General features: G+C 38.9%; 1 protein-coding gene across 3 annotated transcripts; it reads left to right on the top strand.

Moving 5' to 3' along the window:
• The first annotated feature begins 60030 nt into the window (after positions 1-60030).
• SHISAL1 (shisa like 1) lies at positions 60031-140590 on the top strand. 3 transcript variants are annotated; one of them, XM_062634896.1, is made up of 5 exons: positions 60031-60122; positions 94544-94642; positions 102197-102410; positions 111424-111747; positions 115005-117184. In XM_062634896.1, the coding sequence occupies exons 2-5, from the start codon at positions 94576-94578 to the stop codon at positions 115018-115020; spliced, it is 621 nt and encodes a 206-aa protein (XP_062490880.1). In that variant the 5' UTR covers positions 60031-60122; positions 94544-94575; the 3' UTR covers positions 115021-117184. The 3 variants fall into 3 exon arrangements, with proteins under 3 accessions (XP_062490880.1, XP_062490878.1, XP_062490881.1); XM_062634894.1 differs by having other exon boundaries at positions 60044-60227; XM_062634897.1 differs by lacking the exon at positions 115005-117184 and adding an exon at positions 136620-140590 and having other exon boundaries at positions 60045-60227.
• The last annotated feature ends 3589 nt before the right edge of the window (positions 140591-144179 follow it).

Raw genomic sequence — 144179 nt, 5'->3', positions numbered from 1 at the left:
ATAGGTAAATCATCAGCCTCTGCATATGACATCACTGTAAGGCATCTGTGTTTTAATAGATGATGGCAAGTACTGGGTAACTGTGTAATGGAAGCTGACAGATCACCGGGGTTTCCACCCTGCATGGCTACTCTTAGCACATCCATAATGTGTTATCTAGAAGAACACAAAGCAAATTTGTTTCTAAAATACTTCAAACAAACAACTCAAAATAGACAGTTTTAAGTACTAGGAAAACAACCAGCTTTAATGTTTAATGCAACGTATTTTATACAGTCTTGTTGTAACTGTTTACTTGACCTTTTTTTCTGTCTGGTTCATCATGTATTATTAAAAGCTTTTAATGATGCATACAGTACTAGATGTATTTGCCCACTGCATAAATAGCATGCCTGGGAATAATAAACTACAGACTTTCTTTAAGAGCCTTGGATATATAGCAGAAGCGAGAGTTATTACCAAGCAGCTCTTAAGACTCTAACAGAAGCCATGCATTGCATGCAAGTTTAGTCTCAGTGCTGAAGGGAACTTTTTATAAAACTTACACAATATCATGTCTACACACTCTTTCAAGTTGTTATTTCTCAGATGTGCTCAGATATTTATCTTTCTTGAGGTCAAGAAGGCTTTAAACTAAAGTTGTTGGGGAGGGGAACCTCAATCTATCCCACTCTTACCAGTCTAATGCTGGTGACAGTAAGAGATGCCCAGAGTCCAGAGAGGGATCATAGCCCAACAAGGGTGAAGCAAATATGGCTTCACTAAGAGCAAATTGTGCCTGGCAGTGTTTAAAACCAGGTTGGATGGGGATTTGAGCAGCCTGGTCTAGTGGAAGGTGTCTCTGCCTGTGGCAAGGGGAATCAAAACTAGATGATCTTTAAGGTCCCTTCTGACCCAGACTATTCTGTAATTCTATTAATACTTCCAAATGACTAAGGGTCATTTGGGACATCACAGTGTCTTAAGTAGGTTGCTTAGTGCCACTCTCCAGCAACATATAATTATGGCTGATCTTCCCTCTGCAATTCAGCATCTGCAAGAGGTATGAAATGCGTGCAGGCTGTGCCTGGCCTGAGTGCCAGGAATTCCCTCTTTTCCATCCTAAAAGAAGTGCTAAACATGTAGCTGACAGGAAACGAATGTTTGTAACTGAGGATACAGAGTGTTTTTAAATAGCTGTAAAATATCCTGCCAAATGCTTGCAAAAATGACCCTAATTCTGGAAGGACCTTTAAGCATGGAGCTAATTGTGCAGCGTATATGTTGGATTCAGTGCTCCAGTCCTTTTTATGGAGTCCTCTATTTTTAAAAGCACTCTTTGTGTTTTGATATATTGTATCTGCTTTTCATTTATGGTATGTCCTTAAAGCTGCTGTGCAAGGAGAGAAGGTATTAAAGCACATTGGCCCAGCAAAGGAATGCTCATTTAAGTTAGAGCTGGGAACATTGTACTTTGTAGAAACAGGGTTATAATGCTCGAGAAGCTTTGACCCAAATAGAGAGCAGTGCACAGTTAAAGAGTCTAATAAATTGAAAAAGGATTGTGGACTTGTTGAGACCATCTATAAAAGAGGAAATCTGATAATGGAGGTGGGAGGGGGACAGGGAGCTGAGTGCCATTGTATCTGCTTCAGAGGAGCAGGGCAAAGAGCATCTGTGTCTTCTGTTTGCAAAAAAAAAATAACTCTTTTGGCGGCCACAACCAGCCAGGAAACAGTGTATGTACGAAATAAATGCAGTCTGGCTTGTGCAGTGCCTTCCCCCTCACCACTTCAGTATTTTAAAAGCTCAATTTGTAGTAATCAAGTCAGTCAAGAGTATCAGCAGATTGTGTCTGGCTACTTTTAAACTGACATAATGTACATTTATGTAGTTGTTTAAAGAAGGATGGACAAGAGAGCATGCTTAACATCTTCTGATTATTATTAGATAACATCAGGTGAGTGAAGTTTGACAGTGGTTTTCTATTTACCTCCCACATATTTGAAACCGCATCTTCAAAAAACAAGGTTGGTACATCAGCCCCCACTAGGCAATACTAGCTCTAGCTTGCACCCTTGCTGGGTTTCTGCCTGCCTTGCCAGGGAAACTGGGCATCTCTGGGAAGTGGTGAGTACCCGTACTAGGCTCCCAGCAGCTGCATCTCTCTCTGAGGGGGGAAGAGCCACCAACTTGCAAACCAACCACAAAGCATTTTCATTTCAGCTTATTGTAACAGAAGCTGACAACAGCCTCAACTCAGGAGTAGAACAAGTCAGCCCAGCTTGAGGATGGACAGCACCTTCCAGCAGGGTGGGATGGCTGGTGAGGCAGTGGCAGGTACTGATCTGCTGTGTAGGATCTCACTGCTCCTGGGAGCCTTTCAGAACCCAAAATCCTTTCTGCAGGGATTTTAGGATGTTAGATAAACATGCCTGGCTGCTCCCTCACTCATCCGTTCATTCATTCATCCAGAGCAGGGCAATTGAAGGACCCTTTAAAAAAGGTTTATTGATTTAATGGGTGAGTGCTGCGGACGAGTGCTGTGCTTTCCCACCTGGGACTAGTTGATAGCTGGTGGGAACGGAGACTAAGTCATGGTATAGAAAGGTGCCCCTGGGTGTAGAATAAAAGAAGTGATGGTTCCCACAGTGATATCTACTGGAGAAAAATGAATTGTGTATTTAGAAACTAGCAGTAAAGAGGAAAATTGTAAGAAGCTAAACTAAATTGCCAGAATAATGGCAAGGTACCAAAAAGAGAAACATTCACCATCTTTTTATGCATATATCCAGGATAACCATATCTCTGAGAGGGAGTGTACATTAAAACTTTATAGTGGAAAGGTCTGGTTTAAATTTATTTGAGATCTTAAAATGTGATCTATGATATGAATCTGCCAGATTTACATTTATTTACTGTAAATGGGAAAACAGTCTGAAGGGGATATAATATACAAGTATCTGAGAAGGAAAAATACAGAGAGAACATAATTCCCCTCTGGGGAGCAAAGACAAAGCACACAAGAATGGCTAAATGATTGCAACATTACATTTAGTGGGCTAGGCTAGGACCCAACATGTTTCACTTGGTCCTCCCTCAGCTGCACAGTTCTGCATGACTTGTGGTCACCTGCTTTGGCCCAGACCTTTGAAGGTAACACAGATTTGGGCATTTGGGTGCCCTGAAATAAACCCTTACATGAACAGAAATTCAGTACCTTTTGTGCCTCACTTCTCAGGATCTGAAGATGCTTGGGCAGACCTTCCATCTACTTAAGTTCAAACACTTTGGGTCAGGAGGCCTGCCCTGAGGCACCTTCCTGGCAGGACTGAGCTCAGGGGGCTCTGCAGCCAGCCAGGGCCTCTTCAGAGAATAAAAGCATTTTCTTATGGTGCTGTGATCATACCATTGACTAACATGCAACCTTATCCAATACTAAAGATGTTATCAAGCCTTCTCCTTCCATAGTTTTAATGTATGTTTTCTTCATACCGCCCTCACATGGCACCAGAATTGCCCCACTGTGCAAATGGTCCTACCATGCATCTTACTGACATAACGAAAGTCAAATACAGGTCTTGTAAATGTTGCATTGCTGTTGGCACCTTTAACATTTTAAGTGTTTGTATCAATCTCAATTGCAAGGAAAACTCCTAGCTGCATTTCAACAGTTAATTGCTGTGACTACTGCTATAAATTCCTTAATTGAATTTACTACATGTGCTGGGTTGATTCCTATTATCTTTACACTTAAGTAGCAAATAAACAGGGTTATAATCTTTTTAGTAACTTACTGTTAAGGCACACATCTGTCACTACACATCAGACAAAGCATAGCTGCTTTACAGTAGAAGTAGTTCTTTCACAGACTGACTGGAAAGTTTGAATCGTGAATGAAGGGGCATGCTTTCCCCAGGCACAAGTTGAGCTGGCCAAGGGTAGCATGGTTACAACTTATACCAGGTTAGTGGCTGTCTTAAGTGTCATGAATTTGAGAAGCTAGATTAGATGAAGCAAAATCATTCTTATGGTAATATTGCATGAGAGAAAAACGGAAATGCCCAGCTCAGCTGACCCCCCACCCCTTGACCACATTGTCTTGAAAATCCCAAACCACACAGAAGCAGCAGTTTTAAAAATAAACTCATGCTGATGCCAGTCTGAATCCTTTAAAAATGTATTGCTCAGGGCAATTGTGAGGGAAGGAAGTTTTCAATAAAAAGGGAGGGGGAACACAGGCTGTTGAATAAGTAATGAGGTACACCACTGTTAAGGAAAATCTATAGCCAGTAGTAGCTAGTACCGAAATGTTAGCACTGATGTGTGTTTTGAAACCAGACACAAAGATTCAGAATAGCTTCTGTAACTTTATGAGCTTCCTGAGAACAAATGAGATTTGTCATCAGAAAACATTTTTGAAAATGTCGTACAATCAGTTTATCTAATTTCATATACTAATGTTTGAGTCTGCATGCACTGAACACCCCAAAACTCCACTACAGATGAACAATCAGACTGAAAATATGGGACAAAGCCAGAGTCTAATGAAGAGCTGAGATCTGTGGGGAAATCAATGTCTAACCGATGCAAAATGCCATTATTTTCTATAGCCAGCTCAATTATATCTGGCTTTCATTGTCAAGGTCTTGTAGAACAGAATCCTATTCCTATTGCTATGGGAATATCTTTGGGATAGCAGCAATTTTGGAGAAAAGCAATTAAAATGTAACATCCCACCATCTATCTCTACCTGACTTCCTAGTTTAACAATTACACAAAAATGTGTATGTTGAAAACATTAGCAGCAACCAATTTTTGTGGTAATAATTTGTATATTGCTGCCTTAATATGATGAGAAATACAAAAGAACTAATCATAGGCTGTAGATACAGTGTATTCATGGTAGTAATGCAGAAGAGCAAAGATACACGTAATAATCTTATAATGAAATCATGAAATATAATAATAGGTTTTCAGTATATGATCATAAAATAGAACTAATAATATCATGTAAAAGAAATTAATATATTTGAACAGTTACATGGGCTTGTGAGTGGATAATATAAGTAAAGAATATTTTAAACATCCCTATGTCTTAGAAAGGCTGAAGCTGACTATAATCAGCTTCCTTTAGAAGCCTCTGTCAGTACAGTCTTCATTTGCTTTATTTTAATATGAAAAGTATTATAATAATAGCCCTGAATTAAAGAAAATCAGCTAATTATAAGAATTCTGTTGTACTAAAGGTGATCAAAAATTCTCCGGTTATATCTTGCAAAGAAATGCAAGCCTTTGAAAAACAAAGAGGTAATCAACTTCCAGGGCTGATGAAAGAAAAACTGAAACCAGATATTCTTCTTTAAGTAACAGAATTCCCAGAAATGTTGATTTCAGTTCATCGGCTGCTCACCATTCACCAGGACACTTTTTTTTTTATATGTATATACACTAAAGGGGTTTTGTTCCCTATTTCAAAATTAAATTTCTCTCACTAAGGCATTCAGACTTGCCCAGACAGCATTCGTAGGAGGACAGGAAAAGATGGATGATGCTAATTAGCTCTAATTTGATATATATATTTACAGCTGTGTTTTACTAATGACTATAGATACAGAACATCATAATGAGACATAAATTATTACAAGGTTATCCACACATGAAGGATCAGGGTTTCTGTGAGCAACTGTATAAGAATTTAACAGAAAGAAAACTGTAAAGAGTAGTTAAGGTAGTTCTTAATCTACTTCTTCTTTTTCCTGCACCTTTTTCTAAGAAAACCCAGAAAAATAAAATCTGTGGAATGCTGAAAAAAAACCCACTGCAATTGCTGTAAAGGCCATCTTACCTCTTGCTCACAAAATCCAAATCCAATCTAACATGAAAGTAAAATATTATTCTCACTTTTTCCTGCTAAGATGCATCATTCTTTGCAAATTTTGCAAAATATTCAGGCTGTAACTGTTACCTTTGTTCTTGCTTAGGACAACTGTTGGTTAGGATAAGAATAGTTGGTGCATTCTTAATTAATCACCTCCCTAACATACTGATTTTCTTTTGGGAGTCTGTAAATGCTAAGATTTAAGAAACTATCACCAAAAACAATACCAAGATGGGAAGAGATCTCTATGATTAGAAGCAACAGAAATAATGAATTATTAAAGACAGTATCTGAAAATGGAAGCGGTGTTGAGTGCACAGCAGGGACATAAAAGGCCTCTAATCTCCTCACCTGGAAGCATTTTGTCAGTATGTGACTTCTTATCCTCAGATAAGGAGATGTTCTGCACAGCATATGTATGTGTTTAGCTTGTTGGGAGCCACATGCGCAGGCTACCCTGGTTTGTTTGCTTGTGTTGAAAACATAGATGATCAGGAGCTCCACCAATCTAAGAAATTACTTAAAGTAGCACAATTTTTTAGTCTTGGAAAAATACGCTCTTTCAAGGTACATGGACACCAAACATTATTAGTTGCATTGGATAAATTATCTTCCAGGCTTATAAGCAATACAAAGAGTAACACACAGCCTTGGTTTTGGGGTTCTTTCTAATTGCAAAGTACCCATGGCAAAATGTTTACATCAGTATAAGTGAAGAGCAGAATATCACACATAGTAATTTGCAACCACTGGCAAAAGATGACATTGCTCTTCTTTTCCCAAAGTTTCTGTCTCCCCAAATGATCACCTGGCTTTGTTTTCCTCCATGCAGCAAAGGGTAATATTTCCTATAAAAGGACAAGTTAGGAATGTCACTGTGGAGGGATTTTTGTTAAAATAATAAAAACACACATTTATCCTAACCAAACACCTGTCATTTGAAAACTGGTGAGGAAATGGTAGATCCCACAGTCCTTTAACTGCCTGACAAAGCAGTGCATGAAGGCATGGCACAAACATAAACAGCTAACTACAAGAGTTTGCTCAGGAGCAGATGCTGCAGCTGCAAGATAATTTTCCTTAGCTTGGCATGAGGGTGTTAAGTTGTTATTGAAAGGCTGAAAAAGGTTGGTAAAGTACTGCAGCATGAGAGAAGATATGAAAAACAAGCATTTAATTAGTATTTAGGAATAGCATGCTAAATGCTGTCTAGTCTAGCCATAGCAAACCAAGCTAGTATTTAAAATTACTTAGTTGTCACCTGTCTGCAATGCAGCAAATGCCTCCCTTTCTTCTTTTGTTCATAAATACCTACAGCCTTTTACAGTGTCAGCATATTACTGCAGCTAGGATGGTTGCTTGACTTATCTTGAAGACATTAAGCAACAACCACTTACAGTACTTGTGACATACAAACACCTGTTAATGATTAAAAGGAAAAAAAATTCTAGTTTCTTAGAAACTGATTCATCAAACCTGAGTGATAAATGTTCCTCTATAAATCCGTACCTGATGGCTTGTGCCAGTTTAACCTGATCCAGTATCTCAGTTTTTCCTTTGCCCTTGACTTTTCCTGATGCAGTCAGGAGCTATGAATAGTAAACTGTTGAAGACATAGTTCACTCTGTGCTGAGGTAAGGAGCCTTTTGCATTGAATCATTTACCTTGCAGCCAAATAACCTAACACAACAGGACACAGCTTAGACAGTAGATTTTAACCAAACCAAAAATGAGATCTGGGCATTTTTAAATCCCTAAAGCAAAGTTCATCAGATCAGATATATGAACTTTGGGTCTGATTTATCATAAGCCACACGTGCTTTTTGCTACTTCTTCCCTTTTAAAAAGTCTTGGTATGTAGGCAAATGGTGAGTTTCAAAAGTGAAACGAGGTTCATATTTGTAAAAGAAACCTTCTAGGCATTTCTGCTCAGCCTGGTTCCTTAGGATGTTTTGCTTGATACAACCTTACTATGTTAGCAGTTCCTCTCAGCTATCTCTGCGCATCAGTCAGAAAAGAGATTTCACCCAACTCATCTCTCTAAGAACTGAATAAAAAGCTTATGAAAATCAAGGGTTGCCTTTTTCCACTCATTTCAATGGGCTGTGACTCTCCATCTCTGTCTGTGTTTAATGAATGCCATTAGCATTTATATGTAAGAAGAGAAAGCTATGCTTCACAAGCTTTCTGCAGTTCCAGTGAATTAAGTGACAGAATAAGCAATGTTCCTCTCAATAGCATATTTCCTAAATTTATTCTTGTGACCTAATACAGATTTTTCTGTACAATAGATGTTTTATGGAGGAATATACTTAAATGGAGAATAAAATACCTTGTGGATAGAAAGTCATATTTGCCTTAAGATGTTTTATGGAGGAATATACTGAAATGGAGTATAAAATACTTTGTAGATAGAAAGTCACGTTTGCTGTAAGAAGCTTGAGATCCAGTTCCTAGTGCTGGGGTTGTCTGCTGAACAGCTTGATAAAGCATTTTATCTCACCAGGTGCCTATTCCCCTGTCTGTAAAATGGAGATACTTTTATGTTCCTCCTCTGCAAAATGTTCAAAGTTAATGCTATAAGAACAGTAGGTTTTGCTTACATGCACCACACCTTGTTATCTACTTAATGTGGTATACCATCAGTATGGTTAAATAACTGTGTTTACATTAGTCATATTCATTACTCCCAGATCTTCCCATCTTTTTGTATATTCTCTCTAGTACTTTGTATTTGCAATCACTGTGATTTTGTTGGGAAGGTGGGAGGTGATTCCCCGAAAGCAGCTCTTCACGTATACCTTGAAAATTTTGTATTATCTTTGACTAATATCCTTCAGAAAGCCTCTTCTCTGTCCATACCATGCTGTTGATCCAGACAGACAAGTTTTTAGCTTATGTTCTGCATAACTGATCAAAGTTGGAGAGCTCTAAAACCGTGAAATGGCCATCAGCAAGGCAGTAAACCTCTTAGGAGCTTTTACTTGATGGATTTCTATCTCATTCATGCTCCCTGTACCAGTGAGCTGCAAAGGCTGCATTGCACGTAACTTCCTGAACTGATGGCTGAACCTGTTATTTCTTTATTTTGTCATGAGCCCAGCTAAAACAAAAGACGAGAACACAGAACTGAGTGTCTGCTCCAATCAGTACCTGGAAAAATACCTCTGGCTTAGTGTACGCCAAGAGCTTCAAACTGCTTCACCTTGTTATCCTGATGATTAATGCTTTCTCTCTCTGGACTCAGTCCCTGACATGGTTCGTGTCAGCAGAATAAGCCTTGTAATTTAACCCAATAAATCACTGTAATCTTTACAGAGGAACAGTGGTCTGTACCAGTCACCTCTCTGGCCAGTTCAATGCAGATAGCAATTTTCCACACATTGTGTTAGACCAGTCCAGTGTGATAACTGGTAGCAATAACAGCAGTGTCACCAGACCCAGTGGATCATGTTTACTTCTAGCTCAGCAGCTCAATCTCTTATCACTAGAGAATCAGTAAAAGCAAGACACTAAGGGTCATGGCCCAGGATCTAAAGTGAGCTACCTAAGTTGTAATTGTGTAAATAACACTCAAGAAACTGATGGTCTGAAGTGTAAGAAGTTTTTGCTCACTTCTCTGTTTTCAGAGCTTAGAAATTTGCATGCTATTTCAATGAATAACTTTGCACTTCATAAATCAAAAAGACACTCCCAAACTGGGGCTCATGACAAATGATATCTGCATTTCAACTGAAGTTTTCAGTGTCACTTGATGGAAACTTTTTAAGCATTTTTCATTTTCCTACACAAGTAATGAAAATAATTTTCTCTGTCTAGGTTTCAATTTCCTTTCAATCTCCCTCTCTATTTTCTACACTTAATAAATATAGAAGGCTAAGGGCAGTGAGGAGGAAATGAACCAATATAAAATCTTACATTTCTTGGTTATTCTTGGCAAAAACTTGTAATCAATTACTAGTTTTTTGCATACAACTAAACAAAAAATCATACAAGATATTATGGAATCCCAAACTAGCTAAAGCCCTGAGACCATGAACAAAAGAACTCCAAAAAAAAAAAAGAAAAGTGAAAACTCAAAGTGAAATGCACAAAAAAAGGACTTTGTAACTGAGTATTCTCCTTCACTTACTGTATCCTGCAAGCCAGGTCTTTTCTTCCAGTCCTGCTAACTGTCCACCAGTTTTCTGTGCCTTGTTTGGCTGCAGCAAACTCCAAGGCGCCACTCCAAAGATCCCTGTAGAAACCATCTCCCATCTGACTTTGCCTCTGTAACCTGCTCATTGCACTTCTCTCCTGGTCACTGCTCTTCCTAAGGGCACAGCTGTGCAGGACTTACTGCTCTCAGAGGAAAGGTGATCTCCCTTCCATTTCTACCAAGTCAGGACACATGGATCACATGGTTTCTGAAATGCCATGGAAATGAAAAACTGCTTTGGGAAACCAAAAGAGAAGGTAAAGTCTAGGGGTTAAACTATGACACCTCATACCTTTGAAATTCCTTGACAAGTTCAGTAAGGTTTCTCAAAGATTTTCAACTCGTTTGTAGCCTGACCTTAAATCATTAGAGTTTGTTGTGCTCTGAGTAAGGATCCTGGCCCCTGAGACTCTACCTCTGTTTTACCAACATTGTGCAGTGGTTAATTAAATAAAGACACTCAAATATGCAATGAGTCACCTGCAAGATCCCAAGACAGCAATAACAGTTTTATTATCTCAAAGAAATAATGGTTTCAGTATCAGCTCTCTCAAATGAACTCTCTAACAATTATCCTAGATATGGTAGGTATTTTGTTCCTCAAAGTGTTAGGTAGTGTTTCAGTCTAATGCTCACACACATTATATACATGTAATTCTCAAGGTTTTTTTTTATTTTTATCAAGCAGTTGTGTGTTTCAAAAAGGGTTTGGGGAAGTAGAGGAAATGCTTCATTTAGTCTCTGTTATCTGATATGTGTTATACCAGTTTCACTTGCTGTATGAAGTCCTCAAGTCTGTGTCAGGAACCAGAGAGCCTTGCCATTCAGTGGGAGTCCTGTACACACAGCACACAAGCATGATCACCTATCTTAACAAGGCATTTATTATTACCATCTCACAAAGTTAGATCTGCAGGTTACAGTAATAGAGTCTTGAAAAACTTCAGTACTGCGGATTGTCATTACAAAAACTTCAACCTGGCGCATCTGAAGCACAACACTTTCTGCTAGTTTTTCTTCCCTACCTCCACACTCATTATTTTTATGCGCTAACGAATTCCATTTTTTCTACCAGAAAATGTGCTTGGGTACCATAAATCACGGTCATTGCTTATATAAGAATGCTTTCCTATTTACATATTAATAAGGATGCTGAGAAGAGCCATTAAAGCAAATGCTAAATATAAACATTTCAAATTTATAAGCAACACTTTTTTCATTTCACTAATAGTATGCAGTACTTCTTAGCAACCAGTGTTGATAAATAAGAAAATTGTATTAACAGCCTTGCTGCTAACTTACTCTGATTCCCTCCCCTCTCCACTTCCCCATGAACTATAAGTCAATACAGCAAGTTAATTACCTCTTGACTGCAGATAGTAGTTTTGAAAAGGAACTTTGGAGTAGTCCACATTTTCCTGATTCTTTTTTCCAGTAATTGTCAGTGATAGAACCTCAGAAGCAAGTACATTTCACTGCTGAGCTTCCCATAGTTAAAAAAGAAGTAGCTGGTCCTTTTGATTTAAGCTCAGTCTGTCAAGGAGAAATGTAAGCTGGAAGCTACAGAATGTTATGAGACAAGAAAAATTAAAAAAAAGAGGCCATTTACAACTGTGAACCATAATTGAATAGTACTTAAGGTACAATTATATTTCGACAAGTGACCTTCAGAAAAGTCATGATCTGACTGAAGAGCTCTGCTATTCAGACTCATTCAGAGTCCTGTCCTGATTTAGGCCAAAGCTGTGTGTAATTTTTGTATCAGTTTAAATATCTTCTTTTTCCCTAACGTAAAATTCAAGAAACATACTCATTGTTTTAGTATGAATGCATTTACACTGGTAAAAATTTATGAGTACACCTAATTAAGTAATGTCAGTTGAAGCTCTAATATTTTCCTGCTGTTATGTCTACCTTTGAATATATAAGTATTTGCAGATATATATTCTATACAGTTTATAGATTGTGGTACCTGAAGTGACACAAAAGCCCAGGTCAAATATAATGTCAATAATATGGCTCTGTGAGGGAGTTATAGCTTTTGTCAAAGTATCATCAGAAATACTGAGTCTCATACGAACTCTTCCCAGTTACAGACAGGTCTTTATGCATAGCTGAAAACCACTGAGCTAAGGTACTGAAAGCAGTATGGTCAAGAACCTGCATTTTATTTTTCACACTTGTCTTCAAGCAGAGGAGTAAAGTCGTACACACATCAAAACTGAGTACATGGTACTTCCACTGAAGCGAGTAGTTACACTAGTTTCTGCTAGAACTGGAATCTGATTTTCAGCTAAGTGAGCTCATAGTATAGGTGAGTGAAGGGGTATATATGTGTGTGAGTAGGGGAGAGGCAGTTTGACAGTCATTCTGATCATGCTTGCTTTGGAAGGTATTTAAATGCAATTAACTTTGGACATTCTAGTGTATTTGATACTCATAAAGTGCTCAAACTCTTGATGCTCAACGCAATCAACTGTTTATTTATTTACTTACTTACTTTTATTATTATTATGTATTTAGTCACTTAAAAAAAATCAAAATCAATGTAATTTGTAGGCTGTTTAGCTCTCTTAATGAACAAGAACTGCCCTGGAATGTTTTCAGGATACTCTTTTACTTCTCCACGTAAACTGTGCTCCAGATGTTCGTCTTATGCAGGTCAGCAATTCTTTCTGCTTGGCTTGGTTAATGCACACAAGCTATTTGATTTATTTATCGAATAATATGCTAGCTGCCCCTTGGGGCACCAAATAAAAACATCAGATGTGTCATCCTAAGCCCCTAGTGCATTTGTGATGTCACAGGGGGTCTGGTACATCAGCAGATGTGACATGGGACCTGCAGAAGACCTGTGCTTTCTGGTGTGACAGCTGGTGGTGAGGCAGGATGCCTGAAGATATTTCAAGGGCACTGAAGACATATATGTATTCAGTTGGATTGAATCTTCAGTATCTGGATAATTTCAATATTAGATTGAATGAAAAAGACCAATCTCCTGTTCTCTTAAGATCATCTTTAAAAGAGGCTCCCCATACTAAGCCTCAAACTGCTTTGGGCAGAACGAATGGGCATTGCTGAGTCTGTCCAAGCAGATGTATTTCTATGTTTTGAATTTAAGCATCAGCTTCTACTAGAGCATTAAAAAAAAAAAAAAAAAAAAAGAAGTTACACCTCAGTGCAAACAAAGCTAATTCTTCATAATGTTGAACGTATTAAACACAACTACAAATCTCCCACTAACATGGGCAGAGTAAGTGAGTATCAGAATTTTTCTATACTGCTTACAGCCTGTATATGCAGGACTCTCTATCTCATTTTCAGCCAACAACCCAACACAGATGTGTTGGCTCAAGCTTAATTTGGATGTAACAGATTAATCTGAGGAGTAGCTAAGGCAACCAACTAATTGTACATGACAAGAGGCTGAATTAAACTTTACTTCCCAGAGATTCTCAAGAGATTTCAGAATCCTGAACTGTTAGATAACTACAGAAATGTTTTGTAAATACTAGATATCTCTCCTCTTAGCCACTCAGTGCATTTGCAAGTTGGCATTGTTATTTTTAACAATGACATAAAAATTGAGGATTGTTTAATTGTAATTTCTATCTAAAATGCTCCAAAGACTCTTTAAAGTCAGGAATGGAAAGTGTCTAAACATGATTTCTTAAAATTCAAATAAATGAAGAGACATTCAGCTGAGATTATTGAACCCTACTGTACAGAAGCATTTTATTCTTTTGAGAAGGCAATTTAAATAAGGTCTGTATATTGTGTGAAATATTCTCCAGCTCATCTTAAGATATCTGAAGGAGTCATGTCCTGTTCAAAGAATGGAAAGAGCAGATAGTGTGAGAAAATTATCCCTATCAAGATTCTAGCTGCCTTGAGGTCTTGCGTTCTGTTTACCCTGTTCCCTTTGTTTCAAAGAAAAAAGCATCAGTCAGTTCAAATATTAAACCTTCTTCCTGTATCAACTTAGAATCATAGAACAGTTAGGGTTGGAAAGGACCTTGAGATCATCTAGATCCAACCCCCGTGCCACGGGCAGGGACACCTCACACTAAACCATGTCACCCAACTTCCTAATTAGTTTGTTACACTGCCTTTGTTACAGTATGAAACTGGGCATGGAAGATCAGGAATAGCATCTAGCTTAGCTGAAGCTGCCTTTACCACCCTCCAGAGCTGTACTGAAGTGAGATATGAGAGTGCAGTAGGCTACCCACACTAACTGCTGAGGCATCTTGGGGTGCAGAACAAGGCGCTCAGCTTTGCAGAATGGGGATGCTCTAGGCTCCAACTCCTAGGGCACCTGGCACTCTATTCAGAGATACCCTTGTCACAGCAGCCTTGCAAGCTGCAAATGCTCCCAGCATTGCTCATCCCTCCCTCCCATCTGTTCCCATGGCTGTGAAACCTTGGATGCAACACAGCACAAAGCACTTTTACTGCCTTTTGCTGCACCATTAACGCAGCAGGTTATACTTAGAGGGTATGAGTCATCACACAGGGCATTTTGGCAGCAGTTCTTGAAGTCTCAGTCCTGAAGGAGATGTACTTCTAAACCAAGTGCAGGTGATGTTACTTCTGAGACCTGGAGAGTGTCTTTTTCCATTGATAGTTGTTGTAGCAAAGGTGTCCATGCCACGCATTACAACCCTCCTGGGAAGACTCCTTCAAGGGGACAATGTTAGGAGTTTTCCCAGACCATGTAGATGTAAGGAAGTTAAGGTTACCTAAAGGAAATCAGCAGAGTGCCTTTGGCTATGTCCAGTCTATTATGTGTACGTACCACATCATTACATATCATGACAGTAGTATATTTATAGTGCCACAACAGAAAACATTGGCTGTGTAGACAAAACTGTAATAGCAGCCTGAGTGCTGAGTTAACCCACACATTCTCCTCCACCACCAGATCTGGGCCCTTTCTTGGGAGAAAAATTTGTGTCTCACAAGTCACCCTTTCCCAAAGGCAAACCATTAGCATCTCCTATTATCTAAATCAGACATTTAGCTTGATTCAGGAATTTACCAGCATAAATAAAATTAATTTCAGCACTGTTCGAACAGTGATGAAACAACTTGATTCATCTCCATTAAGAGATATGAGTTGTGATCTGGCTTTATTCCAGTTAAACCCTGCGTGCGTTCAAAAAACACATCTAAGTTACGTTGACGGATGTTACACCATATACTTCCATACTACTCTAGTCCCACTCTTAATGGTCTACATATATATAACTGTCACTAAAGGGTTTAACATCAATAGTAATTATTCTGTTATTCATCAATAGCAGAAGTCCCACCCCTCTGTCTCTCTTAGGGAGTTAACAGCTCTTGTTAACAGCTGACAGACTATCCTGCAGCACTATATTATCTTATCTAACAGAGGATTTTTAGTTTAATTTAGGTATGTCCTAGAAAAGGACTAATGACAAGTTTAATTACTGATATACTAGTTCATATATGAACAAAATTTTAAAAAAGAGGGATGCAGAAATTACTTCTGGCAGTTAAAATCCTCTATCATTTTGTTGATGTGTGGCTTGTGTCTGGTTACTGGCTGATATATTCCATGATTAGATCTTTTTCTCCTAGTCATTTTGAAACTAATGGTCAAAAACATGCTTGCTTTCACTGGATAAGCATTTATTTACTTCAGTAATCCCACTGAATTTGCATTAATTCCCCATGGATGCAACTGGCTTACAGTGTATGACAAAATCTGACTTCTAGATAAAAGGGCTTTAATTTGCCTTGCACCTTTGAGAAGTATTCTCTTCAAAAGAAAAATAATCTTAGAAATCAGGCACATGCTTTTTACTGGTAGGAAGTAACTTTGTGTTTTCATTACCAGATTTCAAAATGGGTTGTTTCACAGTAACATAGGATAATTCAAGTTGCAAAGGACTTCAGGAGCTCTCTGGCCAGCCTCCTACCCTAGGTCAGCTCTGAGATCTTAGGATGTGTCTTCACAACATAAAGTATCAGGCAGAGACAAATCTAACCTGTGGGCTGGAAGCTGAATTAATGTGGTACCTAATCTAGGCTCATTAGCCTGCCTAAAAAGGAGTATTATGCTAATGTGGCTCTATCGCTTCTGAGTGAGAGCTAGTTTAGGCACCTCAGCCCAGCACAGCCATACTCTATCTCATTTTGTAGGGCCAGCATCTGTGAAGTTAAATCCCAGGAGGTGCTGGTTGAGCCACTGCAGAGTCAGACGTGCTGAGCAATGTCTCCTCCCAGTAATAAATACCATACTTAACACTATGGGTAAAAAATACGTTACTGAATCTATGCAGCAATGTGTGTTTCACTGGGAAAAGCTGGTACTGGCTGATCTTCATAGGTTTGGACATTTTTTATAGTTTCTATGAATGGACATCTGCAAACCTCTTAGGCCTTCTTGATACTCTGGAGTTGCTGGTTTCATCTTTTGTGTTTGTTTTCCCTAATATGAGGCTGATTTCCCTGCGTTTCATAGGCATTCTGAACGACAAACTGCTTCTTTCTGTAATAGCCAGGGTTTAGTTCATGAACCCCATATATCTCAGGGAAGCTGCATTAGCTGCAGCAGAGTTTATGCTGCAGGACCAGTTACAATGTCCTCCTGTTGTCAACTCATTTACGTATCTCATGAATACGGTTTCCAACAGTGTTGTGCTATTCTCATTTCATATATTGAGGCAGTTTTTTCCCTTGCTGATCTTACTTAGTGAGGAATGGGTGAAAGCACAATGAAAACTGTTTGGACACTTGGTGATTTAAGAGCCTGCTGGCTTGAGGCTCATGCTGTGAAAATGTCATGTACCCTAATCCTTGAATCTCTGACATCCATAGCATTGCAACACAGAAAATGAAGCAGCACTGCTTGAAGCCTGGCTCAGGTGAGCAATGAATTGACGTTGGCAGTCTCATTGCTGGTGCACCTGTGATGATTCCCTGTCCCAACAGCCTTACCCAACTTAATGCTTCAGTCCTTCTTAATGTCACTTCACAGGTACCAACTACCTTTCTTTCAGATCATCTAAACAATTATCACACCCAGTCTAGCACACACAGAAGTCTGCTAACTTGCATATGTACTCAGTTGTGTGGCTGTGTTTAGCTTTAAAGGCTGTTACTTCCACCTTTGAATTTGGGAAGATATTCTGGGCCCAAAACCTTGTCTAGTTTTTGTACCTCTGTTAACATTAGTGTTTTCATAGAGTTTATTTACCATCACCCAAAACAAACTTTTCTCTGGCTCTGTGGAATTGTGTATTGCTTTGCCCCCTTATCCTAAGGAAAAAAAAAACAAACTAAACTGCTCTTCAAGTAGTGTTAGAGCTATTTTTACTACCAAAAATCTAGAAAACAGTTCTTTTAAGAATATCTGTCATCATTTACTGAAACAACTTTTCTGACTTCTCTGAAAAGGGCAATCTGAAACCAAAAAATTGTTTCTATTTTCAGTGTACTGGTGTTGGGTCATGTTTTCACCTCCCCATTTAGGGTAGACGTCATACAGTCAATGCATCTGCCAACAAGTACGCATACAGCATTCACCAAAACCTAAACATAAGCCTGAATGTATTCTCACACCATTATACAAAGTCTTCTCTTTGAAATCTTGAAATATATTGGACAGTGACAGTTGTGCCTCTACAGCTAGCCCATGATGCACCATTGTGTGGGGCAGGCAGCCATTCGCCAAGGGTGAGCTGGTCACATCCCCGCTTCACCTTTAAAGGGGTCACCAGAATGACCCACTTTGCAGAACAGGGACACATGTGGTGTGGTGCCTGTAAACATGTGCAGCAACGCATCCCAAGTGGGACATGAATTGGCTTTGCTGTTGGGCTATGATCCCAGGGGTCAGCATTGTTTCTGCTGCCAGCTGCTTCTTCTGAGGGTGACATGGGTTCTGTGTGTGTACTTTAAGCTAGAGTGATGGTCGATGCCTTACACTGACCCTGTCTGCAGGGGGTCTGGGTTAAAATGCAGTTTTGACTGCAAGAGCTGCGCTGTTGTGTCATGGTTCTAGCAAGGATCCATGAAGAATCAACCTGTTCCCATGGTGTTGGGTGATAGTAAGCCAACTGAAAAAGATTTTACTGTGCTGCACTGGTATACAGTCCAAGGCTCTCTTTGTCTTCCATAATGTCACTGAAGATATTGCTTCAGATAATTGCCAGGTATGGCCTTAATAGAAATATTTGGTATGGCCATGAGGCCATTTGGTTGTCAAGGTATTCTCAGCTTTGCACTGCTTTTTAATGTACTTTGAAAGTTAACACTGCTTGGAAAAAAGCCTAGAACTTGTGTGAAAATAGTAACTTGTGTGAATCTAAGGCTTTTCACTGTCAGTAAAACATGTTGCTTCATCATCAAATAAAACTTCTAAGATTTAGCTTACACAAAGCTATACTTCATTTCTCATCTGCTTACTGAAGGCTTCCTGGACAATAGAAGACAAAAGAGATGGGGTTAAGTGGCATCTCTGTAGAAGTTTTTGACAACAGCTACCTTTAAAAATCTTGATGTGATAGTCTGATATGTCAGAATGTTCATCCAGTTATATAAGTATGAATGTGAGCCCTAGATGCAGTTGTAAATAACTCTCCGAGGAATTTTCTTCTGTGCATTGTCAGCTAGACAATTACTCTATCCATGTATTTGTTTTGTGATACTAAAGCAAAGCAAGACAGGGATGGTGAATATCAACATGTGGACATTAATGGTCCAGATTCACTCTTCTTGAAGGATAATGGACTTTAGCTGAAAATTCACCACAAATTAAATTATTACAGCAGATACAAGAAATTTCTCTCTTTGTGGTAGCCAAGTCCTATCTGTGTATCACAGGAGTTGGCTGTGAAGTTGTTATCCCTCAGAAAGTACCCACAGGATAAAAATTCTGGCACTTTACAGCCCAATTCTCTGTTTTACCATGCTAGTGCTCTCAAAGCAGGGAGTGTTGTGTGTGAGTGAATGGTAGGAAATATGAAGGATGAGCTGTCAGGGAGTTCTGTATGACTGAGCTGCCTTCGTGCCCCTGAATTTTGCCAGTCCACATGGCAGATTTATGGAAGCTGCAGTATTGGGCCAAACTTTGGCAGTGACCCTTAAGGGAACTCAGCTCAAGTAGTAAGATGAGCAGAATCAGGGCAAGCATAGCAGTGTATATTCTCTATTTCCAGCCCACCACAAACAGTGGAAGGTTGTACTATCCTGTATATGGGTCCTCTGGGGAATTCTATGGGTCTTCTGGGGAATCTGCTGTTGCAGCCATTCTCTATCCCTTTTAGGGATAGAATGGAATAGGTGGCGAACATAGTCTACCTGCAATTGTCCACATGAAATCCTAAGGGAGAGGATGTTGGTATGCACACAAATGATGAGTCTTTTTCACATAGTTATCAGCAGCACAATCTACTCTGCTTACGTGAGATTAAACCATTAGATTAAACCATTAAATTAAAAAATGCTAAGCAAAGACAAAGGTGGATAATTTTAAAGTTATATGAATTGCTCTATAAATGTCTGTTATCCTCAGAGAGGCTTTTATGCCAACACAAAATGCCATACAGTGTAGCAGTGTTTGTTTGTTTCATTCTGCAAAGGCCAACTCTCAAGGCAAGACAAATGACAAATGAGTAGATCCTTGTAGCCAAATATTTGCCAAAAGGAAAATCAATCTTTCTTTCTTTTCTTTTCTTTTTTTTCCCTTTGTCTGCAATAGTTCACTCCAAAGCTAAACAGAAGCCTGAAATAATGTCCCTTATTTCCTTCTCCCTGTTCAGACAGTGCAATACCTGCTGCAGTAGGTCTGGCCTTTAACTGTTCTAAGGAGTCTTGTTGATTTATGTGGCCAATAACATGGTAGCTAATAATGACTCCCCAAATGCTACTTTTGTACTATTATCAAAAGGTGAGTCATGGAACTCATCCTGTCCCCAACCTCCCCTCAGAATGCGAGTTTCTCCCTTGGAAGAAGCACTTCTTATGTCTTCAACATCTCCATCTGCTCTCTCATGTAAGCAGGATCCAACTGCAGATGCCTCAATGCCAAGCGGAAGGCTGGGGATTGCATTTAGCTGGTTGTGTTGCAAAGGGAAAGATGACTCAGGAGGTCTTGTGGGGTTCTTTTTTTCCCTTCTTTGAGTGCTGCCCAATTCCCCAACCCCTTTACAAAACATTATTTGATTCAGGCTGAGCTCTTCTTCCATTTCCAAGTGCAGTGGAACTTGGAAGGTGGCTGGCTCTGGGAAAGATGCTGGTGACTGACTGCTAGCACACTCAGCAGTGTTGCCAGGGTCAGTGGAGTCCCAGCCTGAGCAGTGACCAAGACAAGGTGAACCAGGAGACTAAGGCCTTCTCAAAACCAAACTCACTAGATTTGACAAGATCAAAGGGAAATGCATGAGTATTTGGACTTTTACCGTCCATACAGCACCTGACTAAAAATAAAAAAAAAGACCTGAGCCCTCAGGATTAAATCAACCATTACTGTTACTAGAAAGTGTGTGCAAACAAGAAAACTAAAGCCAATGTAGCTTTGTCTAACTTCAGTAATTCTTGGAAATGTATGTTTAGTTTCCCTTCTTATACAAGGTATCTAATACTATCTTGCAGGTTAACTTCTCAGACATTTTATTTATGGCATTTAATGAATCTGTCATTCTAAATTTCTTTTGGAAAGAAGGACAAGGGCAGAGACGCGCTTGCCAAATGCAGATTAGTTCAAGATATTAACTCTAAATGCCCCCCTTTTCTAATGAAATGGCTTAGAATTAAACCCATTGTTAGAAGTGTAATTCGTTAAAACAGAGTGTGAGAGAAGACAGCTAAGAAAAGCTAACTTCCAGGGTTTTAAAGTAAATCTTATAAGCAGCAATAACATTTTAAAGCTATTGACATTTAATTAGAAAGCCACTGATAATGTAAAATAGAACCTGTATCTCTCTCTATGAGCTGAACGTGGGTAGCAAATCTGCCTGAGAGAAAATCACTTCTGTTGCCACCTCTTTGGAAATGTCTGGACACCTTGGGTGCTCCTTTGCATATAAATTTAGCCATGTTTGAGTATTAATTAACCCTCATCAAGATGCCTCTTCCAGAAATAGATGTGAATAGAAGAAAAGAAACAGCATCATCTCTGGTCCCTGTGTCTGTATGTCTGAGAAGCCATGAATGTTATGAAGACTCAATTAGAATGAATATTTTACATGCAGGTCTGGGTATTATCTCTTGTTATCCCACTCAAATATGCAATATTCTGAATGAAAAAGAACAAAAGCATTGCACAATATATACTGAAAAATGTTCACAAATGTTTTCCATGATGCAGCTCATATGAGAGGAAACATATTTCATATAGTAAATTCAGCTCAATACCAGATGCTTCTAATCTGAGTTAAGACCTTGCTAGCACAAAACCAAGCTCTATTTTTATTACTCTGTTGCATTCAGATTATGTAATGCCTTTTTTTTGAATCCTGACACCAGGGTAAGCATTGAGAATTGGGTTCTGGGTTTGCCACTTTGAAATTATTTTTGTATTTCTCGTATCGTGATTTGCAGGGAAGCTTCCCTCCCTCCCAGACCTCCCAGTGTCACACACTTCCCCTCTTCGCCTCCATTCCTCTTTGAAAAGAAACGTTTCTGAATTTGAGGCAGACTTCCCCTGTGTGTGTGAGGCAGGGTGTGAAGGGACTTTTGTAACAGCAAACAACAGGGCGGCATAAACTATCACTATGGTAGGCAGGCATTGCTTCCTCCCACTGCTAAAGCACATATACTTCTAAGGGAGTAGCAAAGCATGGCAGAAAAAGCAGCACCATGAACAGATTAGGGCCATGGTATAAGCTGTGCCTGACTGAAAACACAGCAGCAGTGTTGATAGATTTGCCTACCTGCAGATGTTAAAACCCTGCTGAGTTTTGGGGGCTTTTTTACAAGCAATTTAATTGCTTTTAACAGTACTCTGTTCTGTATTAAAATAATCTTTCTCAAGATCATTGGTATTGCCCTTATCTGTTTTTGTTCAGTAATTATTTATTACTGTACTAAGGGAGGAGGTTTGATTTTGTTCAACTTTGTATTCTCCGCTGAAAGACCCTGTCCCTACCCTAGGAAGTCTGCAAAAGCAATCTTCTTTCTTTATCACTTCACCCCAGCTGTGACAGGAGAGGAAAAGTAGGATATTGCTTTATGACTTGCAATTATTAAATTACCACAGTTTTGCACATTTCTGCTTGCATCTGTGTTCATGATCCTTTTAAACCATCTGAAGAGAAGTAAAATCAATTTTAAGAAACCAAAAACTCGTATTAGTTAATATATGTAAAAGGCTATGAATTATCATGCTACCCATGATGTGGTATCATAAATTCCAGTACTTCATTTGCTTTGGATTATACAACCATGGGCTTACAACTTCTCTTCGCAGGTTTTGTGCTGGTGTAACTATTATAGCCCTGGGAACAGAAGTAATGCTTTTTAAAGCAGAATCTCTTAAAACAGCACTAGTCACTTGGTGAGAAGACCTGCAGGTCTTTGCATAGCAAAGGAACATGACACTGATCATGCCGCAGAAATTAGGGTAGGGATGAGTGAGGACAGTGCTGAAGGCCTTGACAAGCTAGTGACAAGGCTGGCAAGATCAGGTCTCCCGAGTGGCACTCTGGCGCGCCACGCAGTTCCTCAGTACAGAGATTTATGAAACCTGGTTTGGCTCTTTTTCTTTTTTTTTTTTTTTCCTGCTTTTGTAGGCTTGAGGTCTCTAAAAATGGGGACAGGTTAGTATTCAGTTTGATATTTAATCTCACATATACTGCATATCACACATACATGTTTAAGCCCATGCATATCTGTAACACTGACATAGCAACTTGTGGAGACTTTTTTATCTTCTAGTAGTCTTTCTGACAGCTGAGGCTTGATTTTCTGGTTTCCATGTCTTTGCTGGGGAGCAAAGTGCTCTGTGTGGCAACTAGTTTTTGTGAGATCTATTATCTTTAGATTGATGAATCACACAGAACTTTTCACATCAACTGTACCATATAAGCCATGTCTGATAACAAATAAGTCCTGAACAACAAAACCAACTTTATCCCCAGTTTTATTGTCTTACAAGCTTTCTCTCACTCAACTGGGATGACATTTGACATCCCAGTAATAAATGGTTTGCAGCTGATAGTGTCCAGAAACATTTTTGAGCGGTTATAGAAAGGATCCCAAATACTTTTCTCTGTGGGTAGCACCACCATCTCAACTTCTGTAACAGAACTTCTAAAAACTCTTTTTTTCACCTTCTTGAAAGGCTCTAGCCTTTCTGTAAGTTACTTTATTAATAATGCATAATTTAATTTTTCTATTACTGACAAATAAAATTTTAAACTCTGCATTAATGTGTGATGTATGAGGTGAAAGCTGCTCAAAGGTAATTCATTAAGACTTGCCAGTAATATTCTATTTTTCTGTGCTGCCTCCCTGTTGTATTAGTGGTCTTAAGTAGTACTGACCAAAGTTTCTTTGACCAGATTTTGTCATTCCCAACAGTGACAGGTACCCTTGTCAGCAATGACAGCAGCTGTACAGATGAGGAGAGGAAGGGGAAGTTCCATCCTAAGGTCTGTGCTTGAGCATAGCATAGAATTGGGACCTATCACAGCCCTGACTCAGAGTACATCTTACTCTTTCTAGGACATCTCTTGCAAGAATGCTCAGTCTCACCAAGCTGCCTGAGCCCTACTGCTTTTCACTTTGTGCTGTTAAACTAGTTGAGATTCAATTCCAGCTACTATAACTGCAGCATAGTACAGGCACAGCACTTTGAAATGGTTCGTATACCATAGCATGAGAACCCCTGACACAGAGCAAGATGAAGTCAGAGGTGAAAACTACTTCAGAGACTGTATTGATTCCGAGGTTTATTTAGCAAGAATTTGGCCTGGTAGCTATTGAATAGAAACAATCCTCTTCTGCAGACAGTACAGCAGGGCTTGCTGTGTGAGGAGTCTGCCAAACTGACAGCTGTGCAGACCAAACCCTCTCATTCATGGGAGAGTAATGTACACTAGTACAGACAGTACAAGCTTCCCCTTGTCCTGCCAATATGCTGTGGTTCTCACCCAAAGGGCATAATTTGCTGGGAGAGTAAGCATTTTGTGTGCATCCTAGACGTAGTCCTGAGTACTTGTGCTGCTTGACACCTAGAAAAAGAGTTTACTATTTACCTTCTCGTGATCCTATGTTTGATTTTAATGGCATGGGCCTCAGTTTCTTTCCTATAATTACGTGTGATATTGTATAATCCCTCAACCTCATCCTTTCACTCCCACTAAATGCATTTAAAAAAAAAGTTTTCCAGCTCCTTATCCTGTTAATGCTTGAGAAAGGGTCTTCAATCTTCTGTCTTAATGAGAGCTGATACTTAATTACACACCTCCTAATCTGATTAACAGTGGTGTAGAGGACTCTTAAAAATGCTTGGACTATTTTTATTGAAATCAACAGCCTGAGACTGAAAGCAGTGTTGCTATAAAATTCTGTACAAGGTGCAGATGACCACTATGGTGCACTTGCAGCACTGAGCGCTGACGTGCAGATGTGTTCCCATATTCCGCTTGGAAAGTTACCTGGACATAAACTCAGTAACAGATACACATCTTGTCCTCCTCCAGAAATGCTTCTAGAAAAGTTACTTCTCATAAGCACTGACCATTCCTTTAAAAAAAAGAGGGAGTCAGGGTAGATGCCCTGCAGTTGACTTGTACTATGTTTGTAACAAATGTGTTGACGTTACATTTGGTATAGTTTAGTGATGGCAGCAATATGCTTCAAACAAACCACAGTATAGCTGTTCACAAAACGGCTGAGGTTAGAAGCTGCCCCTGGAGATCATCTGGTCCAGGCCCTCTCCTCATGTAGGGACAGAGCAAATGTCTCAGGTCCATGTCCTGCTGTATTTTCTCTATAGAGGACAAGATTTTTTTAAAACTGCAGTGGTTGCTAATACAGTGTTCTCTGTTATTTATAAACATAGTTGGATCTCAAATGTAAAGCAGTGCTCATGAGGAGCTCAGTACTAGCTCATGGATACATTGCTCTCCTACTGAATTGAGGCAAGTTCCTACCCTAGATTTAATTTAGAAGTTGAGAAAACTCATAAATTCAAAGCAAGACACAGCTGAACCTACAAGATTTTGCATGATTTCCAGTGAAACCATGCAATTCCAGGGAGTTTACTCAGATTGCTTTCCCAAGATATAATATGGCTTCATGCTCATAAAACACAGCCCAGTTTTGCTGAAGGTTTTATGAACTTCATTCAACCTGGGAGCTAACTCAATTTTCAGACAGATAACACCATATAGATAGACAGTGTGTGGGTAGGAAAATGGATATGTGGCAGTGACACAGGTTTTCATATCTGTTTGAATTAATATTTTAGAAAACAAGAACATTAATAATAGCTGAAAAAAGTAATTTCAGAGTCAGTTTTGTTCAACATAACTTAGGTTGAATATCTGCAGGCCCAGGCTGATGGGAGTTTCTGTCTTTGATGCCACTGCCTGGAGACCAAAACTGAATATTCAGGGTACATCCACAGAGGAACCTGCTCCCTGGCACTCCCCCTACACACTCACTCTTCCTTAATAGCTGAAGCTCCCACAAGACAAACTACACATTTTTGGTCAATGTATTTGAGAACAGTGGTGCTGCTGTTCCTGCCAAGCCCCAAATAATTATTGTCCCTGGTGAGTTAAAATCATAGGGTTTGTGCCCTAAGAGCTGGGTAGCATTGCTCTGTGCTGTCGCAGAGCAGTGGTGGTTGACTGAGAGCCATGTAACCCCTAGAAAGCTGCCATGTATATGGCATGTCTGTAGTGGTCACTACAACTGCTAGTTGACATACCTGGGCAGAGCTCAGCCTCTGAAAAAGACTGTGGTTATGCATCTTCAACCACTGATTAAATGTAAACTCACTATGTAAACACACGCTCTTCATAAGGCATTTTCGTTTGCTGGATATTTTCTTTGGCTGATAGATCATAAATCACTGGCATGTTAAAAATCAGCTAATGTAAATTACGTTAAGTCCTTTGTGCAATGAAATAAGTTTCAAAAATTCGTTGTCGTTGCAGCAGGTTTTACACCATGAAATCATTTTTCAAATTACTTGACTCAATAGACAGAAGTAGCAGTTGCAATAACAAGGCATCACTCAGGCTGCAGGAACTGACTGGATAATCTAAAGACAAGAGCTCTGCAATGATTTAAATTATTGAATTTTGAGTTGCAGGAAAAACTGCCTATTCTTGACCACTACAAAACAAGCTGATTGTTTATTTGAGGTGTACTATCAAATTCTTTCCACAGTTCATATGTAAAGTATATTAAAACCATTGCAACCTGATCGAAAGAGAACTGAGCTTCTCTTAATTACTGAAGGAAGGAACATTGCTCTTCAGAGATATTTTTTAAAAATTTAAAATTATTTCCAGGTTTTCCTTCACTGAAATGTCACATAAAATTTTGGCTTTCAGTGTTCCTACAGAATCACGTTGCAAGTGTACAGGAAAAGCTTTTTTCTTCCTTATAAAACATCTGCCACTATTTTGGGGGCTTTTTTAGCAAGTTGCTTTGTTATAGTAGGGGAAAAGGTAGCGATTCATAAATAATTCAGGTGTATGTGTTTCCAGAAAAGCTTCCACCTCCATGTTCTGGGGAAAAATAAACGTGTGGGTTAAGAGCCCAGGTCTCATCCTGTCTTCATAGGAAAGGCCTGATCACCTCCTCTAGACACACTCCTCTGAAGAATCTTGGGACACCTTGACTCAGACTGAGACACAACTTAAGTTTGGTTCCAAACAAAGAAAAAAAAATAATATGTAGTCTGCAAAACAAAATGGTTTTGTGGGTAGGTCTACAGTTCAGGTTAGAGGAGGGCTTTTTGCACTTAAAAGTGTTTTTCGGATTCAAATGTGAATATAAAATGAAAAGGTCATTTTTGAAGCAATTCCCTGTGCAGATGCTCTTGTTCTGTAACAGGTGTGTACTATTTGATATTGATCAATCCTTTTCAGAAGTGTATTATAATTACATGGATAGAATTAGGTTATACAAAAAAGGATATTGTTAAGAAATAGCTACTGCAAAAGGGCTTCTTTCACAGTGGCTCTTTGGCTGAAGTCCTGCCGCAGATAAGTACATGCAGCTTTACCGTTCATTCTCTCTTCTAGAGGGCTATTTGCTCAGTCTTTTCCCATTCTGAGCACAGTGGTGGTGCTGCACACCAGAGTTAATGGCCAGAGTCAGCCCTGGGAAGTTGCTAAGCAACATTGCTGGGCCCTGGTGTCAGCTCAGCCACTTCTGCTGCCAATTGATGCCTGTGATTCAGCACCCTCCCTGCTTAGTGAAGCAGGGAAGTGCTCTGACAACTTCTTCAAATCCCGTAGTCTAGTTAACATCACCTAAGGAAAATAACTATTTTTTAATTTAGCTTCAGTTGCTAAAAAGTTATTCTGAGTATGAAGATTGGGCAATAAAAAAAAATTGATTCAGTTAATATCCACACATTTTAGATATTTGAATCTGCCATTCCTACTTGAGATGAGCTGATTGGCTTTTATAATTTTAAAGTATTATTGTAGTAAGTGAACATAAATATTGACGTCACATAAGTCTGAAATGGGATAAACATCTATCCAGTCACTGTAGCAAGTATGCTTTACAGAACTGAGCCTGAGATTTTCCAATACATTACCACCTATTTTTCAGCCGGGCATCCTAATCAAAATCAGGGAATGGTCAACCTTTGGGTAAATCAACAAGTGCTGAAATACTTACAGATGCAGGACCGTGCACTCTGTCACCCCAGCCTAATTACAGATCAAGAATTCTGGGCTACATCATCTCTTAATGAAAGCACAACACTGGCCCCTGTGCTCTGTGGCTTTTGCTCTCTTTGTGGAAGGTTAAAGTCCTGAATACCCTTGAACAGTAGCAAAACTCCTAATCAGTAACACATCTATTGTTATAGTCTCAGAACAAATTACTGTGGGACTGCCAAGAGGTAATAGAAACTGCATTTTTATGGGTTAGTGTCTTAAGGTCTGACTGAAGGCACTGGCAGTTAATGGGTTTGCTTTCTGTGTGGATTTTTTAGTATCGAGTAAAGTAATACTCATGCAGTAGCTTTTTTCCCCCTCTCCCTTTGCCAAAGTGTTGATACTGTCGTGCTCTTTTTACTGAGTACATTTAGAAAACTTGTGGAAATTTAATTATTGGTCAAGTTTGGCTGAACTTGAACAGCTCATAAGCTATTGCTAGAAAGACAAGATAAGCAAGCACACAAAAACTAGAAGTAAAGAAATTTCCTTAGGGAGTCAGCCTAAAATCTTAATAACCACAAAAAAAATATTCTTGTATATGTTCTCTGTCTATTCAACGTGCATGTATTTCAGCTTGAGGAAAGTATCTTGAATGTACACGTTGGCATCAAATTGCAACCCCTTTTTACAGTGGTTTGTTAATCACTTTTTTGATAATCATTTTGTGATAATTTTTTTTGTTAATCATTTTGTGATAAATATTTTGTATAGATACTGATAACCCTAATTTTCTAAGTTCATTTATGACACCTTGTTAGCAAGTTTAGCAATCTTAACTGTTTAGCTGTCTTAACATGTTAAATTTACAACTTCTTTGAATTTTTGGATTCTCAAAAACTTCCATGGGCAGTGCAGGCATCCGCAAAGTAAAATTATGTTTACTGGCAGTATAAATGTTGTTCCTCTTTACCTTTTCTAAGTTTTTAGGGATAGTTAATGGCACCATAGCAGTTTGCAGGCCACATGTAGAAATGGCTACTCCTTATTTATCCATTTTTTTCCCATTTGATTATATTGTGTTTATAATCAGCCAAATCTTGAAATTATTCTCAGCTAAAGCCTGAGCAACATTTTATAATATTTAGGAAGATTGTGTGTGTGTGTGTGTGTGTGTGTGTCTTTTGCTTTTCAAGAAAACCTGTACTCCCTTGATCTGAATCAGGCCAAGTATATGTGCTGCTGTGGGAAGCGGAACCAGTCTCTGGAAATCAGATTGAAAACAAGGAGGGTAACAGCAAAATATTTCCAGGATCAGTCACATTTTAATAATGATTATATCACAGTATAATGCTGACTAACATTGTACAGTGACAAGTACACAGGCCTGTTGTGGAAGTAGTTCTGGTCTTGCTCATGTTAATGGGAGTTTTACAACTGACTTCAGTGGAATCAGGATTTATGTTTGGGGGTTTTTGTTTTGTTTGGGTGGGGTTTTTTTTGGTTGTTGTTGTTGCTTAAATTACTGGTTTTTCATATTTACACCACTAGACACCATAGAAGACTGGCAGAATTCCAACATACTCTGCTTTTGCTAGTATTGCTGTTCTTCCTCTCTTTTTCTCTGAGTGGTTTTTAAGTTCAGTATAATGCTTCACAGCTATCCTTTATTTAATTTCTTATCTTTATAGACAGACTGCATGCATCCTGTTACTGTTCACATGGTAATTACAGACTTCTTTTCTTCTGGGCAGACAGTAAATATATTGTTCTTTTCATGTTTGGATGTGGAGTCTGGAGTAGCCCTGAGGTCACCCAAGATCCACGAAGGAGCAGCAATAGCAGCTATGCCTTGGCTGGCAGCTAAAAACTGTTCTGTATCAGCCTCTTTAGTGCAGAAGTGGTTAGGTTGGGGTTCTGGTAACGACATCAAGAGCCTTTTCCAGAAACATGCTGGAAGGGGGCTCACAAGAATGTCTTGTTAAAATTCCACTTTTATAAGTGGAAATTTCTTTGCCTCAGAGATTCAGTCCCTTTACATGTATCATTTAATCATGACTATGAAAGTTGCCTTATCTCTGAGTCAATAAAGATATTTTGCCTTCTGACATTATATTGTATTTAAAAAAAAAAGAAAAAGAAAAAAGAAAAAGAAAAGAAAAAGAAAAAAGAAAAAGGAAAAAAAAGAAAGAAAAAGAAAAAGAAAAAGAAAAAAAGAAAAAGAAAAAGAAAAAAAAGAAAAAGAAAAAGAAAAAGAAAAAGAAAAAGAAAAAGAAAAAGAAAAAGAAAAAGGAAAAGGAAAAGAAGAAAAAGAAAGACAAGAAAAAGAAGAAAAAGAAAAAGAAAAAGAAGAAAAAGAAAAGGAAAAGAAAAATGAAAAGGAAAATGAAAAAGAAAAGAAAAAGAAACAGAAAAAGAAAAAAAGAAAAAGAAAAAGAAGAAAAAGGAGGTGATATAACACATCAAAATTCCCAGCAAAAGGAATCCAATTGAGCATTTCCCAAGAACATTAACATTCTTGATTCCCCAAGTAAAGTCCCTCATCTCTCATGTCTAAAGTCACAAATTAGTCTGCGAAGAACACCATCAAAACAAAGGGTATTTTGGACCATAAAGTGATTGCACATTGGTGGTCTTTTCTTCATTGTTTGTGTCAGGGAGATGACAAACAAAATCTATTATTAAAGCTAATAAGTAGGGAAATCACTATCACCACAGTCCTGCTTTCACCGAATAAAGGAATCCCATTTGTACTAATTAATCACTGATAGCACGCTGAACATTAAACAATCAAAGAGAAAATCCAGGGTGAAATTCTGGTCCCATTGGAACCACCAGAAGTGTTACAAGTTCTGCTGACTTCAGAAAGGTGAAACATGGAGATTTCATTTGGGCCTCTGCTCAGGGATTGCACATCTTAGAGGCTAGCAGGCATAGCACTGAGAAATGCCTACTTAAAGTTAGGTTCCCAAGTGCCCATGTAGGCTCTGAAATAAATGGCCTAATTTTCAAAAACCGTGAATACTTACTGGCTGGTGCTGATGAGACCATTTCAATGAACAGTCACTGTAGCTCATCCTAATGTACACAGACCAGTGAATATTTATCCCAAGTAAGCATTGTTCACCTTTTTCATATTTCAAAGACATTGCAAAAAGCTTATAAAAAGCGATATTGTTGAACTCACCTTTTCTCTTTGTTGTTTTCTTTCATTATGTTCAGGTATAAAATAAAATGAGGATTCAGAACTTGACTGCAGAATTACAAACAGATAAGAATCAGCAATCGGTTCCCTGCTGTATGGCCTAGATCTTCCACTGGGAATGCAACAAAAAAACTGAGTCTGGAGCATGACTTGAACATACAGATGAGAAAAGGTATTCAGTATTGTATCAAACTCTCTTTTTTTTCTCTACACTGTAGGAAAACATTCTCATGATCAAAAATGGTGTCCTTCACAGGCTGATGATCAGTGCTGCTGAAATAGCAAGTAGGAATCTTCCCTAAGTATGAACAAAAACTCATAGTGGTGATGGGAGGAGGTTGAACTTATATGTAAAATATAAGTAAATAAAGACAAAAAAGGATTCCTGGAAGGCATTAAGTCCCTTTAAAAGCAGGTCAGTATTATAACACAATGATCATAGGTCAATAAAGAAAATTTTCAAGTTAGTGCCTTAGTTGATCCTTGGTAGCTTTATACAAATAAACAACCCCAGGTCTGTTGTGTAAAAGTTAACACAGATTGATTTCAATCCCTGTTTTTTTAAAAGTAACAGTCATCTACCTCCATGTGTGTTTACTTAATAAGATCTAACCTGCTATTTAAACTGTTGTGAAAGTGGCTTAACTGAAAGTCTGTTTAAATTGAACCATTGAAGTCTTGTGTAGATGCAGTTAAATCGATGCATAGCTGCTATGTAAAATTCCACCTTTGAATTAAGCTAAATCAACATAAGCCTGTTGTCAATCAGTTTAACTGTGTCCACATGTGTATTTGTTTCCTGTTTAATGAAATTGATTTAAAGAAACAATCCTAGTGAAACCACTGCCACTTTCTTTTTGCAGTCAAAGCCTGTATTATGTTGATTTATTTGGAACTACAACTCCTCTGGCATACATATTGAATAGCCAGCATAGCTCTGCAGTTGCAGTGTTAAATGTCAGCAGAAGCAAAGTATCTCCCAGCGACAGCAGTGTAAAAGCATACACTAATATTTTAAAACTACGAACAAAACTTATCATCACATTTTCTTTGGAGAACTTGTATTCTAGCTTGTTTGGGGAAGCCTTTTAAATTATTTTTTTCTCCAAAATCAGAAAAACAAATGAAAAGTACCATTGTTTTGGGGTTTTTTTTATGTCCCCAAATGCTGTATGCTTCCCAGGATCTCAGATAGAATGTTCAATTAGGCAATTTTAAAGCCTGTCAAAGTTGTAGACAATACAAGTCCAGGCAATATAATATAGACATAACACATTCAAGTGAGTGTTACAGTTATAAAATGAGACAAGATGTGCATAATAGGGAAAGGAGTGAATCGAGGGCAGGGGGGAAATGGAGGGCTGAAATTCCTTCAGTCTCAGTGGTTCTTAAACAATTGTATCTAGTGGTATGCTCCAAGTGGTTTTGAATTTGTGTCATTGCTCTCCAGGGTGAAAAGCTGCTCTTCCTATGCTCTTCATTCAGAACAGCCTAACACCCTTTTTTCTGCTCTGGACTCAAGCTTATTTCTCTGTTTTCTGTAAATTCATACACTTAACGCAGACGTGATCTCTGCAGCTCTTAAAATGCAAAGTCATTATGGCCTGAAATAATAGCAAATAAACATAGTGAAAGTGATTTTTCATTAAATGTTTGTCTACTAAAGACCACTTTAATTCTTGGGTCTCTTTGTTCCTTCAGCAGCCTGATAGCTGGACAATACTTAACCAGTGCCCTATTTCCTTTATTATGGCACTCTCGGGCATTAGAGAAAAGGCCTTTGCCAGCTCAAATTCTGTAATGTGTCTGGTGAAGTTGATATTTATATCTTTGTATGAAGCTGTCTGCAGGCCATAAAAAAGTCTCTTACTACAACACATGCTCTGCTACTGGGACCTTCTCAAATGCTGATCTGTTTCCATAAAGAGCTTCAGGCTGCTGCAGTTGATCATTAGCAATTGTAGAGCATTCTGCAACCTGTGACAGTCCAGGAGTATCTAATCTTGTTTTCTAATTTCAATTATTGCTACAGTAGTAAAGGCAGCAATTCAGAACACTGTAGCATTGGGAAAATGAGAACAATCAGCCACTCTGCCTATAATAGTGTGGACATCTTCAAATGTTAGGGTGCTAAAATCACACAGAATCACACAGGAGACTTCTACAAATGCTATTAATTTATTTTTAATAGGTTAGGAGGGTATATGCAGGCAAGAAACAGAAAATACAGAGATGTTTATGTAGAATATTCATTTTTGTACTTACAAATCTTTCTGCAGCAGCTCAGGGACAGATGACGCTCCCCAGTCACCTGACTGGGGGAAGTCAGGGTTTAAATAAGGCTTCTCTAGCTATTTAATGTTTCTTGGCAGTTTGTTACCTTGGTCCTTAATTGCATTTGTTTCCCTGTGGAGATTCCTTTGAGAGACACTCTCCATCACATGGCTGCTGGAAGATTTCCAGCAATTCACAGCTTTCCCAATTAATTTCAGACTCAAATATTGACTCATTTTGGGAATGAAGTGATAATATAACTGAATTTCTGGTTTGGGAGTTGGATATATGTACCATGAGATATTAATCAGTATATACTATTAATTCATGTCCCATTGGATGACTCTGTAATGTCTGCTGTCTCGATGAATTCTCAAAGCTTTTGCTTCAGAAGCAAATAAAATGGAATCATGTGATGATGGCTTAATACTTCTGAAGATAATGAAAGTGTCAGAGGCTCTTTAGCTCCTGATGTAAGAAGCTGGTGAGAATATAAGATACGAATGCTGGATTTAAACACAGGCTGAAACCCAAAAATTTGTGTCTGATGGAAGATAAACCCTAAACTATCATGTTACAATCATTGGGCTGCATGCAGTGGTACAAATAAGTTGTCAATCGCTGTCAATTTTTTCAACAAATCCAACTTAATTTGGATGCAAAACTCAAAAGCATTTTCAGGATCATTGTTAGGACTCATTTTGTCCATATCAGTTGCTAACCAGTTGTCGTGGTTTAAACCCAGTCAGGTAATTCGTTCGCTCACTTCCCCCCCTTTTCTTGCCCTCCCCCTGCTCGCGGAGGGACGGAGAGGAAAATCGAAAAGAATGCAACTCCCACAGGTTGAGATAAGAACAGTTTAGTAACTAAGGTATAACACAAATCACTACTGCTACCACCAATGATAATAATGATACAGGAAATAACAAGGGAAGAGAATACAACACCTCACCACCAGCCGACCGATAACTCGCCCCCCAGCCCGACCAAGCTCAGACCGATACCTCCTCCAACCCTGCAGTCTCCCAGCCCTTCCGGCTAACTCCCGGTTACATCCTGGGCATGACGTGCTGTGGTATGGAATACTTCTTTGGTCAGTTTGGGTCAGGTGTCCTGTCTCTGCTTCCTCCCGGCTTCCCCTCCTCCTTGGCAGAGCATGAGGCTCACAAAGTCCTTGGCCAAACCAAAACATCGCTTGTTATCAGCTCTGTTCCCGAGCTGAAAGTCAAAACACTGCACTACACCAGCTACCAAGAAGGGGAAAAATGACTGCTACTGCTGAACCCAGGACATTATCCACCCCTTATTCAATACCATTCACGTCATGCTCAGATCCCACATTTTCAATATACCATCACTCTTATCTCAGTGCACTCTTATCTTAGTGCATGGACCAGTCCCTATAAAGCTGCTGAGTCCATCTGGTCCATGTCAGGCTCCATCTCTTGTAACAGTCTTCCAGAGCAGGAGAGACTGTGTGCAGTGTTCACACTCGTGAATAACCTGGGCAATAGTGTCCATTGCTAAGTCCACCCCTCGATCATGAGGCCATCTCTGTGTTGCATCTCTGCTCTGATGGCCTGAAGTGCCATGGGCCCACCAGGCTTAAAATAACTCACTGTCCCCTTAAGCAGTTTCTGCAGCTTGTTGCTGGGGACTCCATACAGCTGCCTTCCATCTCCGATGCTTCCAAAGCACTGGAGGGGCCCAGTGGACTAGATACTTGCCCATACTGTCCCACACACCCTGCCACTCCTGGCTGTCCAGCCTTGGGGAAAATCTCTTGGTCCCCCCATATCGTCGTCTAACCCCAGACAAGACCCAAACCTGACTCTGCTTAACTTTGGAGATCAGACAAAATGGTTGTGGGTAGAACACAGTCTGTGTGTGTGCCAACATGCTGATCCCCATCACAATCAGCAGGCAGGTCCCAAGGATGCCCAAAGGCCATTCACAACCTCCAGAACTCTCAGTTGATGCTGCTGTACTTGTCACTGGGGCTGGTGTAGTTGCTGTACTTGCCGGCTCTCCCACCACCAGCTTCTCTTTTCCTGAGTCCAGCGCTTCCTCCTCTGCCTTGCTGGGAAATGCTGCGTGGTCTCCTGCATCCTCCTGGGGCTCGGCAGGCGGCTTCCGGGAAATGCTCTCGGCCGTCACGGGGCTCGGCTCTTCCGCGGGGCTCGGCTCGGCCGCGGGGCTCGGCTCTTCCGCGGGGCTCGGCTCCTCCGCCGCCTTCTCCCGCTGCTCGGCAGCCGCTTCCTTCTGCTCCTCGACCGCCCCGACCTCCTCCACCGGCAGCCGTCCCCCCGCGGCCTCCGGCCCCGCTCCCGCCGCCGCTTGGTCCCCGGGGCCGCTCTCCCGGGCCGCTTCAGCAGCCGCCGGCTCCCGGGGCCGCTCCCCCTCGGCTCCCCGCAGCCTCACGAAGATGGAGAGGAGGGTGAGGGCCAGGACGGTGAAGAGCAGCCGGACGGCCAGGTACAAGTCCACGGCCACGTCCGTCCCGCCCTGCTGCTGGAGCCCGTCCGTATTACAAGCCATTGCCATAAAGCACAGTGAGACAAGAACCTTAGCCCAGGCCCCATACTTGATAAACACTATCACAGCAAATACCGGCTCTACATAAGTTACAACATTCTGAAGCTGTGAGATCAACAAGAACAACTCTGAGAGCCAATAAATCAGCATTGTGACGAGTGACTATTAATCCAGTCAGATCTGTCGTTATCTCAACCCTTCGTGCCCCACGTTGGGCGCCAAAAAGAACTGTCGTGGTTTAAACCCAGTCAGGTAATTCGTTCGCTCACTTCCCCCCCCGTTTCTTGCCCTCCCCCTGCTCGCGGAGGGACGGAGAGGAAAATCGAAAAGAATGCAACTCCCACAGGTTGAGATAAGAACAGTTTAGTAACTAAGGTATAACACAGATCACTACTGCTACCACCAATGATAATAATGATACAGGAAATAACAAGGGAAGAGAATACAACACCTCACCACCAGCCGACCGATAACTCGCCCCCCAGCCCGACCAAGCTCAGACCGATACCTCCTCCAACCCTGCAGTCTCCCAGCCCTTCCGGCTAACTCCCGGTTACATCCTGGGCATGACGTGCTGTGGTATGGAATACTTCTTTGGTCAGTTTGGGTCAGGTGTCCTGTCTCTGCTTCCTCCCGGCTTCCCCTCCTCCTTGGCAGAGCATGAGGCTCACAAAGTCCTTGGCCAAACCAAAACATCGCTTGTTATCAGCTCTGTTCCCGAGCTGAAAGTCAAAACACTGCACTACACCAGCTACCAAGAAGGGGAAAAATGACTGCTACTGCTGAACCCAGGACACCAGTCATCTGCTATAACTGTTGAAAAGAGATACCAATTTGAAGTTGCAATATAGCGTGGCATCCCTGCTTTAGTCAGGGAGCACAATATTAAGGCTTTCCTCAGTGTCACCCTCCGAAAATAACTCTTAAACTGTTCAAGCAGCTTTTAAGAAGAAAAAGCTTAAAGAGTGGTGTGTGGATCCCTGTGACAATGTCTTCCAGGCTTTCCCTACTTTCAGATTCTTAACATAATCATAGAATCATAGAATCCTCTCATACGATGATGAAAGTTCCTGTGCTGTGCTAAAATATCTCCTGGCAATTTTTTTAGTATCCCCAGTGCACCAGTGTGCTCATACCCAGTGGGTTCTCATGTTCTGAGAATTGAAAAGGTTCTTTCATTTCATCAGAAATCTTTGGATTATGTTAATAATTTACTATTATATTTCCTATCATAGAGGGATACTGTTCTACCAAGAAGGGCTGTTTAATCGGGCCTTTTAACTTTAATCAGCTGAGAAATGCCTACTTTTTCAACTAATTCCTAGAAATAATGTCTGTCCATAAAGGAAGAATTCAGCCTGACATTAATGTACTTTTTGGAAATCATATTGCTGTTAGAAGTTGTTACGTATCTGGAAACAGAGCCTGCAATAGAACACAGGGGGGTTGCTTCTTTCATTTATTTTCCTCTGTAAAATTTTTGAAATATGTATCTGACAGAAGTGCATAATCCCCAGAGAGCCTATTCCTCAGATGTGTTTCCATTCAGAACATTAGATACGCTCAGTCAGAGAAAACAGTTGTAGAAATACCGGAGACAGCTAGAAAATTAACAAGCCCTTGCGAAGCAGAAAGAAATCTGTGCAAGCGCACACCCTAGATAATATCAAAGGTCAGATTAATCTCCATGTATTGGATATATGAACTTCCAGGTATTATTCATCTTTACATGTTTTTTGCCTGCCCATAAAAGGAATCAAAGTGCCAAAGTAACCATAGCAGCCATGTGTGTAATTTAATATATATATGTAAACTTTTGTATATATATATATATACTTATATATATATGTATACTTTTTAAAAAGTATAAAGCTAGAAAGGCGAACACATAATATACATATAGATCATCAATGATCCATGAGATCCATTTGCACCTTGATTTGAGGGCCCTGAGGGCACCACCAAGCTCTGCAACCTCTTCTCCCGCCCACCCCAGGTTTTGGCTTATGTGACACAGGCAGGTGGTGTTGGGCCACTGGGAAAGCAGCTACTTAGGAGGAGGAGCTGAAAAGCCTTGCTGGAGACTTCCCCCTTAACTTGGGAGCCAAATTTAGCTCAAGCCTCAGCCTTGGTCCTTGTTTGAGCTATACTACAGCAATGACCTGTCTGGCCATGCTCCCTGCTGATTCTGACTGTGTCTTTGTGACTTGACTTCCTGGCTTGGTGCCATGGAGCTGCCCTGTCATTGTAGACATGTTTGGGAATCATGGGACTCTTGTCTGACATCAAATAACATCAGAAGACCTTCTCAGCCACCCTTGCACTGGTACCATGGCTCTGACCCCCTACACTGCCCCAGCCTGCCTTGCAATTGCCCTCAGCTCCCTGAAACCTGACCTTGTTGCTCCTTGACATTAAGTAGTATCTCTTCATTCATCTGCCAAATACCAAATTGCAATGAAAAAAAGCAGCACTCAGCATCTCAAACAAGCTAACTAATGTGTGTTTGAGATGGAGGCAGAGGTGAGATAATCTGAGAAAATGTGACATCCTGGTCAGGAGTTTTTCCAGGACTTAGCATCTTCTATGATCATTTGGTATTTCTCTCATGGTGGGATAGCAAATACCTCTAGAGACATGGAAAATGGAAACTTAGAAAAATTGGTGGGTTTTAGCTGATGTCAAAATATTCCTGCCTATTTTTGCATCCTTTTAATATGTTTGCTAGATGCAGCATAGAAATATTTGTAAAAGAGACTTAAGCTTGAGCTAAAACATTTGACTGTTGAAGCTGTGTATCTTCATGAAGAGACTTCACATGAAAAGTTTATTACCCTTCGCATATAAAAGTCAGGTAGAAATAACTGAAGAAAAACAAGCTTATTACCACAAATTGTAAACTTCTGTATTAAGGCTCCTGGTAATGCATTTCATGTGCCATATTGTTATATTCTAGGTCTGAGTGGTTTTGAGAAGCTCTGACTAGAAAATAGGGACAGGAAATCTCAGATCCCAGGTGACAGGGGGTGGGAAAAACCTGGGCCTGTGGAAAAGAAGGGGTGAGTATGAGCAAAACGGGACCATTTGAGGCTAAAAAAAAGATAATAAAAGAAACACAAAGAAAAGCTGTAGATAGGTAGAAATCACAGCACTCCATAGCTCAGCAACCTGCACTGTCTTTGTTTCCTTTCATCATCCCCATCAGTGCATGATTCAGATTATTCACACATCACATGATGCCATTTTGCAAGAGCAGCTCTCGTCTATGTTTCCAACACATGGAGTTGCAAGCCTCTGTGGATCTGAGAAACCAGACAGGATGGCACAGAGAAGGTTTCTGCAGGCATTCCATTTCAAAACCAAAGTTAGTGCTTTCCTGCAGGGAAACCATCTCTTTGGTGTATTTCAGCGCTGAGATAACACTGTACTATCAGCAAACAAATTATCTGTATTGATCTGTCCAGTTAGGTGTGCCTGCCAACATGTCATTAGCTCCCTGCTACAGCTAGTCACCAAAGACACCTGACTGTGTAACTGATAACACAATTTAAATGCATCCTTCATACCAATTCCCGTAAGAACCCTGTGGAATCCAATACTCCTTTTACTCTCTTCCCAGACCATTTCATATTCAACCAGGTAGTAAACTTGCTATACTTATTCCAGGACATAATGAAACATTCCCTTTGAGCAGAAAAGGTTACTAGATATGTTAGTCACAGACACTGGTTTTTATATACAAGTAGGGTAGACAACTGTAACACCCACAAGGAACTTGGTGTAAAACAAAGGAAAAAAAAAGTACAACTAAAACTTTTTTTCTGTTTTCTGCAAAGGATGTGCTTTGTAACCAGCTTTGAATTAAAGCTGGGCTGAGAAGTTCATAGAAAAACATGGTCTCGCCTGCTTAGCATATTTCCTTGAAAAGTCAGATCTCTCTTCTTGCTTGTCTTTTGCCTAAATCTTTAAAAACAGCTGTCTTAAAACTTTCTCAATACACTGGGTTCCCTAACATTTCTTTTTTTTAATCACAGTCTAACAGCATTCATTTCTTTTTTATCTTTTTTTTTAGGGGAATTTGGAAAATGTTCCAATCAGTTCCTGAGGTTTAGCATTCAGTGTTGGTTTTAAAGTCAGCAACCTACTATTTTATTTAAAAAAAAATTTAAAAAGTATTTTAAAAATTTTTACTTTTATCTAAAAGGGTAAAATCTTCAAGGAGTGGGGAGGGTCATAGTTTCAGAGGCTGCTTTTCTCTGTCCTCTCAGGAACTCTGGCAGTTGCAGAATGACCTCTTTTGCAGTTCTCCAATAGGCTGGATTTAACATATCTCTGAATGGCTGGCTACAAAACTCTTCACCCATAATTCAGCCATCATCACCATTCTCCCTTTGATGTCATTTTTCCATAGTATTGGTGTTTACAGGACTTTTTGTCCATCAGGATTCCTGGTGCTGAGTGTGAATGGATGTGGTACAGAAAACACCACAAAATCAGAAGAAACAAAGGGAAATCTTAAAACAGCATGCAGTTCAGCAGTGGAATTGCTTGCCCCAGGAAACTGTGGATGACAACAACTTACACAACTTTGACAGGCAAATACAAGAGAAATACAATTGAAGGTTGTTGACCACAGAGGATGCCTCTGAGCCACAGACTGTTAGAAATTGGAAGAGCTTGCAGAAAAGCATCACACCATGTTTGTTCCAATACTTGTGCTTCTCAGTACACAAGTATTTCCGGTTACTGCTGGCGACTTGGTACTTGCAGAGATGGACCTTTGGTCTGACCCAACAGGCAGTCTTACGTTCCTAAGCAAGTAACCATCTTAACCAGAGCGGGAGATTAATGCATTTATTTTCGGCTTGGGTTCTTTTCTGAAATGGAAGGTCAAAGTCCAAAATAGGACATAAAGAATGAGGGACAGAAGTTCTTCTGGAAGGTGTTGGGGTTTTCTTCATGTTGAAACCTCAAATACCAAATATGTTTGGGTTCTTTAAATGCAGCATGTCTTCCCATTTCATCTTACCTTTTTTTCTCTCCTTCATCTAGACTTACCTATGTATTTTGAGAGCCCTGGATTCCTTTAAACTAACTTCAGGTACCTAACTAAAGAATTTCTATTTGGATCAAGGTCACTGTAAGGCCCTTTGCAGTCAATGAAGAATGCTAGGCACCTCCAGCTGGTGATTCATGTCGAAGGTGGGCTGCATCTCCCTCAGGAATTATGAATTAACTATATAGCATGACCTTGTTTCTAATTTAAGCAGCTGAGTGTCTAATTTGTCAAGGCCTCAAGTTAGGTAGGAACAGAATTTACTATCCTTTTATCTTAAATCCTTTTAGAGATTTATTATGTGCCTGTGTCATGAAAAGTCATCAGCTCTTTCAAACTTCTAATCCACAGAAACCACATCACAGCTGTGACATGAATATAAAATTAAACTCTACAATGAACAAAAAATAAAGCAGATACTTGGGAACCTTCATTTCCAGATAGATAGTTTTAGTATACAAAAAACTTTATCAGGATAAAACAGAACAAGTTTAATAGACAGAATAGAGCATACATAATACCACTTACAATCAACATTTTTGCACTCTACAGACAACAATGTTGGTCCTGTTATGATATATAGCTAATCATCCTTCATTTTCTAAGTACGGGAAGAAGGAGCCATAAGGATTTTATTTGCCATACTATTGTTATATCTGTTTATATTGGAATTCTTTTCTGATTTAGTAATCAAGCTAATTTTGTACACAATAAAATGTTGTCATGATAACTTAATTTTGCATTTTCCTAGGAAAGAAAAGCAGATGCATGATATTTCCTGTAAGCAATCTAATGGAATGCAAATCATAAAAAAGAAGAACTTAACAATTCTTACTTGTAATGCACACAGATTAACATTAGTTAATGTAGTTTTCCTTTTAGAAGCATGCAAATCTTACACTATTGCTTCTACCACCAGCAGCAGAACTCAAGAAGCCATTATTATGAATTTTACTTCTCATGAATTTCATTAGATGAGCAAGAGCAGTTCTGAGTTCTCAGCTTTGGCAATATCCACACAAAAGAGTATCAGAGTTAAATGCTGTTTCCCAAGAACTTAACAATTCAGTTTTCATTTTATGAAGAGATGATTCATACGTACTTTGTACAGTGTTTTCATTAGAGGTTTTTCCAGAAGGGGTTTTTCTTAGTGATGCTTTCTTGTTTCTTCTATCTGGAATGTTTAGTATTCTTATTTTGCAGAAGAGAAGCCTCTGTTCAAGTATTCTCAGGTTTATACGCTGAGGTTTACCCCTGGTTCTTCATTGATATTGGCCATTTCTCTTGAGATTGTCAGAAAGCACCAACTGGCACAGGTCTTCATATAAATGAAGACTTCATACAGGTGGTCAAGCTATAAAAATTATTTGGGAAGATTATGTTAGGGTCCACTCCAGTCCCTCCAAAATAAACTTTCATGTACACTAATGACTTTTCATCCCAGAAGAAACCTGTCATGGAATGGGGCACAGCCTCAGCTTAACAGTGAACCCCAGCACTGGATCAATATATCTCAGCCTTGACTGTTCATAGCATAAATTGATATATATCATTGCAGTAGTATAAAGAGATACCTGGACTAGATACCTCTCTCTGCTACAAGCAATGTAGTTTTCTTAGCCTGGTACTTCACTTGGGCACTACACAGCTCAGCCAAATGTGCATTCAGGTCAGTGAGATGAAAATGGCAGTTTTATTGTTAAGTAACTTTTATGGCTTAGAATGATCAGAATGAGGAGTTTTAACAGAAGCTGAAAAGGATATTGAAAACGTTTTCAGACTTTGGCTATTCTGAAGGTCCTATCTCACCCCTTTCTTCTCTTCTTTAGAAACCTAAGTGCTCTGTTGCAATCACATAGAGAAACTTCCCATGGGAAAGCAAGTAACTGGTCTTTGCCAGAGTAACGGAAAGTGAAGGGTTTTTCAAGTCCATTTGTGTAAGAAGCTATTGACCTTTTCATACTCAATGAGCAAGAAACATTCCACAAAAAAAAAAAAAGGAACAAAAGTTGGTCTGTGATGTCAAATATTAATTAAACAAACCATTCTCCTCCTTCTTCCTGGAGAAAGGCTTTTGCTGCACTGAAATGTGGCTCCTGTTGCAGATCTTGTTTTGCTAGTGAGGAACAGTTGCTGCATAAGTAAGTTCTTGCATGAAGTGTGAGATGCTACCTAACAGAATGGTATCTGCTTTCTTAAACACCCTTTCAACATGGTTTCTCTGTGATATGGCTCAGCTCATTAGCTAATGATAAAAAGAATAAAAGTGAGTTTGCTTAAGAAAGAGCTAAACATGTTCTAATTTCAATTTATTTATACACAATCTGTGCTGCCAGCAGCAGATTTACTTTTTTTGTGGCGGGGGAGAAATGAGGGAGACAGTGTTTTGAATACAACTATATCCATTTAGTTTGCATGCCAGTTAGAAGAAAAATCATTTTCCTTCCTCTTAGATTTCCATGCAATTTCTCTTTTTAAACTTCTTTCTTTTTTTCCCATTTGTGTCTTCTTGGAAATTTTATTGCAAATCAGTATTTAAAGTCTCCCAAGGAAGATAACATTCTGAATACAAAAAAAAAAGAAGAAGCTGTTATGATAAATGTCTTCCAAACATATTTATTTTTATGAGAATATAATCACAGAAGTTTTCTTCAGTGTATTAAAACTCAGATCCTCATATTCCTCTGAGTTTGTCAGTATATATAGAAATTAAGGAGCTTTATACACGTCATGGCTATACACTCCTGCTTTCATCTGTAATTTCAAGCATTTCAGGTACTGGAGGCACCAGCAGTGCTTAAGCTCTGAGCTCTTTGAGAAAAGCTCTGTTTTATCTGTTCTGCAATTGTACAGTGCCTGCCTTAGCTTGATCTGGATCTCTAGCAGAGACTCAAAGACAATATACAATAGGAAATTACAATGAGGAAACCACTCAGTTTTCTTGAGACTGAAGACTGTCACTCTGCACCAGCATCTAAGCAGTTAGCATCATGCTCATGCTCATGGAGACAGAGGTGACGTTTGGCTTAGCAGCTTCACCACATTTGGAGCTCAGGAAATGATGAAATAATAGAAGTGGTTTCTCTTTTCTTTACAGGAAGGATCATCTTGTATAAGGCGCTACAGAGGCCCTCAGAGTTGTTGGTTCAGTTTCTGATTTTTTCTACAGATTTTTTGCAAAACTTGCTAGAAATCTTTCACTCCACATTGTCTCAGCAGTAAACATCTAAAAAGCAGATTTCGGCATTTTCTTCCTCTATTGTGATCTTTTTTAAGCACCCACATTATGAGTGATTCTAAATGAAGAGATTAGCTTCATTTGCTCAAGGTCTAACCCAATGGGAGTCCAATATCAGTGGGGATGTAAGGCTGTACTGTAGTAGAAATTATGGAAACATTAGTGGTTATTTGTAATCAGTTACATAATTCAAGGTTAGATATACACTCGGTGCTTTACAAATAGATGAGACATATTTCTAACCACAGAATGATCATAGAAAATGATGATGTACAGTATCTAGACTGGGGTGACTCATACTCATAAACTTTACTAATGATTTATTTACCAAAAATGCATTTATTCAATAGTCACAATTCTTCACTGATTTGGCTGATAGTTTATAAACGGACAAAATACTGGAAACATAAATATTTTGCAATTCACTGTTTCCCAACAAGATTTTTCAATTTTTGCTTTAAATTATTCTAAAGCTGCCAATATTTAATTTAGAAATAAAAATAAAAAAAAAATAAGGGAATGGGATTAAAGTATGAAAGATAACACTTCTGGTCAGCCAAAATATTCAGTAATGCTGAATTATTCCTTTTACAATCTGTGTTACTGAAATAACAAAAAAATAAATTATTGAGTTTAGCCCAGTAAAAATGCAAGGTAGCAGATGCTCAGCTAGTCTGGCTTAAAACAGGCAATTAGCAGTGAAGTTGGCGTACGCTGTTGGTTGGACTATTGAGCTGGCTGGATGTTCTTAGATTTTTTTATAAGCCAAGCTATTAAGAAACCGCCTCCTCGGATTTCAAGAGCTTTATTGCCATGAATATAAGAGCAAATGTCAAGAACAGAGTCAGCTTTCTCAAATAAACCATGGAGTGTCTCAAAATTTATACGGAGCTGTGCTATTGTCCACGTTTATGATTCAATGGGGTTTTTTCAACATTATTTTAGTATCAAGGATGAATTGGATTCTCATTTAATATAGTGTCATGTTCCTTATAAAAGTCAACGTGGTAATAACATGATATTGTGTTTTATTTTCATATCCCTGTTATTATGTAGTATTTCTTTTTCTGAGATACTAATTATGTTTGACAATGCCTAGCGTATCAAGTAATAACTGCTATTCAATCGGAATTGAAAGGCTCAGTTCACTTTGACCAAATAACAAGCTTCTATTGCAAATATAGCCACATACATTTTAATGGGCTCATATTGATCATAAGGGGAGAAGACATTATTATTGTTGAATCATATTACATGCTAGTCATCAGAAGTTACAAATATGTTATGTAGGAGAAGACAGCATGCCCAGAGAGGCAGTTCTCCCAAATACAACTTTTTGGTGTTTTATTTCCTGGGTAAGCACAATGATTTAGTTGTTTGTGTCTGAAAGGGATGTTCTCCTCTGTGTTCTGACAATGTTACACCAAAGATACGCTTTCAACATAGGTCATCCAGTTTCTGACAGAGGCTGAGGTACTGTGCATGTACATGTTACATAAATGAACATAAAGTCAGTCATATTATTTTGTTTCCCTAAGTAAAAGTTTATTCAGACTAAAGCATTCCCCAACCCAGCCTTACTTCTTCCTTCTGTCTAAATAGTCTTACATGGAAGAAGAAAAATGGAAAGTTGTTTTAAATACTGCATGCTCACATCATGGTCTCAACAAAAAAACACATCTCTCTCTTCTCTCTTCATTGGCTGGCACTGAGATTTATGTTTGCTTGCCAATGCACAGAGCATTTGTTCCTCTAGACTGTAGTAAACTGAAAATTTGGCAAAGCATTTCTTTTTTCCTTATGAAGGAAGGAACTGGACACCTTAGCAGTGTTTTGTTACAGATAGTCAAGGTGAGCTACAGACTTCAATTCATCATGAGCAGCTTGTACACCCTTCAGAGGAAGAAAGGCCCAGCACCAGCCATGGCTGTTTCTTTAATTCATATCTCAGTTTTCTTTGTAACACCAATTTAAGGTACTGTAAGAGCAAAAAGAGTGAGATCAGCAACAAGATTTGCCTGTAGATGGAGTACTTGGTGCAAGCTCCTCCTAGAGACAAACTACCATCCTTTTGATGCTCTCATATATTTATACACATTGATCAGATCCCCCCTGAGCCTTCTCTAGGCTGAACAGGCCCTGCTCCCGCAGTCTTTCCTCATATAAGAGGTGTTCCAGACCCTTCATCGTTCTCATAGTCTTTCATTGGACTTACTGCAGGAGCTCCATGTGTCTCTTGTACTGGGGAACCCAGAACTGACACAGTACTCTGGATGAGGCCTCACCAGGGCTGAGTAGAGAGGGATCACCTTCCATGATCTGCTGGCAATGCTCTTCCTAATGCCCTCCAGGATAGCATTGGCCTTCTTGGTCACAACGGCACGTTGCTGCTGGCTCATGGACATCTGGTTGCCCACCAGGACTCCCAGATCCCTCTCTGCAGACCTGCTTTCCAGCAGTCCAAACCCCAGCCTGTATTGGTGCATGGTGTTATTCCTCCCCAGGTGCAGGACCCTGCACGTGACTCTGATGAATTTCAAATGGTCCTTCTCTGGCCAACTCTCCCCCTTTTCACGCAACAAGAATATAAGCCTGCTGCTCATGTTTTCTCTAGCCAGTGTGTGATAGCTGTGAATAGGTGGATGTGCCCTTCATGTCCCTGCAGTTGATCCAGAGCACAGAATTTCTAAACATCAGTCACTCAAGCCCTACATCCTGTATCTGTTCAAATCAGTAGACTCATGGACTTCAGTGGAAGGAGCAGAGTCCTTTGGATTTGAAGTTAGAAAGTCCTTTCTCAAGGTACTGGCTGAAAGCAACAGATCTGTGTTGTGTTTAAGACAAAAAAAAATCTGGATTCTTCCCCCTTTCCCTCTTAGGTGACTGTTTACACCTCATCAAGCATAAAGTACCTGAATTGACAACATTCTACCAACTTATTTAAGGAAAAATAATAAATAAAACGTGGAACCTCTTTGTCAAAAGAGTAAAAGGAAAGTATTGATATGGGGGTAAATCAAGGGGCCTTCTTCTAATCTTATTCGTGTTGGTGTATATCATGAGTAACTTTGCTGAAGCCAGAGAGACAAGGTGATAGTAACAAAGGGTGAAGGAGGATCACAGACCAGACTATCTAGCTAGTTGGGGATTTTTATGCACCCTCAGTTTCATGGTATACTTCCGTATGAAAATAGCCTGTGACTTACATGCTTTCAAATGGTTTCACTGCCAGGACATGTCAGAGGCAATGCCACCATAATCACTAATCTTATGAAAACAAGATAGGTCCAAAGTTTATGCTAGCGTTATGCATCTACAACTGACTTCCATGAAAGGTAAGCCAGACCCTGTGGACAGACATAAATCACTAGCCTATTGCCATTGCTAACTTAACAACTGTTTCTGTTACAGAAGTCTAATAAGTATATACAGGCTTCCAAAAAAAAAAAAAAAAATCTACTGAGCAGCAAATATAAGTTGTTTGAAAATGCTGATCATAAAGCTGAGTAGAAAGCTAAGACTGTTATTTCTTGATTTGTTACGATCAGGGGACTTTTTACTTCTGCAGCTTCAGCTCAAGGGAGTAAAAATCCAGTGTGGCCTTTGCTCCTTTTCAGATAAGGTTAACAGTGCCCACACTAAGGAGAAAACGTTCCGCATTCTTCCTGGAAGAAGGCTGGGAAAAGTGTTTGACCCATGGTGAACTTAACCCATTTTATCTTTACCAACAGCCTGAGAGAATTTGTTCCGGTACATGTTAGGAAGTTTGTTTTTATCTTAATTCTTTTTGTACTGTTTCCATGAGCAGCTAGCATACTGGAGAAAATGCACTGTATTCTGGGTTTCAGTGATTTGGATGGCACCATCATGTTGTCTGTAGACATGTGTTGATATATTTTATATTTTTGGTTCAGACACTGTTTCTCATTCCTTTTTTCAGTGTAATGGACTAGAGCAAGAAAGCTCCTCATTTTGAGTTAGGTAAGGTGGGAGAAGAGCAAGCAGCTGGAAAAATAGGAGAGGAGGCAATTTCACTATCACATCTTCTTGAATTCATTTAATCATTTAAATTGTATGGGTGTCAGACAAGGTGCTACTGAGTGTCTTGTCAAGGGGAGCTTTCCCTGTGCATTGAAATTCTTGCACAATACTCGGATGTTTCTTTCAGAAGCTGTGACTGAACAGTTTTCTGAGAAAGTACATTAAATGTACTGCTCCTCCCTTCCTCTTCACTTAGAAACAGGGAGCTAGTTAAAAGACACCTGCCAGAAGACAGACAGAGTAAATCCTTATAATAGTACCTGAAAACGTTAGGAAGATATAGATGCATATATACATAAAAACCAGAGGAAATTACTATTTTAAATAAATATTTCTTACAGTATTTGCAATTCAAATGTTATATTGATGTGCAAGTGTTAGAGAGAGACCTAAAATGAAAATGACTGGAAAGTATTTTTATTGCAAACAGAAAGAAATGTACACAGTAATCAAACTGCATACACAATGAAAAGCAAATTGGATTTCCGAAACTCTTCCTGATTTTAGTGACTCCCATGTGGCATTTGCAACACAAGCAAGCAAGCTTGCTCATTTTATAAGTAGCAGGCCAAATTCTTACATCTTCCCCATTCCCCTCTTGCCACTCTAACACCGTAGGTGATGATAAGTTGATTTACAGCTGCTTTCTCAGCCAGCCTGCAAAAGGATGTCATCTTCCTTCACCCACATCCAGTGTAAAGGGTGAGCTAGAGAAAGCAGGAGGGCTGGTCACAGGCAGAATACAATTTACTGGTTTGAGCTGGGCAAGGAGCAAAATCAGGCAGTCAGCTGCATGTGAAAAAGCATCATCTCTGGGCTGCTTTGAAGTGTTGAGGAGAAGCTGAAATACGGTGTAGGTGAAGTGAACAGAGGTAGAGCCCAAGTGGCATGTTAAGACGTAATCCTCTTCCCTTACAAAATACAAGATACTCTCACATTTTAATCATAATACCCAATTACATGTGAGATAGGTTAGAAATATTGCTAGAAAGCAGGACATTATACCTCAGGAATGATATATATGCAAATTGATCACCCCAGACAGATTGCCTGGGAACCACTTCAACTAAGGGCTAGCAGTTCTCACTGTTCTTCAGCATTCCTGTTTTCTAAGTATTTTTGACTTTCTAACATCAAGGAACTTGGCAGTGACTCAGTGACTCATCTCATCTGAGTTCTACCCCTGCCTCTCCCATCATTTCCCTGGGTGATCCTGAAGTACTTCATTAATTTTAATTGGATGCTGTCATGAGAAAAATCTTGTAGGGCTGGGCTGCCAGTCTGCAGTCATTCAGTCTTTGTTCAGACAAATTCCTATTAATTCTAGCGGGAATTTTCTCTGTGACAAAACTGCAAGATTTGCCACAACTGCATGTGCTTAAAAGGCTGCAACAGTTGGATATAGTTTCTGGTCATGTGAAGGTTTATTATTATCTGCTATTAATACTTACCATCTTGTTTGCCACTTGAACAAATTCAAAAAGGCCCTTCCTTAGTCTTTACTGATTCCAGTCACAGCAGGCACTGTCAAGTGAGTCTGTATTTCTGTTAGCAGCTCTGCCTAGTCCATTCAAACTTTGAGAAAGTCTTGGCCTTGAAGGAAAAAGCACAAAATAAGGTATGATTTTCTTCCCCCTACTATTGTGCAGCAAAAATGAGCAGGTAATTAAGCTTCCCAGAGAATCTTGTATTCTTGTTCCCATTTCTAACTGGCTTGTGAAGAGCCCAAGAGAAGGCAGCCAGGCTGGCTTCAGTTGCAGAAGAAATCCAGCCAAATGTAATTCTTCAGCAGAGGAGACAAAAGTAGAGTTTAAATAATTGTTAAAAGATTCTTAAGAATATTGCAATAAATGGAATGTGGAAATACTAGATCAGAATGTGAGTGTGCCTGATTTACATAGCTTTGTAGAGTGAATATTGCTATTTTAATTAAAGCAGTGACAGCTACTGATTAAAAAATATCCTTTTAAATGCAGGAATACTATAAAAATACAAGAAAAGTTGGGAAAAATATTGAATCTGTGTAAAATAAAAAATAAAACCTGGATTCTGTGCAATTCCTCTCACATTCATTTCTGGTCCCCTGGAGGCTGGACAAGCTCTTGACACGTGGGAGGGGTGAGGAGGGTCTAGTTGTGAATGTTACCTCCAAAACTGAGAAACAGTTCTGAAAATATTTATGACTTATTTTTATTTACTCCTTTGTACATTTTTCTTTGCAAGTGTTTTTGCCCCAGAAGAGTGTCCAGAGCTCCAATGGGCATGATAGTCATGTTGGTAGCATTCCCTAGGTGTCTTGAAAGGACTTTAGTACGAGAGTCAGCACAATAGGATTCATAAACCCTGATGTGTAAATGCCACTATGCATTTGGCTGAGAAACAACCACAGTCACTGTCACCATAGCTGTCATTAAAGACCTCCAGCCCTCTAATTCTGCACATGCTTTATACAGGAGCCCTAAGATCCTTACAGTGAACTGAATTCTGTTTCATCCCTTACAGTTTCCTCTGTGTTCCTCCTTGATGAGCTGCTTTTCTTCCCCCTTCTTTGATTCTCTCTGTATTTCTACATTTCTTCCCTTTTCTTCTACAACTCTTTCGAACCTGCTTCCCTTTTGACAGTCAAAACACTTTATTTTTCCAAATTCTGTTCTCCACTAAGCCCAAAACCTGATTATTTTTCTCTTTCCCTGATCCTATCTCCTACCACATACTGCCCCAAAGTCCAGATTGCTCTCCCTGGTTATGCATGGTGAGCAACTCAGAACAATGGATGCCCCTTGGCAAGTTAGGCAACCTGAGCAGGACTCAATACCGACTGATATGCTTTCTGGCAAAATATAGTTTATGCAGTGAGAAGGAAAAAGAAATACTTTAATAATAAATCAAAATCTCCCACAAAAGGAGCTGCAAAAATCTTCTGGTTTTATGAAAATTATCAAAACACAAGTTTAATATTATGACATCAAATGCTTAGTAATTACTGCCTACAGACAGTGATACTGTTTAATGTATGTAATCCTGAAAATAAAAAATAAATCACCAATCATTGCTCAAAGAACACCAAAGATGCACAGCCGTCATTTAGCAAAGGACAACAAAACTGCAGCATCTTATTAAGTTTTGTGTCGAACAGAAAAGGACCTTCATTTTAGGAGCCTCACTTATAATTCCTTCCTCTAGGAAGACACACAGAGCAGAATTTATCTAGCTCAGGCAGAAGTGGATAAGTCTCAACCTATGCTTCCAGAAAGAGCAGGAATTTCTAATGTACTCAGATCACCTCTACTTGCTTTCTCCCTGAGTTTAACTACCAGTCCATCAGTCAGAATGTTTTCTTCCATTTCTTGTCAGTGATATGTAATGTCTTCATGTAGGTGTGCCACCCAAATTCTTTTTTTTTCCCTCAAGAAAAAAGCAGTGGCCCAAGAATGCGCAGTTAAGGGACTGAAGTACAAAGTAACCTCTTTCCGCTTCTTTCACTAACAAAAGGGTGTGTTGTATATACAAGCAAGAAGGGAAGGAGAAGCATGAAACAAGCAAATCTGTATTGAAGTTGCACTTCAAAATGAAGATAACATTTTCTAATACACCTCTGACCCAGATCCTCAAGGATTTGTAGCTGTTTTACTCTAATATTTTACAGATGTAGGCACAGGTCATCCAGAAGGACTCCTAAATACCTGTCCTCCAAACTGCCTGTGGTTGGTGTGTCCATTTTTGCAAAGGTTTGCAAAGGAGAAAATACTGAAGAAAATGTAATACAGTGCATAACAGAGAAATTAAAACAGTGCATGAGCTTATGAGGATTTCTGGAAAATATCCAGACCATGGTGAAAGCGGTGGTGCAGTTGGTACAATGGTTTTTCACAAACATTTCTGTGAATGGCTTCAGTAAGTTAAGCACAGAAGGGAGGATACAGCAGTACAGTGAGGGAGATGCATGCCATCACAGGGAAGTTTCCATTTCAGGCAGGAGAAGAACCTTACAACAGAGTTAAAAATTTCCTTTTCCAGCCCATCTGTAAGAAATCTGGAACAGGAGGATGAAATACTCTTCTGGATGTAATCACTTATTAGTACACAAGGGATTTTGAATATGAGCCATGTCCATTAATAGTAAAGGCACATTCACTGTATGCAAATCCTAGCCCAAGGATGGCAATCTAAATCTTGTGGGCATGGACTATTGTGCAAAGGAAACCTATTTACATGATGGGTTTATAGCTTATTTTCTCTGTGTCTCTGCTCTGCACTGACAGACGTCATGGAGATTGACTATAAAGGAAAGCATAAGCAATTCTGCAAAGTATGCTCCAGTCTGTGGGTGCAACTCACATTAAAAACCCTTTCACCCAGCTTTTGCAGTTCATTACCATACAGTAGAAAAATTCTTGTGCTGGCATGGCTCGATGTTGCACTGCATGTTTCTCATTCAAATACTTTTTTTTACTTCCTTTTTTTTTTTCTGTGAACAAAAGCTTTGGGGAATATTTCCAGTGAAGTGTTAAGACATAAATGATAGAAATCTTTATTATAGTATAAAAAGTAGGGAGATCCAACATCTTGGCCTCTTCTGTTGAGCAGTATGTTTTGACACTTTCAATGTTTTAGGTTCTCTTTGTAATAACAAGGATTAATATGATGTGCCTACAAAGAGATTACATGAATGAATTACACAAGAGATTAGGGGAAAAATCTCATTTGTGCACCCATCAAAATAAAGTCTTTTCTACTGAAAGAAAAACAGCCTTCCTTTTCTCCCTCACTGGACCAAATCTTTAAATGTCCTACAGTGATCAGAGGACTGAAAAGGAACAGTGAACCTGAAGCTAACCTATATCCCAGCAAAATTCTAAACAATCTACCCTGCAAAAATCACTTATGCCATCTAAGAAATATGAACATGAGTCAATTCCTTGTGTCTCTCATGTGTACCACCATCCAGACTCCATAAAGTGAGCATGCAGTGAGGGAGTGAGATGTAGGAGAACTCCTGCTGGTGTATAGTAAGCAGTACGCAACAACACAAATTCCTTCTCATTTGGAGAATCTTAAAATACTTTACAAACAATATGTTCCATAGCACATCTGGGAGACCAGATATTTTTGTGTTTATGTTATGGATAGCTAAACTAAAACACATTCCATTTGTCTAGGGCACCCAAAGAATCAAAGAATTGGGAGAAAAACTAAATTCCCAAGATTTTTTTTTTTTGCTGTAACTACAAGAAAATCCACTCTATTTGCTATCCTCCCTTCTTTGGTTTTGTATTTCACGGAATCACAGAATCCCAAGGGTTGAAAAAGACCTCAAAAGATCATCTAGTCCAAACCCCCTGCAAGAGCAGGGTAACCTAGAGTACATCACCCAGGAACTTGTCCAGGCGGGCCTTGAATATCTCCAACGTAGGAGACTCCACAGCCCCCCTGGGCAACCTGTTCCAGTGCTCTGTCACCCTCACAGTAAAGAAATTTTTCCTGCTGTTCACATGGAACCTCCTGTGCTCCAGTTTACACCCATTGCCCCTTGTCCTATCACTGGACATCACTGAAAAAACCTAGCTTCATCATCCTGACACTCACCCTTTACATATTTGTAAACATTGATGAGGTCACTCCTCAGTCTCCTCTTCTCCAAGCTAAAGAGTCCCAGCTCCCTCAGCCTCTCCTCATAAGGGAGATGTTCCACTCCCTTAATCATCTTTGTGGCTCTGCGCTGGACTCTTTCAAGCAATTCCCTGTCCTTCTTGAACCGAGGGGCCCAGAACTGGACACAATATTCCAGATGCGGCCTCACCAAGGCAGAGTAGAGGGGGAGGAGAACCTCTCTTGACCTACTAACCACACTCTTTCTAATGCACCCTAGGATGCCATTGGCCTTCTTGGCCACAAGGGCACATTGCTGGCTCATGGTCATCCTCCTATCCACCAGGACCCCCAGGTCCTTTTTCCCTTCACTACTGTCCAGCAGGTCAGCCCCCAACCTGTACTTACTGGGAAATACAAACAACTGTATTTCCCAGTAAAATATAGTCATCGCACATCTGTGCAGCTCTTTCCATGTCTCAGAGTCCTTTAAAAATGAGAATGACAGGATTCAGCAGTAACAATCCCACCCCTGAAGTGTAGCCATATTTGGAATGAAATGTAGCCACTGTTCAACAATCCAGCTCTGTACAATAATCTCTGACAGAAAGAGAACAGTGACAAAATTAATCTTGTGGAAAAACTATTGGGTGATATGCACTGTACAATAATTTAAACTGTAAATTGTGGAGAATATAGAACTTGTCCTAACATTTGCTTTCTTTTCACACTTCCCATTTGTTTTGCATAACTCTATTTACATTTCAGTTGTTCCTCCATCACTTTTTTCTGTTATTAAGGATTCCACATCCAAGTCCAAATACTGCATCTAGCTGCCTCTCTTTTTTATCATAACTGGAGGGTTTAGCCAGATACTGTGGCCACAAAAACCTACTAGGATTCTTTCTTGCCTGTTTGCTTCCCTTCCCTTCAATAGTTAGACAGTCCCATCCAACTCTGACTCCTTTGGAGCTGGTAACATCTCTCCTGTGCCTGGAATGATTCCTAAGGGTGGGTTATCTTAAAAAAAAAATGGCACCCTTACTTACAGAAAGCTGTAAAGATACCTTTGCTTTTAATGTTAGACAGGAACACTGCTTCAGCTCTCCATGTTCTGCTTTACAAGTCCATTGTAACACAGTCTGAAAGCACAGAACTGTTAACCTTTTGGTAACAATGGAAATCATACATTTTCTCCTAGGCAATAAGTAGAAAGTTAAAGAGCAAAAAGTATCTAAAAGAAAGGAGAGAGAGAAAGAGAGAGAGAGACTGGGGATGGCCTCACTGAGCTATTGAGCGATAATCCACCCATTGTGTAATAGTCCTATGACAAGTGTGCATGGGTTTTAAATGTCAGGTTTTGTAGTGTAACCCACTGTCTACACAAAGAAGTAACCAGTACTTTTTATTTGCTTACACAAAAATAGTTACCCTCTTGTCTTTCCCTTCTGAACAAGCATCTGCCTGGGGTGCATGCGAGTGGGAGAGAGGTGGTGCAGTCTGACTTGCTTAGCAATCAAATGGAAGAGAGAGTATCCTGAATTCACAGTGGGCTGCTGTGTGGGAAGAGGAGTGAATGTCCTTCCTGCCTGATAACAGGATTAATGCCAATCCCACACACTAAATTGTGTTCTAGGGTGCATTTATCAGCACAAGCCCCTACCATAAGCTAGCACAGCGGAGTCATCTTCTCTGTGTAATGTTGTGCCCCATTCTGCTTCCCTAGATGTGGGCTTGAAAGTGAACATGTGTATTTGTGTACATGTGCCTATGTGTATGTGTAAATCACACAGCCAGATGTCCTTGCACAACTATAAACTATTGGTTTACCTCTGTTATTTCAATTTCTTTCTTTTTAGAAACCCCAGCAAATTAAAGTTTATGTTGCAGCTAGTCCTTTCTAAGGTCATGGCTCCAGTAATGTCTACAGAAGTATACACCAGTGTTCTTGGTTCTCATCCACTTTTAAATATCAGTTTCTTCTTGCAAATGAAATATACATATACAGCTAGATATACACACACATACACAGCCTGGACAGCAATATTAAGGCCTGTCCCTGAGCCATGTCCTTGACATTTAGTTCTGAAAACCATCTTTGGCATCCTTTCAGGACTGTGTGGTAGCCAGGGCTGTGTCCAAACCACCTGAGTTTGGATGTCCCTGTTCGCAGTCAGCACTTTGATTGTTAATTCATTACAGATGTCAACACTTCTCATCTGGAAGGATATAATGTGTTGGTTGTACCTCGTTAGCATGCAAATTCCTCACAAAAAAAAAAAAATCCATGCACATTTCCCCTAGATAATATTTAAAGATGAGTTATGAAAGATGACTGAAACAATACTTGAAGGCACTCTTTTCCAAATATTATGTAGAAATAGTGTGCATTTCATGTCATAATAGTCAAATGAAAACTATTTGAAATACTAAGAAAGGTGAATTAGCCATTTAAAATATTAGTTGGATACTGACATTCACTATAATTCTGCACTCATAATTCATGATTAAGATTTCCTAATGTGGCCTAGGGAAAAAAATCTGTGTGTATGTTAACAGTTATACAGAAGGCAAAAGCGCATGGAATTCCAAGGATGGAACAATACAGCCTTGTTGGTTTTGGCAAAGTACAATCTTTAGTCGTGAAAACCTGGGAAATTTGGGGCCAGTCCCACAAAGGCTTACGCATATGCTTATCTTTATGCATAACTCATGCGTGTAAATCGTTACAGCATTTGGCCTCTGACATGGCTGCTTCAGCAGAGTTCTGTACTGTAAAACCCAGGGTGTGATCTTGTTCTTACTGAAGTCAGTGGGACTCCCCCTGTGAGCAAAGTTATGTGAGCCAGCAGCGCTAGCCCATAAGTAGCTAAAATAGTAAATTAGTTACTCAGATGTTGTGAACTTTAAAAAAGTGCTTTCCTCTAACTTCAGAGGGAGAAAAGGAATCTTTGAATAGTGGCTCTATGTTATTTTTCATGATTATATTATTTACTGTGGTATCGTCCTAAGTCCCAAATGAGGCTCCCATTCAAGGCTTCTTTATACCACAATTACGCAAGCAATCACTGCTTGGATTCTAACCATCTATTGAGTTTTTATATAGAGCTTTAAATTTGAAACCTTGAAGTAGTATAAGCTCAATCATGAACACTGCCACACTCAGGAACCTGGTCCTGATACAGGTTCCAGGCAAGAGTAATAGGTAAATCACTCACTTGACTTATATTCAGTGTCACTCTCCATACCAGATACATACTTGAAGTTTAAACAGTGATAGGAGTCATGGCTTTAAACAGCTTTTATTAAATGAGAGGAGTGCTGCAGCAGGAAGACTTGTGTCTATTTAGAAAAATAGGAAGCGTCTACTACCTACCTAAAATATCAGATTGGTTTTATTTTATATTTACTGCAAAAGGGCCACACTACATCAAGCAGATGATTATGAGGCTGTTGGGACACAAGCGTTTGGTTGCTGCATCTGGCATTAGCATGGGATGGCAGAATCACTGATCAGGATTTAATTTTCATTTCTTGTCCTAATTTGCATTTCCTATTACTGTGTGTTGCATTTCAGCCCTGTGGATTTGGGATCTGACCAAAAGCCAACTGAAAGCTCAAACCAGTAAAAGTCCAGCATTTCTTTCTCTCCCTCAAATAGAGTCAAACAAAAATAAACACCCTGCCTCCTGTTCTTTCCCCTCACACATATACCTACTTGAAAATGTCTGCCTCTTAGGAAATAGGCACGAGTAATACAGAATCACTTGTCTCCTATTTAAAGGAGACTCTGGCCACAGCTTTTCCTTTGGTCACACAGCAATGAAATGGATGAGGTTGGTAGTGTGTTACTCTAATAGGAAGAGAAGCTCAAACGAAAACATGGAAGCGGTGGAAGCCCGCGTACTTCACAAGAATGGTTTTGAATCTGTGTGTCCATGTGGGAAGAGCTTCCTTGATACCATCTGCTTATAAGGAAGAAAGAAAGGAAAAATAGGGAATAGAACAACCTGTTGCCCTTGTTCTCTCTGGGTTTAGTGAAATGGAGGAATCAGCAATACTACACAACTGTAAAACAAACAGAGGAACTGGTAGTCTACCAGTCCTATGCTCTGTCATTATTGTATAAAAAAATAACAGCAGCCCACCTAGTCACTGAAATTGTTCAAATTACTGGTTTTAAACAACTGAGTAAATTTTCTAATGTGAAGAAAGTCACAGTATATATGTTTGCCTGATCTGAGAAGTATATCTGTGGTGGCTGCTTTCCATGTACAATACTTGTGCAGAAAGCACACTTCACTTGAGTGAATATCCAAAACATGTAGTTTCACACAAGACTATGAATTAAAATATATCAGGGAGAGAGACTACGGTTAAGAAATAATGCTTTACTTCTTCCAAAGCATAATTATAGGATAGCAGTGTAGAACATCCAGATTATGTTATCAAACAGCCTTATTTAAACATAGCTCCACATCCCCAAACGATAAATAATGTACATGTGGTAGGCAAGAGTCATCACTCTTGCAACAGCGGAGCTCCCTGCTTTGCACGATTTACACATTAACATGTTACTGAAAAATAGGTTTTATCATCATCTGAATTCATATGAGATCATTTATAGACATCGGTTTAGAGCAGTCTCCTCCTCTGAGTCATGACCACCTGTTGGGCTACAGAGCTGTGGTGCAAAAGAAGGGAGGGAGAGAAGAGGAAGATTTAGCCATTTTTAGAGAAGCGAGCCCACCAGTCCATGTACATCTTCTTTCTCTCCCAGAGTTCCTGCAGTATTTGCCTTAGAGGGGCCCGTTCTGTTGGCTGCAGCAGCAAGGGGCATACTAGGCGTGCAGATGTGCTTTTGTGTCGCTCCTCACTGCAGAATCAGGGGGGGCTCGCAGTGCTCTGCCCCTGTGTGTCTGCTAGGGTCACCCTGTGAATAAAATGAGGCTTCCACTGATCTAAAGCGTGCACCTCTTCCTGAAGTCGCGCTGAACGGACAGACCCTGTCTGTCCTCGGCTGGTTTAATTCGTAGCCCTGGACAGGGATCCCAGCTCTGACGCTGGTGCCGAGCCGAGGCCGGTGTTCGCCGCTCCCCTACTATGCGGTGCCGGTGCCTGCCAGCTCCAGCAAGTGCTCACTGGCACCGCGGGAACACACGGACGGACGAACTGACTGACAGGTGGACAAACGGCAGCGCCCCTGAACAGTCCCCCCTGCCTCGCTCCTAGTTTACAACGCGTTTCCTTAAGGAACCAGGAGCAGCGGGAGTTTCAGCTCTCGGGGCCCCCGGGCGGGCAAGCTGCGCCTGAGGCACCGGAGGACGTGGCACCCGAGCTTTGATCCCTCCGATTAAACTGTTCCCGGAGCGGATTGCTTCTGAACGCTCCGAGAGTGATTTAAAAGCACTGCATAGCTCTTTATTAATGTAATGCTCTTTAAAATTGCAAGTACTCTTAATCCCCTCGTACCGAGCGGGGGTAGGGAGCGGCGTGTGGAGCGTGTTAAAGCCCCGGCTGGGGGGAACCCGCCGTGCTGTCACCTCCTGCCCCCCCGTGAAGGGGGGCCGAGCCGCCCGTGACAGAGACCAATTTCAGTGGGGGAACGGCCCCGCGGGCACCGGAGAGCGGCTCCGCACGCCTCACCTGCAAATTCTCCCATCGCCACCCTTCATTCCCCGTGGAAAGCCTAAGCGCGCTCCCTCCCGCGGGAGGGCGGCCAGTGCCGGCAGCAGCTGAGCTGCGCGTCTCTGCTGGGCGAGCCGCGCAGAAGGGGAAGGAGGAAGAGGAGGGTATGAGGAGAGCCCCACACACTGCTGGGTATCACCTCCATCGGTGATGCCGCGGCTGCCACCCGCGCTGCCTCCACCCCGCACCCCCGGGGGATGCCGCCGGGCTTTCCTAAGGTGAGTGGCCACCGCCGAGCGGCTTTGCCCTTCCCCGAGCAGGGACACGGCTCCGAGTAGCGGTACCTCCAGCCGAGCCGAGCAGCGCGCTCCCTGCCCCGTGGCAGGAAGGGAGCGTCGGGTGCTCGTGAGGGGAAGTTTGAGGTGCGGGACAGAGGGAGCCAGCTTCATGGTGTAGAGGGGACGTAAGCGCGAGTAGGGAGGCACCTGGAGAGCCGTTCCCAGGTGGAGGGAGAGCAGCCGGTTGGAACGGAGGCGGGGGGAGCGAAGGAGAAGGTGGAGAAGCAGGCGGGGACTGAAGGGGGACGGGGGAGTCGCAGAGCGGGGAGATGGGGAAGGAGGTGGCGGCTCTTGAGCTCGTGGACTAAAAGCACCGCGCTCAGCTCCCTAAGGTCAGTGGTACCGCCAGTGCTATTCCCAGCCCCGCGTCGGCGGCGAGGTTTCCTTCGGGATTCGTTGGAAAAAGTGGCTGTGACCCGAGAGATACTTAGCGCAAGGTTAGGGGCTGGCTTGTATCGGGGTGGGGGAGTTTCGGATCGCGCTTCTGTTCACTCCTGGGAGCTACCTGAGAGCAGACCTACAGGCGCCGTGCCCATGTTCCCGGCAGCTCTGCTTGCCGGCAGGGAGAAGGGCATCGGAACTAACCCGGCCCATCGCCGCCTTCGTCCCTGCTGCTGTCAGCCGGCACCTCGCCTTTCGGAAACTTTGCATGCCTCCTGCAGTGGAAGGACGGCAAGGCGGTGGTATGTAAACAGCGCGGCTCAGGAGATGGAGAGCGCAAACTGCGGGAAGGCTGTCTTGTTTGCCCATTAACTGGGCTGCTGGCAGCCGGTTTGTTATGTGTGTGTGTTTGGGTTTTGAATCAATATTTATTTACAGGACTCAGGTATTAATCACTCACGTCTTGGAAAGCTCATTAGTGGTGACTTGTTTCCATGACAACAGGACCCCTCTGAGCCTTTGGGTTGTCTGTTTGCCTGTTTTATTTTGTTTTACTTTTCAAAAACCGTATTTGTACTAGTATCGTGGTTTGCCACGGAAGAGAAAACCAAGGTAATAAACTCTGTGTGATCCTGTGGTCCCTATCAGTGTTTTTCTAACGCTCACTTATTTACTCAGACTTAATTAATGATATATGGAATGGTTTGAGCAAGTGCATGAGTTATACAAGATTTCTTAGTATTTGTTTTACTGCCGTATCTCCCTTAGCTATAAAGCTGAGACTAAGATGCTGTTTGACTTGTCTCTTGTTCGAAGTACTCCTTAGACATTAGTGCTGAAAAGTGTAGTGCTTGTAATCTTTTCCTTTGTATATCATACGGTACCTTAGAACCCTTTGAAAAGCATTGTATTGCAGTCTCTGTAGTTTTATTGCTCTAGGAGAGCTGGGAATCAGGAGTGACTTATTGTGTAACTTTGTCACCTTCTCGTGGTGTGACCTTGACAGGTCTCTTAACATCCTCATATTCCACCTTGTCTCGACAGAAGGAAAAGCTGCCCACTTGTACCTGTGAAGTGCTCTGAGCTAATCAAGCAAAACATTTCTTCTAAGATGGAATACTGTTGAAACTGAATATATTGTTTTCTGTTATGAGACTAAACATATCTTTTACATCCCCCACTTTTTAACTTCAGTCTTTATTTAACATGACACAGTCATATTAGCTCTTCAGATGATGTGTACTTTTGTCATCCAGCTGAAATCAGCGATTCTTAATCCTATTTATGCTATCAGTCACTGCTTTCCTGGGTTAATTTCATCAGAGTCAGGTAAAAAGGAGAATCTTTAGCATTCTTAATTTGTAGGAGTATGTACTATGATAAAGAGTGTATATGTGGCAAGAAGATAGAGTAGTAATGAAAGAAAAGACAGCAAAACTGAATTCCAGTCTTGACCACTTGCCTTAGCATTGCACCCTGAGAGAAACTTCAGTACCTTTTTTGATAAAGAGAGCGAGCAAATGCACACTTTTAACTAGACGTCAAGTTAAACGTCTGAAACTGTTCTGCCAATTTTCATTGTTTTCCAAGAAACATTGTAGTATGTGGTGTTTCTTTGAGAAGCACTGGGAGTGTGTAAGAAATGTTTAAGAATATACAGTTCCAAAACAAAACACTGCTTGGGAGATGTTCAGCTGTGACCATTTTAGAGGACAGGAGTAGTAAGTTATAATAATAGGGGAACTTCAGTAAGAAGTGTACATTTTTCTTCCTTGAAATGCTCCTTTTAAGTGAATAAACTATAAAATAACTCTTTCACACTGCAAGGAAAGAGTCTATCCCTAGCTCAGCTCAGCAGAATGCTAAAACATGCTTCATTCCAAACGTATTAGTGTTCTCTAATATCAGTAGGCAAATAGCACTTTGAGGTTCTACTGAACAGGCCTTGATTCTTTAGAATAATCTTGCTTGTAGGATTCTGGAGGTTTTAGCAGCTTAATAGTGAAACATCTGTCTCAAAATATTTCTTGTGAATTGAGGACCATCTGACCATTAGCAGTGAAGATACCAGTAATGTAATTTTATGACAATCCCATTAAGAGAAAGAAAGTAAAAGAAATAACATCTTAGTCAGTACCTTGTCCCCTTTGGATGTCATTGACTGAAATTTCCCTACCAACCTATAAAATTTTTACTGCTTAGTGCTGCACAGTCGATACAGGTAAAGAGAAAGTAATTTAGGTTTTAGTCTGTACTTTATGTCCTCTGCAAAGCTCAGTCTTACTGTCACCAGTCTATTACTGATGATAGTAAGAACAAGGTATATTATGCCAGTTCAATTCTCAGACCCTTATTGCCATGAGAGGAAAAAAAAAAAAAAATTCATTTTATTTTTTTAAGACTGATAACAGGGTGGCAAGAAAAAAATATTTCATAAGAAGCCTGTATTACTTTTATAATATTTTTTCAGGACAATGATCACTTAAAATTGCAAGACACCTGAGCTGCCACTGGTAAAGGTGTTCTGTTTGAAGGAGCAGGAAAAAGTACAGAGATGTGAAGGCTAAATCTATATAGATAATTGTCATGGTTTAAGTCCAGCCGGTAATTCAGTACCACGCAGCACTTGCTCACTCCCCCACCCCTTCCGCCCCCCACTCCCAGAGGGATGGGGACGAGAATGGAAAGAATGTAGCTCCCACCGGTTGAGATAAGAACAGTCCAGTAACTAAGGTATAACACAAACCCACTACGGCTACAACCAATAATAATAATGATAAGGGAAATAACAAGGGAAGAGAATACAACCGCTCACCACCTGCCAACCTATACCCAGCCCAACCCCGGCAGTGATCTAACCCTTCTGGGTAACTGCCCCCAGTTTATATACTGGGCATGATGTGCTGTGGTATGGAATACCTCTTTGTTTAGTTTGGGTCAGGTGTCCTGTCTCTGCTTTCTCCCAGCTCCTCCTCCTCCCTTTCAGAGCATGAGACTCACAAAGTCCTTGGTCAGAGTAAGCATTACTGAGCAGAAACTAAAAACATCAGTGGTATCAGCGCTGTTCCCAGGCTGAAAGTCAAAAACACAGCACTGCACCAGCTACTAAGACTGAGAAAAATGACTGCTACTGCTGAACCCAGGACAATGATGATATTGATTTATATGGTATTTTACTCAGTATTATATCAAAGTAACTTGGATGTAATGTACCCTGGTTTCCACAAGCAAAAGTACTTTTAATGGTGTTCATATTCAACCTACATAATGCTCAAGTTGCATATTGCTGAAACTTTGCTGGGATGTGGAAATAAAGTTAGTATTGTTTGTTTCTCTGGTGTTATAAGTCCCTCAACTGAGGTGAATAAGATGCTAGACCAGTATTTAGTGGAGGTAGTTGAGCTCCTTTCTCTGTAACTTATCTACTCTGGCCAAATCATTTCAGCCTTCTATTTCATTTTTTCACTAGTCATCCTGCCCCTATTTATCATTCATTTCTGCTTATTTAGAGCATAGGATCCTCATGCACAGTCTTGTTATGTGCATATCTTGTCCCTAGACAGATCCTTCTTCAACAGCAAAATGTTACTGCAGTACAATAGCAAGAAATGATAGCCAGCATTTTTCCTGTATCGGTCATTGTGATCTTTGCATGATCACTAGTTACTGTCTGAGAGGCAGTAAGATTGTTATAGGTCAGTGTGAAGATGTAATAGAGGAGTTGCAGCTAATGTTAGTTCCTTAAAATTCCTTTTGCTAAATATATTTGAAGAAAACCTCTTTCAGAGAAGAAGTTCACAGACCTATCCTCCAAGGACTAGAGACTAAATTACTGCTCATTACTAAATTAAAGCTCATTACTGCTTTCCTGAACACATGTTTGCTGTCAGGTTGAATATACTAGTTTTCAGCAAATAAAAATAAAGCCGTCATTAATTTAAAATATGCATATTAGTGACAAAGGGTCATCAAGGGTAGAAACCTGTACTAAAGATTCAAAGTGGAATCTTGATTTTTGCTTTGGTTTGTTTCCTTTTTTCCTTCTCTAGTGTTTTTGGTCAGGAGAAAGGCAAAGAAGATAGAGTCACAGAATGGTTTGGGTTGGAAGAGACCTTAAAGATTATCTAGTTCCAATCCCTCTGCCATGGACAGGGACACCTTTCACCAGATCAAGTTGCTCAAACCCCATCCAACCTGGCCTTGAACACTTCCAGGGATGGGGTATCCACAACTTCTCTGGGCAATCTGTTCCCGTGCCTCACCACCCTCACAGCAAAGAACTTCTTGCCGATATCTAATCTAAATCTTTCAGTTTAAAGCCATTCACCTTTCTCCTATCCCTACATGCCTTTGTAAAAAGCCCTTCTTCAGATTTCTTTTAGGCCCCATAAACTACCTAAAGGTACTGGAATGCTGCTGCAAAGTCTCCCCAGAGACTTCTCCAAGCTGAACAAGCTCAGCTCTCTCCTCCTGTCTTCACAGGAGAGGTGCTCCAGTCCTCTGATCATCTTTGTGGTTCTCCTCTGGACTTGCTCCAAAAGAGCCATGTCCCTCTTGTGTTGGGAGCCCCAGAATTACACACAGTACTACAAATGGGGTCTAACCAGAGCAGAGTAGAGGGGCAGGATCACCACCCTTGACCTGCTGGTCACACTCCTTTTGATGCAGCTCAGCATATAGTTAGTTTCTGGGCTGCAAGCACACACTGCTGGGTCATGTTGAGCTTCTCATCAGCCAACACCCTCCAGACTTTCTTCTCAGAGCAGCTCTCAATAGAGTCTCTGCCCGGCCTTTATTTGTGCTTGGGATTGCCCTGACCCACATCTAACACCTTGCACTTGGTCTTGTTGAACTTCATGAATTCACCACCTCTCAGGAGTGTCTCTGGATGGCATCACTTCCTTTCAGCATGTTGACTGAAACACAAAGCTTGGTGTCATTGGCAAACTTGCTGAGGGCACATCAATCCCACTGCCCATATGAGATTCCAAGTATTTTTTGATCTTAAAAAACCACACAGCTTCATTTGACAGAAATGATTAATGTTGTTAGGAAGGTATGAGAACTCCTTCTGTATTATTCCTGTTTGGAGTTGAATTATGTGCTTCATAAAGTACTGTAAAATGTTTACACTTCAGAATGTATTATTTTGGTTCAGCCATGTTTTTTTGTTTGGTATTACTTTTTAAAATCACTATGCTAGTCAATGCTGATGTTTTCTGATAAACTAGATTTAGATTGAGGCAGGGTTATTTCCTCTGAAAACTTTATAGATGAAAAACTGACTTTCAGAGTTTTCTCTTTCCTGTTATATGTGGTAGATACACTTCCGTCTTTCATCAGAATTTAGCTGGCAAATTTAAGATAGAACAGAGAATGCATTTCCACATACGAGTGGAGGGTGAAATAAGTCTTCTGTTTGGATCATTTTATTCCTCTTAAAGATGAGAATTCTTAAGTATGTAGAAAAGCTCCTTTCCAACCTCTCATTTGCTTGTCATATTTTTAATAAACTGTTTTCAAAATTACATAGACTCTTAAGATTTAAATTTGAAACAACCCAGGAAATATTTGTTGTTGGTGGTTTGGTTAAAACGTGTTCTGGAGGGAAATCTCTCCCAGGTCTCTAAAATTCCACATTTTGCACACCTGCAAGTTCACATGAACAAACTTTCTAGTCACTTTGCAAGTTTTGGACCTGGGTGTGTTTTCTACTTGCAAAGTAGATGAAAAGAGACAACAAACTCAAGTTACTTCTAAATCTTTGCATTGCTGAAACCAATAATGGAGTTCAGTTGTTGCAGAGCTCTTCCAACGATCAATTTGTACATCAATGCAGTAGAGATTATAGGAAGTCTGAAGACCAAAGTGAATCTTCCTTCTCACAGAGTCCTGCTAACATGTGGCCCTCCTGCATGAAGGAATAGAATGAATGAAAGTTTTTATAAGGATTTAAAAATTCAGGAAGAAATATGGCACTCGGTGTAGACAGGCATTACAAGAGTTATGGGTAGTAATACTTAGTAGTGTTAATAATCACCAGAAGACCAGTAATAGCAGAAGCCAAACTACAGATGTTAGAGCTGATCAAATCTGAGACCAAGCTGACCAAACTGGCTTACTGCTTCAGAAACACTAAATAAAAAGATTTCTTTCAAAGACTGTAAAAACAAAGACAGAGCTGTTTGCTGGCCTTTATAGTTGCTGCAGTATGAAGTCTTCATTATCTCTGTGCATTTGCCTTGATTGTAAAGAGTTCATCTGCTGGCAATGGGAGATATCAGCGTTGTAATTCTGATTCAAAGAAGCTAACTAGTGTCTAGAGGTAGAGGCAAAAAAACCATGGTGAACAGTTTCTTTTCTGTATCATGTCTTTGCTCTGGCATCTGGATAATATCCAGTAGACTTCAGAAGCCTCTCCTCTTGGGAGAAAAATCTAAGAGCAGCGTAGTGCAGACTTTGGAACTCTTCAGATTTAAAGCACTGGAGGAAAAAAATGATATTTCTTTCCCTTTTTGATAACTGGAAAAACATAGGCAAATTTATCTGCTAGCAGCTCAAAAGAAGATGGACTTCTGCTTTGATTGGTTTGCCAGATGCGCATATGCTATTTGCCAAAATGTAAAAAAGGAACACCCTACTCCCAAGAAATCAATAAACAGCAGGAAAAACAGCATGTTCCCCACTTACAGATCAGTACCCAGTGTCAATATGTAATACCTAGAGGGAAGAACCACTGAGTACTTTAGTAATTTCAGGTGGCTCTGTTAAACCACCTGAACATCTCAACTGTTAAGATGCTGCTTCTGAACTGCCTTTTATCTTCAGCTGGCATAATGTAACATTGCTTTTATGGCAGGACTGGTTTGCCTAGGCTGTTTCACTTGCAGGAGATACACTGTGCTCCTAAACATACTTCAACAGCTAGAAAACCAGACCAAGCCCTGCAAGCAACAAACCTTGTCATTCCTGGCAGGACTGTGGACTGTTACCAGCTTTAATCCTGCCCTGAGAAACAGCTGAGGCTTGATCTTGTTACTGATAAAATCCTACTTACTCTAATGGACACTATTCAGGCCCTTTAGATTATATCAGCAATGGAATTCCAGAAGAGGTGAAGTGTGATATAATAGTTGTTACACTATTTTCTAGAGGATTTACTATGCCAAGCTGAAAAGGCAGTGGGATTTCAGTTTACCTGAAGAAGCAAAAGGCACTTTCCCACACTCGTGTGGAGACAGTTGGAAGCTACCAAGGAGAACTGACTGGTTCCTAACTAAAACATTTCTCTCCATGTGGTTATTAATTTTTTTCACTCCTCCTGCACCCTTCATTTTACCCTTATTGACATTCTTATACTTCATTTAACAATGAAATCTTTTCAGTTACAGGCTTTTTCTTTAAAAGGGGTTGAAATGAAGTACCTAGAGCCTGTTGGAGGTAGGGGGCTGCCAAACCTAACTCATACGTGTCTACAGTTCCTTACTTGTTTTCCAGAATCCCTGTATTCCATTACTTTTGCCACTAGAAAGTCTCTTTTCTGTCCAAATAAAGCTGAAACATGGAAGGAAGCGGTGGGAAGATAGTCACTTGAGTCACACAGATAGTGCATCCAAACATCAGAGTTTCTGGGCTGCTTTTTCACACAATTTTCAGCTAGAGAGTATACGGTTTTCTCTCATTACCAAGTGAAGCATGGCTATCTCCCACCTTGGACAGATTTGCTTTTGTGATGAACATTTGGGAGATTGCAGGGTTTTTCCCTGTAGCGTCCTAACAGCATCAACATTTATTAAATTCTTCTTCACTTATTCCCCTGCCCAATAATTCTCAGAGTTGTTGTTGCTGACATATTTTGCTGTTATGTCATTGTCCAGGTCGTTCATATTTTAACATTCAAAACATAGTCAAAATTCCATAGAGATAAACTTTTCCAAGGATTTGTCTGCTTCAAACACTTTCTCTTGAATGCCATATATTAATGTTCAACATGCATTGAAATCCAGACTGCTGGCATTGTCTTACACAGTTAAGGTTGAATTCTTTGTTCCTGTCTTGTTTTTTCAGTATAACCATGGCATATCATTTAGACAGAAATATGCCAAGATAATGGACCAAACTTTCTATTCTAAAGATATAAAATATTTCTATTTCTAAAGGTACAAATATCCCCAAATGGAGAACTTGAACACAAAGCTTACTGTTTTTTCTGAAAGCTGTAAAAACCCATCATAAGACTATAGGCAGAAATAGCGTCAGTCCAAACTTTCATAGTCATGACAAACTTGACACTATCCAAAAGGGGGGAAAAGGTCAATCATGTGTGAATGGAAACTGAACATCTTCAGAGGATGATCTTCATTACTATATTTTTGGGTGCGGATTCAGACTTTAATTCTTCTAAATATCATATTGTCTGCTATACCAGCAGCTAAATTCCCATTAGGGATATGTGGTGCAGGAGCCCTGACCTGAATAAAACACTGATTACATATCTGGCTTCTTGGGAGAGTTGCTTGCTGACAGATGGGGCTAGAACTAACTGAAAAGTCACAAGAGAAATTAGTGAGTGCCTGTTCTCAACACTGAAACCATTTTTATGAAGCAAGTTCAATGTAATCATGCTTGTTATCTTTTTGATTGTGTGGAGTTTTAAGAGTAATTCATTGTGATCCTGTTGTAAAGCGTGACATGGCAGCATTTCCTTGATTAAGATATTGCTGAATTTTCATTTTTAGAAATACTGTTGGCAGGAACTTAGAAATCTGGGCTCTAGCCAGAAAATGAACAATCACACAGCCAGCTATGCAAGGAGATTCTATACACGCAAGTTTGAGACTGTTAATTATTACTTTGTGTTGCAGCCTCTCTCATTTATGTTTGGGCAAATCTGTGAATTCCTACATGAAGTAACTTGGTAGCCATGTAACTGGCTGCAGAGAGATCGCTCTCGTGCATGTGCATAGGCCAGTGCAGTGGTTACTGAGCCACATCCATAGCCTTTCAAGGACTGGCGTCAACTGGAAAGGGTTCTGTGGGCTTGGCGCTCTTCTACTTCTAACCTGTGATTTTTGACAGTTTTCAGGTTATTCTATTGCTAGAATGGCAACAGGGTGTACAAATCGCTATGCAGTTAACACCTTTGCTGTAAAGATCAGGCTCAGTCACTCTTCTTCCCATTTCTGTTCACTTTCACTCAGTGTGAGTTTCACTGTTTCTCTTGATTAGTGTCAGTCAAAAGCAGCTCCCTTGAAACCCTAGGGGTTTTACATAAGAAATATAATTTTGCATAAGAAACTCACATCATATATTGCTGATGATAATTACTTTTGGAAGCCTCACACATAGAACTGTATTTATAAATTCTGTACTGCAACAGAGAAACGATTCACTTTTATTTCAGAGTAGAAGAGCACAGATGTAGAATTGCTAAACAAATATTTCCTTTATATGGAATAGCTGTTTTCAAGACATGTATCCTACTTCTGTAAGTCCATGGGTAAATTCCTAATTATTTGAATGGCAGCAGGGTCATGCCCACTGTGTCTGAGGGATCCTATTGTGAAAGCGATCCCTTGCTGAGGGACCCCTTTGCAGGAATCAGGATGCATTCTTGGCCAGTAGTCTAAATACAGCCATGCAAAATTTATGAAGAAGGGAATTGACAGTAATAATGCCTCTTTTGCCTTTCTACTCTTTATCATTGGCTTCCCGCATTTTTGTGCCATTCTCAGCAGAATGCTGTTCAGTCCATTAATTGTCTTTGTTAGACAGTCTCTATCTTCTTTTTCACTGTAACACATTCCTAGCAGGGAAAGTTCTATCCATCATTAGTCATTTAAGCCCTAAGGCCATAGTCCAAAGCTTGTTTCCTTTGTTTCTTTTTCCTAGAATCTATTATACATAAGTGAAATAAATATCTATCCACATGCACACATACAGGCATACATGCGCAGCTCTCATTAAAATTAATTTGCGTTACTTGTGTTCATTTTCTGCTTTTGTAATTGGCCTAATCGCTCAGTGATAATATGAGGGGTGCAACATGGTTAATGTTGATGGCAATTTTATTCCAGAGTTTGTAACCCTTATAACAATTTTCTGACTCTACCTATCTCCTCCCTAAATCTTCTGAGTTTGGACTGCAGTGGAAGATTTGCAGGACTATGAAAATGAGTCAAAATTGCTGAGAACAGGAAACAAAATCTGTTACTTTACCTGTTGAACATAAGTAACACCACTCTAAACTTACTGCAGTGATGGAAATATGGAATAAATGTGTTCATAAGGCTTCACAGCTTTAAACATTTATTTTTTCCTTTAGTCTTCTCTGATGTATGAGATTTAATCCAGTAGTCTTAAATCAGTGGTAATTATAGTGCAACCTTAAAACATCAAGCAAGAACTTCAGTAACAGAGGCATGCTTTTCAGAAGTGCCCTGTTCTGCGTTTATCTTACAATAAGTGCTCATCAAGACCCAGTGCTATGTGATTTTTTTTTAAGGAAAGGTAAAAGAGAAGCAATATTCTCAAAGAAGTCAGGACCTTTCTTAAGCAGGATGTGTTCATATTCTTGTCTATTTTGGTAATTAGGCTTTAAAAGAAGCATTGTTTTTGCAACCTTCTCATAATAGTTTTATATTACAACAACAGCCCTGTATGAAATAAATAATGTAAATGAAACTGTAGTACTGTCATTCATCACGATCAAAGCAAGATTTCTCTTCATTTCGTTTCTGAACTTGCTCTTCCTTTTTTGTTCTGTCTGCCTGGACAGTCATGTATCCCTCTTCAGGCGAGCTTAGGCAGGCACGTAGTGGAGAATAATGGAATTCATGTAATTTATTTTAATTACCAAAATCAGGACTGACTGTTTTGCAGTATGCTGGTGGTGTGTGGGCTGGGCTAATAGAGCTTTGGTGTCCAGCAGTCGCCTACACACTTCCAAAATGTGCCAGACTTCTATCTCAGAAATATTTATTGTGCCGCCTTCTTCTTCATAGCTTGGATAGGAAATGGTACTAGGAACAGTGGCGGTAGTTTTGTTTCATGCAATACTGATCAGAACCAGAAAGATTATTTTCCTGTTTCATGGGCCTAGTCCCTATTTCCTTTGCTCTTTCTTTTCTTTTTCTGTCCAGTACAAACTATATGTTTTGGTGTCCTACTTTCAGGCATCAAAACCAAGTGTTTATTACATTTAAACTGAGTGTCTTTCGTATTTTTTTCCCATTCAGCTGCCAAAACAATAAAAAATACCAGCCAGTTGCATAGCCTTGTTGGCGAATTTATATCTGACACAGAGTCCCATGTCCCCCTCCCCCCCAAAGAACATGGATTTTCTTGTGAATTGAGATGCTGAGCACATGATATGATCAGTTTGTTTCCAGGTGTCATCATTGAAAGTCCTCTTTCAGGAAGAGTAGTCCTGTCTTCTTGCACAAAAGCATTTTCCATTACTGGAAAGCCAGAGACTCCCAGAGGTTGAAGAGTTTAGGAAACCATGAAAAAAAATACCCAAAGCTTGTTTTAAGGGAGTAAGCTACCTATGTCCTTGAAAAACAAAAAAGCTAAGATGTGGTCCTCAAAGAACTTTGTATCTTTTCTATGCTTATCATAGACACACAAGCTTTTTCAATCCAGTGTCAGAAAATGCTGTTAATATGAAGTGTAAAACTTTCAATAGATACCTGCTGGGTCATATGGTAGAATTATCTCATGCTGTTTCTATGTCCATGCTGAATGCAGTCCATCAGTATGATTGTTTTGTTCATTTGGGGAAGAAGGAAGAATGTCATCTAAATTAAATTGCCTAGCTATTAGTAGCAAAGCAGACCCAATAAAGCAAGCCGTGTGTTATATGGCTTGCTAACAAATGTCATGATGTAACAAATACAGAGCCTGAATTTTGAAGCACCAAATGGTGATGGATGTAATTGACATTCATTGGGATGGCAGATGCTCTGGACTCCTTTCCCTTGTGAAAGGGATCAGACTTTCCAGCAAAGCTAATCAGAAATGTCAATGATTTAAAATATATAAGCAACCACTTAAGCAATACTCAAGTTTTTTCTATCATAAGATTGAAGGATTTGTGAAAATGTAGTTAGCAGCAGATCTCCCACTTTAAAATGGTGAAATAATGCCTGAAGAACATGCTTCTTTAAGACAGATGTAGTAAAATACCACTTAAAATTTAAAACTAAACCACTTGCTCTGCATGGTCTGCTTTTTAGTGGTGTGCTGTGTCAGATTTTGGTCAAAACCCAAGTTTGCCAGGATGCAAAACCTTCATAATTTTCCCCCATAAAAAGCACAATACAATAGAAAGTAAAACCCTCAACACAGGTGATCATCAGGACACAAGTAAGGCATAAATAGCTATACAACATTAGATTCCTTCAAAAAAAAAAAAAAAAAACCAAACAATCAAGCAACCAAACAGAACAACTGGGAAGATTCTCATTCTCATCTCATAATGGCAACAAAATTCATCAGCTGGTTTCCTAGAAACAAGTTTAGGACTGCACCACTCTGTTTTTTCTGAAGACCTTATTCTAGAGAGGTCAAAAACTAAGCAGTGTGCAGTGCAGGGTGACAACTTTACAGGAGTCTGCTGAAGCTTTTGCAGGCTGTATACCCTGTGTAGGGTCTAGAGCAATTTTGACTATCTAGACAGTATCTGGCTGTACACAATAACTGTGCATCAGTATGGTGAGTTTGTCCTTTAACAGGAATCTGCTTTCAAGACGTGAAAGCCTGTTTGAAGAGTTCTCTTGAGTGTTCTGACCCTAATTTGTGATTTCAGTATGCTCTGTGGTTTTAGAATCCAAAGCTGGGTCAGCTCTTCAGTAAGACAATTTGAAGCATGGGTTCCAAGTGTCAAATTGTAGAGATTTTGTTCCTGCAGCTGAACCTCAGAACTCCAGGCTATGGTAGTTTGTATTTGCCCAGAAGTCTTTCAAACAGCCTGGACAATATCTTCTAGTACAGGAGGTTTCAGAAACTGATCTTTGCAGCCATCAAAGGGTGACTTTGAAGTCATGATCTGTTCTTGTAGAGTAATGCTTTATTTTTGTATAGGCATTCTGTGGGGATGGCAGATAGGATAAGGAGACTGGGCTTCACGTGGCTCTTGAATTGGGTGGATGATACAGAAAAAGCATGTAAGGTGGGATGTTTTGGCTGAAATTAAGCATCAGTCTAGCTTGCTGCCATGTGTCTAATACTGGCTGGGCTAGATATTCTATCCTGTAAGTACAGGACAAATATATCTCCCCAGATATATCTTCTCAGCTTCTGCATCTGCATTGCAGGTACTTTATGCATTACAGGTCATAGTTTTGTTTTTAATAGCTGTTGGTAGATGTTTTTATCCATAACATTTGTTTGGTTGTTCTTAAAATATAAAAAATTCCAATTAAATAGCATGCTGTGTGGAAAACAAAGGAGGTGTTTCTCTAGAAGTGAACATAGTGAACTAGTATTACAATACTGGTAGTACTGTAATACTTGTCTTACAAGAAGTGATGCATGATCATTGCCTATTTGGTTTGCCAATACCACTTGTAGATTTTTATATGAGATTCTCTCCCAGATGATTCTTTCTAGTCTGCTTAAATGCTTGCAAACAGAAAACATGCTACACCTCTTACTATTCTTTTCATTCCCTCCTGTTTCCTTTCCAGCTCTGGATGTGTAGATAAACCGTAAACTAGTACCAAGACATAGTGAGCTTTCTTTTGTTCCCTTTTTTTCTAAGCAGCTTCTGAAATTCTGTCTGCTTTCTGACTGCTACTGAGTACCAAATTGCCATCTGCATACAAGTAATGTGCACAAAATTTTTCACAATAGCATTCATAGCTCTCCAATATGCAGTAGTCCACCCCATGTTGGAGCCCACCACTGTGCAAAGCTAGTAAGGAGACAGCATTTCCTCCCTCCTTTGTTTTGCATTTACTAATATGAATTTCATTTACCGTTTTATCCCTCAGTTACTCAGCATCATGAGTGATGGATTCTATTGGAATGATTTCTGGGTGAAGGCAAGAAAGTGTTCTGCCAAGATATAGGTGGTTTGAAGAAAGAGTCAGCTCAGTATAAACGAATGTACATCTCCAGGCTTGTCATGGTTCTGTAAAATTTGAACTCCTAAATTCTCTAAAACAGAATTGGTCAAGAAACTCTTCTGTTAAGCCTGTGCATTTCTTTGCCTTCTGCTATAGAATCTTGAAGGACTTAATGGGCAAAACCTGACAGTCAAATGAGGTTACGGAGAAGTAATGACAGCAGGAGTGTGGTCTGCCTTACCAGTTTTCAGGATCCAAGGGTAACAGTGGGAGGAGTAGAATGCATGGTTCCAGAAGATAAGTAGACAAGAAGAGGAAAAGAGAGCTGAAATCACAAAAAAAGAAATTAAGGTTGGTCTCCACCAGAAATCTCTTAACTTAGAAACACAGCAGCTTGTTAGCAGGATGACACTATTGTCAGGTACTTGATTGGTTGGTGGTAGAAACATTCACAAAGTAAATGCATTTCATCTTGGTTCTGTAGAATCTTGTTTTTTCTCAACTGGCATCAGTGAAACAGTTCTCCACTATGACTTTATGCTATGTTTCTTGTACAGATTTAAAGTTTCTGAGACAGAAATGGTACTTGGTTGTTCATAATACAGTGTTTTGGTCTGAGGTAGGAATTAGGGCCCCTTGGTGCAGACAGAAGGAAACTTCAAAGTGATCTGAATTCCCCGTGGTTATTTAGACTGCTTTAAAACTAGGGTATGTGTCCTTAGGGATATAGGGCTTCTTGTGTAAGGCAATCTTAAGATATATCTCCTCACAAAATAAAAATCAAGACTAAAAATCTTTAAGGTGTCAAATCTTTTGTCCCTCATAAATCATAAGTTTTGGCCATGTGGAAAATAGCAATGTCTTCAGTGAGTCACCAAGTGGTTAGGGTTTTTCCCTCCGTGTGTCATTATCTTGGCTTGGATATGGGTCATCGTTGCCTCTTTGGGAAGGCAAATTTCAGTTATTGGCGTTGCCAAAGAATTTGGTTCATTGTGGAGTCGCAGAGTGTGCCTGGACAAAATACTTCAGGGGACTACTGTCTAGCTAGTCTTCCTGTGGGTTTGACTCAAGGAAACAGAAAGACCATTAAGCATCAACATCAAATAATAGCAACTTAGATCAGATATTGAAGAAAATCAAGTTATTTACATATCCCTTTGTCATGCCATCCTTGTGGTCACCTGAACAGTTTGAGGTACCTCCATTTCCATATATGGTATTTATTAATGCCATTTTTAGGGATTTTTCTTCCTTCTTTGACTCTGTGAATTCTAGTTCTTTCCGGAGCTGTTTAGACTTTTTAGTCATGCTCTTTTGTTATTTCTTCTAGATTAAAGCATCAGCATTGCCAGTATTAACCTTGTATTTCATCAAAGTATCTATGAGTTTCCTTTAATTATATTCTTTACTGGGAAAAGGTTACACAGAATACATTCTTTATAGGGGTACCATAAAGGTATTCTGTTTCCTAACAGCTTTAGCCATAACCTTGGGCTGCCTAAGCTATAAGAAGTGTTTGGAATCATTTGTCTCTCCGGATTTCTCCCCTCGTTCTCTTTTCATATATTTGATTGGCTCTTCTCAGCCAGTGTCTTAGGTTTTGCCTTCATTTATACTGTAGTTGCATTCACTCTTTGCTTTTACATGTTACTCTGATATCCCTATGATGAAAGACTCTTGTAGTCTGTGTTGTAAGGCGCAGACTGCAGAGTGCTTGAATATTTTATACTTTGTTCTTTCTCTTCCTGTATCACATTAACGTTGTCCTCGGAATGTCTAAATATCTGCCAGGGGAATTTCTGCTTAGGGACCTTTAACTCACCCTTCTTCTTCTAGAGACTTTGAATAGACAACAGATTTCTTGTCCTAGTGCAATTATGGTGTGGTTTGTTTTGTTCTGTTTTTCTTCTTGGACTACCGTCCTGTACCTGATTTCAGAAATGAAGCATGGGACCCAGCAGTCTCTTCCACAAGAGCTGGACATTTAACAAAGTTGTGTCTAGCAATAAGAAGAAAGAACAGTGATTGCAGCTAGTCAATCCATCATCAAGGGCCTGTGGGCAAACCCTACTTTAGATAATGTAAGCTTATACAGAACACTTGTTCCCAGTATCCCTCTCGTAATATCTGTTACTGGATAAATGCAGAGTCCGTCATTTTGATGAAATTGATCATGGGCAAGCAAAGGAAGCAAGGCTGACATTTCAGATAAAGACCTTCACATGTATGTGCAGTATTGTTTAGCTAGTTAATCTAGTAAGTAAATTAATATTTTGTTTATTGATTGTAAATGTCTTAAATTTTGTAGCTTGTTCTCATAGATTAGTCATGGTTGTTAACCTTTAAATTCTTAAGAGATGGGACACTGGGGAGAGGGGATGTGAGTTGGTGAAAACTGTATAAAGGTGCTTTTTTGCATGGTTCCAATTAAATAGATGTGGGTTAAAACAAAGTGGATATTAGCAAAGTCGGATGTATCTAAGACATTTGTGTAACAGAACTGACAGTGTTTCTAGTGATGAAGGAACTGTTCTTTTCAGGTAGTTTGTAAAAATGTAAAAATTGCTCAATGAGGAAGTATTACATGATGATTACTATGGGAAAAAAATACTATTCTTCCTGCTGTTTTCACTTAAGTCCTTCCTTAGCTACATTGATTCTTAAAAGAATTGGAACATGTTTTGAATTTTCATTCTACACAACTGGTTTTAGTTTCAAAGTACATTTAGGGCAGAAAACCTTTAACTGTTACAGTGTTCAAGAATACCTTCCCCATACCTGGTAGTCCAGTTACCAGTAGCAAGTGCTAATGTTTTCGACCAAGTACATTTTCATAAACATCTGAAATAAATGTGGTTTTACTACCCAAAGATAGATAGTTCAATTGGACTGTAGTCTGTGTTTTGTGTAAACTTGCTTCCTATGTGCAGCATCTTTTTCATTCCTGTACTTTGTTGCTAAGAAGCCTTTTCAGTTGGACCATCTTCTCAATCTTCATTTTTATTAATATCCTATCTCATATCAATTTCTTGTTTCCATTTGTGTAGTGTACTATGTTCCAGCATAGTTAGTAGGTGATTTTCACTAAAATAGGTCTTTGGAATAGGTTTTAAAACATATTTTGTTGAGTTGAAAACTTGGTTTGTCACATTTAGCAGTTTGAATGTACTACGGTTTCTAGATTAATTTAGGCAGATTCCAAAAGCTTAAGCTTTTAAGTGGAAAAACCCTCATGAACCCACTAATACTTAAAGTTTTTATTACACTGAACACACAGCGTACATTGTGATAATGAAAACCTTTGCCTTTCTTGTCATTCAAGTGTAAAGGCTGAACAAAATTTTGACTCGCTCCTGTTTTTCTAAACCTGTTTTGTGCCTTTCTTCAAATACACAGAAGTTCAGATGACAGGAGAAGTTACTGTCTGGTGGAATGTGACCAATCTCAAAAGGATCTAACAAAAAACGTGGTACTGTTATACCATATCTCATATATGTATCATATCTTACGTATCATATATGACATTTATCATATAGCATATGTATGTATCATATTGTACATACATATCATATATATCATATCACATAATTTTCAGTAATTTTAGCACCAACAGCTGAGAACAAAAGTTAAAGCAGAAAAGCCTGAAATGCCATTTCTCTTTGCATTGTGAAGTACATGTAACATTGAACTTAGAGGCAAGTTTTGTATAATTAAATTAAACCCAAGAACATTTTGAAATCTTTGGCATCCATTTCTGCTCCCACATGTTGTTTTCATGAAATATTCAGACTTTCTCCAATATTGAATCCTTCTTGGTGATCAGAAGAATTAACACAGCAGTGACTTTGCAAAATCCAAAGAGTGAAATTCAAGCTTCTACACTCAAGTGGGGAGACTTTTTTTTAAGGCAGTAATAATATACCTGACAGATTTATAAAACCCTTCAGAAATACCTGAGAAGAAAAAGAATATTGCTATGCAAGTATATTCCTTGTCACTTAAGGTGAATTCCTGAAAATGCATTGTCTGAAAATGCTACAGAAATCTTTCAAATAACAGGGGAAATCACTTTCACATCACTTGCTCTCTTCCTTGTGTTTGAATGGAAGTCATGTTGCTTGTAACTAATGACAAAATAATTTTTACCTTTTAAAAATTTACTTTAAAGGAGTGAGACATCAGAAAGGTCCAAGTTCATTAAAAGAAGTAGGATCTTTATCACTTTCAACCTGGCTCTCTCTCTGTAAACACTGAACAAGGAAGACTGCATTAATTCTCGTATATTGCAGTAGTATGACAGAGTTATACTTGTATAGGGGAGAGAGGGTGTGTTTACAATGACATGTCAACATTGTAGTGGTAATTATATGTTTCTGTTATACTTGATTATCATACTTGAGACCTAAGTTTTCTGTTGGTCATCTAGTGCTGAAGCAGCTGGATAGATCTTTAGCCTGTGCAAAGCTGAAAAGTCGAAAGTACCGCTTAAGGCTGTTAGGTGCTCTCTGCAAACTGTTATTAAATATATGGAAATTATCTGTATGCACACTTTCAAATTGAATTATGCTTGTAAGAGTGGAGAAAATGTTTGCACATTTGTGTTGTAAACCTGCTGATTTTCCTGATGAAAAATGGATTTCTTTAATTATCTATTTACCTTTTTCCAAGTAAGAAAGGTCTGAAGTCTTGAAGTACTCTTTTTTTTTTTTCATATATATATATATTATGGGTAGCTTTAGAGTGCATTAATTTTCTCTTAGCACTGAACCAACGGGAAAATAACCAAGTTTATCTTCATATGAATGCACAATCTGAATGATGTTTTTGTATGACAGAACAGTATGAATTACACAGAATATACAAAGAGGTTTTTTTTTCCAATATTAAATTTTATTGAAAGCAAAGAAGCTTTATCCTGTCTTTTAGTAGTAAACATAGCTGACATAAATATATGTGGTGTAGTATAAATACTTGAGTCTCATGATTTTTTTTTTCTCAGGGTAAAATAAACCTTTCCAGAATGTTTTTCATGTTCCAACTACAAAGGCAATTTGAAATATGATGCAAGGTGGATAAAAAAGTAGCAGGATAATTAGGTGCCACAGTGTAGTGTTGGCAGGTTGATAGATCCATTACAGTGGAAATGCTTTTGCTGTAATGCCCACTACGTAAATGCTTGTAATAAAACTACATTATTTTTAGACTTTTCTCATTGCATTCTCTCTCAAGTACAGACACACATACACATTTGTCTTTGTCTGCCTCTGTAAATGCTTTGCCAGAGACTTCCTTGCATGCTGTAACACCTACCTTTGTAGCCAGGAAATGTGCTGTAGGAGACCTCAGTATTCAAGGGTTTTGTTTTTTCATGTACCATGCATGTCTCAGCTGGCTCCCTATTCTGTTTTTCTGTCATCATCTTGGAAATGCTGCTTTCTGGATGGCTAATAGCTTATTAGATCAATGGGAAGTCTGAGTGTAGAAGAGACGGATAATTGGGATGCTTTTCCGTGGTTATGAGACCAAGATGGAAGCTTCCAGTAGTGTTCCTGGTGGCACTGATGTTTACTTTATCTGAGTATTTTCAGAGACCCACTGACATGCTTGTAAGCTGAGTAAGGCTGAGTTGTCTTCTGTTTTCCTCCATGCATAAGGCAAACAACACAACCCAAACACTTGCCTCAGTTTAACTCTCAGCACTTTTGAGCACTGTTTTGCTTGGAAACATTTGTATGTGTACTTCTGTAGATCTGTGTTTTTAATAGTAATATTTTCTTTCAAAAACATGTTGATCACTGTTCCCATAGAAAGCTTGAAAATATCTGTGGGTAATGACACCAATATGACTGCCTGGATTTTTAATTGTAAATATTTTGTTAGCCCTTCGTGTGGATATTATTCTGAACTGGCCCTATTATAGAGTTGCAATTGAGATAGTACTTTATTAACAGCTTGTTTCAAGTTCCTTGAGCTGATATCCCCACAGGTCTCTTAAGTGCATCTATTTGTCTTGTCTTGCACACATTTAGCAGTCTGTCAGAGATCTTCAGAAGTTTGTGTATTGCTTTCACATAAATGTCTGCTTTGGCTTTTCTTATTGCTCACTGGGTTGTAAACACTAATTGTCATTTGTTTTCATTCCTAGTCAGTTCTTCCTTTTCTGCTTGCTTCAATAAACAAAGCCTTCTGGATTCCTTTATGGCTTGGTATACCTACTTGAAGATCCCTGGTATTTTTCTACTAGATAAACAAATAGGTTACTCTTTCATATGCATTAGCAGATCTTAGATGTGTGCTTTTTTCAGCTTTTATCTTTATTAGTTATCAAATGACTGTGCCCTGCAAGGAAGCAAACTTTGATATTCAAGTTCTGATTGCTACCTCTTTACCTCCCTGAAGATTATCACTTCTTCAGACGAGCATTTGTCTCATCTCTGAGCATATTTTGCAGTAGTCTTAGTTTGAAGAGCTTTTTTGTTACAAGGTTTATGACACTGGAAGGCAGTTACAGTGCAGATAAACCTTTACGTGAAGGATTAAGCAGAAGTTGGTGCCTACAGTGCTGCGGTTTCAAGCTGCAAGTGTGATTAACTGAGAAATGTTTTCCTAAGTCAGATTTTTCTTAAATTCTTTCTTAATCAGTGCTATACCTCAAGGTAAGGTTTCTTTTGAGACAGAGGGAGATTCCTGTAAGGTAAAGTGGTTTTCCCAATTACTGTTAATTACCTTACAACACAAGCAAGGTGACGAATTGCATGACTTGCTTTGGAAATTGATATGTTCAAAATTGCCTACAGAAGCTGCTATGCTTTGAACTTATGAGGAAGATGAAATTGTAGTTTTACCCTTTTTTGTCTGGCATTTTCAGTATACAATTGAGGTGAAGACAGTGGGGGAGGGGGAAGGGCAGAGGGAGGGAGGTATGACCCAAAAAGCTTTGTGTAAGAGTAAATAGCTCTTTGCTGGAAGTATATCAGGTTAAGAACAGACCTCCTTTAAAGTGACCTTTTGTTATTCACTGGATGGTGAATAGGGTTGGTAGGGTTTCTGAACTACTGTGATATACCTTCTGAAACAGTTTTTTTAAGTTATGTAAATATCAATCTAATCAAAACCATTTTGAAACCATTTCTTTCTTCAAATTAATTGGTGTTTCAATACTTTGATTTCCAAAATCCATCTTTGAAATATTATGATCCAAGCCTTATCAAAAGAGAATTCTAGTTTGCTAAACAAGCCCTTGAGTTTGAGTGATACAAGGTGTGCTCAATGGAGAATATTGGAAAAATTGAATCTGTTTATTGGAAAGTGGGTTGCAAAAGCACGTACCAAATTATCAGTGTTACAGTAAAGGAATATGAGCCCTTTGCACTGCAAGAATAAGAGAATGTTAAACTGGTCCAGTAGCTTTTACTATGTATTTACAACTAATCAATAGAAGTCATTGAGCTAAAAGATAGTCATGCTAATAAGAGCTCCAAAGGATAGTAGTCATTTATAAAAACAATAAACTGTGTAAGAATTCGTAGTTGTTATAATTTTTTCTTCAAAACATTGTAAACCTCTAATGAAAGTGATATAGAAAGAATTTACCCCCAAGACAAATTTCTTCTTATGTCCACTTTCAAATATCTAGCAATCTCTTCTGCAGAAGGAAAACTGGGTTTGACCTGTGACTGATATGACAGTCAAATTTTCTGTAGGAATTTTACTGTAGCCTTTTCTAACCTACCGAAATAACCTCTGAAAATCTACCCTTAAGAAAAAAAACTTCCATTTTTTGCTCTTATATTGAAACTTTCGTCATTAACTTCAGTGTACTCAAGTTGGCATTAGAATTAAATTTCTGAATTAGTGACCAAATGGAAAAAAATTAAAGCATATTGTATGAAAAATGGTGTGACATTAAATAGGGTCAAATAGAAACAATTTTGCCTTTTCAAGGAGAAAAAAACCCTACATAACTGTTAAATCAACCCAGAATATTTCATTTGACCCAGAACAGTGTGTATTCATCTTGATCTATAAATTAGAGAGAAATAAAATGAACTTCTGGATGCTTCTAGAATAAATGCCTGAGGGTTTTTCTGTCATTGTTGCTCTCAAGTGTCTACATATAAAAATTAAACATTTCTCATTTTAGAAAATAGGCATTTTTAGCTGACTCTAAATAATTATTCTTGTTCTAAAACTTTATTTTTGGTGCATGCAGTATAATCAAAATGTTCTATTTTGATTTGCACCATGGACAAACAGGAAATTGTCTCTTTTCATCAAAGAAGACTTCATAAGAACAAGAACTTGTGTAAATTCTTACGAGTTAAGTTACATGTGAAAGAAATTTAAACAACTGACTTAACAGAACTGAACTGTCTAGAATATATTCATCTGATAGTGCTACCAGTAAGCAGAAATCCAGGTTGATTAGTCTAAACAAACACCAGACAAGAAAACAAATAAAAAATGAGCTCTGTTGTGGTTCTAGTGATTAGTCTCATGCTTTACTTCTGCTACATTTAAATCTGTCGCCAGTACAGATTTTCGAATGAGGCAGCAAGCTTAACAGTATCTCAATACGAAGAAGAGGCAGAAGAAACTCTCAAAATTCATGGAATAAGGTATCTGGCTTTTGAAAACTATGTAAACTGTTACTTGAGCAGATGATTTCCTGTAATGGGTAAGATTCCAATGCTTAGAAATTTTTCAGTATTGTGGCCAGGACAATAAAAATATTTTCATTGTATTAGTATATGATGGATAAGATGCTAAATAAAATTATCTTTTTGTGTAAGACCTTGGATTGGTTAAACCTTCTTAGCAGGCTGTGCTGACTGCTGCATTTTGCTGTAACTACAGATCTAGATAATTTTCTAAAAGCAAAACTTCATGTAAATATATTTGAAATTTTTTTTTAACTTAGTTGCAAAGAAGATCTGCAGTAGGTGCAAAAGCTGATGCTCTGACTATTCAAAACCCCTTGGAAAAGGCTGAAAAACCTCCTTTACCATTGTTGTGGTGCCTCAATAGCATGGTAATCCTAGAGGATTAAGGCAAAAGGGAGGTGACATAAATCATGCTGCAGTCTATGCTTACCCTTTCAACTGATGTTGAAGTCTAGATATTAAAGCATGAGGATTCAGGGGCAAGGAGTATTGTTCAAATACCACAAACCAAAGCAATGTGTTTAATAGCGTAGAAGACAATTGATTACCAAGAAAGCTGAAGAATGGACTGCTGACTGTTCTTTTTATTTTCCTAGAAAAAATCATCTGTCACTTAACTTGGAGATGATGGGGAGGTAGAAGAAGATTTTGGAGACAGCTAGAAAGCAGAATAGAATTCAATAACAGGAAGGGTTCTTCAGAAGTCATCTAGTCATTTCTATTCTTACCATTTTGGCTGGAAATACTAATTCATTACTTAAGCAGCTGGAGGAAGCAGAATATGGGAAAGAATAGAATAAGGTTATACAGGAGGGGAGAAATCATGTTTGCATCTGCCTCCTATTTCATTATTTGTACAACCTCATTTTCCATTACGCTGTCACTTAGTTTCTATCTCATCCCCTCATTTGCCTCCTGAAATATTAGCCATCTTTCCCTCAACTTTTCCAGAGATGTCCCTGTGAGCTGTCATTACAGGTATTATAAGGAAGGCAGATTTTAAACCTTCTTTCTGCACTTGAAACCTCTTTATTTGAGGGAAGGCTGGAATTCATGTTTGGAATCTATAGCTGAAGTGAGCTAATCCTAAATATGAAAAGCCCTTCTGCTCTTAACAGACTCCATTAGATTCAGTTTAGCTACATTTCAGTTCTAAGAATTTCATAATATGGTATATTTTGGATATAATTTACTGTCCCAAGACACAGTTGATTGTCTGGGGTATATGACTTCATTCAAACTGACAAATATGTTACATAGTGGGCATCAAAGGCCTCATGGTTAGTGAAAAGAAAATCACTGTGGAATCAGCATCTGTGGAGGCTGCCAAAAGGATTGTATTCCTCTTAGGCAAGAGTGTCAAAAACGTTTTGTTACAATATATGCAGTGTTTGAGAGCAGAACTTAAAAAGGTATTAAGATACTAGGATTAAGGTAATACTCTACTTATAAAATTTGTGTGCATATTGTTCCCATCCCCCCCCCCCCCATGCTGTAGCACTAGGGGTTTTTTGTTGTGTTTTTTTTGCCATATTTTCTATGATCAGATTTTATGATATTTTCTGTATTCTCTATTCAAGCAAAAAAGCTAAACCAATCTGCATTACAGGATAATAAATTTGTCACTTAGCAATATGAAATTAGTTACATTTGTAAAGTACCCAAAAGAATGGGTCATTGGGACCAGGCTCTGAGAAAGTGTTCCCTGTTCCAGTAGGGATTTGTTACATGGACTTTGATGAGATGCATATGATGTGGTATTACTGCTGAGAGGAAATGCAGTTATTCAGCCAGAATTTCCAGAAGCAAAGCATCCCATTTTTAAAATTATTGTTGTGATTTAAAACTCTGCTTTCTTATTTAACTTTTTTAACATGTCCAAGTTGTGTCCTGGTCTTCACTATCTCTGAATGTGAGCATAATATAACCCTTCAAAGATATTTAAGCTTGTTTTTTTTGCAAGGATGGTTAAAGTGATACTGGTATTCCTGTACGCTTTCATCACAATATTTCAATAAATTAAGGTGTGTATTTAATTATACAGAGTTTAAATAATTCCCTTTTAAGTTCTTTAGGTCAGAGACTTCGTAGGAGTATCTCAAATATACAGTGGCTGGCATCTCGTTCCTGACAGAACATTTAAGTTCAAGACTTCTGACTGCAGCTTTCCAGGAGTACAGTTTGTGTGCACAATGTATGCCTGCCCACTGAGCATATACAAATAAATATTAAACAAAGTAAGCTACTTCTAAATGAACTGTAGTTCCAATCTGTAATTAATGCTTCTGGTACACTCCTGTATCTTGGCTCAACTCCACTGGTTCAATGACTAAATGGTGTTTGATGCTCCACTAGTGTGAGGTCAAGAAACAGGATTTCTGTGCAAATCTATATAAGTCTTCAAGTAGCTTCTCTTGTGTGCTATGCCACCTCTGTGCATAGCAAAAAATCTATATACCCAAGGTAGGCATAAAATGAGCACATTTTACATCCTGTAAAACAAAGGTTGTGAAACAAAAGTTGGGGCCTGTGATGCCACCCCCAGCAGCACAACTTTGTTCTGCCTGGTTCTGCAGTTCCAAAAATGCATGCTCAAACAGAAAAAAAGGACCATACATTGTTGAAAGCCACTTTTTTGTTGCTCTGCATGCCTTTTTTCCTTCTGCTTGGCAACTTCCTCATCCCTTGTTCTGATTACTAAAAATTGTCCTTTATTTTGTCCTGCAAGTATTTCTGATTAAGAGGAGAGGACAGAGGATTCATTAGCATTTTTCTTCATTCTGCTGCCTTGTAACTTTAAAAATTAAGTTCTTTTTAAGAATTTGGTGTCCTTGGGGCCCAAAAGTTTAGGATTTTTAATTAGAAAGGCTATGAGCTAGAATGATTGCAGTAGTACAGAAATGTACTGCTCCTAAACCCAGCTTTTTAAATGTAGTCTTAAAGTGTATAGCAGTAAAAACATTTTCTGCTGCAATGTGAGGCTGGTGTGTTTAACAGGAATGAGGCCAAAGAACAGGTGAAAGAAGTTACTCCCATCTTCTACCATACAGTTTTTCACTCCAGCATTTGTAGATTCAAGGCTCCCACACAGTTTCCTTTTCCTTTAGCTGGTTCAGTGACAGCTCCTTATCCTGTTCTAGTCTGCTTAAAGAAGATCCTTTATTTGTGATGTTACTGAGAAACCTTCCTGTACATGTAACATCTGAATATACCATCACAGATGTTTTAAGGAGGAAGGACATTTCTCATTTTACTGATAGGTGTTTTTCATCATTACTTTTAACGAAAGGGCGAGAAAGATTTGACCAAAATATTTCCTGGAACCTGAAGAGTTATTTGCCTGTTGAGGGAACACTGATGGCTAGTTTCAGGTTTCAGAAGTAAAAGTTTTGCCTTTTGAACAAATTCATACAAGAGCCAACCCATGTCAGGAACAGTACCACCACTGCACATGTAGTGGTAGATTAGGTGCAGAATTTCGTCTGTTCACCCCAGGTGGCTACTTTTGTTCCTCATTAGCCTTGTTGCTACCAGCATTAAAGGTATATAAACATTGCTGTAGTATAAAGACAGCTGAGATGGTTCTAGATGAACCTGCTTAAATATTGGAAGCAATCTTCATTTTTTCACAGGGTAGATGAGCCTACACATCAGTCTGCACTAGGACAGTTAGTGTGCTTTCAGTCCACATTTAGAACCTGCTTGCAGTGCACACTGAGATGTTTTCCCTAGAAAAGCCAGAATAATGCTGTGAAAATACTTGTAGTGCAGATCCATCAATGTCAGTTAAGCTACACATTGTGTTGGCATAGAAAAATGATCCTCATGATGGAAAAAAAATTGAAAAATAAATTATTTTTGCTAGTCTAATTACAACTGTCTGATTCTTCCAGTACTGCTACACTAATCAGGGGTTGTTGTACCCTTTTCTGACTTAGTTAACTGTGTCAGCAAATTTAGCTGGTTTTCCCATTGCCGGGAGAAGTATTAATGAGAATTCTTCATTCTTTTTAATATGATGTGTTTAAGTTAGTCTTTTTTTATGAGTTGACTTTAACTTTTGCTTAACTTGCTTTTCTCATGTTTTCACTTTTGAGCAAAATAACTTCTGAAACCATTTTACAAACCCAGAGTGATGGAAGGTTAGAAACCAATCTGTTTAGATACAGATAAAGATTAAAGATGTTCAAGAATGTGAGAATGAAATAAAATTTAGATGCCAACAGACTTTTCACAGGAAGGTTTATTTTTCAGAAGAGGCCATTTTGAAAGGAAAATGTATCAAAAGTGTTCCCATAGAGACTACTATAGGTAGTTCTTAATAGCTAAATATATACCGCTGACAGTGTATTGGTGAAAACAAACATTTACTCACACTTATTTTTCACTAGATAAATTGCTGGTATATTACATTTTTTCTGAAGTGGATAATAAAAATACACTAGCCAGTATTTACTGCCATATTTATAGATCTACATATTCTCAGGGTTTAGAGCTATGCTGTAATAGATGAGTGATATTTGTCTATTAGATTTCAGAGATTTTTTAAATATGCCTATTATAAAACCTCTAATATTACCTTCATAACTTCTTTTATTTCTCAGTATCATATGTAAAATTACAGGGACAAACTGTTTCAAATAAACCAGTAGAATTTACTTTATTAATTAAAGACTTGTAAATTGTAATATTTTAAATCAAAGTACCTTTGCTCTGGTTCCATATTGAAAGCAGCTCAAAAACACAAGTTAAAGTTTCCCTAGAGGAGACCGCTGCATTTCTTAAAAGCTGAAATGATAACTTGATTAATAATAGAAATTTTTAATCACTTTAAAATGAACCCTGTCCTGCTTTCAAGCTCTCTGGAAAAAATATTTCAAAGCTGTGTATGTTTCCTTATAATTCCTGCCTTATGGGAGTCCAAGAGTGTTCATAATTTCAGAGTCAAAATCCAGTAGTTTAAGATTACCTTTTTCCATGAATAGACCTGACTTGATAGTTTAATTGTTTAATTTTACCAGATTCTTAATTCTTTAAGGAAGTGGTCATTTCAGCTCATGCAGCAGACTAATCTTAGAAATTGGTTGCACAAAATCACTCAGCTGCCTTGTTTGATTATTTGTTTGTAATCCAGGTATGCATCCAAACTGAGTTTAGTTCATTAAAAAGAAGAGTTCTAGATGAGTACCACAAACCTTTGTCAGCTGCCTACATTCGTGCTGATACAGTACATGCAAATGAGTAGATATGGATATTTCAGTCTCTTAACAAAACTAAGTGGCGTTCAGAGCATTGGGAAAGGCTGCAGCTCTTGGATGCAGAAGGAATTTTGCTTATGAGGAGTGAGAAAGTTGCTGTTAACTTGTAGCTGAAGTTAGTTACCAGTGTCAGTAAATCATCGCAACTTCCACCCCTGAAAGTGTTCAAGGCCAGGTTGGATGGAGCTTTGAGCAACCTGATCTAGTGGAAGGTGTCCCTGCCCATGCCAGGGGGGTTGGAACCAGATGGTCTGTTGGTTGGAACCAGAAGGTCTGTTCCAATTCAAACCATTCTGTGATTCTATGATTTCTACATAGCCGACAATCTTCCCAAGGTAATTTAGATATTTTTCCCCAAAAAGAGATCTAATGTATGCAGTGAAAGGCCAGTTGTAGGACAGACAACAACCTGAAATTTTCTGACCTTCATCACCAATAAATCCAGAAAATCCTTCCAAATACAAGTGTGTAATGAATTGCACCAAAAAATTGATCAGATTAAGTTTATTTGCACTTCAGCTACATTATAGTAATATCTTTAATACCTTTAGTTTTGCTATAGAGGCAGGAATTTAATGGTCAGTAAAGACTTTGTGCTGCCTTAGAGAAGTCACTCTTGAGTAACTTTTGTGATTAAAAGCTCTGAATGTACCAGTGGTTCTCTAAAATGAATTCTCTTGTAGTAAATGAATCCTTCTGTATCGGATTCTACTGCACAGTACTGCATAGTCAGGGTAGGAACTGCTAAAATCCATTTCCAACTTGCATGTGTATGATGTGTCTATCAGGATGTAGTTGTAGGACAGGTTGCAATGGCTGACTAGAGTGCTGGTGGAAAGGAAAAAGAGTAAAAGAAGCAGGAGATGCATGAGCAGCTTTGACAGTTGTCACTTGTAGCAGTACAGACTTCTTGGCCTTGTCCAAAATAACAGCTATATATTGCTTCAAGTTCACAAGATGGTCTTCAGGAGGTACTTAATAGCTTTATCTTTTTTGGATTCATGCATGTTGTCTCTTCATAACTGGAGATTAGCTGGGGAAAATAATAAACATGCAGAGGGTGAAATAAACCAAAGTAGCTTATATTTTCAATTTTAAAATTTATAAAATATGGGTGAAAAATGTCATGGTTACAAGTTAGTGTAATATAAGTTTGTTTGTCTAGCAATACTAAAACCCTAACTGTAATGCTTTAGATGCAGTTCTGTAGAGCCTCTCACATGCTTACCTTCAAGCATATGTGTATTAAAATATTTTTAAGGAAGAGACACTGAGTAATGTTAATGACACACTACAACCCAGAAGGTTTTCTACCAACAGTTTCTTTTCATAGGTTGTTTCAGTCATTTCAAATAAGACAACTCTCAGCAGAAACCTAGTATCTGTTTTTCATAAACATATTCTTGAGGTAATTGCAGTGTGAAATGACATGTTTTCTTAATAATCAGGTTTTCTGTCATGCCATTTACATTTACAGTAAGATTGTAATTTCATTATAATAACATTCAGGAACTCATACTAAATGCATTTTTAAGTCTACTTTAACATGAGAAATGAAGAGAGCTGAGATAGAATTTAAGTTTGAATCACAGCCTTCTCATTTCTATCCAATTTTAAACATCTTCTTCAATCACTGTGGTTGTCTCTGCCATATTATTCGTCCCCTCACTGATGGCACAATGCAACCTGTTTTGCTTGTTTTCTTCAGATGAGCAAATGGGTTGAGAGGAGGCCACTTCCCTGCTGGTGATTCTACTTGTCCCAACAAAGTAGGAAGTACAGCAAAGCTAATGTGTCTGAGGTTAGTGAGGATGTTTTCCAGGAGGAAAGTGGGGAATAAGAGATTATGGAAATCTAGAGCTTTTCTAGGTATCACTTAATCGTAACTGTGAAAGATGACCATGTCCCAAGAGATGGAGAAGCGGAGGGAAGCCCATCACTGTGATTGCTGTTGTGGCTCCCAGGAGCAGGTCACTGGTGCTTGCTGAGATTGGAAAGCATGCTGGACATTATTGTGAAAAGGTGGATTCATCCTCAGTTATGTCCCATGTGGCAGTATGCTTTTTACCTGTATAGTTGTATCTATACATGTAGATATACCTATCTTGGTAAAACAGTTATATACCTATGTATCCTTTGGTTAACTATGAGAATTGGCAGAAGCTCTATGGCTCTATGCAGTTATGCAATGCTGTAATTTTATTTACCTTGGAAGAGTCTGCAGCTATTGGGATATTTTTTAGGACCTTCTGGCACTGAGCAAATACAAGCAGCTGAAACTGCAGTGACACTAAATTTACGTGAACAACCTTGCCATAAAATGTAGAGCCAGATTTAAGAGGAGGGATAAGAGGTAGAGCAAATAGGTTTTTTAAGGGAAGATTGTAAGAGGTGGAAGTTGTTTTCAGACTAAGAAAAGGCTGAGTGAAGATATGATAGCATTTTTTGTATTTATTACTTAAGGACTGATGCAGAGAGGTGAAACCGATGCATCTGTAGGTAAATTGTTCTCCAGTTCTACTGGGGATAGAATGGGTTTGAATCAAAGCAAAGGAATTGCAAGTTAGACATAGGAAAACCTTTCTAGCCATGAGGTTAGAGAAACACTGGAGGAGAATTGCCTGAGAAGGCTAGAAAACCCCTCCTATTGTGGAGATTCTGTGAACTTCTGCTAAGAATGCTTCAGATGTACTTAGTCCTGCGACAGAAAGATGGATCAAATGATCTCTTGAATTGCTTTATTTTCTGTTATTCTATACAGAGGTACTTTGTGAAGCAGTGCTGGTGTATTTAATAAATTCTCCTGCTAGCTCCTTTTGCTCTTTCTCGTAACCAAAAAATGCAAAATGTGCAATGTTTTTCAAAAGTCTTTTCTGCACTTAACTTTTATTTTGCTTCAAAGTGAAGGGAAAATTATTTCTACATAAAAATCTTGCCACATGAAATGGCCCTTGGCAGTTTTTCTTTCCAGTGATTCACTGATTCCCTTCAAGAAAAGACAGCTAGATAAAACTATAAGGATAACCAAAGCAATGTACATAGCAGCAGAGTAAGCGCTAAAATGTCATGGTGTGTAAGTAAAAAGGAAGATCTGGCACAGCGATCTGATACGTGTATCTGGTCCCTGCAACTAGTCCATGGTGAGGACGGAGGTTAAAGGCAAACAAGTTCAGTTTTTGTAGTGGTAGTGAGATCAGAAGTTAAGCTGCAATTGCAGACTTTTCATTAGCAAAAACAAAAGCCACCCCCCTGCTCTCTCTTATTAATACCTGTCCTCCTTGATCATAACATTACAGCACCTTGCCTTTGAATGTTTTTCCTTTTAAGTCATTCACTGTTCACCTTCTGCAAGGAAAAGCAGTATTCCTAACATAATCCTTATTCCACAAAAAGATAGCAAAGCAATTAAAAACAAAAAAGTAAAGACCATTTTTTCTATTTCACAGTAGATACGTTGAAACACAGCGTGAGAAAAAGCCTCTAAAACTGTGATTCCGCAACCATTTCTTTTAGTCTACTTTATGATGTAGCTGCAAAGATATTCATGATAGCCAGCAGAAGGGAGGAGGTGGTGTGAGGCTTGGAATCCGGATGGATATGGAAAAGGATGGACATACTCCTTCCCTTCACAATGGCCACAAATAAGCTTAAAATAGGGAATTAAAAATTCAAATAAATGCATTAGACCACCCTTCTAACTGCTGGTTACAGACCTAGAAAGACAACCTGATCTCTTAGCCTCCAGACTGCCAAATTTCCTTTAAAACAAAACCAAACCAAACAAACAACAAACCAAGCAAACAAAAACCCAGCACAACCATTCCTACTTTATTTCTTTCAAATTTAATTCTCTAATTTTAAAATGTCCTGTCAGCCTTGAATAATAATAAACATTAAAAAAAACCTAATAATCAGCTAAATCACTGCTAAATGCTATGTTCCTGCCATCTTTATTCTGTAGCCTAGCATTAAAAAATACTTTCTATGATCTAGACACTTTCTTCTAGCCTGTCACCTGTTTTCCTTCCTGTCTCTTTGACCTGGATGATTGAGCTCTAATAGCTCAGAGACATCCCCATGGTACTGCCCTAAACATGACTGCTTTAGTCAGATAACAGCATGTAAAAAAAGTATTTTTAAATGGTCAAGTAGTGAATGGTTTGTTGTATCTCTGTGCTCCATAAAATCATAATATTCAGTTTAATGACCACTGAAGCAGTAGTTATAAAATTGAGCATTTCCCTATCATCGCAAATACACATATATATGTATACATCTACACAGATTTTGTCATCTTCCCTGCCTTTGATGTGTAGCTCTAGTGTCCCAGTATCTTGCTCTGATCTTCCCAGCTGGCATTTAATAAAAATACAAGCATCACAAGACTTGGATTAAAATGCCAATTTAATTATTACCAGTTCCATTGGACATAATTGAATAAATCTTCCTGTCCCTGAAAACCTTCTAGATTTCTACATACAGGACTGATTTAAAAATTACCAGTAAGGCTTGTATTGTACTCAATTACTAGGAAGACTGTACTTTGCAAAAAACTTGCATCTTATTTCCAGTCTAAGTTAGTCTTCCATAACTGAAATGCTTTTTTATTTTTGTTTTTTTCCCATCATTCTTATTGCCTGGCCAACTGTATGCTACTAAGTGAGATAGTTGACAGAAATTTATTATTGCTATCTTTAAACTACCTTCATCAACAAGCACACTGAGAGCAATGAAATTTACTTTACCATAAGGCCACAGCGATATGCACTAATTCTATTAATCCTTAATTATTGATTGGATTCTATATTAACCATTCTATTGACTTTCTCTAGATCCGCATCATGCTCACAAGCTTCTAATTCCCTGGATTATTTCATTTATATCCTTAGGTTTCTTTAAGCCCTCTGAAAGCTGCCACAGTTTCCCAACAAGCTGAGAAAAGAAAATATGTATGTCCCCCAGCCAGCTCTTCTAAAAGAACTGGATACAAATTACACAGACTTGCAAATATCAAATTATGAACCTTAGTATCAGCTCATTCATGTCATTCTAATTATTCTTGATGTGGAAATATTTAATAGTCTCAGTTATACCCAACATCTGTGTCTTCCCAGATACACAACAGAAGTGCTTATTGATCTCTTTTTAATTAACTGTTACTAAAGCCAACATTTCCCTCCAGTAATGAATCGCTATCAGAATTTCTGCAGCTTTGGCATACTCAGGAAAAAAAAAACAAAACAGCAAAACAACAACTTATTGCTTTTATTCCTAACAATATTGGCAGTACCTTGTTCTTTGTATCTGTTTTTCTTGATTAAACTCCTGCATTCTTAACCTCTGGCTTATATTCAATATTACTGGGGTTTTATGCAATTCTAACTTTGTCTGCTTGGTGTTTTAATTAATATGATATTCCTTTTGAAGAAAGGTGGCGGCTTTTTCAAACAGGATTAGTGACTGAAGAAATATTCTTAATTAGCATTCATAGTTTTCTGCACTTCCCCTCCATCCCCTGATGAGCTTATGCCTTCCAATTGAATTATTTTAAAGCTGAAAATACAGTGGTTTGGATCATAGAATCATAGAATCATAGAATATTTAGGGTTGGAAAGGACCTTAAGATCACCTAGTTCCAACCCCCCTGCCATGGGCAGGGACACCTCACACTAAACCATATCAATCAAGGCCTCGTCCAACCTGGCCTTGAACACCACCAGGGATGGAGCATTCACAGCCTCCCTGGGCAACCTATTCCAGTGCCTCACCACCCTAACAGGAAAGAAATTCCTCCTTACATCCAATCTAAACTTCCCCTGTTTAAGTTTTAACCCATTACCCCTTGTCCTCTCACTACAGTCCCTAATGAAGAGTCCCTCCCCAGCATCCCTATAGGCTCCCTTCAGATACTGGAAGGCTGCTATGAGGTCTCCACGCAGCCTTCTCTTCTCCAGGCTGAACAGACCCAACTGTTACCTGCAAGCATAGTTTTTCTGAATGTAGGTTACAGGGGAGGTGTGAAAATCCAATAAGTACTTTATATGATTTATCTCAACTCTGGGCTAATGAAAAGTATGTACATAGCTGTAAATATTAATGAGAAATTAATTTGAATGAAATCATAGAGAATTTATTTAAGTCCAGAAAAAAAAAGTATGGGATTTTTGGGTTGGTTTTTTTTTTCTTCTTCTTTTTTTTTTTTTTTTTTTTGGGGGGGGGGGGTTGTTGTTTTTTTTTTGTTGTTGGGTGTTTTCTTTGTTTTGTTTTCCTTATTTTGGGAAGCCATCTCTTTTTTCCAATGCTTTGTGGAGGAGTAAAATTTTGAACAATGAAAGTGAGATGAAACATACACCTAACAGTGAATTTGCATCTTTTCAAACAGGTAATTCTCTAATGGATCAATGAAGGCCAACGATGACAAGTTGTGGTCAACAGTCCTTGAATGTGCTGATGGTTCTGCTTTCATTACTCTTGTCAGCAGGTAACTTTCGTACTTTGAATTTATCTTTCACCAGTATGTGCCACAGGGAAAAATTAGTTGCAACTTAATACTGGGTTCCTATAAAACAAACAAGATTGTTAACTAAGTAATACATAAATAAAGCCTCTTTGTATTTAAAAACTGGAAGCTGGAATTTGAAATGCAATAGAAATTTAAGAAGGAAAAGGTGGTGGGACACTGACATGGCAAAGCAGGCTGAAAATTTAAAAGAAGCAGTTCTGATACGAGCTAGTTTTTCAGCTCATCTAAAAGAATAAAGCAATCTCAACCACCATACTATCCACTTGCTTTGCTAAATAGCAATCTATTGGAAGCAGAGCAAGGTGATTTTATGCATACGCATTCAAGAGTATATAAGCATGTGAAGGATTGAACTTGGAACCTTGGCAGTTGTCGACGTGAATACATTTTAGATACAGTGTAACTTGTAATACGTTTAGATACAATGTAAATGTTACTGTAATACACTGTAACTTGAAGCACATTTAGCTACAATGTAACTAACAACATAATAATTATACATGTTACTACGATGTAACTTGTAATGCATTTAGCTACAATGTAACTTAACTATTATGTATATTTAAAAGAAAAAGGCATGACAACATGATATGTAAATATTATGTTATTTTCTTGAAATCTAAAAAAGTGGCTGGACCAGGGAGCAATTCCAGCAGTTTTTTTTCCTGATGCTTAGATCTGCCCTAGGTGTTTGCTACTAGCACACAGAAAGGATTTGTGCAGAAAACTGTCAGTTGTTATATTGAGAGTTAGTTGACTGCTGTGACTATTAGTTGTATTTATTAATCACATGTTATTTATGGCATTAAGGTTTTCTGTAATTGAGTGAATATTTTTCTAAAAAAAATAAAAATAGCCCAAATGGATTTGATCTTGTGAGTTTTTAACTGTAAGTACAACCTCTTTTATCCTCAATTCTTGAAGCACTTTTGATCCCAGAAGATTGTTTTTCCCATCACTGTTCCTTATCCACTTCTACTACATTGCATACCTAACCACCACACTAAAACCTTTACCAGGTATTATGTATCTTAAAGTATCCTTGTGCTCCAGAAAAAAGGTATTAGTACTTTGTATGCAGGGTTAGATTCTTGTCAATTAGTTCAAGTGTGAGTTTTGTTGTCACAGTCTCATTGCTTGTTTAGAAGCATTCAAGTTGATTCTTGCTAATGATAGGTCATTATTTGGCTGTAACTGCCACACTCCTTTTGATAACAGGGTTATAATATTATCAAGTAGACTAATCTTAAAACACTATTTTCCTTTCGAGTCCTTCCACTGACGCCCCTATGTATGGCTCTGTATCCCTAGTTGTGTAACTACACTCCTCCACTAGCAGAAGCAGTCACAGGGGTTATACCAGCTTCTTTGCTTTTTTCCCGGTTAAAGTCAGTTCAGAAAGTTATTCCCCTGGTTCATGAATGAAGTCAATTATTCAGGAAGACTTCAGTAAATGTATCCCAGTGATCAAACATCGCAAAACTTCTCCAGTTGCTCCAATCCCTTTTGTTCATTTCTGTTAAGTTTTTATACCTTTACTACCCTTTATAGGGGACTTCAACTAGAGACCTCCCGAGATCCCACTTCTCAACCGTTTTCCTCAAGATGATATAAATACCTATCTTCCAGTTGAATGGGACACTATGATTACATCCTGTGTGCAAATAAAAGTAGTCAGCTACTGATATATATACATACTTGTATATAGGCACCTATTCCTGATACAACCCAAACATAAACCAGTGTTTTGGGTTTGGTTTTTGTTTGTTTGTTTGTTTGTTTCTCCTCTTAGAAGAGAAGTACTGTCTCTGAAGTACTATTTGAAACTGCTGTTTCTATTGGAAGCTACTCTCTCTGGAATAATACGGACATGACTTTTAAACTGAGCTGAAATGAAAATCTACTGGCAAGACTCCTTCTGAGTTCTCTAGATTTAGACTTAAGTCTATAAGGTCATGCTTTACTTCCAAGTCTTTGATACACTAAGATTCACAGTCTTAATACTACATTTCTAAAATCTGTATGCATGGCTGGAAATCACACTTAACAATTGGAGGTATAACTTTCATTTGCTCCACAGACAGAATGAAAGTAAAGGCATGAGTAACAGAAAAGTTCCCAGGGCAGCTGTTCTCAAGAGTCCAGTCTTCATAGTGTTAGAAAAGGAGAGAAGCAGTGGAGCAGAGGTGTGGTCAGATACCAAGGTCACGGCTCGCAATGAGGTTGCAGTTTGGCAGCTTTAGCTGTGCGTTTAGGGAAGAAATGCACTTTTCTGGCTAGAATGATCTTGGAGCAGGGACAAATAAGACTGAAAAGAAAGGTTTCAGTTCAGAACAGGGAGGCCATGGCTTCATTTAAAAAAAAAAAAAAGATGAAATTGGATTGAGAGTACTGAAACTTCAGACTGATTTTATTTCAGTACCATAAATGGTGTGCATTTTTAGGATTTGTAAAAACTTAACAGTTGTAATAGCTGCATGGGAGTGTGAGAGGAGCAGCATGCAGTCATGCTAGATGAATAACCTTTCTGACCATTAACTCTTAGATTTGTTTTGCAGTAATGTTGATCCTTACATTCACGTAATGGATTGAAACACATTCATAAAAACAGGGATGACAGCAAGGCTTATATTAACAAGCAAAAATTGTCAGATTATTTGCACGTTACAGTATTTTTTCTTTGAAGTCAGAAATGAGAGTTCATAGAGCAGAATTAGCAAGAGGCTCTCAAATGATTGGCATAGTGTGAAGTATATTGCATGCAAGTGAATATTTTTGTGGATCCATATGGAAAGTTTATACAGACCAGCCGTTCTGAAAGCTTTGGGGCTTTAAAAATTTAGTAGCTAAATTAAAAATTTAATCAACATTATGCATATCCATAACTGTGAACACAGAGGGAAGTAACAGTTTGATGTGCACTGGCTGTTTATTTTTTAAGGTAGAGTAGATAAATACTAAAATGAGCTTCAATCAGTCATTTGAGGCATGGCAGACTATTGTCCTCTCAAAATTAGGAGGAACAGATACAAACATCCATATCACTGACCTGTTTAATAATATTTTTTAAAACTAATATGAGAATTTGCACTTGCAGCTCCACTTCAGAAACAGCTGCCATCTCTGCAACAGGCAACTTTAGAGCTTTTCAGGTACAATACTTGCGCATGTAGAAATAAGGCTTTTTAATCCTCAGGATTTAAGTAAAATTATTTTCAGGAAAAATACATTAAAAAACCTACTTTGTTTATTGGGTCTTTGATTCTCAGAGAAGGAAATACAGCAAGTAAAATTACACAGGTCACAATAAATTAATAGGTTTTTTTTTCACTGTGTACTAGGTCTGGATGGTGTGGGGTTAATTTTTTTCAGGGCAGCCCAAATGGTGCTGTCTTTCAGATTGGTGACCAAAACAGCGCTGGTAACACATCAGTAATTTAGGTACTGCTGAACAGTCCTTACACAGGGCCAAAGCTGCTTCTGTTTCTTATTGTGCACCCCAGTGAGGAGGCTGGTGTGGGCAAGAGCCTGGCAGGGGACTCAGCTGGCACAGCTGACCCAAAATGGCAGAAGTGATATTCTGTAACATGTAACAGTACGTCAGCAATAAAACTAGGTTGGAGTTCATCAAGAAATTGTTCAGGGACTGGTTTGGCTATCAGTCTGCTGGTAGTGAGCGAGTGCTTTGGCATCACTTCTTTTTTTTTGGGGGGGGGGGAAATGGGGGCTTGTTGTTGTTTTGGGGTTGTTCGGGTGGTTTTCCTTATTCATTTATTAAACAGTCTTTACCTCAACCTCCAAAATTTCTTGTTTTGCCCTTCTGATTCTCTCACCCATCCCACTGGGAGGGGGAGTGAGCAAGGAGCTGTGTGGTGTTTAGCTGCCTACCAGGATTAACCCACCACACACTCTCTACCAAATTCAGACTGTAACTCAGTCATCATGTTATGCTCTTATTTGTGCATTTATTTTCATCACTGACATACATTTTACTATATAAGGATTTACTTAGGGCATTTTGTTACAGACATCACTCCTCCTCTGACCTGACATTATCTTCATTCTCCTTTCATTCTGCAGTAATCCTTCCCCCAGTTTCATCCCCAAAGAAGTCTGGGGTTTGTTTTCCTTTTAGAATAGGCAAAGGACCCATCTAGAAATTGGGGGTCAGTTTCCATGTGCTGTGAAGAAAACCACTTTGTGGTGATGAGCAAGCTAAATTTCTTAGGGTACTATAGTCCTGTAGTGCATTCTTACAATACAGTCTCTCTCAGACCACTGAATAATTACAGAATTATTGATTGATTGATTGATTCAGAATTTCAGAAGTATTGATTGCTTATGCAACAGAAAGAATGAGTTTTAATTCTCATAAGATGCACTAGATGTGTATACAGGTCAGGTATAACCTTTCAGGACTGCTGTTCACCTGCGCCAGCTTAACAGTCTTGAAAAAAAGTTATGATTCTGTTGATAGCCGCATGATAAAATTTGTGTTACGCTCCATCTATCAAAGAAGAAAACTTTCTTCCGTAGGAGCAGCTGATATAATCAAAGTGCAGATACTCCAACTAAGAAGGTGTAAGTCAGGATGGCTAAAACCTGAGAACTGTCAAACTGATCAGATCAGTAATATTTTCTCTGTGGCTGCAACTGAAGTAGTACATACATTAAGCCATCTAATTCTGCTAAGAAATCTGTAGGTTCAGTGAAAGTTATCCTTCAGCTGGATATGGAGAACACCAGAGAAGGTGGGGAGAAAAAAAAACAAACACAAATGGTTCCTGTTGATAGAGAAGTGAGAAGAGTGGCTGATGTGCCATAGGGTTGTGCTGCTACCCAGAGGGACCTGAACAGGCTGGAGAAATGGGCTGACAGGAGCCTTATGAAGTTTAACAAGGGGAAGTACTAAGTCCTGCATTTTCTGGTGGAGTAACAGTGTCAGGCACCAGTATATGTTGGGGGCCAGCTGCCTGGAAATCTCTTTGTCTTTGTGGCTCCTTTAGTAGGATTACTGCCAGCAGGTCAAGGAGGGTGATGGAGCTACTAGAAAGAGTTCAGTAAAAATGTACCAGATGATGAATGTGACTGGAGCATCTCTGATATGAGTAAAGGCTGAGAGGGCTGGACTGTTCAGTCTCGAGAAGAATCTTACTAATGTGTGTAAAGACCTGAAGGGGAGATGCAAAGAAGAAGGACCCAGTCTCTTTTGTTTAGTGCTCAGTGACAGGACCAGAAGTAATAGGCACAAACTGAAACACAGAAGGTTCCCTCTGAGCGTCAAGTAACAGTTTTTTCAGTGTGAGGGTTACTGAGCACTGCCACAGGTTGCCTGGGGTGGTTGTAGATCTCCATCCTTGGAGAGAATTCAAAAGCTTCTGGGCAGCAGGCTCTAGGTGACCCTACTTGAGCAAAGGGGTTGCACCAAATGACCTCCCTTCTAACTGCAACCACTGAGGTTTTTTGAAACTTAATCCTGGAACACTTTCTTTATTGTTATGTTAATTAAGGAGGGGTGCAGGAAAATAAGTACTTGTTCAAACAAATATATGTTCATGTGATTACATGTTTTGAGGATTTTTCAATAGAGTTGGACCATGCAGATCCTGTTGCAAGACTTAGAGAGGGTTTTGGAAACCTAAGTCTAAAAGACAATTTCTTTGCTGATTATAGCATTCACAGATTTGGAACATACATTTTTTTCCAGGTAGGCCAAAAACACATATGTAACTAGTTTTCTCAGTATCTATCTTCCTTTAGAAAGAGCATACTCCTAGTACTTTCAGTTCCTGAATGAATGAATCTACAAAAGGATTTTCTCTTTTGTTAATGATGACAGATGTGTGTTGTGTGCATGCAAATGTGTGTGTGTGTATATATATACACACATATATATAAATGTAAAACATTTATAATGGTTTTCATTTTGTTTTGTGTTGTAGGCTCCCTCTATACACACAAATAAAGAAGTAATCTCCAAGGTCACAATCTTTAAAATTTTACTAGACTTACAGAAATAGAGTGAGAAATTCTTGAAATTAATGCATTTTATAAAATAGAGAAACAAAATGTTAGGAATAGCCTTTTTCAAGCAACATAGAAAGAAATAAGGATTAGATGGGTAAGGTGCATAGAAGCATTTACAGATCAGCAGGGGCTGTGCAGAGAGATTCAATAGAGTTAAGCTAAATCCGTGCAAGTCATTATTTGTAATCTCTTGTACTGGTAAATTGATACAAAAAAGCATACACCAAGTTACAAGGGTTAATTCTGTCAGTTTAAAGTGAATAACCTTTACTAATTGGTGAAACCTCATGAAGTGATCCATAGCATCACTGTGTCTTTGTTCTCTAATTAGAATAAAAACATTTCACTGCCAAGAATATTTAGAAGTGACTTTTATATTTCACTTTCTGTAGAGTGTAAGGTTTCTGGGTCTTCTGTACAGTACATGTAATCTTAAATGATGTCTTAAGGCCTATATAACATAAACTATAAATCAGTTCAAATGTTGGCAGAATGTGGAACCAAATGTTGTCTCTTATAAGGCTCTTCTGATCAACCAGGGAGTCATGTGTGGTTGCTTATGCTTGTACTAGAAGGGATCTATATCCTGCCCCTCTGCAAGCTTTATTAGCTCTTGAAAGCTAAGACAACTGCATGGCTTCCAGTTCAGAGCTGTTTGCAATCAGTAGGCTTAAAGTATGGTCAGAGAGCTTGCATCTGCCCACAGTCTTACCATGTAGGTGTAACCGCAGTGTGCCTGTTGCAGCACAACCATCAGCCTCAAGTCTGTTTTCAAGGGATATATATGGAGAGGATTCCACCCCCTCCCCCCCCCCCCCAAGAAAAGTTATGATGAAATCAGTGTGACATATTCCTGTAAAAGATGTTCTCAGAGATGTATTAAACACTTTATATGAGCATTTAATAAAGGAGAAATGTAAAAACTCCCATGAAGAGCTGTATTTTTTTAGTTCTATCTATTTGAAAAATCAAGGTTGTTCAGATCTATTACGCTGTTTTGTAACTACTATTTTTGGCAGAATAATCCTTATCAAAGAATGACCTTTACACTAGAGAAGGTATTTTCTGTCAAGAACAGTGACTGTAAATCAAACTTTTATTGCAGTTTTTGCACAGACTTTTTGATTTTATGAAGTCATCCCAGGAGACTTAAACATGGACATTGTTGGTGTTTATGGATATCCATATATTTAGAACAGCAGTATCAAAGCGTTTCTCTAAATATTTTTGTGTTTACTGACATAGAGGGCATTTCTTCCCTTACAAGGACTAATAGTAATCAGAAACAGTTACAATTAAACTCAAAACAAGAGGTGAAATATTGTACTCTTTTAATACTAAATATTATAATGTTGAAAGTTCTGAAACATTCCTGTTTTTCAGAAATCAGACAATTGTTTAAGCTTAACCAATGAAAAATGACAGTTTATATCATACAGATAACACAAGTGACTCACAAAGCCAATATTGTTCTTTGTTTTACAGTGTTGTCTGCACATTTTCGGGTCTGTGAGCCGTATACGGACTACAAAGGTCGCTACCACTTTGGTTTTCACTGCCCCCGTCTTTCTGACAATAAATCTTACATCTTTTGCTGTCACCATAACAACACAGTATTTAAATACTGCTGCAATGAGACAGAATTTCAGACTGTTATGCAGATGAACTTAACAGGGAACGCAGATGGATATATGCATAAGTAAGTAAATGAGTTTTAAAGTACTCTTCACCAAACTGTTCCTGGTCTAATAACATAGTCCAACGTGTGCTTAATGATGGAAGCAATTAGAATAATTGCACATACAGAAAAACATTACTAAAAGTTTTTTGCTGCTACAGAACTCCAAAAGGAAAGGATATTTTACCTTTGCTTTTTTGCTTTGATATGGGCTATAAACACTGCTAGGAGAGTAATCACTGATGTTGGGGAACAGAACGCATTTGCTTATGTATCAATACTGTGTGGCCTCCTTGCCTGTTACCTGGGATACATCCATGTACTTCTGGCGACTGTCTTCTTAAGACAAATGTCAGTAACTGTTCATAAAGAACCAAAGTACCAAGTAGATCTTTGTTACTGATTACCTATTTACAATGACAAAATCTTCACTTGTGGTTTGTCTGTTGCTTAGTGTTTTCTACTCTAGCCACACCAATCTGCTACGATTTCTCTTGGTGCAGAAGGCAACTTTCAGCTGATGTAAACCCCCCAGGTTGAATTCTGATCAATCTGCTTTCCCCTGACATTTTTTTCTTGTATGCACTCCCTTCAAAGCAAAGAAGGGGAAGATTAAAGACAACTGGAATTTCAGTCTATTGATTTGTGTTTACTACAGGGATTTTAGTGTTGTTTTCTGCAGTGCAAAAGTCAGTCAGTGTGTTGTCATTCATTCCCACGGAAGCAGGTGCAGGGCTGCTAGGAGGCTATGGTGTCGGAATACTCACTGCTTGCAGCTGTGCCAGCAAACTGTCATTTTCCTGAACAGCCCCTCCTTATACAGCTCTACCTAGAGAAGTCTGAATCTTGCATACATGTAGGAGTTGCATACTCTAACTTGACAGTTGTTACATGACAATCACCTATTATAAAGGAGTCTGTGTACTGTGTGGTGTAAAAGAAAGACAAAAATAGACTCTGCCCTTGTAAGATGCTTTATATTAATGTGGATTTATACTGTCTTGTTATTGCATGTGCAGCTATGTCCTCGAGGTGAAATTTGGCCTGATAATGCATCTGAGAACATCATGAGAACATATCACACAGAACACTGGGGAGACACTTCAAGTCTAACGTGCCGATTAAAGGCTATACGTTTTCTCCACTCTTTGTGAAGTCCAGACAACCTAGTAACTGGTAGAACCCTCACCTGGGGCTATTCAACTGTTAATATGCCTCTAGGCAGCCTTCTGGAGTTTATACCATAGTATGCCCCAGTGCCCAAATGCAATGCATAGTCTACTCTTGCTCCATGGTAAAAGTCGGATGTGCTTCCCCTTTGTTTACTGGGATGACTGTGCTACATGGCAGCGTCTGGATGACTGCCTGAAAAGAGGTCCTAACAGGACTCTTAGTACAGAAGGGTTATGCATACATTCACAGACAGAGCCACAAACTGCTTCACACTCAGAGTAGTAAAAAGAAAGTCTCAAGAATGGAGTAGCATGGCTTTTGCCCCCACACGCAGTTCTTTGTCTTGCACACAGCAAATTTATTTCTTCCCTTAATGTTCTGTAAACCCTGCACCAACCCTGATAAGCAACCAAGTCTGCCTAACAGGCAACTTCATCACAGAGTATGGGATGTGGCCAGATATTACTAAGGTAAGGTCCTTCTGTTCTTTTCACTAACAACCTGAGTAGAGCAGCCCAGCAAAGAGGTACTTGGGGTGTTGGTTGATGAGAAACTGAGCATGAGCCAGCTTCAGTGTGCACTCCCAGCCCAGAAAGCCAACCATGTACTGGCCTGCATCAAAAGGAGCGTGACCAGCAGGTCGAAGGAGGTGATCCTGACCCTATATTTCACTCTTGTAGGACCTCACTTGGAGTAGTGTGTAAAATTCTGGTGTTCCCAATATAAGAAGGACATGGAAATGTTGGAACAAGTCCAGAGAAGGGCTATGAGGATGATCAAGGGGCTGGAGCACCTCTTGTATGGTGACAGACTAAGAAAGTTGCGGCTGTTCAGCCTGAAGAAGAGAAGGCTGCATGAAGACCTCATAGCAGCCTTCCAGTATCTGAAGAGGAACTATGAGGGTGCCAGAGAGGGACTCTTCATTAGGGACTGTAGCAGTAGGACAGCAGGCAATTGGTTTAAAGTTCAACAGGGGAAGTTCAGGTTAGATATAAGGAAAAAGTTTGTTACTGTGAGAGTGGTGAGGCACTGGAAGAAGAGGCAGAAGAGGCACTTGCCCAGAAAAGTTGTGGATGCTCCATTCCTGGCAATGGTCAAGGCCAAGTTGGACAGAGTCTTGGGCAGCATGACCTAGTGCGAGTCATCCCTGCCCATAGCAGGAGGGTTGGAACTAGGTGATCTTAAGGTCCTTTCCAACCCTAACTTCCAACCTTAACCATTCTATGATTCTATGAAATAGACAGAGCAATCAGCCACTTTCCAAATCAAACATGCAGGGGAACAGGTACAGTCTGATTGCAAAATATGCACTGGGATATAGAACATTTCTCTGCCTCCTGCATTCTCTGCTTTCATGTCTGCTCACATATGTATGTGTACACACACATGCACACCCCTTGCCCATCCCCTCCCCCCCCCCCAAAATAAATTATAGGGCCATTGTGTGAGCAGTTCCTCAATGGGGAAGATGTAATTTGGTATTCTATGAACTATAATATTGATTTTAATGAAAATATTCAGGGAGTAGTGTCAGTATTGCATTATTTTCATTTAGCCATCTGTTTGATTTGGAATTTTGGATTTGGGTTTTTTTTTGGTTGGTTGTTTTTTTTTTTCTTTAAAAAGTCAGCTCATTCTGTTGTGATGGAGAAGGAGCTACGCCTGTAGTCTCTGTTGGTATGATTCATGGTTTGAGGCCTACCTACACACTATTTACCATGTATGTTGCCATCCAGAATTTCCTGTGGACATTTAGCTGTGTGCTGATCTTTTGCCAAGGTGTGTGAAATCATGCTAAATACAATAAAAAGGTTCTGGAGATGTAGCTTAGAGAAATTGAAAGAGTGGAACTGATATTGCTTTTCTGTCACTTCCTGAAACATCACTTCTGATATCAGTCAGGGTTGGGAAAATGGAGACGCTAACTTTCTACGTAAAAATCTACCATTGTAGTGAGATAGAGGGAGAGAGATCTCCTCACTGAACTCACTGAGATTACTAGAAAACTGCCCAGTAATTTTAGTATGCTGTAGAAGGGCAGAAAGAAGTGAAGCTTAGATGCCTACATTAAAAATGTTGTAAAAAGCATTTTAGTACACTCTGACTTTATTTAACATATACGGTAATTTAACTTTATTTGGATTCTAATACATCCAGGGTTCACTTTACAGTAACTCTTTGTTTGGATCTAATTTCACACACCACTGAAAAAAAAATTCTAATGAAACCTATTTTACTGTGGCTGGGGAGAATGATTTAGGGTAGGGGAGTAGCTGTGAACTGAAAGAAAGGATTATAGTTTTCAGGGAAGAGTGATTCAATATTATTACTTGGTTTATTTCAATATTATTATTTGGTTTATTTTTCCCCTTGGCCATTCTTGCGATCATCAAAACAAGTTTCATGTTTTATAATACAGTTGAGGGAAAAATTAATGAAGTGACTTGTAACTTCTTTGTTGTTGCACAGCTGAAAAAGCACATCTGTCTTCTACAGTCACATGGTATAACTATAGCCGGGTTTATTTACATTTTTTCCATTACTATAAGAAAAAATTTCTATGTTTTTAAAAGTGCATAATACTGGGCTATTATATCTTTGTGATTGTGCAGATTAATCAGTCTAATATTTTTGAATGTGAAAAATTCATTTAGTATTAAATATAGAAATACCAATGGTGTCTAACAGATAAGTTCTGCCATCCAAAGTATTTTTCCATAAAGCTTTGCCTAGTAAGTTAAGACATTCACTTCAATCTAACATTCACGCCCTCTCAGATTTTCTATTATGCATGTTTTGGTCGATTATCAGCAATATTACTATCCATGGGGTGCTTAATCTGATACTGGAACAGTGTTATGGCAGTCTGTAATGCATCCATGTTTTTCCTTATCTATTATTCTAGTTTTTCAGGATTGAATGGCTTTTGCACACCACACTACAGCATTGCACCAAAAGCAATGTGAGGATAAAATAGCACAGGTACAGCACATCCCCTGCAGAGCTGTCATTTGCTTAAATATCTCCCAGAAAGTCATGTTTGCAAGGAAGCAAATAAATAAATAAATAAGATTGTCAATTCCACTACCAACTGCTGCAAAAATATGCAATTTAGCTGGGAAGACCTTTTAGGTACTGCAGTAACAGATTCTGCATGAAAACATTGGGTTGGGAAAATACCTTGAGATAATAATAAAAGCAAAATAGAAAAAAATATCACATTTAAAGTATATACATAAAAAGTGCACAGATTTCCACAGTGTTTGAAGCATGAAGCATTTCCTGGGATGTAAGCTTGCATTTCCTTAAGGCAACATTGAGAAGGTGTTACTACTCCGAGTAGCAGCCCTGTTTAAAGAAAATAGGGAAAGAAGCAGTTTCCATGGCCATCTGCCCACATTTAAACTCTGCAGCTGTAGAATTCTGCTCACAATTGTTCTGATTTGTTGGGTTTTTAAGCCTGAATTCCCAAATTAACTATTTTCTGTTCATGTGTTGCACATAAAAAAAAAAACAAACAAACTCTTGTAAAAAAGAAATATATCCTGGTCCTAACCTGCTTGTCCTGTCTCAAAAAGTTAATGGATTAGATGGAAGGAGTCATGTGGGTAATAACAGTAATAGAAGTACCTGACTTTTTATTTGCATGTAAGGGTGTTAGAGAAATCTAAGCAAGGCTCTGTAGATGAAATAGGAGGAGATAGATGGTAAAAGAATTTACTGTTCTCAAAGAGCCCAGTTCAAGGCTCCCTGAAGTCAGAACAAACCTTTCCACTTATGCAAGTGGGCTCTGTATCAAGGCTAATCCAAATACACACCATACTTCCTTAAAAGATGAAGTGTCTTGAAATAACGACCTACTAAGCTTTTCTGGTGGTCTGTGAATTACCCTGTTTCACAGGGAAGCTGAAAGGAAATTGTCTTGTAACTTATCCTCCAGATTTAGCTTTTGTATTTGAGTGCCAGCAGCAGTAGAAGATGGGGCAACACAGCTTTAGAATGAATTTTTAGTGTTGTACTGCTAAACTTTGTGTTGAGCCTAAGCAGAATCCTCCAAAATAATTGACTGGGATGAGCAAGAGAACTGGCAGGGCAGGGCAAGCTACCCAGGTGGGGAAGTGGAGAGGAGATACAACCTCACCGAAAAAACTGATTATACTTGATTGTCCCTGTGAAGGAACAAACCCCTGCAATTTGAATCTTGGTAAACTTGGAATCTTTTCACTTTTCATTTATTTTTAGTTTAAATGAAACTTCTACACAAAAAAAAACAAACAGGAAAATCAGATTGCAATATGAAACTTTAACAATTAAATCATTCAGTTCAGTGAAATGAGAGCAAGTCTTAATTGGTTTTTGATTCCAAGTTCTCTCTTCTGTCTCTGGCCTTACAGAGTAAGAAGTTTGGTCTGTTTTCTAATTAAGACATTATCTTAATTTGTAGGGGAATTTTATTTTTTCTATAATTAGTAGCCATTACATCCTAATAGTCTGAGAAAAGGAAAATATCAAAGTATGGAATTACCCTCTGTGTACAAAACATACTACTTATTAATTTTGCTTGTGATTTTTCACAGGGCCCTCTTGATAGTCCTGTTGTCCCATTGTTTGTTAATTAAAGCAATCCTTCAATTTGTCCTTGTGAGAAACAGATGTTATTTAGAAGGAGCAGATGGATAACTCACATATGGCATGATTTATAAATTGTTGCTTTAAATTGGAACATTCAAAATAGGTCTAATTTTGCTAACCAAAATTTTGATGGGTGAAACTAAATACCTAAAATACAAACAAATTCTTTTAAGTTAACTGTAAGAAGAGTTCCTTGCTCTCATATTGTTGTCAAAACAATTTCCATTCTTGTTATAGATCAAGTACAGCTCACCTATTAGTAAAATGGATCCTACTGGTATTAGTGATGAATAGGATTTCTTACAGTGTATTTCTTCCTGATTTCTCCAGGCTTCACTTCCATTTTCTTTATAGTAGCAGAAAACTTGTAACAGTTTCTGAAACTGATTTTTTTTTTTTTCCATTCAAAGCACTTGATTTATTTTATTTCATTTCATTGTATATTATACTTGGTTTTGGAGGCATCTTTTCAGTTGCTGCAGAAACAAACCTCTATCATCCCTTTCCTCAATCACTATTTCTTTGATGAAATTGCAGCAGATACTCAACCTGCTGGAGTTTTAATTACTGCAGAGTCATCAATTGGGGTAGTCCCAAGCACAAATACAGGCTGGGTGGAGAACAGATTGAGAGCAGCCTGGAGGAAAAAGACTTGGGGGTGTTGGTTGATGACCCAGCCGTGTGTGATCACAGCCCAGAAAGCCAGCCGTATGCTGGGTGGCACCAAAAGTACCGTGGCCAGCAGGTCAAAGGAGGTGGTCCTGCCCCTTTGCTCTCATGAAACTCCACCTGCAGTACTGCATCTGGCTCTGGGGCACCCCAACACAAAAGGGACATCGACCTGTTGGAGTGAGTCCAGAGGAGGCCATGAAGATGATCAGAGTGGTGGAACACCTCTTCTATGAAGACAGGCCGAGAGAGTTGGACTTGTTCAGCATAGAGAAGATTCTGTTGAGACCTTGGAGCAGCCTTTAAGTACCTAAAGAGTGCCTAAAAGGAATCTGGAGAGGGACATTTTGCAGGGGCATGTAGGGATAGGACAGGGGGCAATGGTTTTAAATTGGAAGAGGTGGATTTAGAGAAGATATTAGGAGGAAATTCTTTGCTGTGGGGGTGGTGAAGCACTGGCACAGGTTGCCCAGAGAAGCTGTGGCTGCCCCATCCCTGGCAGTATTCAAGGCCAGGTTGGATGGGGCTTGGAACAACCTGATCTAGTGGAAGGTGTCACTGCCTGTGGTAGGGAGTTAGAAGCAGACAATCTTTAAGGTCCCTTCCAACCCAAACCATTCAGTGATTCAGTGGAAAGAGAAGAGTTTTACCCCAATAGGTATAAATGCACTGAAAGTCAAGAGTGACACTGCTGAGAAGCCTGCATTAATCAGATCCTGTTGTATTTTGAAGTGTCTGAACTGCAAACATTTTAATGCATTACAAATATCCAACCACGGTTGTGTGAAGTTAAGCATGCATGTGTAAGTCTTTAGTAGGGCGAAAGACTCTTGAGTTAAAGGTTTTCAGAAGCACTGTATTTTTTCTACTTCTAATCCTCCTGGAAATATACTGAATTTGTTTTTAAATCCTAGGTGTGCATAATCCTAAAATTACACGGGGTGGACCCATTAGCAGTTCTGACCTTCCTTTTGTTACTTACAGTTATTTGCTATGGAAAATCATTTCTATCTGATTTTTGTTTCAAATCCTCTTTTGTTTTTGGTTTGGGTTTTTATTTTTAGAGTATAAAATGAAAGAGTCACAGAGAACTTTAAATGGAAGTGAAAGTTCAAAGCAGAGACTTGAAATGTTTTACATCTGAAAAGGCTTGGGACATGTTTTTAAAAAGTAAAAATATCTTTCTGGCTTGCATCTCTAGGTCTTCTCAGCATTTTCATTCTCAAAGCACTTCTGTTTTGATCAATGTTCTGATAAAATCCAGTTCTCTCAAAGTATTTCTGAATGTGAAAGAAATCATGGTTGAGTGTGTGTTCAAATTTAATTTATGTAAGTTTAGGCTCATGTAGATGTGAGTTGCCCACTTTTTAATTCAGTGCAATTTTCCTCCAAGACTGTCTTCCTAATGACATTTTTTTTTGGTAGTATCCCTTCTGCTGGCTGTTTATTTCACAGTCTCTGGTACACATACTTCCATATTAACTCCTAGGTCCAGATTAGCCTTCTTTGCTGTATATCTGACATCCCATTCTTATCCATTTCTTTCCTTCTTTGTTCTGACCTCATTCTCCTCACTCACAGAGTTTCCAGTCCAAACTGCATTTACACCTGACAGTCATTTTTCTTTTAATAATATTGCATCTCCAGCAGGGCTTTAGCATTTCTTACCCTTTTGATCTCTAAATTCTTGATCCCTTATACCTGTTCCTCCTTCGCCCCCAGTTTCTTTTAATATCTTTAGTCACCTGTCATAGCTTTACAGCTCTGTGCACCATGTCAGCATCTGATAATTTTCATGGCTTTTACCTATATATACACATTACAACTATACAAATGTATACTTATAAATGTAGTACATATTTTCCTTCACGTGGAATGTATTGTATATGATCTTGTCTATGTTATTTCTTCTTTTTATATTACTCTTCAATTTATTACCAGCAAACTAAGGGATCTTTAATAGTTGCTCTTGGAAGCCTATACTTCTACTAGTACCTACTGTATCCAGCAATAATTAATTATTACATTCAGAGCAAATCCAAGCACATTAAACATCTTTTAAGGCAAGTGGTTTATAATATATGTCAGCAGTGAAAGTTTTCAATAGTGTAGACACTCTTCAGTCTCAGTTTTTAAGCATATTTTATATGTTTAATACCATCACTCATAAATGCCCTGTCACATTCAGTAGGGTGACTCTGGGAGAGAGAATTTGCAGAGTAAGACATACGATCCATCAACCAATACATAAGCATCAAAGCTAATTGTACATCACACTTATGTGCTGATGCAAATACTCAGATGAGAGGGAGAAATAAAAATGTTTGTGAGACAGGGTGACTTAGTTTTTAAAAACCTCTTATTTCATGCATATAGCAGTATTTAGATTGAAATAATGAATAATTTTTAAGGACACATGCTTTAGAACAGAATTTTTGTTTCACCCTATTATATTATATTACTATTATAGTATGTTATATATGTTATCTTTGACAAACTAATGCTACAACCATTACTGATATATAGATAACTTTTATGTTTTCTCTCTTTTCTTTCACAGCAACTACAGTGCACTGTTAGGAGTGTGGATCTATGGCTTTTTTGTGGTGATCTTGCTTATACTGGACCTTTTATATTACTCTTCAATGAACTATGACATTTGCAAATTTTACCTGGCACGGTGGGGCATCCAGGGAAAGTGGATGACACAGGGACAGAGCCGATGGATTAACCCTGCTCAGGATCCAAGCCAAGTACAGACACAGCCTCAACCAGAGACACAGCCTCAAACTCAGACACAGCCTCAAACATCACAGACAGTGCATACTTTAAAAGGAGATGCTTTAAGCCCACCCCTGATGACTTTTCAGAGTACATCTGCCTGGTAAGTAAATTAAGCCATATTGTGATACAGTTTTTGACTCTGTAGTTTTGTAGTGTGAACACTCACCTGTGTTAAGAAATGCCTTCAAATTCAGGCTGAATGACACTATTTCTAGCACATAATTCTTTATATCATGAATTGTCTTACAGAGTTACTGCTTAGGAGTGATTTCTTAATCTGGAATAAAAGTCATCTTTTAATATTGTTCTCAGAGAAAGAGGTTCTGGCATATTTTTGTGCTAAATAGTTTTACCACTGTATGATACAAATAAACTGAAAGTCTTTGTTCTACATCAACCATTATAAAATTAATTTTAATCTAATATCAGAGAGTAACTGCTGTGTGTATCTACGTGTCTGTTGGACTTGTTTTAAGAGTTGCATACATTGCAACACTGAAATAGCTTCAGTGTGAGATATCGCGTATCCACACTATTTGTGGTATGAGACGCAGAAAAAATACAAAAACCAGGTTAGCTTTTTTATATGCATAGCCAAAAAAAAAAGCATAGCTTGATCTCATTTGACAGAGTGAAACAAGTAGGCTACTGCAAAGTTAAATCCTACAAAAACAAAATAAAGCCCCCCAAAAAGCAGACCAAATCGGGGAGACATAATTCAGGAGCAGGCAGAACATGCAATATAAGAAGTTAATACTGATAGCTGTAGGACAAAATGACATTGAATGATTTTGGACTGTTGTTACCAAAGAAAACAGAAGCAAAAGAAAAGAGCTGAATATAATAATGCTCTAAATAAGCTGTCAAGAAAGGCATCACGTTTTTTTCTTTGCAAGAGACCGTAAAGATTTGAAAGGGGGCAGAGATAGGACAGATAGGTGTGTATTTTAGAAGGGTAAGTCCTGAACCCTTGCATAGCACTGTGTTGCAGATAGGGTTGTGACAGCAGTAATCCTTTTATTTCATAACTTGCTTTTTAATTTTAAATGTAAATCTAGAGCAAACAGGGTTGAATATTTTTTGTAATAGAAAAGGTAGTGATAGTTTGACACAAGGACAAGAATCAGTGGAAGAGGAGTGGTTTTTTTTGGCATGGTTGTCAGTGGTGGATACATGCAGTACAGATTTAAGGATTATTCTAGCAGGCTTTGCCCAATAGAAGAGTCTAACAGTGCTACTTAAGATGGAGACTTGCTTGTGCTTAGTTGTAAGCACTCTTCTTTTTACTTCTTCCTCTTTTCTCTTTTTTTCCCCTAATTCCTTCAGCTTTTTTTGTACATTGATTTCCCAGTCTTCAGTCAGAATTGCCATACAGGTTAAGACCAGCATATGCAGTAGTACAATAATTCTATTCTAGCTCAATACATGTGCGTGTGCATATGGGTATATAAAAATCCATAGTGATTGAGTGAATGTATACACATATATAAAAAATATTAGCCTCATACCAATTCCTCCACACCATTACAAATTAAAGGAAATTATTAGATAATTCTGGGAGTATTCTTGGTCACTTTCCCTTACTGACTTTTGGTGTTCTGTCTCTTTGCTTTTTCTCTTTTGAAGCATTAAGCGGGGAATGTATGTTAGGATCAGGTGAGCATATACCATATGCTCCTTTTCCTGTGTTTGCAGGAGATGAGCATTGATAAGTCACCCCAGTAAACCTCATCCCTTCTGCAGTGAACTGTCTGTCTGTGCTCCCCTCAGTTCCCATAAAATTGTTTTGTTTTCTAATCCTTTCATTGCTCAATGAAAGAAATAACTAGATGTTTCCTTAGCAAAACTATAATTTTCCCTTGTATTTCAGTATGTAAAACACCACAAGAGATGCCATACTTTCAAACTTATAACCTGCAATTTTTGAAACTCACCATTGCTGACTGATGACTTGATCTGAGTTGAACAGATAAAAAGTAACAAGAAAAAGGCACTGGTGATCTCAGGCAAGGTGTTCAGCATGTGAAAGAGGTTTTTGAGTAAACAGTTCCCTCAGAAAATTACAGACTTGTGTATTATAGCAATGGCTAAACCAGTGGGGATTAAAAGGAGGTTGCCTGGCTGTTTATTTCTCCATTAGATAATCTGCAGATTATATACATGAAAATACAGTAATTTTGCTATATAGAAAGTCTCAGAGTCTGGTTCTGCTGCAGTCTATATTGAATGGATTATGTCAGTACTTCTAAATATGCAGTAATGCTATCAGTGAAGAAATGCAGTGGAGCTACTGGAGTTATAATTTCCATCACTGATTTTTTAATTACCGAATCTATTAATATCTTTTTGTATTTTATACCTCAATTTCCATTCTTGTAGGTGATGACACCAACCTCTTAAATGTTCTGATAACAGCAGGTTTTCAACCTATAACATCAAGTTTTCAGTTTGCATTGGCATTGTTAATGTGTCCTAAACTTGTCTCAGCTTTTTCCTCTGTAAAGAAAATAAGCATTTTTCTTTAGTACCTCACAAACATGGTTATATATATGTGGCATCATACCATAAAAACATTTCCTGTTTACTGATGAGTGTTTTGAAAATACAAAATAGATTCTTTAATCCTGTGAGAGATGCCTATATCCCAGGGCATAAAAAAATACTGCTAAAAACATTTCCCAAAACAGTCTTCAAGTTTTCATGACGACAGATGTTGAAGTTGTTAGCTTCCTGTACTACATCTATTCTAGTACAGTTAAAAAAACATGCCCGTTCTAGAAGACACTACATGATCATAATAGGGAAGTGATTCTTGCACATCAAGAATGTCAGCAATGCCAAAGACTTTATGTATCCTTATTGTAGAGAACTGACAGTTTAAAAAACTATGCCAAGAAAGATGGCAGGATTAATCTGCAGTTTGTAAAGCAGTTTGGGATCTTCCTGGATTTAAAAACAAAAATATGTGATTTTTATTTTGTTGTTTCTTTCTGTGTTCTAATTTAAATGATATGAATTGGCAATGAAATCTATGTTTGAAACAGGTATGTGAGAGAGAAATATCAAGCAAGTCATAGTATGCAGTGGGTAGAACCATCCCCAAGATGTTGAAACATTTTGTTGTGGCAGATCACTTTATTGTTTACTTGAGAAAAAGAGGACCATGTATAGCCATAATATTATTATAACTAAAGTAGTCTGGAATCCATTATACATGCTGCTGGCTGCTCTGCAGAGAGCTTGCAGTGTTGTGCAAGGACAGGAAGGAAAACCATTAATCTGAGAGCCCGATTTAGAATAATGTTTCTTCATTATGCAGTGTATGGATTTTGCAACTAATGTTGATTTCTTCTTTAGTATGGAAACCATCTGAGGTCTGTCCAAAGGCCTGTGTGGTCTGAAGGTCCTGATGGATGTCCCTTCTGCAACCCAAACACCATCACAATCCGCAAGTGAATGAGTTTAAATAATTGTGGCTTGCCTCATGGTGGTTCCTCCAGGTCATGGCTGAGGTGCATCAGCTGGGCCCTTCCACGTTAACTGGTCCATGTAAGAATCTGCAGTCTGGTTAGCCTGAGCAGGCTTTTAACAGCTGGATATCGAAGAGCAACAAGCAGCAGGCAAATCATTACTGCTGCTCAACAAAATACGAGCCAGGGAGGCAATAACATGAAATATTGTAAGTTGAGGAATCAGAATTCTGACTAGTGAAAACACTTGTTCTCACCCTCATGAAAATATTGTTAATTAATAATGACTAAAAAAGGTCAAACTAGCAAGGAAGAGCACAAAAGAGGAAGTGTGCCAGGCAGTCAGGCAGAGTTTCTCCAGATACTTAGTGACTGTGCTGTGTAACGTGTAGGAGGGGAACAGATCTCTCTGCCTTGCTCTGGTGAGGTTAAGCTCCTCCCTGCCTCATCAAGGATGCAAATCACAGGGAATACTTTCTTGAAGTCTAACTTTTGCCTTGCTGTTCCCTGCTTTTCTGCACAACAGCATGCAGAGGCAACATCTGCTCTGTATATAATCACACATGTTATGCTACAGGACTTACAGTTTTGGAAAGCTGCTGGCTGTCCAGAAACACGAAAAGTATCAGCCCAGCAGGGTAAGCCAATGCTTATTTCCTTTATGCAGTTGAAATGGGTTAGACAAAGGCAAGTCTATTTTACTTCCTCTGATTACATGTTGCAATCTGCTTCTGCTGTGAATTCCTCTGAGTCACGCTGCCTTTCAGACAACGAATAGGATAGTTTAATTTTTAGCATGCTGCTATTCACCTGCTACTTGACACCTCTTCAAATGACTACCAAAGTATTCAAAACCAAAGAGAAAAAAAAGCCTATAAAAATATTAAAATGGCAGTTTAGAAGCCAGCAGGTAACTGAGCATGTCCACAGCAACTGAATAGAACCCCAAAGGAATAAATACTTTCCTGATGGCTAAAAAGACTACGTGAAGGAATTCCCTTTGATACCAAATTTTTAAACAGGATACAAACTATCACTGCAGCAAATATCAGCGCTCAGTAGATCCTCTGCTGCAATAATTTTTAAGAGCTGTGCATGCAGTCTTTTCTGTGTCATTTAGCTTGGGATATTGGCACTGAAGTGGGTCAGCTGTGCAGTGTGAACATGGCCGTAGTCCACCGAAAACATTAGATGCTGGGCTGGCAGGATGGTTCTCTGCAGAGGCTGCTCAAGATATTTACAATAGCAAAGTGAACAAAATCTGCTTCCTTCCATTTTAAGAGTTTTGAAAATAAGAAAGGTCTTAAATTTACACCTCCAAAATCGCTACATTAAGCAGAAATATAATCATACTGTTACAAAGATGAGATTTTTTTTTCAACATATGGCAAAGCGTATTTTTTATTTACAGCCCTTATGTAGATCTTATATTATGCTCAGACTAAATACAGCAAACTAGAGCACTAATAATGTTTTTTAAAACATGGAAAGAAATAAAATTAAATGCTTTTATAGTGCTTTTATGCAAGAACTCTTTGGGAATTAACATCATCTGAAGAATCTGTCTGGTAACAGATGATAGGTGTGTCAGAAAACATTTACCATTATGTGTATGCCTCCATTTCCTTCAAAATATATTGAGTTAGAATAACAGATATAATTGTATATATCCTCTTGGAAATATTCTTGTCTGTTTTCTAGGAACTGCAATTCCTAGAAAAACAGAAATTGCTTAATAACAAAAGCACAGCTAAGAAACACTTTCTGTTCCTAAAAGAGACGGATGCTGAAACTCATTCTGCATTGCATATCCTTGTGTTTAGCCTACTGTTTGATGTCAGGGCAGGAGACCAACAGCATAACTAGAGAGTGGGCTTGGAACCAAACACATCAAGATCTGCAATGCTCTGAGTCTTCTTTACTTGCCCCAGTACTATAATAATGAAAATAAATTATTTTTAATCTAGTTTTTAGAGATATTTCAGCTAGATTTTTATCAGTTGCATTCAAATAATTTAAGATGCTTCATTTACTGTGTGCTTTTTTTCTTCCTTGTATTTAAAACTTCACTATTAGCATAGGACATTAAGCCAATATGCAAGGTTTCTGTCTACCTCAATCTGAATATAGCCAGTCTTTGTGTACAGCTGTGGCATTTCACGACACAGACTCAAGTTGATGCAGAGACTCAAATCTTCGTTTATTACCACCAAGCCCCTTTTATCCCCTTATTTGGTACTTTCCCAACCTGCACATATGTACAACGTTCAGTCTCATTGGCCACTGTGAAACTCTCCAGGTAAATAATCCAATCACAGTGTTGCAGACCCTCTCACAACCCCCACATCCTCTGTCCTCCAACTGAGATTCCCACCACAAATACATCCTGGCCAATCCTCCCAAGGCTTGCTTGTTTACCTTCCCTGTCTTTCAATGCTCCAACTCATCACCTCAGGGCTTGTTAAGCACCAAGGCCTCAGAGCTCATTCCCAAACTATTTTTCATGCAAATCTTATCACCTTCACTCCCCATACAATGATAGACACTGCATCTTCTTTTTTATACATATATAATTCATATTTTTCGTTTCATGCTTTATTCTCCTTTTCCTTTTGCTCTGTAAATTATAGATTCCATATTGCAATATTTGCTTCTTTACATTCTTCTTAACTGCAGATTCATTGCATATGAGCTGATAATTCCCTATTTTAGCTTTAGAATAACAGTGGGTAGTTAAAAGGTTATCTGAAGACTATTGCTAAAGGAACTCTGCACACTGAGAAATGAAAGCTGATAGACATACTGGAAACCAGTTCTGAGCATCTTCTGTTCTTAGATTTTCTCTTATATTTCGAGTAAGTTTTTTTGACAGTGAGATCATTACCTCATCTACGTTACAGCAAATCCAGAATAGTACTATTGAAGTAGCAGATCACAGTATAAAATTCATGTGAAATTAGAAGACTTCTTTTAAACCCACAATTGCACTGCATAATGTCACTAAACTGTAGCATCAAAACCAGAAAGGAGTGTGACATCCCAAGTTTTATTAGGCAATTAATCTTCTCTACAACAATAGAAAACAATTTTAAAAAACTCTCTTGTAGTAGTTACAAAACTCCTACCCCTTACATCCTCAGGTGTTAGATGCTCTGTAGTAATTGTAATAGCACGTGCAGATTTTACACCTTTTATATATACACTGAAAAATAGAATAGCAAGGTTATACTGAAGCTCCTCACTTACATTCTGAGTATCACAGAGAAATTTTATAACAGACCCAGCCACTTTGCAAATACAGCTGAGAACAACAGCTGGGCTTCATACTCACATGCATTCATGCAGTCTGGCCATTTCTCTTCATAGCACATCAAAGGTGTCAAGGCTTGCTGATTTCACTTTCATGTTTGCATTTAAAAAGCTAAGTCAGGTGCTCCCAATTACTCCTGATTTAGATGTAACTTCAGTTACACAAGTGTAACTAAATATCAGCCTCTTTGTCTCTGACATGCATTTAAGAGTAGTTTGATCTAGAATAGCAAAGGTATGAAGCAGTGAGTACCTCCCACAACTTCTATTGAATTACGCAATCTCAGCTGCATTAAACTTTAACTAGCAAGGACCAAAACTTTTATTGCATTGATAAAATTCAATTACTTGCTTCTAGTTTTCTAGAAACTAAATAAAGCAGATGGATAAGCAAACAATGGAGGTAAAACAGCATCAGTCAAAGATAATTGCAAGTGGAAGTAATGATCTAAACTCTAAGGAAGACAAACCTTTCTCTGGTTGTACAAAGTTGCAACAGGATTTCTAAGTAGAAGAATTAGTGTGATTTGGAGTTCTGAAGTGAAAGAAAACACTTTTCAAAAGAAGGAGAAAATTATGGGCAGAATACTGTCCATTTTAAGTAGGCTATGCCCCAGAGAACTACTAAAAGCACCTGCAAAGGAACTATCTATGTCCTCTTGGTGCTTTTAACAGAGTGAGAATGAAGAAGAAAAGTCACTAAAGTAAAATCCCTTTGCTTTCAGTGTCGTGAAAAATCAAGTTCCAGCATATATTTTGAATGTCAAGATACAGGTAACTCTCTAACTCAAGGAGGAGCAAGCAGATAATAGAGCTGAAGATTATGTATAAAGCAAATTATTATTCTTACAGTTATTATTAAACAAAAAGCCATATCATAAATAATCCTTTTATGGGGTTGCAAAAGAACTTTGAGAGTATGCTAAAATTTATACATGAACTAATGACATAGTATGGAATACCAGATAGAAATGAAATCATTGAAAGCTTATATGATAATGTTCAATGCATGACCATAAACGGTAACAATGTTAGACATTTATTTGCAGTGAGAACGGAGGTCAAGGACCTACCACATAGTTACTTTTATTGTCACTGTTCCCTGATTAGCTCATGACGAAGACAACCACAGCAAGTAATTAGGCATTTCATCAGAAAATTGATAAAACATGTTTGTATGACCATGGTTTTATAATGATGTTTCACTGCGCAGTTCAAGAAAAGGCCAACAATTAGCCACAGTTAGGTTGTTCATCATTAGGAAGATGTCACACATATGGCTGTTACAGTCTCAAAAGGAAATAAATAGATCAAAAAGCTTTAAAATTTGGGAAACATTAATTTTTCTGTTAAGTCATGAGAGAACACAGATGCTGATCAACAAACAATTTTCAAGAACTTAAAAGCTTTTGGAAAACTTACATGATCAACACTGTCATAAATATACATACACAGATACCAACAACCATAATTGCGAAGAAAATCTATTAAAAAAAAACCTTGTAAAAAAAAAACCATGCCTCTGAAAAGACATTGAAATCCACTATTAAAAGCTTCTCTGAAATCGAAAATGCTAAAGAGATAAAACCAGCTTAAGACATTGAATGGCAGGGATATGACAAATGTCACTGGAACACAATTAGAAATGCTGTTAGTGTTAGTCCCATGTTAGGTAATAACATGATCCTAAATAAGACACATTACTTGAAACATCAGAGAAATTAGTTTAATCAGCACAACATTCTGTATCATCCACGGGCATCATCAAAGGAGTAAGTGGTGAAAACTGGGCACCCATCATAAAAAAACAGGAGAGTGAAAATAACTATAAAAAGTGGTTATGTGTGAAATAAATAATCTACCTCACTTTACTTCCCAATAAGGTAATCTGTTTCCTGGTGTTTGTACGTATTCATTATCTTTACTTAGTCTCCAAAGAATCTCAAAGGTGGAATGATTGTGGAGACAACCATTTACAGTAAGTGTTAAAAGCAGTGGTGGAAAGGTGTTTGCACAGCAGTTCATGTGGCAGAATAATGACTGTTGGGCTCAAATTTAAAAGGGTAGGTCCACTTACAATTTTTCTTTCTGAAAAACTAGTTTTCTAATATATAGCTGAGTAGTTTATACAATAAAGGAGCCTTCGTAGTAAGGGGAATTGTGAATATTAACTAACTAATCAGATCTCTCTAAGCTGCATTCTGTATATTAAAGCAATTCCATGTAGTCATTAAAGTGATGCTGCTCTGAGAGTTGACACACACTACACCGGCTGCCTTCTTTCTGTTGAAAATCATTACTGTCATTTGTAGCAGCACGTGGAAAAGTAATTGCAGTGATCATCAAAAATTACAGTAAATTAATTAAACAGTCATTGACTGTATTCTATGTTGATTAGTGATACAGATTTTAATCAGTCACACACATGAGGGAGGCAAGCTATTTTTTATTCCATTCCCAGCTTCTCATTTCTGAAAAGTGGTGAGTCATAGGGAGCTGCTGAACACACCTTTTATCATTCTTACTTTAACAGTTCATCTCCAGCAGTTTCACCTAAGAAGCTCTAAAGAAATTGTGATTGTAGGGCAGCCAGAATTAACCCTCTTGGATCACCAAAACCCTCTGAAACTTCTCTTATGCTGCTGAAGTTAACAACTGAAATCAACTAGAAAAATGCCTGCTTAATTTTCAAGACATTTTAAAGAAAATTCTATGAGGGGCTGGGAGTTCACTTTTTAATTTTTTTTACTAGTCACTGAAGCCTCTCAGAACTCACAGCAAAAAAATGTCATCCCCATTAAAAACAGCCCCACTGTTTGCATGAACAACCAAAAGAAGACAAAACTGCGGATGCATTTTTGTGAATGTGTTACTATTACAACCTATGTGCAATGTTATTAAAAAAAAACACCAAAAAAAAACCTCCAACTTGGTTTGGCATTTGCCAGCTCTTTCGCAGTTTGACTCTCCCTGTTGTTTCCCTGGGAATACATAAAGCAGAAGTAAAAATGCTTGAAGCAGTAAAACAACTATGCTTAAGAAAGACCACAAGATGATGCTGGCTGTAAGGGGCAGGCTTTTGGCGGAGTTTGAGATAACAGAAAAAAGAGGATTTGTAAGGAGTGGGAGAATGACAAGAGTAATCCACATTTTCCCATTTTATGTCCTAATCTTCCAGCGTTTGTTACATTAACAAATTTCACCTGTGAGGGTGATCTCTTGCTCATTTTCTTTTTCCCTTTTGTCAATGTAGATTACTGCAAACATGGTCTAGAATATTTAAAAAGCAAGATTATTGAAAATTAGCTAAGGGATTGGTTGGCATTTCCCTCTTTCAGGCTACACCTGACATTAATGATGTTCTTATATACTATAGAAGCAAATTAGTACTTCATAGGCTGTGGTATATTTATGTACACAGTGCTTACACGAGCTAGTCGAGTTCTGTTAATTCCATTTGACAGATAGATAAGACAAAAAAGCTTATCTGGTTATTGAGGGCCATGCTGAAAGTATTTGAGAATACTTCTGTTTGTTATTGTAATTTGTGTAAATTTAAAAAAAATCTGTAATATTGTAAGATATTGCTCCCCATCCCCACCTTTATACTGCAGTTTCCAGAGGATTGTGCCTTCTTCATATCTGGGAGACAGTAATCTTTGGACTGTGGAGACATGTAGAAGTTGTCTGTAGGTTTGGTCTCCAACAGTACCGGGTTCAACCTTCTCTAAGCACAAATGTATGTGAACACAGATTCTTCTAGTTGGGTTTTGCACCTTATCTAGCATACTAAAACCAGACCACATGGAAGGACACAGTGCAGCACATAATATAGTGCTCTGGCAAGATTCTTGTAGACTAAGAGAGGATGAAGGAGTTATTAAAGGATTCACAGACTTCACTGCATCCAGTTTCTATATATGTGTCTCCTGCAGTTCTATAAAATTTTGAAAATGTATTACAATGATCAAATATAAATCAAACTGTAATATAGGTCTTACAGTTTTATGATACCGTGCTGTGCTCTGGGATCTGAAACTTAGCACACCCTTTTTGTCTACCTTGGCAACAAAGTTCCTGCCTCACAACACAAAGATTACACATTTTACAATATGCAGAAACAACAGAGTTCAAGTAACATCACAACTCTCTACTGTTCTGTTACAACAGGCATGGAGTATCTTGGAACCATTTGAAATAGCCAGTAATAGAATAGGTAACTATCCACCATCAGTTTCCTGTACAGTACGATGTCTTAGCAAGCCATTGAAATTCTTGCATATAAAGAGGAGATGCCAATTAGAAGTAAAGACCTTTTATCTCACTAGCAGTGGTGAAACTGGTAGAGGAAAATGTTGCTTTCACTAGGGTCTGTAGCAGAAAAAGTTGTAATGGCAGATGGCAAAATATTCAAAAATGGCTGCAGAGCTTATCTGACTTTTGGGAAGTCTGTCAAACTGTGAGACGTTTAAGGACCTCAAAGCTAAAAGGGTATTAAAAAGTAATTTGATCACAGTCTGTAAATTCTTCGTGGCAAGGAGGTTTCAGATAGTAGCAGACTGTAGCAAACAAAGACAGAACAAGAGCCAATATCTGGAAGATCAGTTTATATAAATCTTGACTGGCAATATAAAGCAGGGTCAACCTCAGTCAATTTAGCCATTTAGAAGTTGAGCACTTACTAGTTATTTAGGTATCCTCACTAACTTGTTGAAAGAGGCAATTCCAGAGGACTATTCCTTACACTTCTTTTAGGATGGGTTGAATCACTTGGAAGCTTTTCTTCCTTGATATCTTGACATTATGCTGGAAGATGAGTTTATACAAGTCACTAACATTTAACCAGCTGAAGTTTGACAGTGGGATTCATCTCACCTAAGTGTACATTTCTTTTCAAAGTTGGCAGTTCACCAAGGAAATGTCTGAAGATGCAGTGGAATACCCATCACTTGCAATTTTAAAATCTGCAAGGGAACTCGTTCAATATTAGCAAGAATTACTGGATACAAAGCTGGATCTATACAGGAGGTCAAACTAAGGACCCCAAGGAGAATGGCTCTTTAAGATCTAATTTATCTAGGTAATGTGGGAGGCTGCATTCCCAGATGACTCACACCAACATCAGTTTTCATAGAATCATAGAATCATTTAGGTTGGAAAAGGCCCTTAATATCATCTTGTCTGATCACAAACCTAACATGGCTAAGTCCCCCACTAAAAAGTGTCTCTAAGTGCCACATCTATACATCTTTTAAATGCTTCTAGGGATGGTGGCTCAACCAATTTCCTGGGCAGACTATTCCAGTGTTTGACAACCCTTTTGGTGAAGAATATTTTCCTAATATCTAATCTAAACCTCCTCTGTCACAACTCACGTCCCTTGTCTCTCATCATATTGCTTGCTAGGTGGGAGAAGAGACTGACATCCACCTCGCTACAACCTGCTTTCAGGTAGTTGTAGAGAACAATAAGGTCTCCCCTGAGCCTCCTTTTCTCCAGGCTGAACAACCTCAGTTCCCTCACCCTGAGAGAGACCTATTCTCTAGACCCTTCACCAGCCTTGTTGGTTTCTGGACCTGCTCCAGGACCTCAATATCTCTCTTGTAGTGAGGAGTCCAGAACTGAACACAGTATTCTAGGTGTGGCCTCACCAGTGCCAAGTACAGGGGGACAATCACTGCCCTGGTCCTGCCAGCCACACTATTTCTAATAGGATGCCATTAGTCTTCTTGGCTGCCTAGGCACAAGCTGGCTTATGTTCAGCAGCCATCAGTCAGCACGCCGAGGTCCTTTTCCACTGAGCAGCTTTGCTACTCTTCCCCAAGCCTGTAGCAATGTTCTGTGTGGTTGCTGTGACCCAAGCATCACATTTTCCTAGCATCACATTCATGTCAGATTTACTGAGCAGTCAGAAAACACAGGCCAACAGCTGCACATCCAAATTCATAAAATGCTCTTTCCAATTGCTTCATCTTCTACCATTAGGGAACACAGGGGACAGATATATGGCCTTCTTCCTCCCCACCTCTTCCAATAAATGCCTGGTTCTGCAGCTGTTGCATAATAGCTGCTGATGCCAGTGAGACTGCGTGGTAGTTGCATAATCACACCAAAGAATGGAAATCTCTGGGCAAAGTTTCATCTTGGCATCTCCTGTCAAATCCTCATCTCATGTTCTGTAGGCACAGAAAGACAGCAGAGTTGAAGAGGTCAAGATTAATTTTGTGTGTAAATAACTGGCTTCCAGCTTTTTGCTTGAAAAGTGATGTAAGATTATAATGGACACAAGTACATTTGACACAGCACAGCAGGATTCTCTGTGCATGTCATAGCTGTTGTTGAATTATTCATTCTGAGTTATTACAGTCTTTTTGCTTCCAATCTAATATTAAGACATGCACCTAAAAACTGCAGTCATCACTGGGCAACTGCAAGAAGGCTAAATATTGTCATGAAAAAATGAGCATACAATAGATCCACATACAAAATGTACACACACATGCAAACAAATGCATAAATAATGAAGAATAACGTAGAATAAACAGAGAATAACCCACCAGCTGGCAACCACAATTATTCAAAATAGAAATTTCCATGCTTCATAAATTATCATTCAAACCACGCCATACCAAGTTGAATACCTCAGCCCAATGACGCCAGGCAAGCACTGTTTTAATTTCTCTGCAACCCAAGAAATGCTGCTCAGCAGGGGTCATACACTGTCACTGATCCATGCACAAAGATCCCGTTGCAGCCAAAGGACATTTTATACCCCAGCAGGCCAACATCTAGATGCAGCTGTGAGACAATTTAAAAATAATAAACCATCCACAGTTCCACCACTGGTGTCAAAGCGTGTTTCTTTACAGAGCTGGCAGCACAGCTCAGATAACCCCGAAAGAGAAATTCTTTTCTTGCCTTTTGCACTCAGCTAAAATGGTTCAGGCTTCTTGGCCTCTTCTTTTTCCACGTCTCAACGCACCTCAACTTCTCCTCTGGCTTTTCACATGGGAAAGGCAGAAAGGAAAGAGGGAACAGACATTTCTGCATAAAATTGTCTTTCTAACATCTCTTCCAGCACTTAGTGTTGTGTCTAGTGATAATTTTATGGGTGTTACACTTCTCATCCTAGCTGCAAATCAACAAAAATTATTTATTGCTTGGATAGTTATGTGCAAATAAACATACACTGGATCTACAGCAAGAAGCCAAACAGTAACCACATTGAATTACAACAGGTTTACTCCCATTTTTTAAATTGTTGATAATTTTGTTAATGTTAAAAAGATGCTTCATGTTCTTCTTTGAATTGTCTTCAGAAATTTATTTTTAAAGAAATAGTTTCAGATTTCATATAGCTAGAAAAGCCACACGATTTCAGTTGAGGAAAAAAGAATCATACACAGTTCAGTTACAGGAAACAGAATGACTGTTTCATCCTACATTGAAATCTAGCTCTCGACACAGTAATTACTACATATTTTTTTCTTTAGTTCTGACTCAGACAACTAGCCCTCTTAATACTGAAAAGTGAAAGAAGAAAATGAGTCTTTTTGGTAAAAATAAAAAAAAAACCACCCCAAAACTATTTCAAGAAAACAAATTTTCCATATGCCATTAATATACCTTTTATTTACAGAAATTAAAGAATATCCTGCATTGTGCAAAGGTAAATAATAAAGCTGGTATAACTGCGAGTAAATATAAAACCCTGGGATAAACCACAGGTTTGGGGATTAAAATTCAAGTCCTGAAACAGGTTCCTCCTTCCTAAATAGACCATTTGGAGCAAATTCAGCCTCTGGCAAGGCTAAGAGAAGCAGCACATGCATCTTGTTTCAGCTCTAGTGGAGGAAGCAGCAGTTATAATGGAAGGTTTCTAATGTTCAGGAGAGAAAAATGGAAATGGGAGAAAGAAAGGGGGGCCAGGTAGAGAAAAGCCTAGAGTAAGTCATGGTGTTATTAAGAATTCTTAAGGAATCATAAGGAGTTATTTATTAACTATTAATTAAGCAGTATGCTCTTGCAGCCCAGAAAGCCAACTGTTTGCTGGGTGATCATCAAAACTCTGCTCTCATGAGACTCCACCCGCAGTACTGCATTCAGCTCGGGGGCCCCCAACACAAGAGAGACACGGACCTGTTGGAGCAAGTCCAGAGGAGGCCACAAGGATGATCTGAGGTCTGGAGCACCTCTCTTATGACAACAGGCTGAGAGAGTTGGGCTTGTTTTGCCCAGGGAGACCTTACAGCAGCCTTCCGGTACCTAAAGGGGGCCTACAAGAAATCTGGAGTGGGACTTTTTACAACGGCATGCAGTGACAGGACAAGGGGGAATGGATTTATACTGAAAGAGGGTAGACTTAGATTAGACATGAGGAAGAAATTCTTTACTGTGGTGGTGGTGAGACACTGGCGCAGGTTGCCCAGGCAAGCTGTGGCTGGCCCATCCCTGGCAGTGTTCAAGGCTAGGTTGGATGGGGCTTGGAGCAACCTGGTCTAGCGGAAGGTGTCCCTGCCTGTGGCAATGGGGTTTGGAAATGGATGATCTTAAGGTCCCTTCCAACCCAAACCGTTCTATGATTCTATGAATTTTGTGTGATCTGTCTGGGATCATCTTCAAGCAGTATATTAAATTGATCTGCTTTTTCTCTCTCAGTGGCTTTCAGTTTTACTTACTTCCACAGGACTTGAAAGAAGTCAGCAACCTTGAAGCTCTGAAAATGGTATCAAACCGCTCAAATCTAATGTTCATTTTCCACAAATGTGTTTGTTTTTATTCTCTGCTGGACTTCAAGGCATGCTGGGTAGCAATTTTAATAGATTTAATTTTGCTGACACCAAGGTGATAGAGTGCTAAGGCTAAAAGAGGTAATAAAAGGACCAGAATTTTCACCTGATACAGGTTGTCCTACTGTTATTTAGCTTAGCAGTTCATTATTGAATTTTACAAATAAACTAAGCTACAGTTATTTATAAAATATGGGAGATCATATACAAAAACTGTGGCCCAGATAAATAAATAATAGATGCATAGATACACATATACATAAACACATGCATGCACACTCCTGTATATGTATACCCACACAGCTCTTTACATATGGGCACATTTCTCCTTCACTTTTCTGTACAGCTCTGTTTAAGTCAAGGAACGAACTACATACATCATCCTGTGTAATAAAGCTGCATTTAGCCTCAGCTGTATGTTGTAAAGACCTGCTACAATGCTTCGACTTGACTATCCACATGAGTAAAGATATTCTACACAGAGTATAGCTTGCATAAGCATCCTTTTAAGTTATAAGAAAATTATTAATTAAATTTATTTTTATTTTTATTATTTAAATTATAATTATAAGAATATTATTAGTTACAAAAAAGTCTTACTAGACTTAATAAAAGAATACATGGTATAACTGCTCTTCTTTCTGAACCAGGCACTACTGTTATACCAAATTTTTCATGGTTTTGTTTTTAAAATACCCCTAGTAAGGTTTTTGGGTGCTTTAGGATATTGCATAAGCAGGAAGTGCCAGTGTCCTTGCAGGCTACATCATAAATTACATTTCAAGTTTTACTGCTCTCTTTTTAAACCTGGCTTTCATTTTGTAGTGGATCTGTTAAATCCAAATTGTCAGCCAGTACAAGAGGAAGCCTTTTCTCCTATCATGTACCTGAATTTTACACAGAAGGGCACACTCTTGTAGAGCTTCTTGCTCTTTTCATTGTGCTGTCTTGGATCTTAGATGTGGGTTGACACTGCTGAATAAGAGCTCATAAATTTGAAGAATACTTGAGTATCTTAAGTATGTGTCGTGGTTTAAACCTATCCAGACTGCTACTGCTAAACCCAGGACAGTATGTCAAAACCCCTTTGTGGGAACAGATTTTGAAAGCTGGTAACATCAGCTTTTGGGAAATTGGGACGAGCTGAAATCAGAGCCATTCAGATAATTCAGTCCTTACCACTGATGTAGAAATATTCAAAGGTTCACAGATTTTTTAAAAAACTTTTATAGCAGTACTAAGAAAAAAAAATTACTATCAAACCCTGCACCAAAGAGTGCCCATCTATTACCCCATCCACAGGGGCACTCAGCATCTCTCGGAGTGCTACAATCATGAGCCCCAGGGATGCACCTTTCCTGCTATTCAGCCAATGGAAGTTCTCTCAATGGAGAGAGGGGAGGAAAAAAAAGTATCTTTGGGACTCCACATGCACATGTAGGATAAGAAGGTGCTTTTCTTTCCAAAGGTAGCTCTATGTAAGGGAATACTTTCAGGCCTTGGTTTTGCCATCAGAATATTTTAGTGTGGTATAGGTCTTAACCACCTGAATAAAACATGCTCATGAATAAACATGAGAGAAGATGGTTTCTAACCAGAACATGGACACTACAGAACAACTTCCACTCAGTGATACTGGATTATGAATAGAACAGATCTGGATATTTTTACCGAGAAGATTATATATTTTCATATGGCAGTGTAAGACAACATGATGGTAACAAATCCATCTTAGAGTTACACATTTTTATAATTTTGGGGGCAGTGGGTCTACTCATCCCCTAACTTAGGTGTTGGACTGTTAAACACTTGCACCTGAACTGATTACCTGTCTGTTTCTTTTGAAGCCATTAAGGACAAAGGGGAGTCCCCACAGCATCACTCACCCAACTTGACACCTGTCCCAGGAGGAGAGTGACACCTGCAGACATGCCTGTTGCTTTCTGTGGTAATAAAGGAGCCTGAAAACGACAACATCTAACCATTTTGATGTCTAAAACTAGGAGAGATTAAACCCATTTATAGGCTCTGTGCCATTAAATTATACATAGTAATAATCTGCTTTCCAAAGCAATATGCCTGCCCCAGACCTTGGAGAAGGAGGCAAAAAATTGCCTCTAGCAATAGTTCCTCTTGTCCTCTCCATGTCTAAATATCTCAAGTCATCCTTCTCTATGACAGGAATGCAATTAAAGCTTTTTTGGTCACTAGTTAGCTGAAAATACGTGAAAATGAGCACACTCTCAAGCAGAACAAGAAGTCTAGAGATATCTCTATTGATATCTCATTGATGTCTTGAAAAAAAAACTGAAAGCAGTTTAGATGATATACACAATGAAACCAGTGTGGCTTTTTTGTGAATTATGCAAATTAGTTTGCCTTTCAATGTACCGGTTATTTAATGGTTGCCACACATTAGCCTACAGGAAAATTTGGCAATGATCAGCCAGACAAATTTCAGCCTCTAGTAATGCACCTAATTCAGGCACCTAATAGTGATGTGAGGGTTTCCTAAATGTCTGCCAAATTAGTAAGTCCAGCTCACTTTCAGTTTTACTTGTAATTGGCCAACCACGCTATCAGGATGTTTTGGAAGGCCTAGGGTGGTTTCAGTTTTGTTTGGGTTTTTTGTTTGTTTGGTTTTTTTTTGTTGGTTTGGTTTGGTTTGGTTTGGTTTTTTTAATAACCTTAAGAGGAGGAAGAAAACATTTCAGGTCATTAAAAATCAGAATGCAATGCTTCAGTGAGGGAAGATGCATGTAGCTCTTCAGTCTTCATCTTTCAGTTTATGTCCTCAAACCTTCATCTGTTCCTCTATTCAACACACATAAATCAGAACTTTGAATGCTTCATATTTTGTTTACAAAAAAAAAAAAAAAAGAAAGAAACAAAAAAACCAAACAAAAACTCAGAAATTCTCCTGGATGTTTTTACTCACCAGAAATGTGTTCAAGAGTATCAACCATTTCAGGAACTATCAAATGAAAAACATTGTTACTAATTGAAAAATACTTGACTTTCAGAAGCATGGGTTTACTTCAGAAACCATTATTCACAGTAAGTAATATTTATGTTAGCAACCCTATTGGTTTCACATCACTGCTTTTTGTAAGTAAGAATTGTAAAATATGGCCAATAGTAAAAAATAGAGGAAATGGTACTCTGTGTGGTTTCATTCTTCTTCCAACCCAGTGGATGGGACAAAGGACGTATTTAATTTGTGCAATTATAGATATTCCAGAAACTCTACAGGAAACTCATTTTTTCTCTTAGCTTTGGTCTGTTAGCCAGGCAGCCATATTAATAACAAAACTTAAGCCAGCTGCTGCTTTAACACCCTCAGTTCTGGTGGAGGAGGTGGGGAAAGCAAGTCCTTGCCTGCAGCAGCTCTCCAGGCTCACTCCAAGTGCCAAGTCTCCTGTAACCGCCTGTGAGATAGACCTGGGATCCAAGCAGATCCCAAGCTTCACTTAAAAAACCCCATCCTGATCATCACTAATGAGACCATATGCTGTGCCAAAAGAAGCCTGGGGCAATGCCCTCATCTTCATTTCAGAGGAGAGCTGGGAAGCAGTTTCTAATTGGTTGCAATTTGCTTCCCAGCTTTCTGGCTACCAGCACAGAGTACTGTCCTAGTCACAACTCTGGACCAGTGGACCGGTATGAAGCCCAAACACATGACATAGGCAGTGTTCCTCTGAAAACAATCTTTGAACTCTATATTAGCAACAAGAAATCATGGCATCACTTTAAAAAGTAATTTAAAGAGCTAAACAAAGACCCTCCAGTGGTATGACTAACTTTGCCTCTTGTGTGACAGTAACACCAGTGGGTGTTAATTAGCTGGTCTTGCTATTGGGTTCAGATTTAGCCAGGAAATAAGCAGCAGTAGACTGCAAACTCTTCAAGCTGCTGTATGTCACTCTGGCGTGGAGAGAAGCCCTCCTCCTCTCCTGACTCACCAACGTGCTTTCTGCAAGACAGTAGCACAAGCAAGGACCTGGCCAGCAGGTACCTGCCATTCACCAGCAGCTACTTCTCCTATACAAGTGGTCAAGCCAGCCTGCCCGCTTAGAATGCAAGATCTTCCCAAAGTTTCTAAAGCTCCTTTAAAGCCAGAGAGAAGAAATCAGCAGTGATGTGAAGTGCAGTTTGGTTTATATCCCCCAGTCCTTATGGGTCTTACACAAGCTTAATCCAGACTAAAAGAAGTGAGATTCTTAAGAAATGGAGAGAGCAATTTAAAAGCCAGATTTACCAACATTCATAACAAATTATTAAAATAGAACTCTTCTTAAAAATTGCATTCATCATAATTCGTGCACTTGACATTTTCTAGTAACCCTTTCTCTAACATTATAAACAGTCACTGCTACTCTTGAACATATTGCTACAGTACTCGTGTCTAAAACAGCTGATAGCATTTGCTTTTATAACATATTAAGCCTCTATATGATAATTATCTTCTGTAACACAGACAGGTGATTCTGCTCTGAAAGCACAGTGAAAGTAAGACTATGCCTGTTTCCCAGCTATAGTTCCCAGGTGGAAGGGAGGAGGACAATCTGACAGGTGACATGCAGCTTCATTTACAGTGACCGGTAGGTAGGACCTATTCTACCTGCACTTTTGAGTTTGTCACAGTCAGATCTTATATGTCTGACTTTTTCCTCATTCAGTAAACCGTTGTACTGATTCTAACACATGGCAGCATGACCAAATACATTGCTGTAAACACAACCCGAAGGAAACTTGTATAATCTAGATGGTTCTTCCCACCGGCAAAGCAACAACAGGAGCAGACAGCGTCTCTCACACGACCATGGCTTTCCCAGCATCAGTTACAGGTTATCTCCTGACAGCCTTTAGTATGTCAAAGTACATAGCACATCCCAGCAGTGCTGAGGGCATGTTGCAGAAGACTTGATCCATGACTCACATGAGGTGTGGTTCATGGTTCTCCATCTATGCTTAATCCAAAGGACATAATATCCTTTCTAGTTTCTGTTCACACTTGTGCCAGGTAAGTTACAGGCTTCCAGTTTGATGGTTGCTACCTGCCCTCAAACAGGAACCCCTCCAAAATATCCCCCACGGAATGTGATCAAGATTTAACAAGCCCATCTGTCTGTTCCTCCCTGGGGTTTATGGGCCTGTTATATAGTCACACAGTTTTTCTTGATAACTGACTGACATAAGCATTCCAGACATTTCTGATTACTTACCAAAGGGATTTTCTCAGTTGGCCTCATTTAAGTGTGCCCCAACCACCAATAGCACACCTACCAGGGCAGAAAAGCTTCCGGTTTTGTTTTTGACGCATCCCAGGTATTTCCATCTTCTTATCTTAGGTCTGCTGGAAAGGGATTGCTTAACTCTGATGAATCTGACATGTGGTGCACTTTATTCTGTTTAAGACCTAACATCCTGCTGAGCTATTTACCTTGAAACATATTTTGACATATCTCTCCACCTTTGCAGAATTATCAGCTATGGTAGAAATAACACAAGTTGAAAATACAGTCAGTTTTTCAAGAAGAGAATTTCCAGTGCCTGGGTTTTGTTTAAACTGTTAAGCAAGAAATGTCTGCTCCCAGAGCCAGCTATTATTTCAGCAACATTAGCGATGGCTACCAGTGATGGTGGTCATTTTACATGTGACAAAACTGATCTGCCACTGTTTAAGGCAGTCTTTTCATCTGACTTCATCCAGGTGCTGTGGTGCATTTCATGTCTAGACCAGAGGAAAATTTGTGCTGCGTCAAAGGTGATTTAACTCATTCTGGGGATGAATATGGGGGCCAAAACACCACTCCTTTACATCAAGATGGCAATATTCAATGCCACTGCATAATGTTGGAGTGTTCCTGGTCAATTAAAGAAAACTAAACCCTCTTCAGGACTCAGCCAACCTGAAGCAAATTTTAGATGGTGTTGAAGTTTCCTCTACATCATACAAACCTGAATCATTCAGCTATTCTGATGTTCTCCTAAAGAAAGAAAAACAAAAAAGATGATGAGCCCCACATAAGAAGCCTGAGACTTTCCACTTTCTTTTACACAAACAAGAGGGCCAAATTGAGATTGCACCAGCAGCGTTTGTTTTGGCATTTCAGAACTCTCAAGAATTATACTTGGTAACCCAAGCAGCGTTTCAGCATGCATTTTGGATATAATGTTATATGCTATGTATAAAATAGCCATAGGAGTGTACAAATGCCAAGCTATGAAAATGAGTTCCCTGTTCCACAGGCAGAGGGATTAGATTATGTTTTATTTCTTTCTGGTTTGTAATGTTTAGACAACTGAATGACTTTTCATTTGGTGCTTGTCCTGCAATTCATTTCCCATATCCTTCCTTTCAAACTTGTGAGGCTTTTTTCAAAATATAGTGCATTGTGCTTTGTCCTCCCTTGTCCTTCCATTTATGGGGAAGGAGGACATTCCTAATGCCTGTAATAATTAGTGTATCTGCCAAGGGCTTCTTACTGCAGAAAGCTCTTTGTTAGCCTGGTATCCAAGCTCTTCTTATGAACACAGAGAACAAAAGCTTTTCTTCCACTCCCAGCGTGACCAGATTTGAAGGCATTACAGCAGAACTTCAACAGGAACAGATCAGTGCAGGTCTGCCTAGATCAGTGTAATACAATTTTATGGCAGAGTGAGATCTGGACATTTGTGGAGACCATTTGCTTTGTTATCTGAGGTCTGAAGGGGCTGTGGTGATTGATGACACTTTTATATGAACACTGATTTAGCAAGGGGCCCTGGAATGGTGAACGCAGCAACTGTTTACTTCATTTGTCAGAAAATGACAGAAGTCCCTGAAAAAAATTGTCTCCATAGGCTCTGAATCATTCCTTCATTATTAATGGACGTCATTTTTTCCAGTGGAACTAAGACACCATGCAAAGTCACTGCTGTGGTAGGGGAGACAATCTTTTAGTGAGCTACTTTCTTGCCAGGCAATGAAAACCAATACAGCTTGACTGGATGCTGTTCACTGAGCAGTCAAGTAGAGCAGTGGTGGCAATCTGGGGTCCTATATACAATGACTGTAGCCTTCGCTAGTGAGCAGGAGCAACCTGAACCACATTCAGAACTTCACTCTAAATCACACTTCATCTCTAAAGAGGTCAAAATCCTGTAGAAATTACCAGAAATGACAAATATAGGGTTTCTGTTGCCAAGTGCTCTATGCTGGGAGACTGGGATATAATATTGTGGTAACTGCGCATGGAAATTATCATTTATCTTTTCAGGAAAATGCAAGTAGTGATCCTGCTATTGCAAAGTGATCTGAAGCAGGACCTCTCTATTTTGCTAGTCCAGCCATTGATTAGTCAACCACACACCCCACTTCACTTCTGACTAGCGGGAGAGGGCCTCTCAGCCTGGAGTCTGTCCTGTCTGGGTACAATTTCAGGCAGAAGCTATTGATTAGCTCTTAGCCAGGAGCTCAGAAAACACAGGGTGAATGTTTCAGACATGATGTAAGAGGCTTTCAGAGCTGGCTCTGCTGTTAACATCCTCCCACTCATTCCCCCATCACTTTATATGCACATTATGGGACACAGCAGAGAACTGAAGCTATTCACACAAACGATATTTTATCTTCTGTGCTGCATACAAATATTCATAATTTTTCTTATGGTCTTTGGATCTGGGAACTCTCATTTTAAACCGCCCTTGTGACATTTTTGATTTTACATTAACCTTGGAAGAAGGATCTGGCCAGGATCACCTTTGGTTCTCTCAGGTACAGGAAAAGAGTAACTGGCTGATGGGCTGACACTGAAAACTGCATTCTGCCCTGGAACACACAAATGCCTGCTCTACCTGCTCCATCTCGTAATATTTCTTTAAAAATAAATAAAGAAACCACATACTGTCAAACAAGCTAGTGACTTAAATTATGCAGATTGTAGATTAGTAAAGCATTTCATCTGAGCTAAAGCACACATAGCACTCTACAGAATAGTGAAAAGAAACAAGTGAAGATGCTGTGAAAGATATAAGTGGCTCCAAGCCATGATATGTGCTCCTACTCTTCAGTTTGTCTCCCCCCCCAGGTATTTTTTAAATTGGTTATAGCTAAGTCAGGAGACTCTTTTCTAGATACACACAGCTTGTTTTAAATGTCGTCTGCCTTCAGACCTCACAAGAAGCAGGTTTGCATTTTTTGTTAATATTCATTTCTACCAGTGTCAAAAAAGAACAGTAACAGAACAAAACAGCTCTGAGTAACTTTATAACACAAGTAAGGCTGTCTAGGCTATTTAACTACAAGAAAGCAATTAACTTTCAAACCTTCACATAGATTTCATTTGACAGATTTTTGGGTGAAGGCTTATATCCTCAGAGTTAGTTATGAGAGAATTGCATGTTTTTTGCTCTCCCTCAATAACAGAACTCTGAGAAATGCCTAAATCTGAATTAAGATGATACAGCTCTGGTGATAGCCTATCTGACCTTGCACTTCTGAGCAGATTCAATGGAGTTACACTGACATGAAAGTTGAAGCTCAAGCCTCATACACTGAGTAGATTTGATGGGTAAAATAGCAGGTAACTCCAACCATGCTGATTCCCACAGATACTCTGCTGTCTGCACCAGATGTTTCTTTATATTTTATATATTAATAGAATGCAGTATGTATAATGTAGCACATAGACTTGGGAATACCAAATATGCAAAGAACTCTGGTGGGAGAAGTTAATTAAGTACTGGTGCTACTAGGGTGCCAGTGTGTGCCTCCAGCAGCTTGTATTTGCGCCATTATGCTTACCTCCTTGAGCAAACAGATGCATTGCTTTAATTTAGTACTATGATTGGTAATCTCAGTCTACATCAAAACTTTCCTTAGTTGGGTTTTCAGCCAGTTTACCAACACATGCCATAGCTCATCTGTGGACAGATCACAAAGCCAGTTACATGCACACATTCTGCACAAGTTGAAGATGAGCAGATTTAAAGCTTTTGTTATGACCAGGAGGCACTGCAAGCAAAAATGACAAATACTCACAATGCTTCTGTGAGGAAAACACATGAATATAATATTTACTCATTTACGCATGTGGAAATAGAAGTACATTTTTGCATCATATGAAAAGAATAATAGTTACAGTAAGCAGCCTATGCTTGGTCTGCTGCATACCATGGTAACGAGTGCAATAGGAAGATACTATGCCATCCATATCAAACAAGCTCACACTGGGCCAAATAGAGATAATGAGGGAAGGTAGAGGTCTCCTAACACCTTTCTTTCTTGTGCTTTTCCTTCCTCTCTCACCTCCTCAAATTAAACCCACAATTCTGGAAACTCACAAGTTTTTTTCATAGGAAAAAATTTTGTTGTGTGCTCATGAAACATTATGGGAATATTTGTTGTTTATGTCTTCCAGAAAATTATAATGATGTGCCTCAAGATGGGAGAGGTAAGATCAGACTTCAAGGAGCAGCTTTTAAGAAAATCAACTAAATGACAAGAGCTGAAAAAAGCTGAAAAATGCAGGCAAGAGAAAGACTACAAGAAGAAGACTGAGCAAGTCCCCTGAAAAGAAACACCAGGCAGACAGCTTCTACGGGCAAACAATATAGAAATAGTTTCCAGAAGAAAGCAGTCTGTAAGCAATATTCTAATTCTAGACTGACAATATTGTCTCTGAAAGAAAGTATCATATTTGACGAAATGCTCAATAGGAAAAAAATTAAGTTGCTCTGGCAAATCCACATAAAGGTGGGAAAAGATCACTAGACAAACCTTTGGTAGACAACATTTCTTTGCCTCTCCATCCATCTATTGCCCTTTGAGCCTAATCTAAGTGTCAGAATACTGAATGTGAGTTTTTCCAAAGTTCTCTGGTGAAAATTGTGTCACAATAGGGTAGATGCTGGCAATCCTCATTACTGTTAACCATATTGCCATATGCATTACAAGGTAGAGTGAATCCCTTTCATCAAGTCAAACTGCATGATATCCACCGTTTCAACCTTAATACACATTTGAAGATAATTGGCAATGATTCTGCTAAGACACCAAACATCTGAGCACATATTAGCTTCACCTTCACGCACCCTCATGAAGAGAGGAGCTTTATTAAGCAGCAACACAGACATCACCCCCATTCTCACTGAAGCTGAAAGAGAAGCAGAAAAAAAAATAAACATTTTTTTAAAAGCAATAATACCATTGTCCCTCTGCTTTCCAAGGCAGTAGTCAAATTCCCTCTGCCAGCAACTGGCTTTAGAATTTACCCCTCACAAATCTAAGAATTCATTTGTAAGCCAGAAGGGCAATGATGCTACCACAGAAGTAAGGAGAGTACTTGGTCATTAAGTTGCAATAGCTTGACCTAACTTTCCACAACACAGGTTTATTTTGAAATCACACAGTACCAATTATATGAGCAAATCCTGTGAAATTCAATTATTTAAGATACATACATGGAGAACCTGGCAATGACAACCAAACAGAAGGGTTAATCTAGAAATCATAACACAAAGCCATGATACTGCCAAATTAATCCTTCATGCCTAATATTTTTTTCCAGCAAATCTGAATAAATTTAAAATAACCACATATTTTACCTTATAACCAACATAAGGATCACCTTGTCAATAAATAATCAAGTTTTCCTTTGTACCTTTTTGATTAGGATAAATATTAGTCTTCTGTTGAACTCAAGAGGGATAGACTACTGAGTGATTTAAGCTGACTTAAAGCTACCGGACTGCATGATGGTACGTGACTGAAGCAACACAGGAATAAATAGTGATGGGGGCCCCAACAAGGCTGGAGACCACAGAAGTGCCCAGTCTTTGAAGAAGGCTGAATCTGAGTAGGATACCAATACGTGCATATCCTCTTCTTTGCAAACCAGCTCATAAAAAATGCCAAGTATCACCAAGTAAGGGCAGGCAACAGCAAATAAGAAAGCATTCTAATGCCACAAGTGTGAGTACCACGCTGCAGGCATTAGACTCCATTCTGTCCAAGGCAAGCTTTAGGCCTGGCCCATTCTCACTTTTCACAGAAGCTCTTCCTACCCACCTCTGCATACAACTCATCTTGTACAGCCATAACAGAGCTGCTACAGCACAACTGGGGTGTTTCACATTGCGAGAAACATAGCCCTTCAAATCAAACAGAGTCAGTATTTTTTAAAATTCGATTCACACTAAGCCCAAGAGATTCTAGTTTTCTAAAAAATATATTTCACCAGAGCATTGCAGAAATATTCAGAGCACTTCAGCTGGGAACAAAAAGGATGCCTAGAAAAGACATGCTGTAAGTAGCTTGCAGATACTGGCAGGCAGTCCAAACTGCTCTCTCCTTGATGATGAGAGCCTCTACATGGAAAGGGTAGGTGGTCCTGGCAGTGAGAGAACTGAACCTATGAGCTGTAACACCATACTATTAGTGCCAGCTTGCAAGAAACACAGAGGAAACCAAGCAGCTGGAAGCAATGCCATTCAAGCCTCTAACAACATCATGTCTTCTCCACACTTCTCATTAGCTCCAAGATCCATAGCCCCTTGCAAACACTCAGCAAAATACACACCTACAGTAATCAGTCTTACCTTGGGAGCTTTGCAGTAACTGTTTGCTTCTTTTACCTTCTACCAGCACCTACTTTCATTGCAAGTGATGACCGCCACAGAAAGCTTTGTAAAAAGCTTATGTTCATGAAAGAATTTGTATTAGATACTGGTTTGTGTGACTTACTTACTGTATTTTGTAAGGGTTTTTTTCCCTTTGGGAATTGTGTGTTATTAATGAGCAGTTTTATGCTTTACTTCTAGTATATGTATACCTTGTAATCGATGTGCTTTTTGTTTGTTTGTTTGTTTTCTTTTATTCTCTATACAGAGTCAGTTAATATAAGGTAGATAATCTCTGGCTGAAATTCTGATTTTGCCTACCAATTAATTTAGGGATAAATCCATGTCGTAGCTGATAAACCACTGTTCATCAATTGTGTTGTTATAATAATCTGATAGCCTCTCTAGTTTAGCAGAGTATAAGATCCTGAATAATACTAACACTCATTGGGCCTTAAAGTAAAGGGAAATAATGTTTCCCTACTACCATCACTGTTGGCCCTTCTTCTGTAGTGCTTGGGACATTGTAAGACAGTGCTAGCTAGACAGACACCTGAACATCTCAACTATCTATGTAGCCATGCTCTGATGATAGACTTCTGCATTTACCTGGTAGAAATCAGGATGACCCAGATAAACTGCAATGAATTCTTCAATTATTTCTGCAGAAAGAGACTCATTCAAACACAGTGTTCCTCTGAAAGGAAAAAAAAAAAAAGACTAAAATAGATATATAGATACATTTTCCTCTATGTCTATCCTCATATGGTTGGAAAAATAAGGGAGCTAAAATTGCCATTTACAGAAGTGTGTAGTTCCATTATACACCTTATTTAACAATGGCAGCTGTCTGGCTCAGTGTCGGTTAAAGAATTTTATGGTCCAGAAGACTCCTTCCTGCTCCAACTCATTTTCTCTCTTCAATTTTTCTGAGAACTGAGTGTCCAACTTCCTAATAATGGCTGTGTATAACATAGGACATAAAAAGTTGAGTTATAAAGCTTGGGCAGGACTTGGTGTTGTAATTAACTATCTTTTGTGCCTGGTTATCAATCTTATAAAAACACAGAGTGAAAACAATCTGGCCTCTTAATGTATCCTTCAGCATATTGTAGCAGATATTTTAGATAACTGTTTTTAATAGTTTTATTTTGGTTATAACTTCTATATGAGGACTTTCCACTTGAAGAATAGATGAAGTAACATGTCAAAGTCATTTTTGAAATCAGTTCTATTTTGTCACCAGGGATGGTGCATGAGGAGTAGAGCAACAAAACCAAAATCTCACTCACTCGCCAGGAAGAAACATCTTTTCTCAGCCTTGAAAATTCTCTTGTGTAAGACAGGCATTTCTTCAAGTCCTCCTTTTAGACATATAGTAAATCACTAAGAAGATAGTAGTCAATTGTCAATTTTAATAGTCAGCAGTCGAATTTTAGGCTAATTAAGCTAACTAGAAATTCTAGGGTTGCAGTGATTTCTCACTCTTTATTAATATGTTGACAATAATACTGTTTACATAACACTTGATGTTTGAAATCAATATGTATCAGTGTCCAGTGATTTGCTAACCTAGATTTTGATCTAATCCTGTCCTATTTTTTTGCAGCATTCTCTAACTTCATATTATGAATCATGTTGTCTTCTAAAGTGATTGCCAAGTAAACCAAAAATGTGTTTTACACTGCTATTGCACTGCTCTTGTCTTTATATACAGTAGTTTTTATAAAGATGTCCTTCGGTTTTAATAAATGAGTGTAACGTAAACTAACCTCTGTAATAAAACTTGCTTTAGTGTTTCAAAAACTCTTTGGAATACCTGTAGAGGTTTGAGTTTCTGCTTTTTTCCAGTAGCCTCAAACATCATGGCTTCTTCTCCATCTGCAGGGAAATCCCCATGTACTAATACTCCACCGTTTATATAATTTATTTATACTAGGGAAAATGAAGAGAGTGTATTTAACGCAAAGGATGATTCTTGGCTTTGAAGGAGAAAAACAAAAAAGCCACCCCCCCCATAAAAAAAAAACACAAAAAAAAAAAAAAAAAATGTCTAAGGTCATTGCATAAATAAATACCTGGTTCATTTGTTCTTCATCACATTCTAGCAGCTGCTAATACCAGATACTTAAGAGAGGAGTGTGGGATACTGAACAGAGACTGCTAAGAAATAAACAAGTCTTTCCACTACTAAAGGCTAGCTAAGAAGGCCAAACATGTAACTGAGCTGAAAGAAAGCAACATTCTGACTTCTACACACAAAGGACTCTGTCCCACAAAATGTTATGCTCAATTCCCTTGCAAAACTGAGTCAGCGACAAATACATTTTAACTTGCTCTATGCAAAAAAGCAGGTCCAACAATTCACAAAGGCAAGAGAGTTTTGGTTTGTTCTGTTTTTCCCTAACAGGCCGAAGGATCTGGACAGTTTTTACAGACAGGTTTAGACTTCCTAAACACACTCAGGCTTAGGAGGCATCTTTGTCGATGTTCCAAAATGCTAAGCATTCTGAGCTGAAATTTCGTCTTTCAGACTGGTAAAAGGGAACATTTTTGACAGCTGGATTAAACAGACATGCACAAAAATTACACACAAAAAAAAGTTGCTGTTTCCTATTGGTAGTTTTCTTATGTTTACAGTTTCTCCTCCATTCACTCACTTCTCACAAAAATTTCAGTAATACATGTGGGGAGACTAGGACCTAACACAGCAAGTGGGCAGAAGGGAGAGTCCTTGAAGGGCTTCTTGCCTCTCACTACAGGTTGCTTCCCTAGATGGAAACAGTCCTTGCTCTTCTCTGTCCTGCCCTGCTTCCTCCAAGTGTAAGTTTTCCTCAGCTGTTTGTCCTGTCCAGCACTTGCCCTACTTAGTTCATCCCAAATCCTTGGTGGTCTCATAGTTTAACTCCAGCCACAGCTAACGACCACGCAGCTGCTCCCTCACTCTGCCTTACCTCCCTTTAGTAGAATGGGGAGGAAAATTGGGGGGAAAAAAAAAAGTAAAACTTGTGGGTTGAGATAAGAACAATTTTATAACTTAAATAAGGTAAAGCATAATAATAATAGGGAAAAGAGAGATGAGAGAAAAAGAAACACAAGTGATGCACAACATAATTGCTCAAGAACTGCTGACCTATACCCAGCCTGACCTGAGCAGCAATCGGTTCCTTCCAGGTAACTCTCCCCAGTTTATATATTGGGCATGACGTGCTGTGCCCCTCCTCACTGGCAGAGCATGAAGAGACTGAAAAGTCCTTGATCGGAGTAAGTGCTACTTAGCAATAACTAAAACCATCAGTGTGTTATGAGTACTGTTCTAAGACTAAAGCCAAAACACAGCACTGAACCAGCTACTGAGGAAAACAAAACAAAACAAAACAAAAACCAACTTTATCCCAGACGAAACTAGGACAGATGTCAAAGTGAAATGCTGGTATTTACAAACACAGGATGTGTTTTTTCACATTAGCAATTATGCTTTCAATATCAGATTACTAACCCCAGGCTGTACTGCAGAAATACACCTAAACAGTCAAAAATACAGACATTTCAAAGGTAGATTAAAAAAAAAATAATAAAAAAGAAACATGATAAATCCTTTGCAATGTCAGTTTTTTTCATGTTACATAGTTCATTCTTGCAGCTCCTCTAATCTAACTATACACATCAGCTCAAAAATGGATAAGCATCATTTTCATTAAAGCAATGCTTCAGTATTTCTTAAGGTTTTTTGCAGCTCTAAGACCACAGTTGCATCCCACTGTGCTAAGATTTATGGAGACATATTGCAGAAATTAAGAGAGGACAAAAGAGTTTTAAAAACAGATATGTAAAGATACAAATAATCACACCCTGCTCCCAGTCTCAAACTGCCCTTGCAATTATGAAAACATCTAAATTTACAAGAAAAATTAGAAGAAAACCAGTAAATTGATGTATTAGGTGTTACAGTTCCCTTACCAAGTTTCAACAATTTTTACAGTGCATTTCTAGTAACTGAGTAAGAATTGTATTCAACACATTATGTTCAGCAGGAATAGCTTTTATATACCAAGTGAGCAAATTAAATATCTCTGGAACTTCCATAGGAGATGTAAAAATGCTGATAATGACTTACCGACTGCCATTACCAAGTCATTACCAGTGAATCATAAACAAACAGGAGCATCACAACCAGTTCCTTTAAATTGTTCTTACTGGAAAGCAGAGACAGCACTGATCTGATTGTTGTTCACATGCACAAAAGGACAGGAGAGAAAATGTATTTCAGTTTTGGTATTAACTTCTAAGAAAACAAAACCTGCCACTCTCACCCAAGTTATTCTCAACAGTTAATTTAATTTGTGCAGAAAATGGAGACTGGTGTGGAAAAACACACTGATGTAATAGGTATGTGTGGGCATTCATGTAGAAGCGGATAATCGCTTGACTTTCTCAAGCAGAATTTTAACTCTCTGCTTTGAACAACTGAATTACACAGAGCCCCAAGCTCTTACCAAATCTGAGTTCATAATTTCATCCTTAAATGCAATTCCATCACTGATGTTTATTTCTAAGGCTAATGAGGAATCAGTAGAATTTTATAAATGAATAAGAAGTTATCTAAAGAGAGGGAAACTCTTTTGCCTCTCTTCCCTACACTTTCATCAGCTAGACTTTGCGCCTTTCTTCTTTTTATACTTTTCTAACAAAAGTACACAGTCGTGTACTACACAGTAGTGAAGGGGAAAGGGACCTGGGGGTCCTGGTGAATAGGAGGATGACCATGAGCCAGCAATGTGCCCTTGTGGCCAAGAAAGGCAATGGCATCCTAAGGTGCATTAGAAAGAGTGTGGTTAGTAGGTCAAGAGAGGTTCTCCTCCCCCTCTACTCTGCCTTGGTGAGGCCACATCTGGATTATTGTGTCCAGTTCTGGGCCCCTCAGTTCAAGAAGGACAGGGAATTGCTTGAAAGAGTCCAGCACAGAGCCACAAAGATGATTAAGGGGGTGGAACATCTCCCTTATGAGGAGAGGCAGAGGGAGCTGCGTCTCTTTAGCTTGGAGAAGAGGAGACTGAGGGGTGATCTCATCAATGTTTACAGATATGTAAAGGGTGAGTGTCAGGATGATGAAGCTAGGTTTTTTCAGTGATGTCCAGTGATAGGACAAGGGGCAATGGGTGTAAACTGGAGCACAGGAGGTTCCATGTGAACAGCAGGAAAAATTTCTTTACTGTGAGAGTGACAGAGCACTGGAACAGGTTGCCCAGGGGGGCTGTGGAGTCTCCTACATTGGAGATATTCAAGGCCCGCCTGGACAAGTTCCTGTGTGATGTACTCTAGGTTACCCTGCTCTTGCAGGGGGGTTGGACTAGATGATC

This window comes from Pezoporus occidentalis, unplaced genomic scaffold (genome assembly GCF_034315485.1).
Source record: "Pezoporus occidentalis ecotype Australia unplaced genomic scaffold, CSIRO_AGI_Poc_V1 ctg44, whole genome shotgun sequence".
Taxonomy (NCBI): domain Eukaryota; kingdom Metazoa; phylum Chordata; class Aves; order Psittaciformes; family Psittacidae; genus Pezoporus; species Pezoporus occidentalis.
This window is presented reverse-complemented; position numbering and strand designations above follow the sequence as displayed.

Excerpts from the sequence above, each read along its gene's own strand:
- SHISAL1 (XM_062634896.1), top strand. The coding sequence starts at position 94,576 with ATGACAAGTTGTGGTCAACAGTCCTTGAATGTGCTGATGGTTCTGCTT. Across the intron at positions 94,643-102,196 it reads TTCATTACTCTTGTCAGCAG|TGTTGTCTGCACATTTTCGG; the intron begins GTAACTTTCGTA and ends TTTGTTTTACAG. Across the intron at positions 102,411-111,423 it reads GCAGATGGATATATGCATAA|CAACTACAGTGCACTGTTAG; the intron begins GTAAGTAAATGA and ends TTTCTTTCACAG.